This window comes from Papio anubis, chromosome 6 (genome assembly GCF_008728515.1).
Source record: "Papio anubis isolate 15944 chromosome 6, Panubis1.0, whole genome shotgun sequence".
Lineage (NCBI taxonomy): Eukaryota > Metazoa > Chordata > Mammalia > Primates > Cercopithecidae > Papio > Papio anubis.
Window position 1 is genome coordinate 26,518,031 of NC_044981.1, and position 118,546 is coordinate 26,636,576.

General features: G+C 44.2%; 4 protein-coding genes, 2 long non-coding RNA genes, 1 other non-coding gene and 1 pseudogene across 23 annotated transcripts; 6 read left to right on the plus strand and 2 right to left on the minus strand.

Moving 5' to 3' along the window:
- The first annotated feature begins 5,285 nt into the window (after positions 1-5,285).
- On the plus strand, positions 5,286-28,227 carry LOC101025117 (butyrophilin subfamily 2 member A1). 8 transcript variants are annotated; one of them, XR_004184526.1, is made up of 13 exons: positions 5,286-5,331; positions 5,788-5,905; positions 6,679-7,026; positions 10,451-10,732; positions 12,398-12,619; positions 13,152-13,172; positions 13,268-13,294; positions 17,965-18,193; positions 22,751-22,848; positions 23,442-23,467; positions 23,626-23,809; positions 23,886-23,912; positions 27,846-28,227. XR_004184526.1 is itself a non-coding variant. In XM_031667636.1 (9 exons), exons 1-8 carry the CDS (start codon positions 5,311-5,313, stop codon positions 18,144-18,146), a joined length of 1,221 nt encoding a protein of 406 aa, XP_031523496.1. In that variant the 5' UTR covers positions 5,286-5,310; the 3' UTR covers positions 18,147-18,193; positions 19,457-19,558. The 8 variants fall into 8 exon arrangements, 4 of the variants coding, with proteins under 4 accessions (XP_031523496.1, XP_031523495.1, XP_031523497.1 ...); XR_004184525.1 differs by having other exon boundaries at positions 23,442-23,809; XR_004184528.1 differs by lacking the exon at positions 22,751-22,848.
- Positions 23,729-27,066, plus strand: LOC108583979 (annotated as a pseudogene). The gene is made up of 2 exons (XR_002519694.2): positions 23,729-23,912; positions 25,451-27,066. The product of XR_002519694.2 is annotated as a butyrophilin subfamily 3 member A3 pseudogene (transcript).
- Positions 28,228-33,989: 5,762 nt separating the features above from the next.
- Positions 33,990-46,835, plus strand: LOC101011798 (butyrophilin subfamily 3 member A3). Of its 8 annotated transcripts, none has more exons than XM_021933246.2 (10): positions 33,990-34,158; positions 37,060-37,149; positions 37,409-37,756; positions 39,161-39,442; positions 41,697-41,897; positions 42,078-42,098; positions 42,193-42,219; positions 43,118-43,144; positions 43,543-43,569; positions 44,646-45,082. In XM_021933246.2, exons 2-10 carry the CDS (start codon positions 37,065-37,067, stop codon positions 44,684-44,686), a joined length of 1,059 nt encoding a protein of 352 aa, XP_021788938.2. In that variant the 5' UTR covers positions 33,990-34,158; positions 37,060-37,064; the 3' UTR covers positions 44,687-45,082. The 8 variants fall into 8 exon arrangements, with proteins under 8 accessions (XP_021788938.2, XP_009197027.3, XP_017809996.2 ...); XM_009198763.4 differs by lacking the exon at positions 44,646-45,082 and adding an exon at positions 45,089-46,827 and having other exon boundaries at positions 33,991-34,158; XM_017954507.3 differs by lacking the exons at positions 42,078-42,098; positions 44,646-45,082 and adding an exon at positions 45,089-46,821 and having other exon boundaries at positions 33,991-34,158.
- A 193-nt stretch (positions 46,836-47,028) lies between these two features.
- BTN2A1 (butyrophilin subfamily 2 member A1) lies at positions 47,029-63,264 on the plus strand. Its single transcript, XM_031667639.1, has 9 exons — positions 47,029-47,081; positions 50,914-51,424; positions 51,888-52,005; positions 52,765-53,112; positions 56,529-56,810; positions 58,590-58,811; positions 59,345-59,365; positions 59,461-59,487; positions 61,347-63,264. The coding sequence occupies exons 3-9, from the start codon at positions 51,918-51,920 to the stop codon at positions 61,946-61,948; spliced, it is 1,590 nt and encodes a 529-aa protein (XP_031523499.1). The 5' UTR covers positions 47,029-47,081; positions 50,914-51,424; positions 51,888-51,917; the 3' UTR covers positions 61,949-63,264.
- A 1,263-nt stretch (positions 63,265-64,527) lies between these two features.
- LOC108585395 lies at positions 64,528-73,017 on the minus strand. Its single transcript, XR_001901632.3, has 2 exons — positions 72,954-73,017; positions 64,528-64,725 (listed from the first exon to the last, which is right to left on the minus strand). It is a non-coding gene; the product is annotated as an uncharacterized LOC108585395 (long non-coding RNA).
- A 19,171-nt stretch (positions 73,018-92,188) lies between these two features.
- Positions 92,189-101,564, plus strand: BTN1A1 (butyrophilin subfamily 1 member A1). Its single transcript, XM_009204599.2, has 7 exons — positions 92,189-92,440; positions 92,662-93,009; positions 96,037-96,318; positions 97,805-97,954; positions 99,076-99,096; positions 99,182-99,208; positions 99,637-101,564. The coding sequence occupies exons 1-7, from the start codon at positions 92,362-92,364 to the stop codon at positions 100,308-100,310; spliced, it is 1,581 nt and encodes a 526-aa protein (XP_009202863.2). The 5' UTR covers positions 92,189-92,361; the 3' UTR covers positions 100,311-101,564.
- LOC103883549 lies at positions 93,215-107,265 on the minus strand. Of its 2 annotated transcripts, XR_001901631.3 has the most exons (4): positions 106,254-107,265; positions 101,758-101,827; positions 94,952-95,111; positions 93,215-93,562 (listed from the first exon to the last, which is right to left on the minus strand). It is a non-coding gene; the product is annotated as an uncharacterized LOC103883549 (long non-coding RNA). The 2 variants fall into 2 exon arrangements; XR_645823.4 differs by lacking the exon at positions 94,952-95,111 and having other exon boundaries at positions 106,254-107,247.
- Positions 107,266-112,829: 5,564 nt separating this feature from the next.
- Positions 112,830-112,912, plus strand: TRNAL-CAG. Its single transcript has one exon. It is a non-coding gene; the product is annotated as a tRNA-Leu (tRNA).
- Positions 112,913-118,546: the final 5,634 nt, after the last annotated feature.

The window sequence follows — 118,546 nt, forward strand, 5'->3', positions numbered from 1 at the left end:
CTGCCCCCAGAGGTGGAGTCTACAGAGGCAGGCAGGACTCCTTGAGCTGCGGTAGGCTCCACCCAGTTCGAGTTTCCCGGCTGCTTTGTTTACCTACTCAAGCCTCAGCAATGGCAGGCCCCCTTCCCCAGCCTCACTGCCACCTTGCAGTTCAATCTCAGACTGTTGTGCTAGCAGTGAGTGAGGCTCCATGGGCATGGGACCCTCCGAGCCAGGTGCGGGATATAATCTCCTGGTGTGCCATTTGCTAAGACCATTGGAAAAGTGCAGTATTAGGGTGGGAGTGACCCAATTTTCCAGGTGCCATCTGTCACAGCTTCCCTTGGCTAGGAAAGGGAATTCCCTGACCCCTTGTGCTTCCCGGGTGAGGTGATGCCTCGCCCTGGTTTGGCTCATGCTCGGTGGGCTGCACCCACTGTCCTGCACCCACTGTCCGACAAGCCCCAGTGAGATGAACCCAGTACCTCAGTTGGAAATGCAGAAATCACTCATCTTCTGTGTCGTTCATGCTGAGAGCTGTAGACTGGAGCTGTTCCTATTCGGCCATCTTTGAACCGTCAATCAGGAACCATTTTCAAACATAGCCTCAGGGTCAAATCTGTGCCATGCTTGTACAGGTACTTGTGCCAGTTTCATCATGTCTTTACTATATCTTTGACTACTTGCCCATGATCATCTACATGCAGGCAGCAATTGTTAGGATTAAATTTTCCACAGACTTCTCCTTCAGCTGCTAGCAAGTAGTCGAGAGTTAATCTATTTTGATAGATAGCATTTCTCATCTGAGTTTCTTGCCGGGCCAGAACAGTCAAGGCTTTACCAGTTTTATTAGTGATGATCTCCAAGACAGCTTGCAACAGACCCCCATTTACATGATTCGGTTGAGCATGTAAATGGGGGGCTGGTATCCCCATGAGCCATCTCGTCCAGAGTATTGTATAATTTTTTCAGGAGGCCATGCATCATCTTTTCAATTACCTATGGCTATGTTTTGCTTGTCATGGGAAGCATAGACAGGGAAGCCCAAGAGTTCACCTGTTTTTATGGGCAGTAGGATGAAAGATGGTTTAATAGTGCCAATAACACAACTACCTGTCCACTGATCAGGCAGCTTAGTGTAGGCTCTATGTCCACATACCCAGTATAGCCCAGTGGGGGATTCTGGGTGGGCCTTAACGGTCTGCAACTTTGGACATTTACTGAATGGATTTTTCTCTGTGTGGTTTGAACTCCACCAGGTAACTGTTTTTGTGGTACTGTTACACAGTTTTTGTCCCAGGCAACTAAGTTGTCCTACAGGATGAATGAATTCTTTCCCTTTTCTAGCTATGCAATATTGTCCAATAATTGAGACTTTTAGAACCAAGAAATGATCAGGGTGATTCTTTTGGGCTGGGAATTCATCAGGAACTGGGTCTGTTGACACTAATTCTCGGGCTTTCTATGGCCATTGATTTCCCATTTAAGTTCATCCACAAATATAACATGAAGTGACATTTAGAGACTGGGTTACATGCTCGGCTAATTGCAAAAACAAATTTCTGGTTTTTCCTGGAGTCTCTGGTACTGGCACATTTAGTTCATCATAGAAAGTCCAAAATACTGGTTCTGGAGAGAGTTTACGAACCTCCCATTTTACTAAGATATTTACTCTAGGATCTAGTCCTTTTCCATCGATGCCCAGAGATACATGTTCTCCTTTTTTCCACCTTGGGTTTAAGGGATTTGTAATTACTAATTTCAAGGGGTTGCAGCTTCCACTTGTACAGGAGGGGCTGCCTTCTCCTTTTTGGAGCTAAACAGGATATTTTTCATCCTTTTTCTAAGTAGTCTAGAAGACACAAGACAGTAATTACACACATTTGCACATAAGCCTAATTCATGGCAGATATACTTATTTCCTGCCGTATAACTTTTTGTTTCTCAATTTAAAGAACCGCCTCCTATTCCATGCCGATTGCTATTGATAGTGGCACAAGCATTAAAATTTAGGGTTATATGCTTGGGGACTCCTCTTTCTTCTGTCCTAGCTATTACTTTACTTTTATCACCTAGAAAAGGACTAGTCTTTAATTTTATTTTAAAAACTGTGATCATGGGAGGCTTAAAATGGGTCATAACACACATCAGGTTGGTTATTTCCTGGGCTACATACCTTGGATAGAATAGTATTATACAAACAAGTTTCTTTTAGAGTCCCAGTACGCTTATAATAACCATAAAATAATAGGACTGTAGCAATCTTTTGTCCTACCTCGGTGACTTGATACATATACTGGGAACAGTCCTCAGTCTGAGGAAGATCAGTTGAAGTCCTTACTGTACAAGTACAAATTTTAAGAAAAATGAATCCCGCAATGAGTTTCCTCATGCTTCGGCCTTGCGTAGACCAGTCAGCTTCTGGGTGTGACTGGAGCAGGGCTTGTTGTCTTTTTCAGAGTCGCTTTGCAGGGGTTGGCGAAGCTGCTCCCATCCACGTATGGCTCCCAGTCTACTGATGTTTAAGGATGGTCTTGGAGGTAGGGCCCACTAGAATAAACTGAGTCCAATACCTCTACATAGTTATGTTAACTAGGCTCTCTGATACCGGGAGCAAGGTGGCAGAGTTTAGGGTGTTGCAAACTTCAGTGGTTATGTGGGGATTTTCACAGAGCAAGCTTTGGTATCTAGTTAGTCTAGCATTCATTAGCTAATGATGTCCTTTGGTATTTATTAAAGTCACCACAGCATGGGGGGACTTTATGTTTAGGTTTTGCCTAAGAGTTAGCTTATCTGCTTCTTGTGCTAACAGGGCCATTGCTGCCAGGGCCCTTAGATATGGGGGCCAGCCCTTGGAAACCCTGTCTAGTTGTTTTGAGAGATAAGCCACTGGCCTTGGCCAGGGCCCCACAGTCTGAGTTAAAACTCCAACTGTCATTTTTTCTCTTTCTGACACACAGTGTAAAATGTTTTGTCAGGTCAGGTAGCCCCAGGGCTGGGGCTGATCTGAGTTTTTCTTTTAACTCATGAAAAACTCATTGCTGTTGGTTGTAATAGATGTAGTTTATCCAATCTACATTTTTATTAACTGTCATCTACTAAAATATTGACTTAAATCCTGTAGCTATTTGATTTCAAGCTTCAAAATGATCTGATATTCCTTGCGGGGTTCCAATTGCATCTAAATAGATGTGAGAGTCAAAAGACCCATAAGGGGCTTCTCTTGCTTTACGATGTCTTATTTTTCCTCCCTCTAGTTGATGAAATGCCAGGGTGAAAGGGATAGCCAAATGGACTAAAGCACAAGTGCCACTCCAGTTATTCGGCCGAGTGCCCAGTAAAGGTCCACCACGATACCACCACACATCCACTCGGGGATGAGAAAGGGCTGACTGATTGATAAGCTCTTGAAAATTCTTAAGCTCATTGCATCCCTTCAGGTCTCCAGGGAATGCTAAGTTTCCTCCTTCTCGTGAGAGACACGAAGTGAACTTAGTGTTGGGAGATGGAAGCTGGATGGCCCTCAGGGGCTGACCCGCAGGGTGCCGGACTTCGGGATATAGAAGTGAGAGCTTGGCATGACTTACTACTCCAGGCTGTAGATTCCTGGAAAAGAACTACCATACAACCTATGCCTGGTCGACTGGAGGACCACCTTAGTGGAAGGGGTCAATCTGGGTCTCTGGCCTGCCATGTGCAGAAGCATAACAATTGCTTATGTTTAACGTGCAGATGGAATATTTGATCCTTTTTTTTTTGAGATGGAGTCTCAAATACTTTACTATTGCCCAGTCTGAGGAGAGTCAGGAAGGACAGAAGTACTTTTCTGAAATAGAAAGCTATCTTTGACTTGGCAAGTCTCCACAGGGTATAACAAGGCAAGCATTAAATGCAGTAGTTTGAGGCGAAATTGACTTGGTTATGTTAATAACTAGATGGTCAGTAATAGAATGAGGAAAGAAGAAAGAGTAACAGAATAGATGAAAAGAGTTAAATTTTTCTTAGCTTTAGTTTGGTAGGGTTTTCCCCTGGGACTATGGCCCACGACTCTGGAGGGGGTGGCACTTTCTTGACTGCGGTGTGATAAGTCCATCCTTTTTTGCTGTACGAACAGCAGTCTTGGTAGTTAGCAGCACAAGGTAGGGTCCTTCCCAGGCTGGCTGGGGTTTTTCTTCTTTCCACCCTTTGATGAGAACATGATCTTAAGGTTGGTGCTGGTTTACCGGAAATTCTAGGGGTGGTACATGTGCTAAAAGACTAAACCAAGTATATAATTTTTAAGAAATTGACCTTTTGTTTTCAATGTGGGGACTTGGGCAGTGGACTTTATAGTCCTCAGTACCTTTTTACTGAGAAATTTTCTTTAACACCTATTTTTATTAGTTTTTAAACCAAAGAAAGTCAAATACTATTTTACATTTAACAATGCTTCCTGTATGATTTTTATACCAGATAAGCTAAATTTTACCTTTATATTAGGGTGTTATTAATGTTAAACCCAATTTTAATAAAACCTTGTAGACATATTTATCCAATTTTTAATGTTTGACCATAAGATAAGATTTTATAGACTCTTTTTAACCTTTTATAATTTTTGCTAAAGAGCAGGTTGGTACTTTAAGAAAAACCTGTTATGTTTTTATTTTAATGTCCAGTTTACAGAAAAACTGGATGATACCTCTTTAACTTTAGTCAATGTTTACACACAGAATTTTTGTTTCCAATTAACATTTTAAAACTTGATTAAACCTTTAAAACAAAATATACATATTTTTAACCTTTTAATGTAGGTACAACTTTACATTCTTATGCCTCCTTATAATTATTCTACCAAAAGTATATTTTACTTTTCTTATATACCTTGTACATAAACTGTTTATTTAATAGTTTTACATTTAGGATGCCTACTTACTTTTAAATTATACAACATTTCTTGCGTGAATTTCTTTTTATAACCATTTTTTTACGACTTTCACAGATAATTCTTTGACATGCCTTAACTTTTTTCACTTGTTGCAAACATCCTCTCTTTTTTTTCAAAAATGGTAATCAGAACGGAACAGAACCGGTAATCAGAACGGAACAGAACAGGACAGGAATTTTTACAATGCTTTTCCATACAACCCCTGGAATCTATAGATAACATAACCGGTTAGGTCAGGGGTTAATCTTTAACTACCAGGCCCAGGGTGCGGCACCGAGCTGTCTGCTTATGGATTGCATTTCTGCCTTTAATTTTTACTTCCTCTTTCTTTGGAGGCAGAAATCGGGCATAATACAATATGAGGGGTGGTCTCCTCCCTTAATTTGAGAACCAGAGGAGAAAAGAAAATGCAACGTCAATTCTCGAAGGTAGGAAAGGGAGGGGAGGCTCCAGGGTGGGCACAGGAGGTGGGGGAAGCAGGATCTCCTGTGGACACGAGATGGGGTTCTGGGAGAGGGGAAGCCCACTGGTGGGTAGGTGCGGCCTGGCCTGGTTTAGCCTCGGGTGACCCAGCCTGGGTCTCGGGGAGGAGGAAGTGAAGGGAGGAGGGTGTGATAGAATCCAGCGACAACTGAAAAAACCAGATTCTGGCCAGAGAAGTCAGCCGAGGAGGGCAGAAAAACGCCCCCTTGATCTTGGCATTGATGGCTTATTTCATGGAATGTTTAAGGAATCCCTCTCTCAGGAGATACCTCAGCCCTCAGGTGCAGGGGACTCCATGACGTTGGGGCACTGATGAGACCTACTTGAGTAACGGGAGAGGTTTCGCCCGACCAGCACTGAGGTGCCAAGACTCCTAGGCTGATTCTGCTCTGTAACCCTAGGCTTCCCGTCCCTGCCTGCCCTGGGTGCTCATGGAACCAGCTGCTGCCCTGCACTTCTCCCTGCCAGCCTCCCTCATCCTCCTCCTGCTTCTTCTCCGACTGTGTGCACTGGTCTCAGGTAGCGATGTGTCCCACTTGCTGCTGTTACCTATCAGAAAGGAACATCAACTATGTAGTCTGCAAAGGGAAAGAAAGAAAGAAGGACTATGGAGTTGTTGACTTATCCTTTAATTTTGAACATGTTCACTGAATTTACACCAGCACTGTCCAAAAGAAATACAGTGAGGCACAGAAGCCAATTGTACAATTGCATGTACAATTGCATGTTTTTAAAAAAAATTAAGTTTCACTTTTTATTTTAAAAAGTGAAAAGAAATATGAAATAAGTTTGTATACTGTATTTTGTTTTGCCCCAAATAATCAAACATGAATATTTAAATACTTAGTTAATATACTATACTACCAATGAGATAGTCAATATTTTGAAATTTTAAATCTTAATAATCCTGTGTGTATTTTACACTTACAACTAATTTCAACTGGAACTAGCTAGTGGATAAGTGCCCTATTGCATGGCTCAAGTTTACACTACATTCAGGCACAGCGCTAGATTGGGGAATGGAGGAAAAACCCCTCAAGGACACAGGGTGGACAGAGGGTGCTCAGGGCGGGCTCCCCAGGGTTTCCTTCATGAAGCAGAAGCACATTTTATAGTTACTGCTCCCAGGAGTGCTGTTGACACCCACAACTACTGGTCCCCAGATTTCTCAGCCCAAAGAGACCCTATGGCCATGGAAAGAATATGTTTATCCCTGGAATATCTGCTTCCCTTTCTGCCTTAGAAATGTGATGGCTGGTGTCTTTGTCTGACTCTACCCCTTTGTTGAACAGCCCAGTTTACTGTCGTGGGGCCCACTGATCCCATCCTGGCCACGGTTGGAGAAAACACTACGTTACGCTGCCATCTGTCACCCGAGAAAAATGCTGAGGACATGGAGGTGCGGTGGTTCCGGTCTCAGTTCTCCCCCGCAGTGTTTGTGTATAAGGGTGGGAGAGAGAGAACAGAGGAGCAGATGGAGGAGTACCGAAGAAGAACCACCTTTGTGAGCAAAGACATCAGCAGGGGCAGCGTGGCCCTGATCATACACAACGTCACAGCTCAGGAGAACGGCACCTACCGCTGTTACTTCCAAGAAGGCAGGTCCTATGATGAGGCCATCCTGCACCTCATGGTGGCAGGTGCGTTGCTTCATTTTGCTTTGTTACTTTGGCACAGTGTGACTCTGGGGAAGGTTTCTCTCCCAACCTCATGCCCATTGCAGACCAGCAAATTTTTCTCTGGAATCCCATTTCCACAGGGAGATACGACAGGGACACTCTCCCTGTGGAAACGGAATTCCAGGGAAAAATCCTTCCTCCTGCACAAGGGCCACACCAGTGGGTTTGCCCTGCTAAACCAAGTGCTTCACTTCTTGAGAAGCACATGCAGAATTCAGCTGAGGCCGTGAGCAGGGGAAAATGGTCACTCTCAGAAGAAAAGTCTTATGCATGCCTTAGCATTGAACTGTGCACTTCTTTTTTTTTTTTTTTCTTTTTGAGACAGAGTCTTGCTCTGTTGCACCCTCGCTGGCACAATCTCATCTCACCGCAACCTCTGCCTCCCAGGTTGCACTTCTGAGAGTGAGAGGAGACACTGTCAATAATTGTTCCAAGACAACTGGAATAAACGATTGCCCAGAGAACGGTGACATATCAAATCTTACTTCCTGATAAATATTAACCCTGACTTCTTCTTTCCCAAAATGCTGATTGCAGAGAGAGTGACTTATTGTAAATAGATGGTTTCATTAAAGCAAGACGAAATACAGAAGCAAAACTATACATAGTTCCTGCTAACTCCATAGAGAAAGACTACAAAGTTCACTGGGAGGTAATAGGGAAGCCTTCAACATAAAAATGCATTTAAACTGGGATTTCTAGGAGTTTGTTAAAATGACATTAAGTGATTACTTCAGTTTTGGGGTTAATGTATTATGCTTTAAAAGGTATATTTGGGCCAGGCGCAGTGGTTCACACCTGTAATAAGAGCACTTTGGGAGGCAGAGGCAGGTGGATTTCTTGAGGCCAGGAGTTCAAGACCAGCCTGGCCAACATGGTGCAACCCCATCTCTACTAAAAATACAAAGACATTAGCCAGACTTTGTGGAGTGTGCCTGTAATCTCAACTTCTTGGGAGCCTGAGGCATGAGAATTGCTTGAACCCAGGAGGCAGAGGTTGCAGGGAGCCAAGATCTTACCACATCAGTCCAGCCTGGGCAACAGAGCAAGACTCTGTATCAAAAATTAAACAACAACAACAAACAGATATGTTTGAGGACTGAAAAAGCCTTTCGGGTGCAGGATAATCTGTGGTGGCATTTCACTCCATCAGACCAGAGGATGTGCAGACTAGGGAATTGGGTCCTTCCCTGGGGGCCTCAAATCATAACAGGTAAGAGACCCCATCTTTGCTACATACAAAGGCAACCTTGCATCTGATTAAAACACAATATCATGGAAAGAGGGTTTCTTGACACTGCATCCTCAATGTGTTCATAGCAGCGCTCTAGGTTTGACCAGTTATGGTTTCTGTGCGGCAGGAATCTGCCATTCTTTGCCTATAAAACTGACACTGGCCTGGCCTTCCCCACTCTGAATTGGGTTGCGTAGGACTTTTTGTTTACTGTATTCTCATTGTTAGGTTTGTTGGTGGCTGATTTTGCCCTTAAATCTATTTTGTCATGCTTGCCTGTATTGGACCTCATGGAATGTTTTGAAGAACTTTGTTTTCCAATTTGCTGAGTTATTTTATTTCTTATTCTACTGAGCCTTTAAATGTACAAGTAGTTTTTTCTCTTGATAAAAATTAAAGTGACCCTGGGCTCGGTGCGGTAATTCATGCCTATAACCCTAGCACTTTGGGAGGCCAAGGCGGGTGGCTCACCTGAGGTCAGGAGCTCGAGATTAGCCTGACCAACATGGTGAAACCCCTTCTCAACTACAACTGCAAAAATTATACAAGCATGCTGGCACATGCCTGTAGTCCCAGCTACTTGGGAGGCTGAGCCAGAGAATCACTGGAACTCAGGTGGCCTAGGTTGCAGTCAGCCGAGATCCTACCATTTATTTCACTCTAACCTGTGCTACAGAGCAAGATTTTGTCTTTAAAAAAAAAAAAAAAAAAAAAAAATTACAGTAAGCCTGGGCAACATGGTGAAATCCAGTCTCTACAAAAAGATGCAAAAAAAAAAAAAAATAGCTGGGCATGGTGGCACATGCCTGTAGTCTCAACTACTTGGGAGGCTGAGGTTGGAGGATCACCTGAGCCTCAGAAGTCCAGGATGCAGTAAGCTATGATCATGCCTCTGCAATCCAGCTCAGGTGATACAGTGAGACCGTGTCAAAAAAAATTTTTATTATTATTAAATTGAGCCAACACACCAGACTTAAGTTTTTGGTTTAATTTCCTGTCTTTGGTAAAATTCTTTGGGAGACTTTATAAAGGAATAACTCAGAGAAGTTTAGGTGGTCCCACATGGCTGAAAGGTCTCCCAGGACTACACTTTTGCAGCTCTTTCATACCCAGTGTTCACTCTTATGGAAGATTCATTTAAAGATGGATTGTAGTTAGGGTGAGTCTAGTTTCTTAAAATTTTTGGTGATGATATCTGATATTGGAAAGGTAGTATGGTTATCTCAGTCTCTGGATTATCCGGATCTTTCTAATAAGTTGATGTTCTCAAAGTACTATAAGAAAACCACCCAGCCTGGGCAACATGTTAGCCAAGAATGGTGGAACATGCCTGTAATCCTAGCTAGTTGGGAGACTGAAGTGGGAGGATCTCTTGAGCCCAGGAGTACAAGGCACAGCGAGCTATGATTTTGCCACTGTGCTCCAAGCTGGACAACAGAGCTCAAACCCTGTCTCTAAAAAAGAAAAGCAATACTGCCTAATGGATGGAGCCTCTGGGAGGTAAATAGTGTGAATTAGGATTAGAGTTGGCTTTGCAGGCTAGATCTGTCAAGTTTCCCAAAAACCATCACCTCCTATGGGTGGTAGAGAGCAGTGGTTATGTGAAGTTCTGAACTAGACAGAAGGGTCAGCGTCTTTGGATCAAAAGGTTTCTTAGGATTCTGCCCACCTGGCAGACTTTCGTCCTTGTCATTATTACTCTAGAGCCTCTGGAAGCTGAGGTCTACTGAGAAGTTGTCCCAGAAGCAGAAAGTGAAATCCAAAACCTGCCTGTTTGAAGTTGGAGTCGACACACCCACCTTGAAGTGAGAAAATTAGTCTGGCAGGATAAACTGAACAAGCATTTATAGCAGACAGATAGATGTTTGGTGCTGTGATGGGGTCTGTACGTGGACCACAAAGAAAAGGGTACAATGGGATCATTTGCTCTTAGAGAACTCACAGTTTATGTGGCCCATTGGTCTCCTGGTGTTCTCTAACATCAACGTTCTTTCTTCCTTACCCTCCTCCTTTTTTTCCTCCTTCCTATTTCTTGCTTCCTACCTCCCTCTTTTTCATCTTTACTTTCTAGTTTCACAGAAGAGATGCAGTAGGCACAGAAGAGATGCAAAAGGCACTGATTCTTGTCTGAACTCTGGTATCTCTCCACAGGACTGGGCTCTAAGCCCCTCGTTGAAATGAGGGGCCACGAGGACGGGGGCATCCGGCTGGAGTGCATATCTAGAGGGTGGTACCCAAAACCCCTCACAGTGTGGAGGGACCCCTACGGTGGGATCGTGCCTGCCCTGAAGGAGGTCGTCACCCCTGACACAGACGGCCTCTTCATGGTCACCACAGCTGTGATCATCAGAGATAAGTCGATGAGGAACATGTCCTGCTCTATCAGTGACACCCTGCTCGGCCAGAAGAAAGAAAGTGTCATTTTTATTCCAGGTTAGTTCTCTGCCCTCTGAGACTCGTCGGGTGCATGGGGATCCTCAGCACACAGATGGAGCCCAGAGTAGGGATGGGGGCCGCAGTGTGGGTGGAATGGTCCTGGGCCCTGACGACCTGGAGGCTGCAGCTGAGCTGAGGCCTCTCCGCTTCTCACAAAAGGAGAATCAAAGAGTCCCAAAACTCAGGAGTAGGAGCCTCTTCTCTGAGGGTGAACCTGGTTTGTCGTTGTTGTTGTTGTTGTTGTTGTTGTTGTTGTTTTTCCCCCGATAAGGTCCTCAGGCTGCGGCAATATTTTTTTTTTTTTAAGACCACTTCTCGCTCTGTCACACAGGCTAGCCTGCAGTGGCACAATCTACAACCTCCGCCTCCCAGGTTCAAGCAATTCTCATACCTCAGCTTCCCGAAGGCTAGGGCTACAGGCACACGCCACCACACCCAGCTAATTTTTGTATTTTTAGTAGAGATGGGGATTTCGCCTTGTTGACCAGGCTGCTCTCGAACTTCTGACCTCAAACGATCCACCTTTCTCAGCCTTCCAAAGTGCTGGAATTACAGGCGTGAGCCACCGTACCCGGCCAGCAATTTTTAGACTTTGAAAACAACCATAACACATGGAGGGTGGTGTGGATAGGTGACTCTCTACACTTGGTGTTCCTGTATGCTGCAGCCATCCCTTCCTGCGCAGGGGATTTTCCATGGGATAGAGCCGCGGAAATTCCCTATTGACACATACTCGTAATTCATTCAACAAATGGTCAAGAAGCATATCATATGTCAAGACACTGTTCTAGAAACCAAAGGTAAATAATTGAACAAATTATATCAAGAACTCTTCCCTCAAAAAGTGATTAAATAATTAGTTGACCATATATTCTATCAGATGGTGATGAACATCTATAGGAAACATTAAGCAAGGAGGGAATAAAGAGGCAGTGTGAGACATTGCAATTCTTAACAGAATGGTCAGGGAAGACTTCGCTGTAGAGATGGGAATTGAGCCATCCCGTCTGATGGTAAGGAATCATCAGATGCTTAAGGACTGAGCAACCAGCTACAGGAAAAGCATATGCAAAAGACCTGGGGAAGGAACATCTCTGGCAGTTTCCAGGACCCCCAGAAGGCGATGCTGGTGTGGCTGAAATGGAGTGAGTGCAGGAAGTGAGAGGAGATGAATTCACAGAGACAATGAAAACACATTCTACATGGCATTGTAAGCTACAGTCTTTGGTTTTTAGGGAGAGTGACATGGAAAGCATTGGAAGGTTTTGAGCTAAGAATTAACATGATTACACTTAGACTGGTCTGTTGAGAATAGACTGTAGAAGGTGAGGGCAGAATAAGAAGGAGGGCACTGCAGTGTTCCAGGCGTGAGTGATCGTAGCTTGAGGCAGGATGGTGGCTGTGCTGACTCAGCATGACGGGTTAGCTTTATTCACCCTGGCCCTTCCCATGGTGACTGGTTTGCTACCTCTGGGCCTTGGCCCTGGAAGCCACTGAGGTGTCAGCCAGGTCTGAGCCAGCATCACTTTCTCCATCTGAGTTTTCTGAGGGAGAAAGCAACAGAGCAGGTGGCTGAGGAGCCCTTCAGCTGTGCTCCTAAGGGCACTCTTACCCCAGATGTTCTGTTTCAAACTAAGTGGACATTTCTGGCTGCCTTTTCAGAATCCTTTATGCCCAGCGTGTCTCCCTGTGTGGTGGCCCTGCCTATCATTGTGGTCTTTCTGATGATAATCATTGCCGTATGCATCTACTGGATCAACAGACTCCAAAAGGAAAAAAAGATTCTGTCAGGGGAAAAAGAGTTTGAACTGGAAACAAGAGAAATTGCTGTAAAGGAACTGGAGAAGGAACGTGTGCAAAGAGAGAAAGAACTTCAAGTACAAGGTAAAAGAGGCTGAGTATGGTGGCTAATGGCTTGAATCCCAGCACTGTAAGAGGCTGAGGCAGGCAGATCACCTGAACCCTGGATTTCGAGACCAGCCTGGGCAATAAAGTGAGACCCCATTTAATTCAAAAAAAAAAATGTAGAAGAGTAGGAGGACAGATCAGCACCATAGAAAAGACACAACTCTCCCAGGTACCAGCATATAGAAGAGAGAGGAAATGCACAGCAGCAGCAAGGACTTGGAACTCTGATGTCCTTGGAATGAATCTCTCAGAGCTTTTGTTCTTTCACTCTGCCCACCTTGCATCCATTCATCTGGCTACATGAAGTACTAAATGGTTGAGCAAAAGCAAGTATAACAATGTACCAGCACTACCCACCACCTGATCACATATCATTTCTGGTTTCTGACATGAGGCAAGGGAGATGTTGCTGTTCATAGAAAGGATGGTTCCTGCGTTGTTTACTATAAACCCAACTTCTTTTAGTTCTTCTGTCAAAGACATGATTTTCTTTCTGTTTGTTTTTCAGAGCAACTTCAAAAAGAATTGCGTAAGTGTAGCCTTTCCTGAACTACTCCATATACAATTTGAGTTCTGCTCAGTTAGCAACATCTCATGACATTCACCTCTGTCTGTCCCTTGCAGGATGGAGAAGAACAGTCTTACATGCCGGTGAGTGTCTCTGATGTTCCCTTAGATCTCAGCTTTCTCCTGCTAGCCAGCTAACAGGACTTCTTAGAGGAGATGAGCAAGGGGACCAGGGCTAGGCAGGGACAGCAGGGAGCTGGGGTCAGTTCATCAACAGTGTCCCAGCAATGATGCATCATGGCTCTTCTGTCAGGGAATCCCGGCAGCTCTCAATCCACCCTATGGTTTACATCCCAGGATCCTTTCTCTTTTGGAATAATTTAATACATGATTACCAGAAGTGTCCCATATATAGTAGCCTTCCTAAGAGTTACGTTTCAGTAGTTGTTGCTCTTTGATCCTGGATAAATTTGAAAAAAGACAATGCTGTCTTAAGCAGCTTATATCCTGGGGATGGTATAGACTGTGCCAAGTTGAAGACCCATGCGGGGAAGAGGTCAGGAGGGTCCCTAGTAAGCCTGACAAAAGGGTTTACCAATAGGTGACAAGAAATGCCTTTCTGCTCCTAAGAGAGCACTGATACTTTGTGTATAGCCTGCCAGGGGAGGGTCTTCCGGTGAGTAGGAGAGCACAGAACCCAATTGCCCACTCCCAGTGAGCACTTTTCATCTTATGATTCTGCCCCTCTGCCCATAAGCACCACAGAATCCAAGCTTTACCAGATACCATGACGCATGGACCTTTCCTCTTTAGGTGAATTTCAAAATTGCCACTTTCCACTTGGGACAAAATAGCAAATCGTCACAGTCAGACATATTTACTTGGGGAATGGAGGAAATCATTTTAACACAATAGAAAGGTAGACCGAATAAGTAAGAATAAATACAGATGGGAGAGGCCTGCAGAATGCCCAGTGTCCGGAGCATTTCTTATACCTACAGAAGTGATACCTGAAGACATCAGACCCACACTGTTGAAGCAAAACTGGATGGGAATAGTTCCTCCCCACTTTTGCCTACAGATCCCTCAGGAAGCAGGTTTTCTTTTGGGGACATTTATTCTCCTTCTTTATTTTTTGAAGGGTGCCCTTGTCAGTCATTTAAGTCAGTTGTGATCTGGTAAAAGGAACACACAGGACCAATGAAGAGACCCTTTACCCTCTGGGATAGTGTAAAGGGAAACACTCACCTTACCTGATCCACTGGGGAGAGGAGGAGCAGGACATAAAGACTCTGTGCTGGTTTGAGCCAAGTTGGAAAGTTTCTAACTAAAGAAAATCCAGAGATCATAGGTCTTTGTTTTGAATTTGTTTTTGTTTTTTTGTTTGTTCGTTTGTTTTGAGATGATATCTTGCTCTGTCACCCAGGCTGGAGTGCAGAGGCACAATCTGGACTCACTGCAACCTCTGCCTCCCGGGTTCAAGCAATTCTCGTGCCTCAGCCTCCTGAGTAGCTGGGATTACAGGCGTGCACCACCATGCCTGGCTAACTTCTGTATTTTTGGTAGAGATGGGGTTTTACCATGCTGTCCAGGCTGGTCTCGAACTCCTGACCTCAGGTGATCCACCCGCCTCGGCCTCCCAAAGTTCTGGGATTACAGGTGTGAGTCACCGTGCCTGGCTAGAGATTGTATGTCTTAAATAGAAAAGGGAACACAGATTTAGAACGCTGAGAGAAAGAATGATTAATTTTGCCTCATATGCTAAACTTTCCGAATTTCTTAGAGCTCCAATTCTTCTCAAACTGAGGGAACTGCTGGAGAGATAGAAGGGCAGCTTCAGTAATTCTCAGTGTGTGAGCTGCCTAGGATCAGAGAGCCTTCATGGAAGTGGCCACTACCTGGGGATCCCCCCACAGATATCTGAGACCTCTCTGGGAATAAGGAACCACACAATCCCCAGGGTTTCTGAGACCCCAGGCCTAAACCTGAGACTTCCTCTGCAGTCGATGTGGTCCTGGATCCAGACACCGCTCATCCTGATCTCTTGCTGTCAGAGGACCGGAGAAGTGTGCGAAGGTGCCCCCTCAGGTACCTAGGGGAGAGCGTGCCTGACAACCCAGAGAGATTCGACAGTGAGCCTTGTGTCCTGGGCCGGGAGAGCTTCGCTTCAGGGAAACATTACTGGGAGGTGGAGGTGGAAAACGTGATTGAGTGGACTGTGGGGGTCTGCAGAGACAGTGTTGAGAGGAAAGGGAAGGTCCTGCTGCGTCCTCACAATGGCTTCTGGACCTTGGAGATGCGTAAAGGGCAATACCTGGCCCTGTCCTCACCTAAGAGGATTCTCCCTTTGAAGGAGTCCCTTTGCCGAGTGGGCGTCTTCCTGGACTATGAAGCTGGAGATATCTCCTTCTACAACATGAGGGACAGATCACACATCTACACATGTCCTCGTTTACACTTTTCTGTGCCTGTGAGGCCCTTCTTCAGGATAGGGTCTGATGACAGCCCCATCTTCATCTGTCCGGCACTCACAGGAGCCAGTGGGATCACAGTGCCTGAAGAGGGCCTGATACTTCACAGAGTGGGGACCAATCAGAGCCTGTAGAATCAATTCGCCGGTCTCACAGCCATGTAGACAAGCCCTCGTCATCTCAGCAGCCACTGCACAATGTTGTTGGTGGAAGACACACCCTTCTCCCCTCTGGTCACGTAAGAGAACAGCTTCCACCTGCCTCTTTCACACCCACTCCAGCCCTTAGCCCCAGTTTTCTCCTCCTCACTAGGCTGTGGCTTTAGTAGTTCCTTTCGTTGTAACTATGGGATGGGATCCACGCGTAGGAAACTAGTTGTGTCATAGCTCCCAGCCAAGAAGAAAGTGTGAGAAGTTGATGGGCAGCAAACCTGCTGTTTAACATCAGGGTGACCACATTGAGTCCAGTATGCCAGTTGGCACCAGATGTTATGGACATGGAATGAGGTCAACAGGGTTCATCAGGATGAGAGAGGAGAGAGGAATCCACAGGACCACCAGAGAGGAGAGGGAACCAGATATGCAGGTCAGAGATAGAGGAAGTGGAACCAGACAGCTGGGAGGGACCAAGGTTGTAAGGGTGGATAAGCCCCAACATAACAGCTAAGGGGACCTGGGAGATGATGGCTCATTTCCACCCAACCCCAGGATTTCCACAACACACACCCACAGGCCTGGACCTGGGATGATGAATGAAGAACATGGACTCGTGTGGATGTGGTTTGGCTTACGTGTCCCTGCAATAAACAATGAGTCAGTACTTAGTCCCTGAGTGTGGTTGAGGTTTGAGGTCCTGGTCGAGCAGGGCAGTACTGCAACTGGTCTACGTCAGCATTCAGGTTCAATGGGGACACCAGTGGCTTCAAACTTCCTGATCTAATTATGTCTTTAGACACTTAATAACCATTGAGGACCTTAAAGAACTTTTGTTTATTTGGGTTAATATTTGTTAATAGTTATGGCATTTGACATTGAAACAAAATTTGAAATGTTATCTTTTAATTCATGTTAAAATAGCATGAATAAATCAATTATAGTTTAATACAAACAGGATGTTTTGTGAAAAAGCAATCTATTGTGTCCCAATAAAAGAACTAGGAGTTCTTTTATTCCTGGTTAACTTTTTCCAAATCTAATGTCTGGCTTAATAGAAGATGTTTGTATTCTCATATCTGCCTTTGTATTAAACCTATTGGTTTATCATAGGTCATATTTTCTCAAAAAAAACTTTACTGCACCCTACTGAGAGAATGAGATGAAAAATGGTTAAGGTTTCATTATTATTATTGTGAAAATAGTGTTAACACTGGGGACTCCTTAAGAGTATATCAGAGTTCGCGCTAGGAATCCCAAGACCGCATTTGGAAACTAGAATAGTGGATCCTGGAAGTTAATCCATGTGCCGGTTAATTTTAGATGTCAACTTGACTGGATTATGGAATACCTAGACAACTGGTACAACATTATTTCTGGATGTGTCTGTGAGTGTGTTTCCAGAAGAGACTGGCATGTGAGTCAGTGGGAAATTCTCCCGTCCAATTGGCTGGGGGCCCAATAGAACCAAAAGGCAGAGGAAAGGCAAATTCTTCTCTCCTCTGGAGCTGAGACATTCTTCTTCTTCTGCCCTTGGACATCAGAACTCCTGGCTCTCCAGCCTTTGAACTTCAGGACTTGTACCAGGAGGCCCTGGGTTCTCAGGCCTTTGGCTTTGGACTGAGAGTTACACAACCAGCTTCCCTGGTTCTGAGGCTTTCGGACTTCAAATGAGCCGTGCTACCAGCATCCCAGGGTCTCCAGCCTACAGACGGGCTGTTGTGTGATTTCTTAGCCTCTATATTCACATGAGCCAATTTCCTTAATAAATGTCTGCTCATAAATCTGCTCATAAAGCCGAGTTCCTGCCACTTCACTCCAACCTGGGTGACAGAGTGCAACTCCGTTTCAAAAAAAAAAAAAAGTGTATTGTGTCTGGTTTTCTTTCCATTCATATGTTTATGTGACTCTGCAGTAATATCTCCTCCTCCCGCATGTACCCATATTCATGCAAGCAAATGTAGCAAACTGCCACAATAGCATTTTAATTAGTGGACATCTTTCTCTCTTCACCACATTAAAATCTTTTCTCATTTTGTTCTGCTGATATTTCCATTATGATAAAAGATTTAAGACAAGTAAATATATAGAAATACTCATATACACACAAGGATGAAAGAAATAAACACAAACACTAAGGGAGGTAAGGCAGGAATTTTTCTTCAACGTGTACAATTCAATGTACTTTCAGCCTTCCTCAGGGGTTTCTGGCCAGCAACTGATGAGAAACACCACCTCCGAGCCAATCAAAAAACTAATTCTTCCAAAGAGAGATTGTTATTATTCCTCACGATGACCAGACAGCCTCTGCTTTCTTTTTCCTTTCTTCCAAATGGAGATTCAACCATAATAGAAAGAATGGAGAACTATTAACCGCGTTTCTTCCGTGGGCTGTGATTTTCAGATGAGAATGCTAAGAGGTAAGTGGGAGAAGTTGATGAGAGCCTGGGCTACAATGTCGGGGAGGACAGGGGCTGAATCGCTGAGAGTGGTGAGTGGGCATGCAGGGAGAGTACTTGTGCAGAGAAAGGTGTCAGGTGTCTGAGGAGTGTGCCTGAGGGGGTGTGCACACACACTTGTGGACACACAGAAAGTGGAGAAGTAGTACAAAGAATAAAGACCTGCAGAGTTTGGGATTTGGTCAAGAAATATTCTAATTGCATGTTCTTAAGAATGTATTGTGGTCAGAAAAGGGCAAAAAATCTTTAAAATCTCTTCTGGCCAACTCAAGGCATCTATTCTAAGAATTTCTAAAAAGAGATGTCCCTTATAGATTCATATGTAAATCTGTTCATTTCAGAAATATTAAAAATATAGAAATGTCTGAACCAGCATACATATACAACAGGCGAGGGATAGACAAACAATGCATGTTTCAGTCATAAAAGAGATTTCCATGCAGCCTTTAGGAATCGTGTTTTTCATGAAGGGCAATTATTTATAATTTTAACAACATTAGATCCATACATTACACCTTGTTTTGTGTCTTTTAGGAACAGTATGTGTTTTTCCTTTTATTCATCATTTCCCCAAAACCTAACGAATATTATCCAATGGATACAATCTATTTCGTTGTATGAATATACAGGTTTTTTTGGTTTTTGTTTTTTGTTTTTTTTGAGATGGAGTCTTGCTCTGTCACCCAGGCTGGAGTGCAGTGGTGCATTCTCAGCTCACTGCAGCCTCTGCTTCCCAGGTTCCAGCGATTCTCCTGTCTCAGCCTCCTGGGTAGCTGGGATTACAGGTGCATGCCACCACGCGCAGCTAATTTTTGTATTTTTAGTAGAGACGGGTTTTGCCAAGTTGGCCAGGCTGGTCTTGAACTCCTGACCTCAGGTGATCCGCCTGCCTCAGTCTCCCAAAGTGCTGGGATTACAGGCATGAGCCACCACGCCAGGCCTATACAATTATTATTATTATTATTATTATTATTTACATTTAACCTAATTTTATTCATGCTGGCCTTGGGATGGGGAATAGATCATTCAGTAAAAACATACAGTAAAAACAAAGTGTCTTATCATGTACAACTTTTAAACTATATTAATGATGTACCTAAATTACTTCCATGCACACAAGTCTAACATTCGTTTAAAAAAAAACACACACACACACACACACACACACAAGACTTCTGGGAGCATTTCATAATAAAGTAATTCCTATCTAATTTTTCTTTGTAGATAGATCAAGCACCTCCAAAATATGAATTCCTGTACACCGTGAGCACATTACTTAAAATGAACACTTACGGCCGGGCGCGGTGGCTCAAGCCTGTAATCCCAGCACTTTGGGAGGCCGAGACGGGCGGATCACGAGGTCAGGAGATCGAGACCATCCTGGCTAACTGGGTGAAACCCGTCTCTACTAAAACATACAAAAAATTAGCCGGGCGAGGTGGCGGGCGCCTGTAGTCCCAACTACTCGGAAGGCTGAGGCAGGAGAATGGCGTGAACCCGGGAGGCGGAGCTTGCAGTGAGCTGAGACCCGGCCACTGCACTCCAGCCTGGGTGAAAGAACGAGACTCCGTCTCAAAAAAAAAAAAAAAAAAAAAAATGAACACTTACATGAATTAAGTATATGGACAGCCTTAGGATAAGCTGACGTTATAGATTCAGCTAAGTAGGCAACACACCATAGTGCCAAATGGAAATAGTGTATTTGCAAATAATTTTTTAAAACTATGTTAAGTTTTATAATTAAATGCAGAAAATATACTGATTTGCTAAAATAAATAAGATGTGATGTATTAACACTTCACTATAAAGAATGCATACCAGAACTTTTATAAACAGTGAATGAGTCTTATTAGGAATATTTCCTACAACAAACGCTGGTTAAATAGAAATGCATATTTTGAAGCACTGTGGGTGGTATATGTTTTGCCACATACTTTTGTTACCTTGAGGTAGATAACGCATATGTACTAAAATTGGCGTTCATTTTCAGTTGCTGCTGGTATCATGTTTTAAGAAATGTGTACAGTGTGAAAAATTTGAAAATACTCATGAATGAAAAATGTCTTTAAAAAATAGCTATTTTCATGCAGTTATGTACAGTCTTACTGTGTAAATTTCAAGGCAAGATTTGTTTCCTGTAAAACAGATCATTGTTCTATGAGAGAATGTTCTTTACTTTGTGCATTTCTTTTCTCCCCTTGCGTTACATTATTTTGCTCTAGTCTTTGTTTCTGTGTGCATATAACATGGCAGTTAAAATGAAAACTATCTCACATGTAGAAAAGGAAAGTCTGGAATTTAAAAACCAAGAACTCATAAAATCCTTATTAAATGACACTATCTGATTCAAGTAAAAAATGACTTAAACACTAGCAAAAAAAAAAAGACAAAACACATTTCATGAAGAATACAAAGATAAATGTCTGCTGAGTGTTTTAGTTCAGATGTTTCAGAATACTGCTGCATGTTTTATGAGGAATTTGAGGGGAAGATTTCATAGCAGAAGGTATTAATGTGGGCTGTATTGACTTAAGTGGTGACCCAACTGGACTGTGAAACCACGGGATGCCTATGGACTCCAGCTGCTTGTTACAGAGGAACTCTCCACTGTTGTTCAGAAATCTTTCCTCATTTCCTCTCTCCCCAAGCTTCCCATCCTCTACTGGCTCAGTTTCTAGCATTTCAGTATCCTCTTTCCTGCTAAAGAACTTGTCCAACTAACTAGTAACTATTTTTGGTGTGCATTAGCATAACTTTTATTGGGGGCGATATAGCAATATCTACCCAAATTACATCTTTAGTGATCCAAAATTCCACTTCTGGGGATTTATTTGGTAGATAAGCTTGCATTTATGTGAGATGATCCAGGTAAAAAGTTATTTTTTATAGCACTGATTATGACTGCACAAGGTTAGAAACTATGCAGATGTTCACAGCTAAGGAACTTTCACGCAGTGGATACCACTCAAGTGTGAAAGAAAAAAGAGAAAATTATCTCTATACTGATATGGAAGGATCTCCAAGATTAACTTTGCACAGAAAGAGCAAAATGCAGAGTGGTGTGTATGGAATGCTATCTTCAGTGCAAATAAGAGGAAAAACAAGAATACATTTTTATTTACACTTTTTATGTTAACAAGCAATGTCATAACACTCACTAGGTGTCAGGTACTTTATTAATTTAATCCTTGTAACTTCAGGAGGTAGGTATTAACATTACCCCAATTTCAAAGAGAAGGGCAGTAGGAATAGAGAGGTTAAATAATTACTCTATAGTCATACTGCTAGTCACCTAAAGGAGCCAACATTGACACCCTAAGCATCATATTAAGCAGACTGATTTGAAGCTAAGAAAGGGAGGGTGGGAGGGAGGATTGGATGGATGGGAGACTTGTGTGACTTTTTATACATGTATTTTTGAACCATGTACATATGTTACCTATCAAAAAGTTGAAATAGAAAAAACTGTCTGATCTGCTCAAGTCACTCACTTTCCACATGAGAGGCAGACATCTCAAGACAAGTAATAGTAGCAGCCTCTAGTGGGGGTTTATCAAAGTCTTACCCACAGTCCTCTGAGATTTTAGAATGAGAAAGATTATTTAACCCCGTGAGATAGATTCCGTGCCCTGTGACCTGGGGTGAGCAGCTAACACTTGGGGCGCTGCAGTCTGGGGAGGCTGAGTGCACAGGTCCCCATGGTCCATAGCCCTTCCCTTCACAAGCCCCTTCTTCAGGAGCGCCCAGAGCTGGATCGCTGCCCTGGCAGGGACCCTGCCTATCTTGCTGCTGCTTCTCGGGGCAGCCCGTTACTTCCTGTGGCAACAGCAGGAGGAAAAAAGACTCTGTTCAGAAAGAAAAAGAGCGCAAGAGTTGAGAGAAATGGCATGGAGCACAATAAAGCAAGAACGAATCACAAGAGGTAGCTGACCCTGGGAGTTTATCTGAACCTCTAACTTACAGGCCAAAGCCCAAAGGCCTCACGCCTATCCTCACTCCATAGCTGGGTTGTTTTTAAGGTTTATTTTTTAGAGAACTCCCTCACCTGTAACAGTTCATTATTTTCTCTGCTTATTTTCCAGAGAAGCTCCTGGAGGAACTCAGTAAGTTTCCATTCCTCCAGGGACCCAGGCATGTCTTCCTGTCCCTGCTTTAAGAGCCTTGATGCATCTTCCCTGTTCATTCCATTGCAGGGTGGAGAATTATCCAGTACGCGTCTCATTAAGTCTCTCTGACATTTTCTCTGAATCTGAATCTATAACTGTCTGTGCTTGAATAGTTTCCACTCTTAACTTTTTCCCCAAGGTTAGGAAGTGGTCTTAGATCCCTTTGACTAAGGAAAGAAAATAAATGTGCCAATTCCTAGTCATTGCCAAAAAAAAAAAAGAAAAAAGAAAAGAAAAAAGACAAAGAGTGTGACTCATTGGAGTAACACCCAGGAGGAGTGTTTCTTTCTCCCTTTCTTTCTCTCTCTTGCCGAGTCTCAAAGAAAAAATGCCTTCAATTTCTCTCTACTAGGGGCCACAAAACTCCATAGCCCTGCAAAGCACTGAAGAATATCCAGGGGCACACTTGTAAAGGAAGAGGGAAGAGGTGGATGAAGTTCATTCTCTATGGTAGGAACTTCACTCTTCATTTTACATAATCTGTAGGCTCCAGAGAAGAAAAAGAATAGAAAATAATAAAGAACAAAAAAATAAGAAAAGAGATTGTGTCTAATAAACAAAAATGGCTTGAACAGTTGTTCAGTTGGTACCAATTTATTCTAACTGGCTTCAAAAACTTCTCCCTGAAATTGCTCATTAAATTTCCCAAATTCTTTTCAGGGTAAGGTAAGAAATTACAGATTGAAGTAGAAGGATCTTGCACACACACACACACACACACACATATATATATGCATATAGACATGGTGGCACCTATGCCCAGGTACAAGAGTTTAGATACATTCCTAATGAATCAGCTGAACACCATCAGGAAGGAACTCTCAAAGTGACTGCCATGCACTAGCATTCGACTGATGTTCCTGGATTTGATATTAAGAAGGACACAGTAGAGAGAATTGAACCTGCAGAGGAAGAAGATACAGATGGTCAAAAAAAAAAAAAACAAAAAACAAAAAAAAGATAAGATGTATGTAAAAGTAAGGGAATGGGGCAAACTCAAACATGGCAAGTTAAAGTGACATCTCTACTTTCTCTTATTGTAGGGGAGAGAGACCTTGGGCCTGTAGTGGTGAGTGAACGTGATGCTCTCTGAGTTTGCTGGGATACGTGCCATGAACATTTCAACCTTTCTCTGCTGTGACCCATTGATATTCTCAGTTGCATGAATCAGATTTAACCAAAATACTCAATTTCTGTGTGGTGTGGGGTTGATTTCTGCTTTTCTAGAGAATCTGAGAGACTCCTGACCCTACACACCCCCATGCAAGGCCTGGCCACACAGCCTGTACCCTTCATGACAGAGGGAACAGAGCCCACCATTTTTGAGAAGATGCCACCCCTGATCCATCAGAGTTATAGAGGAAGGAAGCTGGACCCTGGAAGAGACTCTGAAGAAAATGAGAGAATACAGGTAGTGACGGGAGAATGCAGTGGGGAAAAGTACAAGAATACTGACCTTTTCCTTATCTGTGTCTCCTTCCTTTCAGAATGGAAAAAGGCCCTCTTCAAGCCAGGTGAGTAAATCACTGTATGTTCCCTGGACCAACAACCTGAGGGATTATATTCCTTTTTCCTTTTTTCTTATCCAACTCCTGTGATTTGGGGAAGAAATGTCCCCATAACCAGGACAGTTTGGGGTAGGCAACATTAAATCCCAATCTGAAAGGTGGGCCCATCTCCAAGACCCTTCCAGCTGAGAGCTCAGGGAACCAGGGCGTATTGCTCTCTTGCACTTCCTCAGACCTTCCTGGGAAGGAAGACACATAAAGGGTGGAGCTGAGGGGAAGGAGACACACACTGAGTGATACTGCAGGGAGAGTGAGGATGGAAATGCCAAACAGAGGAGGGGATGCCTGCCCAAAGAACTTTGCCCTTCCTAGGCTTCCCATGCTACCTACTGTCTGTGTGCCCAGACAAATGCTTCTGAACTTTGGCCTCCACATTTTTCGATGATGACTGCAATCTATGTTTTGTGGGAGTTGAGGTGAAGACTGAAGGAATAATAAATATGCATTGGTCAAAAACCTAGTAAGAAAGAGATGAGGAGTTCAAACTGTATGGTTGAAGAGGGTTTGTGGAAAGGAGGGTTAAGGGAAAGCAACAAGGAAAAGTGCAGTGCCCCATGGTTCCCAACATTGGGGAGCTGTCTCCACCCCAGCCTGGGAGGGATAGGGAGGGGAGGCAGTTACTGGAACCCAGAGTAAGAAGTAGCTCAAAGAGAGGGCTTCCTGAGAGAGTCTCCAGGCCTTGTTAGAGCCACACCAGCTTCTGCTGGCAGGAAGGAAGCAGGAAATTAAATGGTGTGTCTCTCCTTTCTTTCTCCTTCCAATCTCCTATCAGGGCCTCCCATTGGCCAAACTCAACAGCAAACCAGAGGACAAGGAAGCCCAGTGCCACTGTCTTTAGAGGACAGATTTCTGGGGCCCAGAAAAGGGTGGAGAAAGCTGAAGGGCAGAGAGTGAATCTATTGCATATAAGGTCCCACATATAGCCCAGCACAGAGACGGCCTTGCAGCTATCGGGAACATCAGGAGCTTCCTTCATGCCCTGCTGTGGGCTGAGTAAATAACATGATTGCTTTATACAGCGCTAGAGATTTATATGTTTATCCCCATTTTTCAGATGAAGAAATGCTTCAGATGAGGCTCCACTTTGTTAAATAAATTAGATGTACGGAAAAATAGACTGCAGAAAAGGGGAACTCATTTAGCTCATGGGTGGTCGAATGAAGGTTGAAAATTAACCTCTGATCATAAAGCATTAGTGGGCAGAGTCAATGTGGGGAGGGAAACAAGAAAAATGTAGAAAGAGGATGCTTGCTGCTTCCTGAGGCCACATCAGGGTGTTGGGTTAGCCAGATCCTAATGCAACTCTCACTTCACCCTCCTCTTCCCCTCTGGACACAAGATCCCTGGCGTTTTCTCTTCTGACATTGATGAGAGAGTCACATTCAGGGCAGGCTAGGGACTCCAGGCTCTGGACTTAGGCCTCCTCAGCATGGCCCAGGCCTTGCATGCTGAGGCTCTGAAATCCAGGAAAAATGGTTGACCCCATGGACACTTCCTCAAAATCTCTGCAGTGGATGTGATTCTGGATGCAAAAACACCAAACCCCATCCTCCTTGTTTCTGAGGACCAGAGGAGTGTGCAGCGTGCCAAGGAGCCCCAGGATCTACCAGACAACCCTGAGAGATTTGATTGGCATTATTGTGTTCTCGGCTGTGAGAGCTTCATGTCAGGAGACATTACTGGGAGGTGGAGGTAGGGGACAGGAAAGAGTGGCATATAGGGGTGTGTAGTAAGAATGTGCAGAGAAAAGGCTGTGTCAAAATGACACCTAAGAACGGATTCTGGACTATGGGGCTGACTGATGGGAATAAGTATCAGACTCTAACTGAGCCCAGAACCAACCTGAAACTTCCTAAGCCCCCTAGGAAAGTGGGGGTCTTCCTGGACTATGAGACTGGAGATATCTCATTCTACAATGCTGTGGATGGATCGCATATTCATACTTTCCTGGACAACTACTTCTCTGAGCCTCTATATCCTGTTTTCAGAATTTTGACCTTGGAGCTCACTGGTCTAACAATTTACCCAGTACCAGAAGTAGAGAGTTCCCTCATTCCTGACCTAGTGCCTGATCATTCCCTGGAGTCACCAGTGACCCCGGGCTTAGCTAACGAAACTGGGGAGCCTCAGGCTGAAGCAACTTGTCTCTGCTTCTCCCTGCCCAGCTTAGAGCTGAGGGCCTCCCCCTCTACAGCAACCAATCACAACCATAAGCTACAGGCACACACTGAAGCACTTTACTGATACTCATTCAATTATTCATATGCCAGTTGTTTGAGTTTGGTACCACCTTACTGTCCCCTTATACAGATAAGGAAACTGGAATGCTGAAAAGTGAATTAACTTTACAAAGTAGAATTCACTAGTTAACTACAGAGCTGGGATCTAAACAGCAATAACTAACATTAATGGAGAATTTAAAATGTTCTGAGTGCTGTATTATGAGCTTTGTTGGATGCCACTCCTTTAATCCTCACAACACCGTATCGGATAGTCTCATTTTCCAAGTATGGAAGCTGAGGCAGGGCAACATTAAGTAACTTACATAACTCATATGGTAATTTGTGCAGCTGGGAGATGGTCAGCTTCAGTCTCTGGCCATTTGCCCATTCTTTTCCACCCTGATTCTTCCCCGATAGGAAGAACCCACCTATAGCCCTGAGGTTCTTTTCCCAGGATGGCTCCAGGGTAAGGATCATTGTAGGTGGTTGTGGAGTTGACACCCCTGTTGACTCCTTCCCAGCTGATTGTCAGAGCCTTAGACCCAGCACTCCTTGGATTAGCTCTGCAGAGTGTCTTGGTTGAGACAATAACCTCGCCGTCCCCACACGACACATGATTTGAAAAGAGACTAGAGGCCACACTTGATAAATCATGGGGAACAGATGTGTGCCCACCCAACAAATGTGATAAGTGATCACGCAGCCAGAGCCAGCCTTCCTACAGTCAAGGTTTCCAGGCAGAGAAAACACCCTGAAGATTCTCCGTGATATAGGAAATTTGGATAAAGGAAGCTAGAAGAACTACAGGGATTTTTTCTGTGTGTCATTTTTTTGTTTTTTTAGATAGAGTCTTGCTCTGTTGCCAGGCTGGAGTGCAGTGGTGCGATCTCCGCTCGCTGCTACCTCTGCCCCCCGGGTTCAAGCAATTCTCCTGCTTTCAGCCTCCTGAATAGTTGGGACTACAGGTGCACACCATGATGGCCGGCTAATATTTGTACTTTTAGTAGGGATGAGGGTTCACTATTTTTGCCAGGATGGTCTCGATCTCTTGACTTTGTGATCCACCTGCCTTGGCCTCCCAAAGTGCTGGGATTACAGGTGTGAGCCACTGGGTGCCCGGCTTACAGGGATATTTTTAATCCCATTATGGACTCTCTCTCCAGGAAAGGGGTCTGTCCACCCCTGCTCATTGGTAGATGTTAAACCAATATTCCTTTCAACTGCTGCCTGCTAGGGAGAACTGCTCCTTATTATCATCACGATTATTGCTCACCACGGTATCCCCTCTACTTAGCATGTGCTTGTCATGTTCTAGTTGTTCAGTTAATTTGTTAATAATGCTTACTCTTCAACTTGGCTTTTTCTAGACTGTGGTGTCTACTCAGGACAGTAGAGTGGTCCACACACCCGCTGTACTCCCCACAGTTTCAGTTTACTTCACTGCAGCGTTTTCATAAAACCTTTATTGTATGTGTTTTCTACAGCTGCTATGATGAATTACCACAAATTCAGAGACTTAAAGCAACACAAATTTTTGGTTCACAGTTCTATAGGTCAGAAGTTCAACAGGGATCTCACCAGGTTAAGATCAATGTGTCTGCATGCTGGATTCTTTTCTGGAGGCTGTAGAGAACAATATGTTTTCTTGTTTATTCAGATTGCTGGCAGAATTCAATTCCTTGCAATTACAAGACGGAGATCCCAGTTGCTTACTGGTTTACAGCTGAAGACTGTTCCCATCTCTAAAGGCTGCTGTTTTTCAGCTCGCAGCTCCCTTCTTCAATCTTCAAAGCAGCAACTGTGCATTGAGGACCTGTCAATCTTTGAAGTTTGTCTGGTTCTTTTTCCATTGCATCTCTCTGATTCTTCTGCCTTCTACTTTTGAGAACTCCTGTGATTCGATTAAGTCCACCCAGATAATTTAGAATAATCACTAAATGTTAAGGTCAATAACCTTAGTTCTATAAGGTCCATTTTGCCATGTTATATATCATTGTCACATGTTTCACAATAAATATCACTAGGTGTGTATGGAGGGAGGAGAACTATTGAAGCTACCACTTATTTGGGAAATCATCCCAGGAAACACAAGTGCAGAAAGAGAGAATCAGAGAAGGAGATAAGCCAATTGTGTGAGAAATGGCTTAAAGAGTTCATTAGGTTTTCAGTCACCATATGGACAACTCAGCTTATCCCAGGACACTAAGAAATTATGTGAAATTGTGGAATATATGTCAGAATCTTCCTAAGGGCTGGGGACCCTGGCACAATTATCAACATCTCACATCCTCCTTTGCTTAAACTGGTTGAAAGCTGCCCCTGGGAATGTTAGTTCTGCTGTACTTCAAGGTTGGGTTGTGTATCTGCAAGAAAAAGCAAATACGACTGGTGTTAGAGAAAGCAGAGGAGGAGAGACACAAATAACTGAGGTCAGACGTTGTAACCCTTGAAGGAAGCTGTGTTCACCCACTATTGGCAAATTGTAATAGGTCAAGAGAATATGGGACGGGGCATCAACAGCATCTGTTCTAAGGGCTCCGACTCCGAGAATATAGGGCCTTTCAAGGTCCCTCTACCCTCCTTGCACCACATTAATTTAGCATTAGTGACCTCTTGTCTTCTAATACATGTCCATATAGCATGGCCCTGCAGCCTCACCACATGGACTGGGTCTGGGATGGACACCCGACCCAGGCTAGGCCAGGGAACCTTCAAGTGACATGTGACTAGCTGTACCTATAGCAAGAGTGCATGGGAGTTGTGGGAAGAACTCTTCCACTCACATTATGATCCAAAAGAGGAAAAGAAGGTGAACTGCGGAAACAGAAGACCAAAGCACGTGTGCAGAGAGGAAGCTTCAAGATGGAAGGACTTTGGGCAATTTTCTCATCTTTTTTTCCCTTAGGGTCCCAGTATCATTCTAGTATGTTCTGGGAAATTTGTTCTCTTGAGATAAGGTATATGTATTGGCTAATATTGTTTTAATCTGGAAAATTACCAACTTAGACAATCATGGCACTATGCTCATTGATTCAGTAATGCAGGAATCTGGCATTTGAAAGGGGCATAGTAGGAATGGTTTTTCTCTTCAACAAAAAGTCTGGGCCTCCCATGGAAGGACTCCATAGCTAGAGGTGACTCAAAGGAAGAGACTTGCCCAAATTGCCATCAAAAATTGAAAATCATTTGCAAATCAAGAAGGGATCAGTGTTCAGTCTGGGTCCTGGTTCTACCACGACTGCCATGCACACCAGATCCACAGAGAACCTTGCTGAAGCGACCCTTCCTCTGTGCTTATCCCTCCCATGACAGGGAATGATTGTGTTAGGTTGTCACTATCTAATGTGACCCACTTTAGTACAACCTGGTGTATTAGTCAGTTTTCACGCTGCTATGAATGACTGCCTGAGACTGAGTAATTTATAAAGAAAAGAGATTTAATTGACTCACAGTTCTGCCTGGCTGGGGAGGCCTTAGAAAATTTATAATAATGGTGAAAGGGGAAGCAAATATGTCCTTCTTCACATGATGGCAGTAAGGGTGAGTGCTGAGCAAAAGAGAGAAAAACCCCTTATAAAATCATCAGATATTGTGAGAACTCACTATCAAAAGAAGAGCAAGGAGGTAACCATCCCCAAGATTCCCACCCCATGACACCACCCACTGGGTCCCTCCCATGACATGTGGGAATTATGGGAACTACAATTCAAGATGAGATTTGGGTGGGGATTCGGCCAAACCATATCATTCCGCCTCGGTCCCTCCCATGTCTTATATCCTCACATTTCAAGACACAATCATGCCTTTCCAACAGTCCCCCAAAATCTTAATTCATTCTAGCATTAACCCAAAGTCCAAGTCCAAAGTCTCATCTGAGGCAAGGTAAGTCCCTTTCCCATATGAACCTGAAAATTCAAAAGCAAGTTAGTTACTTCCTAGATACAATGGGGGTACAGGCATTGGGTAAATACACCCATTCCAAATGGGAGAAACTGGCCAAAACAAAAGGGCTACAGGCTCTATACAAGTTCAAAATCCAATAGGACAGTCATTAAACTTTAAAGGACCAAGATAATCTCTTTTGACTCCATGTCTCACATCCAGGTCACACCGATGCAAGATAGGCTCCCATAGCCTTGGGCAACTCCACCCCTGTGGCTTTGCAGGATATAGCCCCCTTCCTGGCTGCTTTCACAGGCTGGCATTGAGTGCTGCTTTTCCAGGTGCAAAGTACAAGCTGTCAGTGGATCACCATCCTGGAGTCTGGAGGATGATGGCCCTCTTCTCATACCTCCACTAGGCAGTGCCCCAGTGAGGCCTCTGTGTAGGGGCTCCACCCCCACATTTCTGTTCCAAACTGCCCTCACAGAGGTTCTCCATGAGGGTTCTGCCCCTGCAGCAAAATTCTACCAAGACAGTCAGGAGTTTCCATACATCCTCTGTAATCTAAGCAGAGGTGCTCAAACCTCAATTCTTCACTTCTGTGCACCTATAGCCCCAACACTATGTGAAAGTCACCAAGGCTTGTGGCTTGCATCCTCAGAAGCAATAATCTGAGCTGTATGTTGGCCTCTCTTAGCCACAGCCAGAGCTGAATCCGCTGGAAGGCAGGGCACAAAATCCCTAGACTGCATACAGCCTAGGGGGGCCCTGGGCCCAGCCTAGGAAACCATTTTTTCCTCCCAGGCCTCTGGATCTGTGATGGAAGGGTCTAGCAGGAAAACCTCTGACATTCTCTGGGGGCATTTTCCCCATAGTCTTGGTGATTAATATTTGGTTCCTTATTATGCAAATTTCTGCAGCCAGCTTGCCTTTCTCCTCAGAAAATGGATTTTTCTTTGTTATCTAATCATCGGGCCGCAAATTTTTCAAACTTTTACGCTCTGCTTCCTCCACCACTGTGAAGCCATTGTTAGTGTATTACTTGCAAAGTTTTGAACTGAAGTGAAAGGGAATTGGAGGCTTCCAGGCTAAGCATTTAGATATTTGAGAGGATATTAACAATATTTGCCACTTACAAATTCCTTCCGTCAGATACTCTAAATCATCACTCTAAAGTTCAAAGTTTCACAGGTCTCTAGGGCAGGGACAAAATGTCACCAGTCTTTTTGCATAGCAAGGGTGACCTTTACTCCAGTTCCCAACAAGTTCTCATCTCTATCTGAGACTACCTCAGCCTAGACTTCATTGTCCATATCACTATCAGCATGTTGGTTAAAGCCGTTCAACAAGTCTCCAGGAAGGTCCAAACTTTCTCACATTTTCCTATCTTCCTCTGAGCCCTCCAAACTGTTCCAACCTCTGCCTGTTGCCTAGTTCCAAAGTTGCTTCCACATTTTCGGGTATCCTTATAGCAGCACCCCACTCTACTGGTACCAATATACCGTATTAGTCCATTCTCATGCTATTATGAAGGACTGGGTAATTTGTAAAGGAAAGAGGTGTAAATGACTCACAGTACCATGGCTGGCGAGGCCTCAGGAAACTTATAATCATAGCAGAAGTGGAAGCAAACACGTCCTTCTTCGCGTGATGGCAGGAAGAAGAAGTGCTGAGCAAAAGGGGGAAAAGTCCCTTATAAAACCATCAGATGTCTTAAGATCTCGCTATTATGAGAATAGCATAGAGGTAACTGCCCCCATGATTCAATTACCTCCCACCAGGTCCCTCCTACAACACGTGGGGATTATCGGAACTACAATTCAAGATGAGATTTGGCTGGTGACACAGCCAAACCATATCAGCTGGTCTCTTGCTAAGCTACCTGATGAGCAATCAACCCTCTTCTTACCTAGAACACACATGTTTCCTTTTGGCTCAGATCAACTTTGGCAGAGGGTGAAACCTGGCTCTGCTGGATACTTTTGGCACAAGCTGTGTCAGAAGACCTGGACATTATTTCTTCAGATAAAAAATCTGAAGCCAGATCTTATCCTGACCGGCCAAGTTCTTGTATCCTTACAGCCACCTCTTCTGTTTGTTCCAAAGAACTGCCCAGGCTTGGCTGGAATGATCCAATACTTACTATGATTTTATCCTCATTAGCCACTCAACCTAGAATCTAATTTTAATTATACCCCAGAAGCACCAAGTGATAGGTGAGGCTGCTGTTTCAGAAAGAGACAGTTTAAGGGTTAGTCCAAAAGAAAAAGCACTTCTCAGGACTTGCTTTAGCTTATTCTCATCAAAGAGCTTTCTCTACAGAAGAATCCTACTGGGTCCTCCTTCCTGGTCCTTGAACTTCTAACCTAGAGTAGCTTAATCCTGCTGCCATCTCTCTCTCACACTCTGGTGCTGAATGATTCCAGGAACCGGGCCATACTATGGTGGGAATGACTTTACCTTGAGCATGTCACTCATGCATTGAATATCAACTGAGTGTACAGCTAAGGCTGAGTCCTATAAGGAGAGAAGAATCACATCCTGCAGAAATCTGTCCAGAGAAGCAGGTATTGTAGCCACAGCAAAGGCACAGTGGATACCTGAATAACAATTATATAAGACAGGACATGGGAACAGCAAAAGATTTGGGTGTCACAAGAGGCTGAGAACACTTTAAGCAGAAACATTCAGAGTCGTTCTTGGAGGAAGTAGGCACGAAGGCTGGGGAGAATTTTAAGGGGCGGAGATGAAGCAAACAATTCAAGTGAAAGGCATGGCATGGGAAAGGGAGCGCTGGCCACAGGGAGTGCAACGTTGTGATGCAAGGCCACTGTGGAGCCATTATTGGCGTATTAACTGCAAAGTTTGAATTGAATCAGAAGGGAATTGGAGGCCTCCAGACTAAGCATTCTCTGGGAGAAGCACAAGCCCACAACTTTCACCTACAAACTATTGATTCCAACTTAGTCCCTTGCTTTCTAGTATCTATGAGACAGCAGAGCCTATTGCAGTACCCAAGAAAATTAGGCCTTATCACCAAGAAGAAAGGGGGACTGCATGCTGCAGAGGCGAACAGCCATCTCAACCAGATACTGCACAGCCTAAATTCAAACTGTTACAATATAATCAAATTTCACCAACCCCAGTCACATCTTAATCTTAGGAGTTTTGATCACTGACTTGCAAATCCCAAAAGTGTGTTTTGAGGTCCTAGGCCACAGGAAGAACCAGCTTGTCCCACAGACCTCTTACAGAGATGGTATTCGCAGTCTATGTAGAGTCCAGCTTCAGATAATGTGTACTCCACTGGCAGCACGAGAAATAAATACACAGGAAAATACAATATAGCACAAACCAGGAGCTGAGGGTGAATGAAGATGCTCAGAAACACCCACACTAAAAATTTGCTGCAAAAGGTAAAACATGTCAAGCAGCACTGCCTCTGGAAACCAGAAAAATTATATTATTTGATAACAGATCCTAAGCCTGGATGCTGGAGGTGCTTAAAAATGTGCACTGTGTCTGGCTTTCTTTCCATGTATACATTTATTTGACTCTGTAGTAAAATCTCCTCCTCCTTCATGTCCCATATTCATGCAAGCAAATGTTAACAAACTGCCACAATAGCATTTTAATTAGTGCACATCTTTCTGTCTTCACCACATTATAATCTTTTCTCATTTTGTTCTGCTATTTCTATTATGACAAAAGACTTAAGAAAATACATAAAATACTTATATACATGTACATGCAAGAATGATTCAAATACATAAACACAGAAACAGAAATACTAAGGGAGGTAGGGCTGGAATTTTTCTTCAACATGTACAATTCAGTGTACTTTCAGTTTTCATTTCAACCTTCCTCAGTGGTTTCTGCCCAGCAACTGATGAGAAACATCACCTCTGAGCCAATCAAAAAACTAATTCTTCCAAAGAGAGATTGTTATTATTCCTCAGGATGACCAGACAGTCTCTGCTTTCTTTTTCCTTTCTTCCAGATGGAGATTCAACCATAATAGAAAGAATGGAGAAGTATTAACCGCGTTTCTTCAGTGGGCTGTGATTATCAGAGGGGAATACTAAGAAGTAAGTGGGGGATATTGATTAGAGCCTGGGTTACAATGCCTGGGAGGACAGGGGCTGAATCATTGAGAGTGGTGAGTGGGCATGCAGGAAGAGTACTCACCCTGAGAAAGGGTGAGGTGCCTCTGTGTGTGTGTGTGTGTGTGTGCATGCGCGCGCACACGGGCAACCACGCACACGTGGGCACATGGGGAAGAGGCAAGTAGTGCAAAGAATAAAGACCTGCAGATGTTGGGATTTGGTGGAAGGAAAGGGAGACAACATAAATGAAGAAATATTCCAACTGCATGTTCTTAAGAATGTATTGTGGTCAGAAGAGGGCAAAAAATCTTTAAAATCTGTTTTGGCCAACTGAAGCCGTCTATTCTAAGAGATTCTAGAAAGAGATGTGCCTTATAGATTCATATGTAAATGTGTTCATTACAGAAATATTTATAATATAGAAAAATCTGAACCAGCATACACATACAACAGGCGGGGGATAGACAAACAATACATGGTTCAATCATAAAAGAGATTCCCATGCAGCCTTTAGGAATCACGTTTTCAATGAACGGCAATTATTTATCATTTTAACATCATTAGATCCATACATTAAACCCTGTTTAGTATGATTTAGGTACAGTATCTGTTTTTTCTACCATTAAACATTTCCTCATAACCCAATATATGTGTTTCAATGGACACAATCTATTTCATTGTATGAATATATAATTATGTTTTAAAACTTTCTTAATTTTGGCTATTTCAATTACCTACATTTGGCTACTGTAGATTTTATTATATTTAACAGCCTCAGACATAAATTTTTGTCTTAATTTCTGACTTTTTTTTTCCTTCAACAGTAATTCCTATAAATGGAACTTTTGGGTAAAGCATACAACTTCTTTTTTTTTAATAGCGTTTCCTTGGTAGAGCATGTAACTTTTTAAAGACGCTTGCTGTATATATGACCAAAATGCTTCAAGAAGTATTTATGTTTCTACTAGCAAAGTATATGATTACAACTACAGACTTTTAATTTTATTGATTAATTTGTAGAAATGGGGTCTCATTATGTTACCCAGGCTGGTCTTAAACTCCTGGGCTCAAGGAATCCTCCCACCTTGACCATCCAAATTGCAAAGATTACAGGCATGAGCCACTACTTAAACTTTTATTCCTTTATGCTTTTCTTCATTTGCAATATTGACTATAATCAGGAAGAAAAATATAAACATCCTTTAAAAAGAATGAAAACATATGTCTCCCTTTAAGCAGAGTGGAGAAATTGTTAACTTTGAAACCAACGATAATAAAAATGATACCCCTTCTATAGCAACATAAAGAGCAGTTTTGAGGAACAGAAGATGTGAAACGCAATGTTTAGTCTGGGTGGGTGCAAGATGCAGGTAGGGGTGGAGGATGGCCGGCTGCACAGACCTCTGTTCCAGTGCTTCCTCTTCATCCCTCCCCACCTCCGTCTGCAGACCTTGTTCTCAGAGGCCATTCCCAGATTCAGGTGGCCACAGCAGCGGGTGTTATGGCTGCAGACCTCATGCTCCTTTGCTTTGGAAGAAGCTGTTGAGAAGCTAGTATTTACTGAGCAGCTAATATGTTCCAGTCAGTATTATCACTCATAATAATTACTGTTAAGTAGAACATGAAAAATTTTAAATTTAAAGCATTCCAATATTTTAAAAGTAAAGGGAGCAAAAGGCCAAAGTGATCTTTCGCTCACTTAACCTCCGATCTTCAGTTGAGCATGCATCTTTTTAGACTTTTGCAGGCATTTACATCTATAAATATGCAGAAATGTATAGCTTAGCTTTTGTTTTTCAATCGAATCATTAGTATAGTTCTGCAATGTGCTTTTTGACCGCTTAGTGTATCACTATTACCTAGGTTCATGACAATAAATCAACTCTTTTTACCTGCTGCATTGAATTCCCTCTGAGGGATGAGCTGTCATTCCTCTAAGCAGTCTCCTGTTGAGTGGATGGTTCAATTAGTTACCACTTTTATACTTTAAAAATAGTTCTGCAACGTCATTCTCACAGAGGCTTCTCACTGCACCCATGCAAGTACTTTGCTGGACTAGACATCAGAAAGTGGAATTGCTCAACCAATTGTGCACTTTCTAAATTTCATACTTCATGGTATTGTATGAATAAAGAAAGTTCCAGTGGTTTTGTCCCATGAACAAGATCACGCAGCTTGTGAATCTTAGAGCCTTTACCTATTGCTTAACTTCTTTATGTCCTTAACACTAATATAGTAGGCCTCACCCATTGTGGGTGCTCAGTAAATATTTGTTGAATGACTTTATGAAGGGAAGAAAGAAATGATGAGTAAGTCCTGGTCTTAATTTGCAGCTCTCTGATCACTAGCCTTGGATTAAATGTGGTGGGTTCAACCCCTGACTGATTCCAGAGCCCCCACCAGGCAGTCTTCCTGAATCCCACCAGGAGTCCACTGGGCCATGACTTGACCATGGTGATGGCCAAGAGTTGGGGCTTTCAGGAGTCCACAGTGGTGGACACCCACAGTGGTGGATCCCAGTGGAACCAGGGAGCCCAGTAAAGAGGGTCCTGCATGAAACACAGCAGGATGGCAGAGGGTTGGAAATGGTAGGGGAAGTTTGGGAAAGTGATAGGATTCTGAATATTTTCAAGCAGTACAGTCAAGGATTTCTTGATTGAATAACATGTGCATTATACATAGACATGGTTTTATAGATAATTTTCCATGTTGGGACTCAAAGGTAAAGACACTGAGGACAGACCTTTTTGGCAGAGGTAAGATCTTCTTTGGTCACCATACTTGAGTTGCCCCTGGAGAAGTGGACGTTTCCATGTGGAATCCTAAAGCTTTTTCTGGGCCATTGTGTCTGTCCCTTACCTTCTGGTGTCTCCTGATATGCAGCACAGATGAAAATGGCAAGTTCCCTGGCCTTTCTTCTGCTCAACTTTCGTGTTTGCCTCCTCTTGGTCCAGCTGCTTACTCCTTGCTCAGGTAGGGAATGACTCAATGCCTGTTTCTGAAGCAGACAAATACCTATGAATGTCCTCATAGAACTTTTTACTCCTTCCCATACCTGGAAGTCCATTCCAACCTGAAGGATCACCTGTCACAAAGAGACAAAGGGTGCTTCTGTTAGGAATGGTTTCCCCTCAAGGTTCTCTGCACCTCGCCTTCCCTGTCTGAGAAGCACCCTTCCTCTCATGACCCCAACTCCAACACCCTCTGACAGAACCTCCCTCTATGCCGACAGCTCAGTTTGCTGTGCTTGGACCCCATAGGCCCATCCTGGCCATGGTAGGTGAAGACGTTGATCTGCCCTGTCACCTGTTCCCGACCATGAGTGCAGAGACTATGGAGCTGAGGTGGGTGAGTTCCAGCCTAAGGCAGGTGGTGAACGTGTATGCAGATGGAAAGGAAGTGGAAGACAGGCAGAGTGCACCGTATCGTGGGAGAACTTCGATTCTACGGGATGACATCACTTCAGGGAAGGCTGCTCTCCGAATACACAACATCACAGCCTCTGACAGTGGAAAGTACTTGTGTTATTTCCAAGATGGTGACTTCTATGAAAAAGCCCTGGTGGAGCTGAAGGTTGCAGGTGAGCCTCCGGGTTTGGTTCTGAGAACATTTCTCTGTAGGATCTAGAGCAGAGGCAGAGTCCCTCTTCCAAAAGCACTGCAGACACTCCTGGCTGATCACTAGCAATTGACTGCACTGCCTTCCAACTTAGCTTCCCTGAGGCCCTTAAGAAAGACACACTCCTTCTTTAGAAAGACTTCCTGCTATACCATACATGCTCAAGTAAACAACTCCCTCCCGCTGGAGACCAGAGATATAAGGGAAATGAAGGACGAAGGATAGGAAGCATTAGAAATCACCTCTTCAGTGACTGGTACACAGTCATTTTGGTTTAGTTGTGTAACAGACGGCTTCTGTTGTGTCTCCAAGTGCACACTACCATGGGCCCTGGGAGGTGGAATAGTGACTGTATCTGCTGCCAGTATTTTCCAATCAGTGACTCCCAGAAACATTTTTGTAGTAGAATGAGGCATGTTTCTTACTTGTTGCAGTGAGGAAGAACACACATCATGGGGAGCTTTGGCAGTATCTCAGTAAGGAAGTTTTAGAGCAGACTTATACAATGTGGGCTTGTGTTAGGGGATTTGGGGGATGGTTTATAGACTTAGCACTCTGCTCTGGATGAGATACTGTCGGGAAGGTGTCGGGAGACGAATTCTATGAGCGGGAGCCTTAATCAAGCTTATCCAGGAGGAAGGAGACTAGGGTGAAACTAAAGCTGTAACTGATGAAGAGGCAGAAATTCCTCATTGCTGATGGGGGATGTTTGGTCATTGTTGTGGTTTGTACAATGTTCATGTTTTTCTCTGCACTCACACATGATGTGGGGTGGTCTTGTATTTCCCATGATCTGTCACAGTGATAAAGTACTATTGTTTGTGTTCTGTGAAATTGTTCATGTTCAACAGGTGGATACCAAGACCTGGTGTCAGGTTCCAGATGCCGAGGACAACTTTTTTCTTTCTCAGTGCAATCCCTTGCCTCATGGCTTCTGGTTGGGTTTGGTTTAAGGGGAGCTATAGAAGACAATGGTAGGAAGAAGAGAAAAGGGAGAGGTCTGGGTGCTTATTTCCTGGCTTCCTGACTGCAAGATACCCTCAGGATGGCTGCATTGCCTTGCTGAAGGTCACAGGTCAACTCAAGAAAGTCCTCAATGCATCAATCTCTTCTTTTATGTCTACGGAACACATCCCTCTTCTCCTCCCTCTGGTAATTGGGGGGGGTGGGAATAGCCCCACCTTACTGACTCTGGGATACTGCACTAGCCCATTTAGTTTTCTTCTCATCATGACCACACTTGTGTAAATAACTCCTGAATGAAATCTTTCTAGAATTATCAAATGTGAGTCTGCCATTGATTCCTATTGAGACTCTCCCTGATATAGGAGCTCTCAAGAATTTATGTCAATTTAACCTTCCACAGCATTGGGTTCTGATCTTCACATTGAAGTGAAAGGTTATGAGGATGGAGGGATCCATCTGGAGTGTAGGTCCACTGGCTGGTACCCACAACCCCAAATACAGTGGAGCAACGACAAGGGAGAGGACATCCCGGCTGTGAAAGCACCTGTGGTTGCAGATGGAGTGGGCCTGTATGCAGTAGCAGCATCCGTGATCATGAGAGGGAACTCTGGGAAGGGTGTATCCTGCATCATCAGAAATTCCCTCCTCGGCCTGGAAAAGACAGCCAGCATTTCCATCACAGGTCAGTACCCTGCTTGGCCTCAGCTTTACTGAGCTGAGCTGTGGCAGTTGATGAAAGGGGATGTGTGAGTCTCTACCGTGTGAGTCTCTGCGGTCAACCTGGGTCTCTGCACTGCATGTAAGGCTCAAAGCAGGGACCTGGAGGCCACTCCCTTCTCCAGGGGAGCTTCCCCACTCCACAGAGCTGTTCACGCCACAAACATTTACTGATCACTTCCTGTCTGACAGAAACAGAAAGTGTGACAGGCAGTGGGAATTGGGGAGAAACGTTAAGATAAGCTCTTTATGTAAAGTCAAATGACAAAATGGGAAAACATATATATATTTATAAACTCATAGAGAAAGAGCTAATCTTTTTGAAACAGAAGATTCTGAAAACTGAGTAAAAAATGTTAACAAAGGTCCAGAATTGTTAATTCACAGGAAAGGAAATAACCCACAAAAGGGTGCTCTATCTCACTCATTAGGGAAATATATAGGAAATAATTTTTCACTTACGATATTGGCAAAACTCAAAACCACACTGCCTTGCTTGATAACACATGATTATAGCAGGAATGTAGGAAGGCAGTGATTCTCAGTCATTTGGTCGTGTCACTTGTATTTTTGGTGTGCATTAGCACAAGCTCTATTGGGGGATCTATCCAAACTATGTATTTATTGATCCAAAATTCCAGTTCTGGGATATGCTTGCATTTGTATGAGATGATCCATGTAAAAGGTTTCTGGGGTTTTTTTGTTTGTTTGTTGATTGTTTGTTTGTTTGGTTTTGGAGAGGGAGTCTCACTCTTCTGCCCAGGCTGGAGTGCAATGGTGCAATCTCAGCTTACTGCAACCTCCTCCTCTTCAATTCAAGAGATCCTCCTGTCTCAGCCTCCCCTAGCCGGCCAAGCACGCACTACCACAACTGGCCAATTTTTATATTTTTGCTAGAGATGTGGTTTCACCATGTTGGCCGAGCTGGTTTCAAACTCCCGACCCCAATTGATCTGCCTGTCTCAGCCTCCCAAGGTGCTGGGATTACAAGTGCGAGTCACCAGCCTAGCCTGTAAGATGTTTCTTGATTATGATTGTAAAACGTTAGAAGCTATACAGATGCTAACTGATGGTGAACTTCCATACAAGGGAATACTGCCCAGTTGTGAAAGAAAAGAGATAATTCTCTCTATACTAATGTGGAAAGATCTCCAAGACACACTTTACACAGAAGAGTGAGATGCAGAGTGATGTGTATAGAATGTTATTTTTAGTTTAAACAAGAGGAAAAATAGGAACATATTTTAATGGACTTTTCTAGTTCTTGATTGTGTTATTTAATTTACATTTTTAAAATTTAACAAGCGATTTTGTAACGCTCGCTGTACATCAGGCACTTTATTTACTTATTTAGAGACAGAGCCTCACTCTGCCACCCAGGCTGGAATGCTGTGGACAATCTTGACTCACTGCAAGTTCCCCTTCCTGGGCTGAAGCAATTCTACAGCCTCAGCCTCCCTAGTAGTTGGTATTACAGAAACATGCCACTACATCCAGCTAATTTTTGTAATTTTAGTAAACATGGGTTTTCACCATGTTGGCCAAGCTGGTCTCGAACTCCTGATCAAGGTCTGCCTGCCTTGGCCTCACAAAGTGCTGGGATTACAGGCATGAGCCACTGTGCCAAGCCCATCAGGCCCTTTATAAGTATTAATTTAATTCTTCTAACCTCAGGAGATGGGTATTATCATTACCCTCATTTAATAGAATAGGCCACTACAAACAGAGAGATTATATAAGTAGTCCAACATCACACTGCTAGTCACATGGGGGAGCCAGCATTTAAACCCATGCCCTCTGACTCCACAGTTTATGTCCCTAAGCATCATATTAAGTGAACCAAGGAGAAGTTAATAGATGGAAGGAGGGAGTACTAGGTAGATGGGAGAGTTGCATGACTCTACGTGTACGTCATTTTTGAACCATGTAAATGTGTTACTGGTTGAAAAAATATTTAGAAAAAAATGAGTATGACTCTGCCCAAGTTAATTTCCATATGAGAGGCAGACATCTCAAGATAGTAACAGTAGTAGCTTATAGTGAGGGTTTACCAAAGTGTTCTCTACGGTCCTCTGAGACTTTAGGGAGAGGGCACTTATTTAACCTAATGAGATAGATTCCATGCCCCCAACCTGGGCTGAGAAGCTAAAGCTTGGGGCGCTAAGGTTGGGGAGGCTGAGTGCACCAGCGCCCATGACTCACAGCTCTCCCTTTCACAGACCCCTTCTTCAGGAACGCCCAGCCCTGGATCACAGCCCTGGCAGGGACCCTGCCTATCTCGCTGCTGCTTCTCGCAGGAGCCAGTTACTTCTTGTGGAGACAACAGAAGGAAAAAATTGCCCTGTCCAGGGAGACAGAAAGAGAGCGAGAGATGAAAGAAATGGAATATGCTGCAACAAAGCAGGAAATAAGCCTAAGAGGTATCCAAAGAAAACAGAGAATCTAAGCCCCAGGCTTTCATGCCCAGCCCAAAGATCTCACCCCCATACCCGTCCTGGCGCTGCATCATGTTTAAGGTTTATTTTCCCGAAATCCCCCTCACCCATAACTGTTCTTTTTTTCTCTCTCTCTCTCTCTCTCTTTTTTTGCTTATTTTCCAGAGAAGCTCCAGGAGGAACTCAGTAAGTTCCCATTCCCCCAGAGATCCAGGCATGTCTTCTTATCCCCACTTTGAGCGCCTTGATAACTGTTCCTTCCCTGTTCATTCCATTGCAGAGTGGAGAAAAATCCAGTACATGGCTCGTGAGTGACTCTGACATTTTCTCTGAATTTGAATCTAGGACTCTCTTCTGCTTGGAAATTTTCCAGCCCATAAGTCTTTGCCCAGGATTGAAAACTGGTTAGATCCCCTTACTCAGGAAAAGAAAATAAGTGTGGCTCTTTGGAGAAACCACCCAGAAGGAGTCTCTCTCTTCTCTCTCTCTCTCTAAGAAAACAAAAAGAGGTCTTCAATCTCTTTGTACTAGGGGCCACAGACATTTATGCCCCAAAAAGCACTGAGGAATATCCAGGGGTGCACTTCAAAAGGGAGAGGGAAGAGAAGGATGAGGTGCATTTTCTATGGCAGGAACCTTACATATTGTTTTCCATAATCTAGAGGAGGTTGAAAGGAAAACAAGAAGGGAAGATTTAAGAGATAAGAAAAACAGAAAAGAGAGCGGGAGTAAAGTGTGTCTAATAAAGAGGAGTAGCTACAGTGGCTCAGTTCGTACAGATTTATCATAACTGCTTTCAAAACTATTCCCTGAAATTGTGCATTAAATTTCCCAAATTCTTTTTAGAGCAAGGTAGGAAATGATACAGATTGACAAGGATGGATCTTGTACTCCTAGACTTTCACCTATAGACATGGTGACACCTATGCCCAGGCACAGGAGTATAGACAGATTCAAAATAGATTAGGTGGGCTCCATTGGGAAGGAACTCTCACAGTGACTGCATTGCCACTAGCATCCAGCCAGTGTTCCCAGACTGGATATTAAGAAGAAGAGGTGAAGAGAGAATTCAGCATGCAGAGTGAGACCATAGGGAAGGGTGAAATGGTCAAAAAGAAAGACTAGATGGACGCGAAAGGAAGGGGAAGGGACCAACAGAGCAAAGGCAGTGTTCATGTGACATCTCTGTCTTTCTTTCATTGTAGGGGGAGAGAAGTCTTTGGCCTATCATGGTGAGTGAGCCTGATGCTCTCTGGGTTTGCCGGGTCATGTACCATGAACATTTCAACCTTTTCTCTGCTGTGACTCATTGACGTTCTCAGTTGGATTAATCAGTTCTAACCCATAGACTCAATCTTGCATGGTACGGGGTTGACTTCTGCTTTTCTGGAGCCTCTGAGAGACTCCTGACCCTGCACATGCCCAGGCAAAGCATAGCCGTGCAGCCTGCACCCCTCATGACATTGTTTAGAAGGTGCCACCTCTGATCCATCAGACCTGTACAGGAGGGAGGCTGAACCCTAGAAGAGACGCTGAAGAAAAGGAGAGAAAACGTGTAGTGAAAGGAGAATGGAGTGGAGAAAAAACAAAACTACTGATCTTTTTCTTATCTGTGTCTCCTTCCTTTCAGAATGGAAAATGGCCCTCTTCAAGCCTGGTGAGTAAATCACTATGTGTTCCCTGGACCAACAACCTGAGGGACCGTATGCCTTTTTCCTCCTCCAACTCTTGTGATTTGGGGAAGAAAACTTCCCTTGACTAAGAGAGTCTGGGATAGACAACATTAAATCCCAATCTGAAAAGTGGGCCCATCTCCAAGACCCTTCCTGCTGAGAGCCCGGGGAACCAGAAAGAATTGCTCTCTTGGGCTTCCTCAGACCTTCCTGGGAAGGAAGACACATAAAGGGTAGAGCTGAGGGGAAGGAGATACACACTGAGTGATACTGCAGGGAGAGTGAGGGTGGAAATGCCAAGGAGAGGAGGTGATGCCTGCCCAAAGAACTTTACCCTTCCTAGGCTTTTCATGCCACCTACCGCCTGTGTCACCTCAAAGGATTTAATGCTTCTGAGCTTTGGCCTCCACATTTTTAAACGAAAATTGCAATCTGTGTTTTGTTGGGGTTGAGGTGAAGACTGAAGGAATAATAAATATCCATTGGTTAAAAACCTAGTTAGAAAGAGATGACGAGTTCACACTGCGTGGTTGAAGGTTTGCAGAAAGGAGGGTTAAGGGAAAGCAACAAGGAAAAGTGCAGTGCCCCCATGGTTCCCAACAGTGGGGAGCTGTCTCCACTCCTAGGGAGGGGAGGCAGTTACTGGAAACCAGAGAAAAGTAGCGCAAAGACAGGGCTTCCTGAGAAGAGTCATCAGGCCTTGTTAGAGCAGCACCAGCTGCTGCTGGCAGGGAGGAAGCAGGAAAACAAACGGTGTGTCTCTCCTTTCTTTCTTCTTCCAATCTTCTATCAGGGCCTCCCATTGGCCAAACCCAACAGCAAACCAGAGAACAAGGGAGCCCAGTGGCACTGTCGCTAGAGTACAGATTCCTGGGGCCCAGAAGAAGGTGGAGAAAGCTGAAGGTTAGAGAGTGAATCTGGGGCCCCCCACAGAGCCCAGCACAGAGACTGCCTTGCAGCTATTAGAACATCAGGAGCTTCCTTCATGCCCTGCTGTGGGCTGAATAAATGATTCCCCTATACTATGCTAGAGATTCATATTTTTATCCCCGTTTTTCAGGTGAGGAAATGCTTCAGATGAGGCTCCACCTTGTTAAATAAATTGGATGTACGGAAAAATAGACTGCAGAAAAGGGGAACTCATTTAGTTCATGAGTGGTAGAGTGAAGATTGAAAAGTAACCTCTGATTATAAAGCATTAGGGGGCAGAGTCAGTGTGGGGAGGGAAACAAGAAAAATGTAGCAAGAGGATCCTTGTTGCTTCCTGGGGCAGCATCAGGGTATTGGATTAGGCAGATACTGACCTTACTTTCATTTCCCCTCTGGACACAAGACCCCTTGAGCTTTCTCCCACAACACTGATGAGACAGTCAAATTCAGGGCAGGCTAGGGACGCCAGGTTCTGTAAGGACCTCCTCAGCATGGCCCAGGCCTTGCATGCTGAGGCTCTGAAATCCAGGAAAAATGGCTGACCCCATGGACACCTCCTCAAACTCTCTGCAGCGGATGTGATTCTGGATCCAGACACGGCAAATGCCATCCTCCTTGTTTCTGAGGACCAGAGGAGTGTGCAGCGTGCCGAAGAGCCGCGGGATCTTCCAGACAACCCTGAGAGATTTGAATGGCGTTACTGTGTGCTTGGCCGTGAAAACTTCACATCAGGGAGACATTTCTGGGAAGTGGAAGTGGGGGACAGAAAAGAATGGCATATTGGGGTGTGTGGTAAAAACGTGGAGAGGAAAAAAGGATGGGTCAAAATGACACCAGAGAATGGATACTGGACCATGGGGCTGACTGATGGAAATAAGTATCGGGCTCTCACTGATCCCAGAACAAACCTGAAACTTCCTGAGCCCCCTAGGAAAGTGGGAATCTTCCTGGATTATGAGACTGGAGATATCTCATTCTACAATGCCACGGATGGATCTCATATCTACACCTTTCCGCACACCTCTTTCTCTGAGCCTCTGTATCCTGTATTCAGAATTTTGACCTTGGAGCCCACTGCCCTGACCATTTGCCCAATACCAAAACAAGTAGAGAGTTCCCCCAATCCTGACCTAGTGCCTGATCATTCCCTGGAGACACCAGTGGCCCCGGATTTAGCTAATGAAAGTGGGGAGCCTCAGGCTGAAGCAACATCTCTGCTTCTCCCTGCCCACCCTGGAGTTGATGGCCTCCCCCTCCACAACAACCAATCAGAACCATAAAGCTACAGGCACGCACTGAAGCACTTTACTGATATTCATTCAATTATTCCATATGACAGTTGTTTGAGTTTGGTACCACCTATTGTCCCTTTATACAAATAAGGAAACTGGGGTGCAGAAAGGTGAATTAACTTTACAAAGTAGACATGACTAGTGAACAACAGAGCTGGGATTTAAACAGCAATAGCTAATATTAACAGATAATTTAAACTGTTCTGAGTGCTGTGTTGTACGCTTTGGTGGATGTCACTCCTTTGAACGTCACAACACCCCATGGGGTGGTCTCATTTTGCAAGTATGAAAGCTGAGGCAGGGCAACGTTAAGTAACTTACATAACTCCTACGGTAATTTGTGTAGTTAGGAGATGTTCAGCCTCAGTCCCTGGCTAATTGCCCATTCTTTTCCAGCCTGATTTTTTTCCCTGGGAAGAGCCCCCATGTAGCCCTGAGGTTTTCTTCCCAGAACAGCTCCAGGGTAGAGATAATTGTAAGTGGTTGTGGAGTTGACACCCCTATTGACTCCTTCCCAGCTGATTATCAGAGCCTTAGACACAACACTCCTTAGATTAGCTCTGCAGAGTGTCTTGGTTGAGAGAATAACCTCATAGTACCCACATGACATGTGACTTGGAAAGAGACTAGAGGCCACACTTGATAAATCACGTGAAAGAGATGTGTGCCCACCCAACAAATGTGATAAGTGATCGTGCAGCCAGAGCCAGCCTTCCTACAGTCAAGGTTTCCAGGCAGAACAAATACCCTAAAGACTCTCTGTGATATAGGAAATTTGGATCAAGGAAGCTAGAAGAATTACAGGGATGTTTTTAATCCCACTATGGACTCAGTCTTCTGGAAATAGGTCTGTCCACCCCTGATCATTGGTGGATGTTAAACCCATATTCCTTTCAACTGATGCCTGCTAGGGAAAACTGCTCCTCATTGTCATCACTATTAATGCTCACCACTGTATCCCCTCTACTTGGCAAGTGGTTGTCAAGTTCTAGCTGTTTAATAAAGTGTTAATAATGCTTACTCTTCAACTTGGCTTTTTCTAGACTGTGGTGTCTACTCAGCACAGTAAAGTAAAGTAGTCTGCACACTCACTGTACTCACCACAGTCTCAGTTTACCTCACTGCAGCATTTTCACAAAACCCTTATTGGATGTATTCTCTTTGTTCTACTCCCAGGCTGGAGTACAGTGGCACAATCTCAGCTCACTGCAACCTCTGCCTCCCAGGTTCAAGTGATTCTCCTGCCTCAGTCTCCCAAGTAGCTGGGACTACAGGTGCGTGCAACCACACCCAGCTAATTTTTTGTATTTTTAGTACAGACAGGATTTCCCCATGTTGTCCAGGATGGTCTCAATCTCCTGACCTCGTGATCCACCCACCTCGGCCTCCCAAAGTGCTGAGATTACAGGCATGAGCCACCGCGCCTGGCCTCAGAAATTCATAAACTTAAAGCAACACAAATGTATTATCTCACTGTTCTGTAGGTGAGAAGTCCCACAGGGATCTCACCAGGCTAGAATCAAGGTGTCTGCAGGCTGGATTCCTTTCTGGAGTCTCTAAGGAAGAATCTGTTTCCTTGCTTATTCAGACTGTCGTCCAAATCAGATCCTTTCATCTATAGGACTGAGGTCCCAGTTGTTTCCTGGTTTTTACCCATTTCTAGAGGCTGCCACACTCTGGCTCCTAGCTCCCTTCCCCGATCTTCAAAGCAGTAACAGTGCATTGAGGCTCATCTCCTAGATCTTTTTCTCCATTGTATCTCTCTGATTCTTTTTACCTCCTCCTTTTTTTTTTTTTCTTCCTTCTTTGACAAGGACTCACTTTGTCACCCAGACTGAAGTGCAGTGGCGTGATCTCGGCTCACCACATACTTTGTCCCCTGGGCTCAAGCAATTCACCCACCTTAGCTTCCCAAGTAGCTGGGACCACAGGCCCACATCACCATGCCGGAGTATTTTCCTGTAGAGACAGGGTCTCGCCAAGTTGCCCAGGCTGGTCTCAAACTCCTCAGCTCAAGCAATCTACCCACCTTGGTCTCCCAAAGTGCTGGGGTTATAGGCATGAGCCACTGCGCTCAGTCTGCCTTTTACTTTTAAAGACTCCTATGATTAAACTGAGATCACCCAGACAATTTAGAATAATCTTTCTATTTTAAGGTCCATAACCTTAATTCTGTGTAAAATTCATTTTACCATGTTATACATTCTTTTCATAACTTTCGGAGTGGATATAGCTCAAAGGGTGGGTAGGGGGAGCACTATTCAGCTCACCACACTGATTTGGGAAGTGATCCCAGGAAACACAAGTGCAGAAACAAATTGAAATGAAAAGCCACTTACATGAGAAATGGGATAAAGGGTTCACTCATGGGAGTCAGTTACCATGTGGATAACGGCTCCAATCCCTTTTAGGACTCTCCTAAGAAACCATATGAAATGTGTGATGCAGCTCAAGAATCTTCCCACAAGGACTATGGGACCTGGGACTTTATCTCCACTTCCCATCCTCCTTTGCTTGGGTGGTTGAAGGTTGGCCTGGGAGTGTTAATTCTAATGCACTTTTAAGATTGGGCTATGTAACTGCAGAAAAGCAACTATCACGGGTGTGATAAAGCTCACAGGCAAAGGAGAAGCGAAATACTCACTGGAGGTGGGGAGGTTGTCATCCTTGCAGAAAACTGTGCCTTAGCTATTGGCAAACTGTGATAGGCCAAGAGAATATGGGATGGGACATCAACAGTGCCTGTTCTAAGGGCTCTGCCTCTGAGAATATAGTGAACGCCTTTCAAGGTCTCTCTACCCTCCCTGTACCACATTTAGCATTAGTGACCTCTTCTCTTCCAATACATGTCCATATCACGTGGCCCTGCAGCCTCACCACATGGACTGGGTCTGGGATGGACACCTGACCCAGGCTAGGCCAGAGGACCAAGTGACATGTGACCAGTTACACCTGTAGCAGATGTGCATGGGAGCTGTGGGAAGAACTGTTCCATTCATGGTGTGGACTAAACGATGGTGGATTGCAGAGAGAACACCAAAGCCGATGAGCAGAGAGAAGGCTACAAGATGGAAAGAATTTAGGCAAATTTCTTGTGTTTGGTTCTTTTAGAAACTCAGTATCATTTCTTCTCTTTGAAAAAAATTGTTCTTTTGAGGCAAGATAAATGTACTCATTAATATTGCTATAGTCCTGATATTCAGAAGCTTACGCAACTATTATAATATGTTCAGTGATTCTGTGGGTCAGGAATCTAGAATTTGAACAGGGCAGAGTAGGAATGGATTTTTTGTGTGCCAAGATGTCTAGGCCTCCCCTGGGAGTACTCCATAGCTGGAGATGACACACCCATATTACCTTCAAAGACGGTAGTTTATTGCATAGCAAAAGGGAATCAGTGCTCACCCTGTGTCCTGGTTCTTCCAGGGTTGGCAGGTCCATAAAGAACCTTGCTGAAGTAACCCTTCCTGTCTCTATCCCTCCCACTACAGAGCATGATTGGGTTAGGTTGTTACTATCTAACCGGGCACACCCCAGTAGAACTTGATTTCTTTCTAAGCTACCCCATCTTCAACTGATCCTCTTTCTTCTCAGAACACACATGTTTCCCTCTGGCTCAGATCAACTTTGGCAGAGGCTGAGGCCTGGCTTAGCTGGATGCTTCTGGCAAAAGGGCTGCTTCAAAGCCCTGGGCCTTATTTCTTCAGGTAAAAAAATATAAAGTCAGATCTCATCCTGGCTGACCATGCTCTTAGACCCTTGCATCCTTCTCTTCTGCCTCTTCTCAACAGCTGCCCAGTCCTGTTTGGAATGTTCTAATACTGATGTATTTACCCTCATGAGCCACTCAACCCAAAATCTTATTTGAATGATAATCGAGAAACATCAGGTGATGTGTGAGACTACTGTATGAGAAAGAGAAAGTTTAAGGGTCAGTTCAATGGAAAAAATAGTTCTCCGAGCTTTCTTTAGTTTATTCTCATCAAAGAGCTTTCTCTGCAGAAGGAACCTACTGGTTCCTCCTTCCCAGTCCTAGAAATCCTGACCTAGAGTGGCTTAATCCTACTAGCACCTCTCTCTCGCACTCTGGTGCCAAATGACTCCAGGAACTGGGCCATAATGTGGTGGGAATGACCTTACACTGAGCATGTCACACATGCATTGAACAACAGCTGAAAGCAGAGCTTAGAGCTTAGAGCTGGGCCCTGTAAGGTGAGAGGAATCACATCCTGCAGAAGTCTGTCCTGAGAAGCAGGTACACCCATCACAGCAAAGACACAGTTCATACCTGAGTAACAATAATACAAGACAGGACATGGGAACAGCAAAAGATTTAGGTGTCAGAAGAGGCTGAGAACACTTCAGGCAGGAACATTCAGAGTTATTTTTGGAGGAAGTAGTCACGAAGCCTGGGCAGGATTTCAAGGGTCAGAGATGGAGCAAACAATTCAAGTGAAAGGCATGGCGTGGGAAAGGGAGTGCTGGCCACAGGGAGTGCAATGTTGTGATGCAAGGCCACTGTGGAACCATTGCTAGCGTATTAACTGCACAGTTTTGAATTGAATCAGAAGGGAATTGGAGGCCTCCAGACTAAGCATTTAGACACTTGAGGGGAATACTGACAACTGGGCCTCGGGAAGATTATTCTGGAAGATATCTTTACAATTACAAATTGGAGCCTTTGGGAGAGGGATGATGTTGACGGGAGGATGGTATGTGTGCTGGTGTGTGTGTTTGTGTGTGGCTCTTGGACCCAACCTGACCACTTACTATCTAGAAGGTGAAGGACAACTAGAAAGTTTTGGTCAATTCCATCTTCTGCAGCCACCAGAATGCCACTTCCCTGAAGGAAAGGGTTTTTGATCCTCACTCAGGATTCTCAGCACCTCTTATCCAACAGCTTTGGAATGAATGACAAGGCCTTCATAACAGCCACTGCAACTGCTGTCTCCTTTCCTTTGCTACCCCTCCCCCACCAGCCATGCCTGCTTCCCCCAAGCCCTCCCGTGCTCCAGGCCCAACCTCCAAAGCCAGCGACTTGAACAAGGGTCCTCTGGCTTTGGAAAAAGGGTGGCTTATGTTTTCCTCCTCATGTTTCCTCCCCAGCAAAATTGCCCTCTTCATAGAGAGGCCTCTCCTCGCGGACACCAGCAAAGCCACCGACCTCGGTGACAAACCCAAAGGAATCTCCCCAAGGAATCTTAAAGAGAGAGAGAGAGTCTTGCTTTCGAACAAAGAAAAAGGAAATAAAAAGGCCCGATAATCTCGAAAGGTTATTTGCTGTTTGAAATGTTTGATTCCGTTTTTCTACCTAGTAACTGCTGAGAAATAAGGCTCAACACCATTGGCTGGTTCACTCACACCCGGCCAATCCTGGACTCTAAACTCTTTAGGGAAATCTTGAGGCTGTGGAAGCCCAGTGGTCCAGATCTCGGTTCCTGCATCTCCAGACATGGCGACCTAGGGGAAGGGGAAGACCAATTTTTTCTCCTCTTTTGGGACGGTTTGTGTCTAGTAGTGCCTGTGCCCCTGGGCAGCTTGGAGAGAAGAGGGGCGACTGGAGAATCGTCATTTGAGAACCAGAGGAGAAAAGAAAACGCAACGTTAATTCTAGAAGGTAGGAAAGGGAAGGAAGGCGCCACAGCTCCGGGGTGGGCACAGTAGGTGTGGGAAGCGGAATCTGCTGTGGACATGAGACGGGGTTCTGGGAGAGGGGAAGCCCACCAGTGGGGGGTCGCGGCCTCGCCTGGCTTTACCTCAGGCTGCCCGGCCTGGGTCTCTGGGAGGGGGAAGTGAAGGGAGGAGGGTGTGATCAAATCCAGCGACAACTGAAGAAACCGGGCTCTGGCCAGAGAAGTGAGCCGAGGAGGGCGGAAAAGGGCCCATTGATCTTTGCATTGATGGCTTACTTCATGGAATGTTTAAGGAATCCCTCTCTCGGGAGATACCTGAGCCTTCGGATGCAGGGGACTCCATGAAGTTGGGGCACTGATGAGACCTACTTGAGTAACGGGAGAGGTTGAGCCCGACCAGCACTGAGGTGCCAAGACTCCTAGGCTGATTCTCCTCTGTAACCGTAGGCCTCCCGTCCCTGCCTGCCCTGGGTGCTCATGGAACCAGCTGCTGCCCTGCACTTCTCCCTGCCAGCCTCCCTCCTCCTCCTCCTCCTCCTTCTCCGACTGTGTGCACTGGTCTCAGGTAGGGATGTGTCCCACTTGCTGCTGTTACCTATCAGAAAGGAACATCAACCCTGTAGTCTGCAAAGGGAAAGAAAGAAAGGATTGTGGAGTTGCTGACTTATCCTTTCATTCTGATCATGTTCACTGAATTTATACCAGCACTGTCCAAAAGAAACACAGCGAGGCACAAAGGCCAAGTGCATGTACAGTTGCAAATTTTCAAAAAAGAATTAAATTTTACTTTTTATTTTAAAAAGTAAAAAGAAACATGAAATAAATCTGTATACTATGTTTTGTTTCGCCCCAAATAATCAAATATGAATATTTAAATAGTTAATACACCATATTACCAATAAGATAGCCAATATTCTGAAATTTTAAATCTTCACAATCCTGTGTATATTTTATACTTAGAGCTCATTTCAGTTGGAACTAGCTAGTGGGTAGGTGCTCTATTGCACAGCTCAAGTTTACACTACACTCAGGCACAGCGCTAGATTGGGGAATGGAGGAAAAACCCCTCAAGGGCACAGGGTGGACAGAGGGTGCTCAGGGCGGGCTCCCCAGGGTTTCCTTCATGAAGCAGAAGCACATTTTATAGTTACTGCTCCCAGGAGTGCTGTTGACACCCACAGCTACTGGTCCCCAGATTTCTCAGCCCAAAGAGACCATATGGCCATGGAAAAAATATGTTTATCCCTGGAGAATCTGCTTCCTTTCTTGCCTTAGAGATGTGATGGCTGGTGTCTTTGTCTGACTCTACCCCTTTGTTGAACAGCCCAGTTTATTGTGGTAGGGCCAACTGATTCCATCCTGGCCACGGTTGGAGAAAACACTACGTTACGCTGCCATCTGTCACCCGAGAAAAATGCTGAGGACATGGAGGTGCGGTGGTTCCGGTCTCAGTTCTTCCCCGCAGTGTTTGTGTATAAGGGTGGGAGAGAGAGGACAGAGGAGCAGATGGAGGAGTACCGAGGAAGAACCACCTTTGTGAGCAAAGACATCAGCAGGGGCATCGTGGCCCTGATCATACACAACATCACAGCCCAGGAGAACGGCACCTACCGCTGTTACTTCCAAGAAGGCAGGTCCTACGATGAGGCCATCCTGCACCTCGTGGTGGCAGGTGCGTTGCTTCATTTTGCTCTGTTGCTTTGGCACAGTGTGACTCTGGGGAAAGTATGTCTCCTAACCTCATGCCCATTGCAGACCAGCAAATTTTTGTCTGGAATCCCCTTTCCACAGGGAGATACCACAGGGACACTCTTCCTGTGGAAACGGAATTCCAGGGAAAAATCCTTCCTACTGCACAAGGGCCGCACGAGTGGGTTTGCCCTGCTAAGGCAATGGCTTCACTTCTTGAGAAGCACACGCAGAATTCAGCTGAGGCCATGAGCAGGGGAAAATGGTCAGTCTCGGAAGAGAAGTCTTATGCCTGTCTTAGCATTGAGCTGTGCACTTCTTTTGGTTTTTTTTTTTTTCTTTTTGAAACAGAGTCTTGCTCTATTGCACCCTTGCTGGCACGATCTCATCTCACTGCAACCTCTGCCTCCCAGGTTGCACTTCTGAGAATGAGAGGAGACACTGTCAATAATTGTTCCAAGACAACTGGAATCAACAACGATTACCCAGAGAACGGCGACATATCAAATCTTATTTCTTGATAAATATTAACTTTGACTTCTTCTTTACCAAAATGCTGATTGCAGAGAGATTGACTTATTGTAAATAGATGGTTTCGTTAAAGCAAGACAAAATACAGAAGCAAAATTATATATAGTTCCTGCTAACTCCATAGAGAAAGACTACAAAGTTCACTGGGAGGTAATAGGGAAGCCTTCAATATAAAAATGCATTTAAACTGAGATTTCTAGGAGTTTGTTAAAATGAAGTTAAGTGATTAGTTCAATTTGGGGTCAGTGTATTATGCTTTAAAAGGTATATTTGGGCCAGGCGCAGTGGTTCACACCTGTAATAAGAGCACTTTGGGAGGCAGAGGCAGGTGGATTTCTTGAGGCCAGGAGCTCAACACCAGCCTGGCCAACATGGTGCAACCCCATGTCTACTAAAAATACAAAGACATTAGCCAGGCTTTGTGGAGTGTGCCTGTAATCTCAACTTCTTGGGAGCCTAAGGCATGAGAATTGCTTGAACCCAGGAGGCAGAGGTTGCAGGGAGACGAGATCTTACCACATCACTCCAGCCTGGGCGACAGAGTAAGACTCTGTATCAAAAACTAAACAACAACAACAAACAGATACATTTGTGGACTGAAAAAGCCTTTCGGGTGCGGGATAATCTGTGGTGGCATTTCACTCCATCAGACCAGAGGATGTGAGGACTAAGGAATTGGGTCCTTCCCTGGGGGCCCCAAATCGTAACAGGTAGGATACCCCATCTTTGCTACACACAAAGGCAACCTTGCATCTGATTAAAACACAATATCATGGAGGGAGGGTTTCTTGACACTGCATCCTCACTGTGTTCATAACAGCACTCCAGGGTTGACCAGTTATGGTTTCTGTGCGGCAGGAATCTGCCATTCTTTGCCTGTAAAACTGACACTGGCCTGGCCTTCCCACTCTGAATTGGGTTGTGTAGGACTGTTTGTTGGTTTGTTTACTGTCTTCTCTTTGTTAGGTTGGTTAGTGGCTGATTTTGCCCTTAAATCTATTTTGTCATGCTTCCTGTATTGAACCTCATGGAATGTTTTGAAGAACTTTGTTTTCCAATTTGCTGAGTTATTTTATTTCTTATTCTACTGAGCCTTTAAATGTACAACTGGTTTTTTCTCTTGATAAAAATTAAAGTGATCCTGGGCCCGGTGCGGTGATTCATGCCTGTAATCCTAGCACTTTGGGAGGCCAAGGTGGGTGGGTCACCTGAGGTCAGGAGCTCGAGACCAGCCTGGCCAACATGGTGAAACCGCTTCTCTACTAAAACTACAAAAATTATCCAGCAATGCTGGCACATGTCTGTAGTCCCAGCTACTTGGGAGGCTGAGGCCAGAGAATCACTTGAACTCCGGTGGCCTAGGTTGCAGTGAGCCAGGATCCTACCATTTCACTGTAGCCTGGGCTACAGAGCAAGACTTTGTCTAAAAAAAAAAAAAAAATTAAAGTAAGCCTGGGCAACATGGCAACAATCCAGTCTCTACAAAAAGATACAAAAAAAATAGCTGGGCATAGTGGCACATGCCTATAGTCTCAGCTACTTGGGAGGCTGAGGTTGGAGGATCACCTGAGCCTCAGAAGTTGAGGATGCAGTGAGCTATGATCATGCCTCTGCACTGCAGCCGAGGTGATAGAGTGAGACCGTGTCAAAAAAATTTTTTTTATTATTAAATTGAGCCAACACACCAGACTTACATTATTGGTTTCATTTCTTGTCTTTGGTAAAATTCTTTGGGAGACTTTACAAAGGAATTACTCAGAGAAGTTTAGATGGTCACACATGGCTGAAAGGTCTCCCAGGACCATGCTTTTGCAGCTCTTTCATACCCAGTGTTCACTCTTATGGAAGATTCATTTAAAGATGGATTGTAGTTAGGGTGAGTGTAGTTTCTTAGGATTTTTGGTGATGATCTCTGATATTGAAAAGGTAGTATGGTTATCTTCGTCCCTGGATCATCCAGATCTTTCTAATAAGTTGATGTTCTCAAAGTACTATAAGAAAACCACCCAGCCTGGGCAACATGTTAGCCAAGAATGGTGGAACATGTCTGTAATCCTAGCTAGTTGGGAGACTGAAGTGGGAGGATCTCTTGAGCCCAGGAGTACAAGGCACAGCGAGCTATGATTTTGCCACTGTGCTCCAAGCTGGACAACAGAGCTCAAACCCTGTCTCTAAAAAAGAAAAGCAATACTGCCTAATGGATGGAGCCTCTGGGAGATAAACAGTGTGAAATAGGATTAGAATTGGCTTTGCGGGCTAGATCTGTCAAGTCTCCTAAAAACCATCACCTCCTATGGGTGGTAGAGAGCAGTGGTTATGTGAAGTTCTGAACTAGACAGAAGGGTCAGTGTCTTTGGATCAAAAGGTTTCTTAGGATTCTGCCCGCCTGGCAGACTTTTGTCCTCCTCGTTATTATTCTAGAGCTTCTGGAAGCTGAGGTCTACTGAGAAGTCGTCCCAGAAGCAGAAAGTGAAATCCAAAACCTGCCTGTTTGAAGTTGGAGTCGACACACCCACCTTGAAGTGAGAAAATTAGTCTGGCAGGATAAATTGAACAAGCATTTATAGCAGACAGATAGATGTTTGGTGCTGTGATGGGGCCTGTACGTGGACCACAAAGAAAAGGGTGCAATGGGATCCTTTCCTCTTAGAGAGCTCACAGTTTATGTGGCCCGTTGGTCTCCTGGTGTTCTCTAACATCAACGTTCTTTCCTCCTTACCCTCATTCTTTTTTTCCTCCTTCCTATTTCTTGCTTTCTACCTCCCTCTTTTTCACTTCTACTTTTTAGATTCACAGAAGAGATGCAATAGGCACAGAACAGATGCAAAAGGCACTGACTTTTGTCTGGACTCTGGTATCTCTCCACAGGACTGGGCTCTAAGCCCCTCATTGAAATGAGGGGCCACGAGGACGGGGGCATCCGGCTGGAATGCATATCTAGAGGGTGGTACCCAAAGCCCCTCACAGTGTGGAGGGACCCCTATGGTAGGGTTGTGCCTGCCCTGAAGGAGGTCTCCACCCCTGCCGCAGACGGCCTTTTCATGGTCACCACAGCTGTGATCATCAGAGATAAGTCGATGAGGAACATGTCCTGCTCTATCAAAGACACCTTGCTCGGCCAGAAGAAAGAAAGTGTCATTTTTATTCCAGGTTAGTTCTCTGCCCTCTGAGACTCGTCGGGTGCGTGGGGATCCTTAGCACACAGATGGAGCCCAGAGCAGGGATGGGGGCTATAAGTGCTATAAGAAAACCACCCAGCCTGGGCAACATGTTAGCCAAGAATGGTGGAACATGCCTGTAATCCTAGCTAGTTGGGAGACTGAAGTGGAAGGATCTCTTGAGCCTTCCTTATTCTACTAAGGTGGAATGGTCCTGGGCCCTGAGGACATGGAGGCTGCAGCTGAGCTGAGGCCTCTCTGCTTCTCAAAAGGAGAATCAAAGAGTCCCAAAACTCAGGATTAGGAGCCTCTTCTCTGAGAGTGAACCTGGTTTGTTGTTGTTATTGCTGTTGTTGTATTTCCCCTGATAAGGTCCTCACGCTGTGGCAACTTTTTTTTTTTTTAAGACCAGTTCTCGCTCTGTCACACAGGCTAGCGTGCAGTGGGACAATCTTGGCTCACTGCAACCTCTGCCTCCCAGGTTCAAGCAATTCTCATACCTCAGCCTCCTGAAGGCTAGGAGTATAGGCACGCGCCACCACACCTGACTAATTTTTGTATTTTTAGTAGAGATGGGGATTTCACCTTGTTGACCAGGCTGGTCTCAAACTCCTGACCTCAAGTGATCCACCCTCCTCAGCCTTCCAAAGTGCTGAGATTACAGGTGTGAGCCACCATACCCGGCCAGCAATTTTTAGACATTGAAAACAACCATAACACATGGAGGGTGGTGTGGATAGGTGACTCTCTACACTTGGTGTTCCTGTATGCTGCAGCCATCCCTTCCTGCGCAGGGGATTTTCCACAGGACAGAGCTGCAGAAATTCCCTATTGACACACACTCATAATTCATTCAACAGATGGTCAAGAAGCATATCATATGTTTAGACACTGTTCTAGAAACCAAGGGTAAATCATTAAAATAATTACATCAAGAACTTTTCCCTCAAAAAGTGATTAAATAATTAGTTGACCATATATTCTATCAGATGGTGATGAACATCTATAGGAAACATTAAGCAAGGAAGGAATAAAGAGGCAGTGTGAGACATTGCAATTCTTAACAGAATGGTCAGGGAAGACTTCGCTGTAGAGATGGGAATTGAGCCATCCCATCTGATGGTAAGGAATCATCAGATGCTTAAGGACTGAGCAACCAGCTACAGGAAAAGCTTATGCAGAGGACCTGGGAAAGGAACATCTCTGGCAGTTTCCAGGACCCCCAGAAGGCGATGCTGGTGTGGCTGAAATGGAGTGAGTGCAGGAAGTGAGAGGAGATGAATTCACAGAGACAATGAAAACACATTCTACATGGCATTGTAAGCCACAGTCTTTGGTTTTTAGGACGAGTGACGTGGAAAGCATTGGAATGTTTTGAGCTAAGAATTAACATGATCACACTTGGGCCGGTCTGTTGAGAATAGACTGTAGAAGGTGAGGGCAGAATAAGAAGGAGGGCACTGCAGTGTTCCAGGCGTGAGTGATCGTAGCTTGAGGCAGGATGGTGGCTGTGCTGACTCAGCATGACGGGTTAACTTTATTCACCCTGGCCCTTCCCATGGTGACTGGTTTGCTACCTCTGGGCCTTGGCCCTGGAAGCCACTGAGGTGTCAGCCAGGTCTGAGCCAGCATCACTTTCTCCATCTGAGTTTTCTGAGGGAGAAAGCAACAGAGCAGGTGGCTGAGGAGCCCTTCAGCTGTGCTCCTAAGGGCACTCTTACCCCAGATGTTCTGTTTCAAACTAAGTGGACATTTCTGGCTGCCTTTTCAGAATCCTTTATGCCCAGCGTGTCTCCCTGTGTGGTGGCCCTGCCTATCATTGTGGTCTTTCTGATGATAATCATTGCCGTATGCATCTACTGGATCAACAGACTCCAAAAGGAAAAAAAGATTCTGTCAGGGGAAAAAGAGTTTGAACTGGAAACAAGAGAAATTGCTGTAAAGGAACTGGAGAAGGAACGTGTGCAAAGAGAGAAAGAACTTCAAGTACAAGGTAAAAGAGGCTGAGTATGGTGGCTAATGGCTTGAATCCCAGCACTGTAAGAGGCTGAGGCAGGCAGATCACCTGAACCCTGGATTTCGAGACCAGCCTGGGCAATAAAGTGAGACCCCATTTAATTCAAAAAAAAAAAATGTAGAAGAGTAGGAGGACAGATCAGCACCATAGAAAAGACACAACTCTCCCAGGTACCAGCATATAGAAGAGAGAGGAAATGCACAGCAGCAGCAAGGACTTGGAACTCTGATGTCCTTGGAATGAATCTCTCAGAGCTTTTGTTCTTTCACTCTGCCCACCTTGCATCCATTCATCTGGCTACATGAAGTACTAAATGGTTGAGCAAAAGCAAGTATAACAATGTACCAGCACTACCCACCACCTGATCACATATCATTTCTGGTTTCTGACATGAGGCAAGGGAGATGTTGCTGTTCATAGAAAGGACGGTTCCTGCATTGTTTACTATAAACCCAACTTCTTTTAGTTCTTCTGTCAAAGACATGATTTTCTTTCTGTTTGTTTTTCAGAGCAACTTCAAGAAGAATTGCGTAAGTGTAGCCTTTCCTGAACTACTCCATATACAATTTGAGTTCTGCTCAGTTAGCAACATCTCATGACATTCACCTCTGTCTGTCCCTTGCAGGATGGAGAAGAACAGTCTTACATGCTGGTGAGTGCCTCTGATGTTCCCTTAGATCTCAGCTTTCTCCTGCTAGGCAGCTAACAGGACTCCTTAGAGGAGATGAGCAAGGGGACCAGGGCTAGGCAGGGACAGCAGGGAGCTGGGGTCAGTTCATCAACAGTGTCCCAGCAATGATGCATCATGGCTCTTCCGTCAGGGAATCCCGGCAGCTCTCAATCCACCCTATGGTTTACATCCCAGGATCCTTTCTCTTTTGGAATAATTTAATGCGTGATTACCAGAGGTGTCCGATATATAGTAGCCTTCCTAAGAGTTACGTTTCAGTAGTTGTTGCTCTTTGATCCTGGATAGATTTGAAAATAGACAGTGCTGTCTTAGCAGCTTACATCCTGGGGATAGTATAGACTGTGCCAAGTTGAAGACCCATGTGGGGAAGAGGCCAGGAGGGTTCTTAGTAAGCCTGACCTAAGGGTGTACCAATACGTGGCCAGAAATGCCTTTCTGCTCCTAGGAGAACACTGATACTTTGTGTACAGACTGCCGGGGGAGGGGGTTCGGGTGAGTGAGAGAGCACAGAACCCAATTGCCCACTCCTAGTGAGCACTTTTCATCTTGTGATTCATCCCCTCTGCTCGTAAGCACCACAGAATCCAAACTTTACCAGATACTATGGCACACGGACCTTTCCTCTTTAGGTGAATTTCAGAATTGCCACTGTCAATGTGGAACAAAATAGCAAATTGTCACAGCCAGACCTATTAACTTGGGGAATGGAGGAAATCATTTTAACACAATAGAAAGGTAGACTGAATAAGTAAGAATAAATACAGATGGGAGAGGCCTGCAGCATGCCCAGTGTCCAGAGCACTTCTTGTAACTACAGAAGTGATACCTGAAGACATCAGACCCACACTGTTAAAGCAAAACTGGATGGGAATTGTTCCTCCCCACATTTGCCTACAGATCTCTCAGGAAGCAGTTTTTCTTTTGGGGACATTTATTCTCCTTTATTTTTTGAAAGGTGCCCTTGTCAGTCATTTAAGTCAGTTGTGATATGGTAAAAAGGAACACACGGGACCAATGAAGAGACCCTTTACCCTCCGGGATAGTGTGAAGGGAAACACTCACCTTATCTGATCCACTGAGGAGAGGAGGAGCAGGACATAAAGGCTCTGTGCTGGTTTGAGCCAAGTTGGAAAGTTTCTAACTAAAGAAAATCCAGAGATCATAGGTCTTTGTTTTGGTTTCTTTTTTTTTTTTTTCTTTCGAGATGATATCTCGCTCTGTCACCCAGGCTGGAGTGCCGAGGCACAATCTGGACTCACTGCAACCTCTGCCTCCCGGGTTCAAGCAATTCTCGTGCCTCAGCCTCCTGAGTAGCTGGGATTACAGGCGTGCACCACCATGCCTGGCTAATTTTTGTATTTTTAGTAGAGATGGGGTTTCACCATGTTGTCCAGGCTGGTCCCAAACTCCTGACCTCAGGTGATCCACCTGCCTCGGCCTCCCAAAGTTCTGGGATTACAGGCGTGAGTCACCGTGCCCAGCCAGAGATCCTGTGTCTCGAATAGAAAAGCGAACACATCTTAGAATTCTGAGAGAAAGTAAGAATGATTAATTTTGCCTCATTTGCTAAACTGTCTGGATTTCTTAGAGCTCCAATTCTTCTCAAACTGAGGGAACTGCTGGAGAGATAGAAGGGAATCCTGGGGTTGGATTTTCAGTAATTCTCAGTGTGTGAGCTGCCTAGGATCAGAGAGCCTTCATGGAAGTGGCCACTAGATGGGGATCCCCCACAGACATCTGAGACCTCTCTGGGAATAAGGAACCACACAATCCCCAGGGTTTCTGAGACCCCAGGCCTAAACCTGAGACTTCCTCTGCAGTCGATGTGGTCCTGGATCCAGACACCGCTCATCCTGATCTCTTGCTGTCAGAGGACCGGAGAAGTGTGCGAAGGTGCCCCCTCAGGCACCTAGGGGAGAGCGTGCCTGACAACCCAGAGAGATTCGACAGTGAGCCTTGTGTCCTGGGCCGGGAGACCTTTGCTTCAGGAAAACATTACTGGGAGGTGGAGGTGGAAAACGTGATTGAGTGGACTGTGGGGGTCTGCAGAGACAGTGTTCAGAGGAAAGGGGAGGTCCTGCTGCTTCCTCAGAATGGCTTCTGGACCTTGGACATGCATAAAGGGCAATACCGGGCCCTGTCCTCACCTAAGAGGATTCTCCCTTTGAAGGAGTCCCTTTGCCGGGTGGGTGTCTTCCTGGACTATGAAGCAGGAGATGTCTCCTTCTACAACATGAGGGACAGATCGCACATCTACACATGTCCCCGTTCAGCCTTTTCTGTGCCTGTGAGGCCCTTCTTCAGGATAGGGTCTGATGACAGCCCCATCTTCATCTGTCCCGCACTCATAGGAGCCAGTGGGGTCACAGTGCCTGAAGAGGGCCTGACACTTCACAGAGTGGGGACCAATCAGAGCCTGTAGAATCAATTCCCTGGTCTCACAGCCATGCAGATAAGCCCTGGTCATCTCAGCAGCCACTGCACAATGTTGTTGGTGGAAGACACGCCCTCCTCCCCTCTGGTCATGTAAGAGAACAGCTTCCAGCTGCCTCTTTCACACCCACTCCAGCCCTCAGCCCCAGTTTTCTCCTCCTCACTAGGCTGTGGCTTTAGTAGTTCCTTTGCTTGTAACTATGGGACGGGATCCAGGCATAGGGAACTAGTTGTTTCATAGCTCCCAGCCAAGAAAAAAGTGTGAGAAGTTGATGGGCAGCAAACCTGCTGTTTAACATCAGGGTGACCACACTGAGTCCAGTATGCCAGTTGGCACCAGATGATATGGACTTGGAATGAGGCCAACAGGGTTCATCAGGATGTGAGAGGAGAGAGGAATCCACAGGACCACCAGAGAGGAGAGGGAACCAGATCTGCAGGTCAGAGATAGAGGAAGTGGAACCAGAGAGCTAGGAGGGACCAAGGTTGTAAGGGTGGCTAAGTCCCACCATAACATCCAAGGGAACCTGGGAAATGATGGCTCATTTCCACCCAACCCCAGGATTTCCAGAGCACACAGCCACAGGCCTGGACCTGGGACGAAGATGAATGAAGAACATGGACGCATGTGGATGTGGTTTGGCTCAGGTGTCTCTGCAGTTGGCAAGGAGTCAGTACTCAGTCCCTGAGTGTGGTTTAAGTTTGAGGTCCTGGCTGAGCCGAGGAGTAATGGACCAGATCTACCTCAGCATTCAGGTTCAATGGGGACACCAGTGGCTTCAAACTTCCTGGTCTCATGATGTCTTTAGACACCTTACAAATGATGGAGGATTCCAAAGAGTTTTTGTTTATTTGAGTTAATATTTGTTGGTATTTAAGGCATTGGAGAATGAAACTAAGAAATGTTGTAATTTATTACCTTTACAACAGTTATTTATATTACATACATTTACAACATTTATTAATTTATATTAAAGTAAATAGAATGTTTGTGAAAAAATAAGTATGGTATCCAAAGCAAAATAAATTTTATTTAGAAGTGTGGCATTGATTAACTTTTTCCAAATCTAATGTGTGCTTAAAAGAATATGACTGGATTCTCATATCTGCCTTTATACTTACTCTGTGGAGATATCATAGACTATATAGGCTAAAAAAAACTTTATCCTAGTGACAGAATGAGATTAAAAACCACAAACTGTGTTTTATTATTAATATGAAAATAAGATTATTAACCTTGCAGGCCCCTTAAAACAGTTTTAGCCAACTAAGTGAGACCTTGTCTCTACCAAAAACAAAAAAAAATTAGGTGTGGTAGCGCACACCTGTAGTCCCTGCTTCAGGAGACTAAAATGGAGGATTGCTTGAGCCAAGAGTTGGAGTTTGCAGTGAGCTGTGAGCCTGCCATTGCACTCCAGCCTCAGCAACAGAGGGAGACTCTGTCTCAAAAAAAAACAAAAAACACGTCAGGCACGGTGGCTCACGCCTGTAATCCCAGCACTTTGGGAAGCCGAGGCGGGTGGATCACCTGAGGTCAGGAGTTCAAGACCAGCCTGGTCAACATGGCAAAACCCCGTCTCACTAAAAATACAAAAATTAGCCAGGCATGGTGGTGGTCGCCTATAATCCCAGCTACTCAGGAGGCTGAGATGGAATCCTCGAACCCCAGTGGGGCGGAGGTTGCAGTGAGCCAAGATTGCACTACTTCACTCCAGCCTGGGTGAAAGAGTGAAACTCACGTCTCAAACAAAGGTCGGGGGACAAAAACGTATGTCAAAGACCCCCCACCCCACCCCAGGAATCCTCAAACCATATTTGAGAGTTGGGATAGAGGATTTGGGAAATAAATCAATGTGATGGTTAATTTTAGGTGTCAACTTGACTGGGTTAAGGAATACCTAGACAACTGATGGAGCGTTATTTCTGGATGTATCTCTGAGGGTGTTTCCAGGGGAAACTGGTATGCGAGTCAGTGGACTGAGTGGAAAAGATCTGCCATCAATATCTTTGGGCACCTTCCAATCAGCTGTGGGCCCAACAGAGCAAAAGGCAGAGGAAAGGTGATCTCTCTCTCTCTCTCTCTCTCTCTGGAACACTCTTCTCTTGTTCTTCAATATCACAACTCCAAAGTCTCCAGCCTCTGGTCTTTGAGACTTACACCAGTGGCCCTGAGGTGTCAGAGTGAGAATCTGTCAAAAAAGAAAAGAGGGAAGGAAGGAAGGAAGGAGGGAGGGAGGGAGGGAGGGAGGAAGGAAGGAAGAAAAAGTAACTGGAAAGATGGAGCTGTGAATTTCTGAGATAGGGAAATGGAGAGACAAGGAGCAAGATGGGGGTGGTGCAGAACCAAAGGTTCAGTTGTGGATACATTAAGGTTGAGGAGCCTATTAGAGATGCACATGGAGATGCAGAGTAGTGCATTGAATAACCAAGAGTCCAGGTGAGACCTCAAGGCTGGAGATAGAAATTCCATATTCAACTTTCCTATATGTTTGAAGAGTTTCATGATAAACTGTAGTGGGTAGAGGGAAGAATTGCATTTTGTTATTAATAACAGAGTCCTGAATACCATTGGCTTTGACAAAATGAGGACCGCTTTTCATGTCAATAAATATGGATGGTGGCCATCAAGGGCTGATCTGAGAGCTTGAAATGTCATACATGCCCCAGCTTAGTTCTGTCTTTATTTTCTTCTGTCTTAGCTTGTGGCTTGCATCTTCAGTGTTGCCTCATGGTCACAAAGGGCTGCCCAGCTCCAAAGTCCATATTCTACATAAGAGGAAGTAGAACATAGGGGGAGTGTAAGGGTCTACCAGCTGTTTTAGCCTCCCCTTAAATAATCTCTCTGATAAAACTTCCACCCTCAAGCAATTGGCTCAAACCTAGTCCCTTGGCCTCCCCTGTCTACAAATGAGATGGATACCTTGCAATAAGAAAATGGGATTTTATTACTGAGAAAAGTGGATCTGGTATTGTGCAAGCAGCCAGCCAACTCTACCAAGAGCCTCAATTCAAACTGTTGTAGTATCATTTTCTATCACTCAAGGTTTCAGCTAAGTCCTGGGGGTTTTAATTACTTTAAGTGTCTGTTTTATGTCATAAACAAATGATAGGCCTTTATATTTTATTTGTGACCCAACTAAAGTTGCAAGTGCTAGTGATGTAGGATTTTTCTTCTTTATCACTTTGCAAGCAGGGAACCTCTGGCCAGCAACATCCCACCCAAGCCTTGCTTGGCTACACTGGCATGCCCCAGCTCACCTGAGTTATAGCGTGTACCCACATTCGGCAGTTCCTGAGCTCTTGTGCCATGCCCAAGAAGAATGAGGATACACTAGACATTGAAGGGTGAGGAGGGATGAGAAGAATTTTATCAAGCAACTGAACAGCACTCAGCAGAGAGGGGATGCTGGCACCCCTACCCGAAGGCGGGAAAGTTCCCCCTGTGTGGCTGGGTCCAGGCCTGTTTTATGGACTCATAATGGGAAGTGTATGCTGATTGGTTTGTGAGTATGCAAAAAAGGTTAAAGTGAAGACACCACTCAAAGGTGGCCACAACGCTGTAAAAAACCAATTAGGAAAGGGTGGGTATATGGAAAGTAGTTGAAGGGTGGGGACCAATAAGAGGAAAGTGCACCAAACATGAAGACAAGTTCTCAACAAGTTCTCAATCAGGGCTGAGGATTTACCTTGTAGTTTGACTTTCAGGCTTTAAACTGTCTTCAGCTTGGAGGTGGGGTTTCACCAGGGACCCATTGCTACCTGCCTTTGCATCTGACTGCCTCCTGTCTGCTATCACTAGGTCCCAAGGTTTGTAGCAAGGACCCCTTACTACATCCCCCACAGTCTACCCAAAGGTTAACCTCAGAACGTATTTCATTGTCAGAGTGAGAAACAAATACACATGAAAATACAGTATGGCACAAAAAAGGAGCAAGAGGTGAAGAAAGGCTCAGTCACACCCAAAATAATTTTGTGAAAAATATAAAATATGCAGTTACTGACAGCACTAACTCTGGATACCAGAAAATTCTATAATTCAGTAATGGATCTGAGACCTGAATTTTGGAGGTACTAAAATAGATGCAGTAGATCTAGTTTTCATTCTGTTCATACTTTCATTTGGCTCTGTGGTAAAAGATGATAATATTTAAAAAAAAAGGATGATAATATCCTCTATGTAACAATTACATGCAAGGGGATGTCTGCAAACTGCCACAGTATCATTTTAATTAATACCTATCTTCTCTTCTTAAAATCATTTCATTTTTCCACTCAGTTCTCCTGATATTTCTGTTACGATATAAAAGACAGCTGAATGTGAAGAAACACTGATTTTACACATAACACACACATTAATGATTCAAATAGGTAAACACAGAGAGCTGCACACACTTTGAGAGGTAGGGCTGAAATTTTTCATCAATGTGTACGATTCAATATAGTTTCAGTTTTCATTCTAACCTTCCCCAGTGGCTTCTGCCCAGCAACTGATGAGAAATGGTAACTCTGAGCCAATCAAAACACAAATTCCTACAAAGAGGATTATCTTACTGTTTCTCAGATGGAGTGTACAGCACATGCTTTCTTTTCCTTTATTCTGGATCAGAGAATCTTAACTAAAGCAGAAATAATTGTGTTAAATTAAACTAAATTTGGTATGAGATATACCTACATTTAGCCTGAGGGATGGCTCCTTACTTGAGCCCTTAAATAATGAACTGCAACCTAACTTAGTATGTAAACTAACTGAAAGCTTAAGGCACAGGAGTATACTTTTGTAACAAATAGCTGAGTCTCAGCCAATCCCAGTAGCCGAACTTCAGTCGGCTCCAGTCAACCCTGCAGCCAGTGATCAGACTATGTTCAAATAAGGCCAACTCTGAGCTGTAACCATTTAAGCTGTTTCTGTATGTCGCTTCCCTCGTGGAATGGAGCTTACTGAACCTCTCTGATGGCTTCCTGATCATTCTGATGGTTTGCAAATTGTTCTTTGTTCAAATTAAACTGCTAAATTTAATTTGTCTAAAGTTTTCATTAACAACAGAGAACTATTGATTACCTTTTTTCTTTGGGCTATGATTTTCAGATAGGAATATTCAGGAGTAAGTGGGGAAAATTGCTTAGAGCCAGGGCTACAAGGCCTGGAAGAAGAGGGACTGAAAAGCTGAGAGGGGAACTGGCACAGAGAAAGGGGTGGGGATGGAGAGGGTAGAATGCATAGGGTGAGGAACTGAAGAGGCTGAGATTTGGCTGAAGAGGGACAACCTGAATGGAGAAACCTTCCAACTGCATGTTCTTAGGAACTAATTACGATCAGAAAGGAGCAAAGACTCTTCTTTTTTTTTTTTTGTCAGACAGAGTCTCACTGTTGCCCAGGCTGGAGTGCAGTGGCACAATCTCAGCTCACTTCAATGTCCGCCTCCCCAGCCAAGCAATTATCTTGTCTCAACCTCCGGAGTAGCTGGGATTACAGGCATACGCCACCACACCTGGCTAATTTGCTGTATTTTTAATAGAGACGGGGTTTCACCATGTTGGCCAGGCTGGTCCTGAACTCCTGACCTCAAGTGATCCGCCCACCTTGGCCTCCCAAAGTGCTGTGATTACAGGTATGAGCCACTGCCCCCAGCCAGGAGAGGAAAAGACTCCTAAAATATCTCCTGGTTATGTTTAGGAATGTATTCCAAAAGGTTCTAAAAAGAGATGTGCCTTAAAGATTCATATGTATATTGTAAATTTTCAACTCCATATTTTCTAGGTGCCCCCAACATCCCCCCAAGAGCCTGTCAACGCCCTGCCCAGGTAACCAAGTATATCAGTGCAACAGGGCCAGTTCCTGCCTTCTTTCCCTTGCCTAACTGTGACTTCCCATCTTTTGATCTTTCTTCCTCTAGTTCACTTCCTTTGTCACTATCTCTGCCACCCACACCCACTTGCCTTAATCACCTTAACAGCAAGTGCTGAATTATTATAAACAAAAGGAGTCTGTCTTTTTAGTGCATGGGTCCCCAAGTATGTATATATGAATATGCAGCGAACTCCATGATACTAAGCTTCACTTAAGGATTTCTCCTACAAGGACTCAGTTGTCATATTTGGGGGCATTTCGTTTCGTTTTGTGAATGTTTAACCAAACTAATGGAGGAACTGTTGGTACAATGAGCTCAAAAAATATACAGGATCAGCGGGGCGTAGTGGCTCACGCCTGTAATTTCAGCACTTTGAGAGGCTGAGGTGGGAGGATCACTTGAGCCCAAAAGTTCTAGACCAGCCCTGGAAACATAGTGAGACTTCATCTCTAAAAAATCCTACAGCAGTGCTGTTTCTTAGAAGCAAAATAGTCCTGTAACCACTAACACTCACCAATGGTCAGACTTTTTGTTTCTGTCTTTCTCTCCAGTTGAAGTGACTCTCAACCCAAACACAGCCCACCCTCACCTCTTTATTAGGATTCAAATCTGTTTGACTGGAAGATTCGTGTCAGAAACTGCCTGAAAAACCAGAGAGATGTGACTCCTGGCCCTGTGTGCTAGGCCTGGAAGCCTTCACCTCGGAGAGACATTACTAGGAGGTAGAGGTGGGAGATGGGAAATAATGGTTGGTTGGAGTCTGTAGGAAGAATGTGAAGAAAATTCTCCTTGCTCCCAAGAATGGAATCTGGGCTGTGGAGTCAACTGTAAATGGGTACTGGGCCCTCTCTCCTCTCAGGACCCTTCTATTCATGTCAGAGCCCAGCCCCCAGGTTGAGATTTTCCTGGACTGTGAAGCAGGAGGCATCTCCTTCTACAACATGAATGACAGAACCCCTTATCTATGCTTTCCCCAAAGGCTCTTTCTCTGGCCCCCTTCGGCCTTTATTCTTCTTGTGGTCATGTGATAAAAAGCCCCTGACCACCCACCCAATTGTTGATGGACTTTCTAGGGGTCAGTCTTGTGAAGCCAGGGGCCTAAGGAGATTCTGTTATCCAGAATTCAGAAAATTCTGCCTCCAGAAATACAAATATGCTCTTTTCTAAACAAGTGACAACACAATGTAGCCACAGGCTCCCTTAAGCAGCCACCTCATGTCAACTGATAGTCTTTGCTTTCTAACCTCTCTCGTCCGAAGTCCATTTCCTCTCCTGAGGCTTCAGCTGTTACTGTCAGACCCTCAGTTACTTCTGATGAGCAGGGATTAGGCTTGAGAAAATGGAGATACATCTAGATTGGCATATTATGGGGGACTTCTTAATGTGCTTTTATTGCTGCTTTATCTCTGAAAACAGGTTTTGGCAATTTGGAAATAATTCTGAGGACATATAAAGGATTGAGACTGAGTGACTTAGGAGTGTGAGAGGAAATATCTTGGTGTTGAGAACAGGGTTGATGTGGAGGAGTATTCTCTGTGTTATGCACGTAAAAAGAAAAAAAGGAAAAAAAAATCATTAGTGGGAAAGGAAGCATCCCAAACTGAAGTCCAAGAAAGGTACACAGAGGAAACACAGAAACAGTTGTGTTAGCAGAGATGACATGAAACCCAGCTGACAGTGAAATTAGGAAGTCGCCTTGGAATTTCAAGAACTTGCATTCTTAAGTTTTTGGTTCTATGTCCAACAGAGCAGCAAAATCCAGGACTTCTTTTGAGTCTCCATATCAGGCTAACAGAAAGACAAGGGGTTGGGAGATGCAGGGATGAGGAGGAGCTCAGGAGTAACAGTGTTGAAGAGATTCTGAGCAAAACTCCACAGTGATCTGTGTAATTTATATCCAACCCTGATCACTCCCATCTTCTGCCTGTCCAACCCTTGCTCAGATCTCAATCTAACTTCACTTCATTGTGTCCAGGAAGTTCTCTGGTCTTCTCTTCCCCTGTGGATTTAGCAACCCTCCATTTTAGAGGTATTTTCAGGAATTTTTTTGCAATGCATCATCACTATGAGAGCTCAGCTTCCTGCTCCCTAGGCCAATTTAGCCTAACATCCCTGTGCTACACCACTCCAACAGACATGCTATCAAATTAGTCACCATCTTTCAAACAACCCATCCCCAACCCACCTTTCACATATACAAAACCTCTTCTACCTACAGATTGTGTTTCTGTAATAGGAATTAGCTCATGTGCTTTTTGTTAATCCTGGAATTATGACAGCATTATAATGTCAGTGTTCCTTTTACTCACACTCAATTTTCTCCCAAATTAATGTTTTATGCCATTGAGGAAGAGTTATTTGAGTACAAAATACACCAATAGCTGAGCTCAGCAAACCTCAGAGAAATGCGCTAGCATATCTAATGCCTTTTAGCCCCATGGTTTTCCTTTTGGCTTAAAAGAAACAAGACTTTGTAGATCACATTTTGTACAAAGATGACAACTTCTCCACCTTTAGCCTGTTGTCACAATGTTACTCAGCCCTTACTCCTGTTGATGTCCTAGAGCCAGCCAGCTTGCACCAGTTTAGGAGAGCTGATTGTTAAATTTTCAGGAAAGTAGTGAGCAAAAATCACTCATAGTAGGAGTATTTACACCACAGAAATTGCCAAACAATACAAAACAAGGCATTTCTTCCTGCATACGATTTATTAGCCCACTACTGCTTTGTTCCCAAATTCAGCAAACTCATCTTTTTGGTATACTTTTTTTTTTTTTTTTGAGATGGAGTTTTGCTCTTGTTGCCCAGGCTAGAGTGCAATGGCGTGATCTCGACTCACCACAATCTCCGCCTCCTAGGTTCAAGCGGTTCTTCTGCCTCAGCCTCCCGAGTAACTAGGATTGCAGGTGTGCGCCACCATGCCTAGCTAATTTTGTATTTTTAGTAGAGATGGGGTTTCCACATGTTGGTCAGGCTGGTCTCGAACTCCCAACCTCAGGTGATCTGCCCACCTCAGCCTCCCAAAGTGCTGGGATTACAGGTGTGAGCCACCACACCCGGCCAGTATACTTTCTATTAAGCTACATTCACCTACCTTCAGGTAAAGCCCTACATTTACTATTAAACACCTTTAGTTATTAGGAGTTTGGATAACTGTGCTAAAATTATTACTATTACTAATGTTTTTATTAGTGTTCTTTTTTTCTCTTTTCAAGGGTTTTTATGGACAATTTGGTGGGCATTAGGGAATGGGTGCTGCCTGATTGGTTGGCTTTATTAGTGTTTTGAAAACAAACCTGCATGGGTTTTTAGTTGTCTAAGCCCAACTCTATTTTTTTATAAGCCCTGGTGTTTTTGGTGCATGATTTTGAAGAATTCAAAGTGTTTGGTGGTTTTTTTTCCCCAGGAAAATAAAATAATATATTGGGTTATTGTGGAAACACATACTTTATTTTCTCTAAAATCCCATAAATGCTTGGATAAATGCTTGGTTCCAGAATTTTAAGCATCTTTTTTTTTTTTTAGAGGGGAAGTTGAGGCCAAGAAAAGTGAAAGCATTTAGTTAAAAACACATAGTAAGAGACTGAGCTGCAAGCAAACCAGTCTCCCAGCTATTCATGCAGTAAAATGACTGAACTACAAATGGGAATAAGAACAGATTAAACTAATCTGGAGCCAGAGTTGTCAGAAAGTTCTGTAGGGAAATCCACAAGAATGTCCCCTTTGGTTCAAGGAATTCTTATGCAGAGGAAGATAAATAATGTGATTTCTCTCACATGAACTCAGTGGCCAACTTTGGATAGAACTGCAAGCTGTACCTGAGAAACAGAGAAATATTCCTTTCTCCTTCATTTTATACTATTTCCAGCACCAAAACCTTTTCTTCTCTCTGCCTGCCCCCTTCCACACAAACTGTGCAGCTCCATTCTCATTTCCCCACTGAGGTAGATGCTGTGGTAGCACTGCCCTGATCACTCCATGTTGGACTGAGACACACAATCAACCAGCTGCAGAGAGTGTTGGTGGGTCAGGGCCCTCAGCTGACTCCATATCATGGAATTGTTAAAGAGCCAAAGAGAGCCCTGTTGCCCAATGTTATTCCACCTCTTAGTGAGTGGACCACATCCAATGACTGGACAAGGTAGGTGTAAAGGGCCTGGACCCCTTGCACAAGGTGCACAACTCTGAAGGGTCGCCCCAGTTCCAGAGTTCATTGTGAGACTGCATTATATTTCAACTTCTGTCTATCCTCTTTCCTTAACTTCCCCAAGGTATTGATGCTGAGGAGCTCCCCAGTGAACGTCCTATAGTCTATTTCTCTGGAACCACCTAAGATAGGGATTCTCAAAAGTGTGGTCTCACCCTAAGATCCTTTCAGGGGATCCATGAGGTGAAGACTCTTTTTTTTTTTTTTTTGAGACAGAGTCTCACTCTGTTGCCCAGGCTGGAGTGCAGTGATCTCAGCTCACTGCAACCTCTGCCTCCTGGGTTCAAGCTATTCTCCTGTCTCAGCTTCCCAAGTAGCTGGAATTACAGGTGTACACCACCACTCTAGCTAATTTTTGTATTTTTAGTAGAGATGGAGTTTCACCACATTGGTCAGGCTGGTCTCAAACTCCTGACCTCAGGTGATCCACCCACCTCTCCCTCCCAAAGTGGTGAGATTACAGGTGTGAGCCACCGCACCTGGCCAAGACAATTTTTATAATGATACTTAAATGTTATTTGTGGCTGAGTATGGTGGCTCATGCCTGTAATCCCAACACTTTGGGAGACCGAGGTGGGCAGATCACTTGATACCAGAAGTTCGAGACCAGCGTGGGCACATAGTGAAACCCCCATCTCTACAAAAAATACATAAAATTAGCTGGGTGTGGTGGTAAGTGCCTGTAGTCCCAACTAGTCAGGAGGCTGATGTGGGAGGATCTCCTGAGCCTCGGAAGTCAAGGATGCAGTGAGCCATGATCACGCCTCTAGACTCCAGCTTAGGTGACAGAGTGAGAACTCTTTTTCAGAAAAAAAAAGAAGCAGGAAGATCACTTGAGCCCAGGAATTCAAGATCAGCCTGGGCAACATAGTGAGACCCCCCATCTCTATTTTTAAAAATAAATAAACTTTTTAAAGTTATTTGCCTCTTTTACTTACATACTCCCACATGTATGCATTGGAGTTTTCCAGATGTTAAAAACATGATGACATCATCCCTCTGACACCTATTGGAATGTATGTCACAATGTGTATTATTGTGTTTAAAATGCTGTGTTTTAAGGGCCGGGCATGGTGGCTCATGCCTGTAATCCCAGCACTTAGGGAGACCGAAGCACGTCGATCACTTGAGCCCAGGAGTCTGAGACCTGGCCAACATGGTGAAACCTTGTCTCTATGAAAAATACAAAAATTAGCCAGACATGGTGGTGCGTGCCTGTAATCCTAACTACTAGGAAATGGAGACAGGAGAATCACTTGAATTTGGGAGACAGAGGTTGCAGTGAGCCGAGATTGTACCACTACACTCCAGCCTGGGCAACAGAGCGAAACTCTGTCTCATTTAAAAAAAAAACAAGGTTGTTTTATTTATTTATTTGAGACAGGGTCTCAATCAGTTGCCCAGGCTGGAGAGTAGTGGCGCCATCTAGGCCCACTGCAACCTTCACCTCCCAGGCTCAAGTGATCTTCCTGCCTCAGCCTCCCACATAGCTGCAATTACAGGTGCATGCCACCACACATAGCTAATTTTTGCATTTTTAGTATGTTGCCCAGGCTTGTCTCGAACTCCTGAGCTCAAGCGATCCACCCACCTTGGCCTCCCAAAGTGCTGGAATTATAGATGTGCACCACCACACCCCGCCCAGTTTTAATTTTTAAATGCTAAGTGTTGGTAGATGTAACTCACATAAATAAAAACTCTCTGGGGTTCTCGATTACTTTCAAGAGTATAAGAAGGTCATGAGACCAAAGCATCTGAGAATTGCTGCTCTAAGATAACCAAATCTACCCTGGGAGGAAAAGGCTTAGGTTTTAAAGCACAAGTTATTTTCAAATTATACTTTTAGACATTAAACACACGTGTGCACACACACACACGTAGAGAAGTCAGTGAGAATGGCAAAGTGAGGACTTCTGAAAATCCCTCCCCCCATAAAAACAATAAACACTGGCAAAAATTGCCAAAAAAGGCCAGGTGCGCTGGCACACGCCTGTAATCTCAGCCGTCTAGGAGGCCAGGGCGGGCGGATCACCTGAGGTTGGGAGTTCAAGACCAGCCTGACCAACATGGAGAAACCCCATCTCTACTAAAAATACAAAATTAACCAGGCATGGTGGTGCACACCTGTAATCTCAGCTACTCAGGAGACTGAGGCAGGAGAAGCGCTTGAACCCAGGATGGGGAGGTTGTGGTGAGCCAAGATCATGCCATTGCACTCTAGCCTGGGCAACAAGAGCAAAACTCCATCTCGAAAAAAAAAAAATTGCCAGAATCAACTTTCTCAGAACTCTGTAAATTAACCTAAGGCTTGCAGCAATCAGACTGAATTTTATTCAAGAACAATGGCTGAACCTCAGTAAGAACAGTAAGTTTTATAGACATTTTAACATGTCCTATTACACCACCACCCCCCCACCACAGCTCTGCAGTAGCCTAGAAACCACCCCACAATTACAGTGAAAAACAGCTCCTGACAGTCACTGGAATAGAAAGGGATTGGGGCTCCTTCAAAACCCCATTCCTAGAGAATTGTTGTTACTAGACCTGCCTGGTCATTCTTTGTGTAGGGGAGGGAAAAATCTGCTTCTCTCTACCCCTCTAGGTTATTTGGCTAGGCTATGAATTAAATTGATCTAAAACAGATTAACAGGAGAAAAACCATTTTAATTACATGTGTATGTACAGGAGTCCCTCAAATCTCAAAATATGAGACTCAAAGAAGGGCCAGATGATTGAAGCTAATGTAGCATCCTGAGCTACAGAAAGGAAGGGTCAGGGCTTCTGGGAAATGATGGAGGCAAATTATGGGATGGTGAGAGGAGAAAATGTATGGTGAGTAAAGGTTACCTTGTTAGAGATAAAAGTCCCTCAAGTGATAAAATTTGTCTCAGGGCAGTTCTCTTCCTGGTGTAAATACCTCTACTAGTAAAAATTTCTTTTATAGATGTAAATGTTTCTCTACAAAAGGGGTGTTTTATACTTCATTTTAGACAATTGAGGGGAAGGCAAAGAGCTTTTTCTATGTTGGCTGGTCTTCAATTTCTCTTAGCTCAAAAAGATCAATATGCCAGGGTGGCATATTTTGAGATGGCATATTCTGGTCTCCTGCACTCATATTTTTGGATGGTGTGTCCTGAAACTCAGCACCCAGAAGACGTCACTTGCAAACTTTGTCCTTATTTGATCTGACTCAAAGCTCACCAAGTGTGAACAGGGTTTTCTCTGGGAGCATTTGTTGACAATAATCAGTGACAATTGTTTAACATCACAGCTATCTGAGATGGTGGATAATCATTGGAGCAAACAATAACTAAAAAGCTTAATAAGAAAGGCTGAGGAGTGAAATATATACAGAGGGCTTTGAAAATTTCTGACATATTTCTGGGATTCTAGAAGTCCACACATATATATAGGGTTGTGCCCATGCCCAGGGCCGTGTGCGTGCTCTGGAAAGACCTGAGAAGGCCCTAGTTCTCACTCTAGCTGATCTTGAGGCTCTGTGTGCCCTCATCCTTCACAGGATGGGGACCCACTGCCACCACTACCAAATTCCTGGTCTCAGAGTAATGTAGAGAGAGCCTGGCCATCTTGACTACCATAGCACAGCACACTCTACCCCATGCCTGGTGGTAAATGAGCTCTTCCCTCTGGTCACATAAAAGGACCTCTTCCAGTTGCCCCCATTGACACCCATTTTAGGCCCAAAACCCACCTCTCTTCCTAATTAAACTGTTGCCTTAGTAGTTCATTAGCTTATAACCATAGGGCGGAATCCTATGGGCGGTCTCAGGGAAACTCTTGCTGCCACAGGGTTGTCAGCCAAGGAGAAAAGTGTGAGAAAATGACATGTTGTAAACTACTTGCTTTAACATCAGGGTGGCACATTCAACCTAGTGCTTGATGGACACTGTATGCTTGGACTTAGAGTGGAGAAAATAGGACATATGAAGATATATATATATAGAGAGAGAGAGAGGGAGAGAGAGAGAGAGACAGAGAACTATGGGGCCTCCTAAGAAGAAGAGGAAACCACAAAGGAAGGTCAGAGACAGAAGTGGACAGAGAGCTGAGAAGGGGAAAACAGCTGTGAGCCTGATTAAATCCCATCGTGACAGCTATGAGGCCCAGGAGCTGGCAGCCCATTTCCACCCAACTTCAAAGATTTCCAGTCCACACTGGAAATCTCCAGGCCTAGAACTGGGATGAAGAAATATTGTATTCTAAGTTTCTATGAGAACAAACTCATGATAAGCTGACTTGGTTCAGGTGCTCCTAGAATAACTAAGGCTGTAGGCATGGTTACCCATGACCTGAGTTTGAGCTTACCGGCAAGCAAGTAAGTAGTGAACCCGGGCTATCATTAGGTGAATCCTCAGTAGCCGGAGGGGACTGAAAGTGAGCCAGGCATCTAAAATGATGACTTCAAGGGTAGTGTTTGGATTCAAGCCAATTCAATAATTCATTTTTGTAATAATGACCAGGAAAAAGTTTTTAAAAAGTACATTTATCAATGTTGGTCAAAACCATCATTAATTCAGATAGTCAGATCTGGAAATATTTAATAGGAAAGTATAAAAATAGATCTTTTATGGCTGCAGCTCTAGAGGAGTTGTATGCTTTTTACATTTATTTGTGGTATTGCTGATACTCTTTGAACAGTTTTGTTTAAAGAAAAGGTACAACACTAAGTTTCAGGAAGAGAGAAATTCAGCCGCGGTCTCACTGGTTGTATTGTTTTAAAGTCATTGTATTAGACCATTTTCACATTGCTATAAAGAACTATTTGAGACTGGGTAATTTATAAATAAAAGAGATTTAATTGACTCATAGTTCTGCATGGCTGTGAGGCCTCAGGAAACTTACAATTATGGCAAAAGGTGAAGGAAAAGCAAGCACCTTCTTCACAAGGCAGCAGGAGAGAAAGAGGGAGGGGTGAAAAGGAAAGTGTCACACTTTTAAACCATCAGATCTCTTAAGAACTCATGCACTATCATGAGAACAGCATGGTGGAAACTGCCCTCATGATTCAATCACCTCCCATCAGGTCCCTTCTTCAACACATGAGGATTAAAATTAAAGATGAGATTTGGGTGGGGACACAGAGCCAAACAATATCAGTCATATCTTCATGGTGCCTCTGTTTCTTCATCTGTACAAAGAGTGAGTTAAACCTGAGGACTTTTTAAAATGAATTTGTGTGTGCGTATGTGTTTAAGTTATAAAATGTTTCTATCACTTTGTTAGAGTTCTCATGACAACCCTGTGAGACAGAGTTTTTTATTTTATTTCATTATTTTTTTTTCTTTGAGACAGAGTCTCGGTCTTGCCCAGGCTTGAGTGCCGTGGTACAATCACGGTTCATTGTGGCCTCAACTTCCTGGGCTCAAGCAATCCTCCCACCTTAGCCTCCTGAATAGTTGGGACTGGAAGTGCATGCCACCACACCTAGCTAATTTTTTATTTTTTTGTAGAAACAGGGTCTCATTATGTTGCCCAGGCTGAAATAGAGATTATTAAGTCCATATTGTGGATGATAAAACTGAGGTCTAGAAAATTTAAGTCTTTTTCCTTTCTGAATATTTCCAGATCAAATAAAAAAAAAAAAAACTGTTTTGTTTTTTCTTTTCTAAATCCTACTCATCTAGATCAATTAGCTATTGTTGCTTAGTAAACTATTCAAAAACTCAATGGCTTTAAAAAGCAAGCATATTTATTGCTTACATTTCTACAAGATGACTTGGGTTAGCTAATCTAAGTGGAGTTCAGATAGGGTGCTCTACTTCTCACCTGCCAGTTTATGTGTCAACTGGAATGCCTCTGCTCTATGAATCTACCAACCTCCTGGGACCAGTAAGCAAGCCAAGGTATCTACTTCTCATGCTGCTGGCAGAGACGGAAGAGGATGAGAAGTGACGGTCATGAGGCTTTTAAGTCTTATGATTAGAACTGGTACACTATCATTCTCACCCACATGTTACTGGCCAAAAAAGTCATATGGGCAAGCTTAGAGTCAAGAGGTAGGACATACATTTCACCCATGAAGAAGCATCGCAAAGGTTTCAGGGATGGCCGATAAGTCCTTCAACCACAACGTATCTCCAGGCCATAATTATTCATGTCTCTCACACATACAAAAATATCAATACATTTAATCCCAATCACAGGACCTTCAAAAGTCTTACTCATCCTGTCATCATTCTTAAGGTCCAGCACCTCATGTTCTACCTGAGGCTTGATCCAGCTTCTCTTGATCTGGAGATCAATGAACAAAAAAAAGATAAGTCCACCCACCATCAACTTGGATCCCTGCATTACACACACACACACAATGTACAATGGTGGAATAGAGGCAGAATTACCACATTAACTTCCATTTGAGAGAGAATTATTGGAGAACCATAGCTGTCACTGCTCCACAGCAATTATGAAATGAAATCCCACTGGGCAAATGTTGCCGTTCTTCCTTACTTTGTGATAGAGCCTGTTCCTTGATTAGGCTGTGGTTCTGTTCACTGGGAGTGGCTCTGGTGTCCTTGTCCTCCACAGCTCTTGGTTCCACCCTTTGGGAGGGTCTTCATTTTCCATCCTCCTTAGCCCCTTCTGAAGAGAACTTTGGAGAATAAACCATTTTGGGCTGCCGAGTAACTTTCTCTGCCAGCTTCATGGCATTCAAATTGGGGGTCCAAACAATCTCAGTCTCTTCTAATGTAGGCTGACTGTCAATACAGTTTTCTCAAACCTTTGTGAGTTTTCTTTGTATTTGATTTTAGTTCATTCACATGTCAAAAGCAACACCCAAATTATTTTAGAGAAATACCTCTTTCTCTAAATCCTATTTGTGGTGTTTTGGGTACAGCAAGCTGTTACGGGTCCACACCCTTTAAGCTGTCCAGAAACCCTCTTGTACATTACCTTATTCCTTTCAAGGGATTTGAAAAGTATTTTGGTCTACACTGGGCTGTAATAATAACAATAATAATAATAAAGAAGTATGTTACAGTCACACCCATCATTTGATCTTAAGCCAGAAGCCATGCCTTACATGGCAGTCCCTGGATTTCATCTTTGCTCCCAGAGTATGTCAACTGCTGGCTGGAGATCTACTGTCTCATCTACACTCATAGATGAAAAACAGTTTTATTTTTCAACCCAGAAGCGCAAAGCTCTTCATCTTCTAAATTCTACTTACAAACTTGCCTGGGCCATGCCCAGTGGCTCACATCTGTAATCCTAGCACCTTGGGAGGCCGAGGAGGGTGGAATTGCTTGAGGCCAAGAGTTCAAGACCAGCCTGGGTAACATGGCAAAACTCTGTCTCTACTAAAAATACAAAAATTAGGTGGGCATGGTGGTTCATCCCTGTAGTCCCAGCTACTTGGGAGCCTGAGGCACGAGAATCACTTGAGCCTGGGAGGCAGAGGTTGCAGTGAGCAGAGATCTATATTGCACCACTGAGCTCCAGCCTGGGCATCAGGGCAAGACCCTGTCTCAAAAAAAAAAAAAAAGAAAGAAAACTTGCCCATTCTTTCCTGAGCCCATCTCTTTCCTGCAGTATCTTATATGCAACTAAAAGCAGTTAACTCACATGTCCAACATTTTGCCTGGAAATTTCTTTGCCTAAATCCAGAAGTTCATTAGGTAACATTTTATATCTCTCAAGTTCTACAGGTAACAGTTTGAAAAAATATTTGGTAAATACATAACACAGGCCACCATTTCTTCTAGCCTTCTCTGGGGAAAAAGCAGTTTTTCTCTCCCTCTACTCACACACTCAAACACAGAACACTTTTGTGATCAGACCTGTGGGGTTGGCCTCTGCTAACCACAAGGTAATTATCCAGTGGACACCAATTTGGTATCTTATAATTAAATTCTGACACCATCTACCTGGAGATAGTGTCAGATCTCACAAGTTGGGGGCTGGGTCCAATAAGACTGCCCCCACTTCAGATGCCATTCTAAAGTCTGGGCCACCCATACTTCTGACCCAACAGCTACAAACCAGGGTTTCCACGACCTCTTTTTGGGGGGGAGGTTCATAACTTTGCTAGGATGACTCACAAAACTCAGAGAAATGGTTACTTACATTTACTTGTTTATTCACTTGTTTATAGACCAAATATACTTATTTATAGACCAAAATACTTTTCAAATCCCTTGAAAGGAATAAGGTAATGTACAAGAGGGCTTCTGGGTAGCTTAAAGGGTGTGGACCCATAACAGCTTGCTGTGCCCAAAATACCACAAATAAGATTTAGAGAAAGAGGTATTTCTCTAAATTTTTTTTTTTTTTTTTTTTTTTTTGGCTGAACATCTCCTTGCAGACATTTACTGGGTTATTATAAAGAATATTACAAAGGATAAGCTCCACAGCCAGATGAAGAGATGGACAGGACAAGGTATGCGCGTGGATGGGAGGGTGACACGGAGTGTCCATGCCCTTTCTGGGCATACCACTCTCTAAGCACCTCCATGTGCTAAACAGCCTGGAAGCTCAGAGAGAGCTGTAGTTGTATAGTTATTGTCAGGCCTCTGAGCCCAAGCTAAGCCATCATATCCCCTGTGATCTGCACGTATACATCCAGATGACCTGAAGCAACTGAAGATCCACAAAAGAGGTGAAAATAGCCTTAACTGATGACATTCCACCCTTGTGATTTTTTCCTGCCCCACCCTAACTGATACAATATAGTCTCCCCGGCCCTTAAGAAGGTACTTTGTAATATTCTCCCCCACCCTTAAGAATGTACTTTGTATGCCTATCCCAAACCTATAAGAACTAATGATTGCTGACTCCTTTTCGGACTCAGCCCGCCTTCACCCAGGTGAAATAAATAGCCTTGTTGCTCACACAAAGCCTGTTTGGTGGTGTCTTCACACGGAGGACAGGCATGACAGTTATATAGTTGTATAGTTTGTATAGAGCTTTGTCTGCAAACCCCATACCATTTCCTGGAGGTTGGCCAGTGGGGCTAAAAGTTCTAACCCTCTAATCCTCTGATCACTTAGTCCTTCTGGTGATTGGCCCTGTCCTGAGGCTATCTAGGGGCCCTATCCTAACTTATCGCATTTAATAGCTCAGGTGTTATCTAATTGGCTCGCTATGAATAACGAAAGACACTCATATGAATTTTCACTCAGGACATTTCAAGGGTTTTTTGCTCAGTACAAAGACCAAATATATTTCGTATTATACCACACCTTCCATAACAGTTTCCAACCATTTTCAACTTCCCATTAAGATTTTTTTAGCTCCTGCCTATCCAAAATCAATGCCACATATTTTTGGTTTTCAATATTGTAACACCTCACTTTCAAGTATCAATTTCTGTATTGCATAGCTATCGCTGAGTAAAATATCACTCCAAACTCACTGACTTACAACAACAACTCTTATTATTATTCATCTTCTGGGTCTCAGCTGAGTGTGGCTGATCTAGTCTGATGATGAGTTCTTATGCCTTCAGGATCCCCCCTTCCAACACCTGCCTAAATTAAAAAACAAAACAAAACCAACACCTTCTTAGTGGTGACCACATGGCCAGAGTTAGCGACTTATTCCAGAGTTTTTAAAGATATGAAACTTGCTCCAAAAATCTCCATTTAAAGAAACTGAAAATTAAGAAATAAACAAAACAAAACAAAAAACACAGATTGGGTGTAGTGGCTCAGGCATGTAATCACAGCACTTTAGGAGGCTAAGGCAGGAGGATCACTTCAACTCAGGAGTTCAAGACCAGCCTGGGCAACAGAGCGAGACCTCGTCTCTACTAAAAATTTTTTAAAAAACAGCCTGGCTAACATGGTGAAACCCTGTCTCTACAAAAATACAAATATCAGCTGGGAGTGGTGGCACATGCCTGTAGTCCCAGCTACTCCTGTGGCTGAGGCAGGAGAATTGCTTGAATCCAGGAGGCAGAGGTTGCAGTGAGCTGAGATAGCACCACTGTGTTGCAACCGAGCGAGTTATAGAGAAATGCCACACTTTGAGACTAATTCAGGAGTCCTTTATTGCTGGTGAGTGAGAGACAGCTAGTGCTCAAAATTATCTCAGCCCCAAAGAAGGGGCTAGATTTTCCTTTATACTTTGGTTTAGAAAGGGAGGGGGAGCCTAGCTGAAGCAATCCTACAGAAGTAAAACAGACAAAAAAAGTTAAAAAGACAAATGGTTAAGGAAAAACAAACAGTTCCAGGTGCAGGGGCTTTAAATCTGTTACAAGGTAATAGACGCAGGGGCTTTGGGTACCATCAACCGGATACAAATGCGAGGGCTTAAGGTACTATCAACTGGGTGAATTCCTGGGAACTGCAGATATAGCTTGCCACAGTATCTTATCAGTTAATTGCATTCTTGGATGTGCTGGGAGTCAGCTTGCACAAGTTAAGTCCTTGAGGAAGGGGGCTGGGTAAGGGGCGGCAAGTGAAGGAGCCAAAATGGAGTTTGTCTGGCTCTTTCAGCTAAGGAAGAGTCAACTCAGGTTAGAACAAGGTAGGGTATCACAACTGTACTCCAGCCTGGGTGACAGAGTGAGATTCCATTTTAAAAAAACAAACAAAAAAATAGCCGGGTGTGTTGGTGCACACCTGTAGTCCCAGCTACTCTGGAGGCTGAGGTGGGAGGATCACTTAAGCCTAGAGGTTGAAGCTGCAGTAACCAAGCCTGGACAAAAAAGCAGGATGCTATCTCAATAAATAAATAAATAAATAACCAATACCCGAAGGAAAGTAACGTCTCAATAGTGCCTGTTTAAAAAGCAGAGAGGGGCTCCTCAGGAAGCTGACTTATTCCTGATTCTATGTGACTCTTGAAAAGGTAGAGAAAGGGAAGACAGAAGAATCTCCAAAGGCGAGACCCCTTCCCACTTCATGTCACATTTTCCCCATTCCTACTCACCTCCCCTTATTCTCACTTTCCTGATTCTCCCCATTTCCCATACTATATTTATTAGTTTGGAGGGATTTAAACATCAACTCCAATGGTTTAATTTTTTGTTTCTTTTTTTTCACAAGTCCTTTCTCATAATCTCTCTTATCTCCCTCCTTCTGTCTCTCAGAAAGATTCAAAACTTTTTTGAGATGATCAGGTTAGACTTGGAGCCACTGTTTCTTGCTGTAGGAGGGAAGAATGGATTGGAGCATAGATGCAGCAGGCACAGAAGGCCCTGAGTCGCCCCCAACCTCCACACCACCACGCAATTAGGGGGAAAATGCTTCCTCAGAGTTTCTCATCAACTTTTCTGGGGTATTTTGTTTTAGCTCCCTTACTCTAAGAGTGATTCTCTGCTCAGTGGCTATAACATGCCTCAGACTTCCCATTTAGACAATAATTTTTCTTTCAGAAATGAAATAGGGGGGAAACAGAGAAATGATGAATTTACTTCCTGATCCATTTCACCATACCAGGCTATTTGTCAGGAATGTTCCATCCTGGTGGGGATTTAAACCTTAAGCATGTGCTTGGATTCATACCCTTTGTGATGATTTCCAATCAAAAGTCATCTAAATGTTACATCTAGAATCTAGAAAAGGATTCTAAGTTTTTCAAAATTGGAAGGGACAATAAAAGTTATAAAAGCCAAATATGGCCAGGCTCAATGGCTCATACCTGTAATCCCAGCACTTTGGGAGGCCGATGTGGGCAGATCACCTGAGATCAGGAATTTGAGACCAGCCTGGCCAACATTGTGAAACCCCATTTCTACTAAAAATACAAAAATTAGCCAGGCGTGGTGGCGGGCGCCTATAATCCCACCTACTCAGGAGGCTGAGGCAGGAGAATTGCTTGAGCCGAGGAGGCGGAGGTTGCAGTGAGCAGAGATCGAGCCACTGCACGCCAGCCTGCAGTACAGAGTGGGACTGTCTAAAAAAAAAAAAAGAAGAAGAAGAAGAAGAAAGAAAAAAAAAAAAAAGCCAAAACCTTTTAGACCTGAAAGAGAATGAGGGCTCTGACTGAGAAAGAAAAAAAGCAGGCCTGACAGCTATCAGCTGAGAACAGGTCAGGCACTCCCAGCTAGGCTGTGTGTTTCCTACTGAAAATAAGAAACTTCACAGAGCACTAAATATCAAACAAGGCTATTCTGTGACTGTGATTGAGTGAGATAAAAACAAGACCACTTCATAATCATGCCAGAGCACAGACAAAATGACCATACATCCCCCTCTCCTGGCTAACCAGAGTAACTGCTGCTTCTTTACCAACTACAACTTGAGCCTTCTCTGTTTTCCCACCTCCTAATAAAAAGCACTGGAATAGGGCCGGGAGCGGTGGCTCACACCTGTAATCCCAGCGCTTTGGGAGGCGGAGGCAGGAGGATCGCTTGAGCCCAGGAGTTGGAGACCAGCATAGTGAGACCCTGTCTCTACCAAAAATACAAAAATTAGCTGGGTTTGATGGTATGCGCCTGTGATCCCAGTTACTGAGGAGGTTGAGGAAGGAGGATCGCTTGAGCCCAAGAGGTGGAGGTTACAGTGACCTGAGATGGCGCCACTGCACTCCATCTTGGGTGACAAAGTGACACCTTGTCTCAAAAACAAAAACACACAAAAAATTGTCTACTGCTTGATGATATTCATCCAGATAAATCCATTGCTTCCTTGAACATCTCCCAAATCACTTACAACAAATTCCTCCTATATTTTCTTGTGGGTGATGTGCTTCACCTTCCAATTCCCCATGGTGTGTGCGATCTGCCCACAGGGTGTGGAATCCAGGCTGCTGTAACAAGTATCCATAAACTCACTTGGTTGGGTTCCAGGGGGCTCTGGCTGATGAGGTTCAGCATGGCCACAGGTCAGTGCCCACTATAATCCTCCCAGTGCCACTCTACCCACCCCAAACTTGGCCCTAAGACTTTTCGTTCCCAGGTACAGCAAAATTTCCTAGCATCTAAAGCCAAAAGGAACTTCCCACAGATTTCTAAGAACAAAAACTGAAACAAAAAGCATGTTCATGGTTTACTGATAATGTTTCAGTAATCAGGTATTCACAGAAGGGAACAGTTGTTTCATTGTATGTTTCATGCACACATTCCATCTCCCTTCCCACGTCTTTAACTCAAATGATAATTGTATTTTTTTCATTTTCTAAATACACTCATCAAAGGGCTTGAAAACTTCTGAGTTTTCCCCCCTATTGTTCCACAAACAACAAACCTTTTACAAACCCCTCTGTTACTGCAAAATGGAAAAGAGCACAATTGTGTCCAGGTCAGAGGCTCTTCACTTCTCCGGGATTCTGAGCTCCTTCCTCCCAAGGGCTCAAGGCCTCAGGATATATGAAAATGGAGAATATTTGAGACCCTGTCTCTACCAAAAAAAGGAAAGTAGGATGAAGTCAGGACAACAATGAATTCGTAGGCGGCTCCTAAGATGTCTAAGTCTTGCATTTTCACATTTATCATAGCTTGTCCTCCCGCGGGAGAATGTATACCTGCTTTGGAAGGATCTACCCCACCAGGTAACAGGAAGAAAGACTAAGATGAACAGATATGGAAGACAGCTCAGAGGCTGCAATGGGATAAATTCTGGGCAGAACTCAAACAGTGGTCCACAAACCTTGATCCCTTCCCTGAACTCTTTCTCTCTTGCTCAATCCAACCTCAATTTATTGGCTCCTGTAAGTTCCCTGTCTACCTCTCTTGTTCTAGGAACTCTCCATTTCAAAAGTACTTCCAAGAATATAATTCAGGGATGTCCACACTCCACCAGATCTCAGCCTTTTGCTTCCCCAGGGCAAACCCCTGCTAACCCCTCTTCCACACAGAAGTCCACCATCTTCATCTCCACACCATCTTCGCTTCACTTCCCCTCCACCTTCACATACGCAAACTGTTGTGCATAAATTATACAAATTATAATTATAACATTATATAAACTCTGTATGTATAATTTTAACACGGGCTTGATAAATAGCGGAATTATGTCACTATAACAATGTTGAAGTGCCATTAGGTCATATCTGATTATTACTACCATATCAATAGTGTGTGCCCCCAAGAAAGAGCAGCTGACCACAAAGCTGACTAGCAAGCCACAGAAGAATACAGTATTTACATGATGCCCATTCGCCCCAGTCCTTTGTCTTGGCTTAGTATGGCCACATGTAAAACAAGCCTAAGACCTCGAGCCAGAATCATCCCTCAGAGGCATCTCCATAATTTATGCAGAGCTGGTAGCTGCCTCTTCACAGAAAGCTTCTGAATAAGGAGCAAGATAAAGAGCTATAGCTCGGTGGGTGCAGTGGCACGTGCCTGTAATCCTAGCTACTGGAGAGGCTGAAGTGGGAAGTCCCTTGAGCCCAGGAGTTTGAGTCCAGTCTGGGCAACATAGCAAGACCACCCCCTAACCTCGCACCCTACACCCCCCCCCACCCCATCTCAAGAAAGAAATAAAAAAAAAAGAGCTGTAGGCTGTAGATCTTGCCCTGTGGACCTGTGGACCAGAGCAACCAGCAGTGAGAATCCTGGTCCTATTCCAGACCTACTAAATCAGAATCTCTTTTTAAGTAAGACCAAAGTGCTGCTCTGGGAAGAATGAAGAGAGGGGATTGATAAATTACCTGATATGCTTAACTATGGAAACTGTGCTTAGAGTCAATTAGAGGAGTGGGAAAAACCTGTGAGGGGAATAAAGAAAACTAAACAAAGAACAAAAGTGATTCATTTCACCCCCTCCCTACTCCTAAAAAAACAAGAGGTTGTACATGAAAATAAATGTAATCATATATGATACTTGGTCCCGTAAAACTATAGTTACATAGCCACGGTATTGGAAATATGGAACAGAAGTTGTGATGTATACTACTGGTGGTATAACAGAGCTAAATCATAATTGATCATAATAGGGTATAGAAAAGTAATATCTAGAAATGTATATATAGAGAAATAGCAGCATAGATATGATATTGTCTCTAGAAACATGCAGATAAGTACCAGATAAAACAACTGAGCACTTAAAGAAGCTGTTTCTGGGGATTCAGGAGTAATAGGTTGGAAGTGGGAAGTGGGACTGACATTTCTTAAAAGCTCTTTGTCCTTTAAAAAAAAAAAAAAACCTGTTTGTATGTATTACTTTGACAGAATATGATACTGTCTTGAGAAATATGTAGATAAGTACCACATAACACAACTGATCTACAGTAAACTGTTTAAAAACCACATTTAAAAAGAAAAGACATTGACCAGGCGTGGTGGCTCACACCTGTATTCCCAGCAGTTTGGGAGGCCAAGGCGGGCAGATCACATGAGTTCAGGAGTTCAAGACCAGCCTGGCCAACAAAGTGAAACCCCACCTCTACTGAAAGTACAAAAATGAGCCGGGCATGGTGGCGCATGTCTATAATCCCAGCTACTTGGGAGGCTGAGGCACGAGAATCGCTTGAACCCAGAGGGTTGCAGTAAGCCGAGATTGTGCCACTGTACTTCAGCCTGGGTGACAGAGTAAGACTCTGTCTCTAAATCAATCAATCAATAAATAAACACAAATGGTTGCCTCAGTGATGAAAGTCAAGTAAGATGAGAATGAGAGTAACCATTGAATTTGACAAGAGGATAACACTGAGAAATTTCAACAGATTATAGTGAAAAGCAGGGAGGGGAAATAAATGCTGACATTTTATCATTAGGTTCCATATGAAGCATATTATATTCCTCAGCCCAAATGATTTCATGTCTAAAAGGAAGAAGTTTTTGTTTCCATCTCCCAGTGGGCCTGGGAAGAGCAGGAACTTCCTAAGAGCAGCCCCACCTCACAAGGCCTCTCCCAGTCAGGAACCATGACAGGCAGGGGCATTCTAGGGGCATCCTAGAGGTTCTGTTCTCTAAACTTTGGGAAATTCAGAGATCCTGTCTTTCATTGTGTAAGATGATGACTTGGTTTCTGTCAAAATGACCCAGATGTTATCCAGTCAAAATAGTGTCTGTTATGCAATAGCTTGAGCTCTAAGTACTTTCTTCTTTCCCCCAGACCCTTTCTTTTCAGTATGGCTCCCTAAGTTGCAAGTAAAAGCTCTTTTGTCCCCCTGAAAACAATCTCTTATGAGAATATAAAGCATGAGACAAAAGTCTCATTGAAAGGGGCCGATAAGAGAAGTGAGATGAGGAAGGGGAAATAGATTATAGATGATATGATCAGCAAGTTAAGCATGAAGAGGAAAATGGGACAGGAGCCTCTCAAACTAGGAAGACTAAGGAATGATGGGTTTGAATAAAGCCACAAATTATATTTCAGTCTATATGCTGATGAGAAGACAGGGAGTAAGAACTAGAAAAGCTCAGTTTAAGAGGGGAAGATAAGCTTGGAAACAAGAGATGACAATAAACACATCTGCTTCTGAAACTAGGGCTCAGATCAGGTGTCTGCCATGAGAAAGGGACCAAGTGTCACAGGATACACCTGGCCTATCTTCCAGGAAAGTCTACTTCTCTTGGAGGGGACAAAGGCTAATCAGGAGAAGCCCTAGAAGTGAGGTTGCATCTGCTTGATGCAATGTCTGAAAGACATTGCAGAAGGTGCAGCCCTTACATGAGCTTTTGAGGGAAGAATAGAAGTTCATCATAAAGATAAGAGGGAACAGGCCAGTCGCGGTGGCTCACACCTGTAATCCCAGCACTTTGGGAGACCAAGGTGGGTGTATCACTTGAGGTCAGGAGTTCAAAACCAGCCTGGCCAACATTGGGAAACCCCACCTCTACAAAAAATACAAACAAAGCCAGGTGTGGTGGGGCACGCCTGTAGTCCCAGCTACTCGGGAGGCTGAGGCAGGAGAAACGCTTGAACCTGGGAGTCAGAAGTTGCAGTGAGCCGAAATTGTGCCACTGCCCTCCAGCCTGGGTAACAAAATGAGACTTCATCTCAAAAAAACAAACAAACAAAAAAAAGTTAAGAGGGGACAGAATATTCAGGAAGAGGGAAGGCAAGCACTGCTATCTGGAGGCCTGAGAGGCATTGTGGGTTGAGGTAACCACACCCACTTCAAATTCAGCCTGTGGGTGGATAGGCAGCGAAGGAGAAGGGGAATGGAGAAAAGGCCCTCAGGAAAGAAGCAGGGAGACTGCCAGAGTATTTTCTTGACCAGATCAAGCTAGACCTATAGCATTTTCCTAACCAGATTAAGGTGCATAAACTTGATGCCAAAGTCACTAGGGAGAAGTGGAAGGATTTTTAAGCAAAAAGCAATATGATCAGATTAGCATTTCAGAAAGATCATTCTCCTGGCAGTCTGGTGGGTGAAATGGAGTAACTGTCTTTCGTCTTAATCACAATTCCAACTCAAAGATAAATAACAAAACTGGGAAGAATGTTTGTTACTATAATTCAGGATTGATATTTTTAAGTTATTAAAAGTTCACACAGATTGCTAAGAACTAGCACCAGCACCAGTCTTGAAAACAATGGGCAACTGGCCTGTAAAGCTCATTTCTAGAATGTATTAAATGTCTAATTAACATATTAAAAACTCCAGCCTCACTATCATATAAAGGCACAATAAATAACAATAATTAACTTGACCCATCCCAATAGTAAGGATGTGAAATAATAACTTCTCAGTGCTAGCAGGGATTAGGTGACGGCACTTACATTGAGAGTGTGATGGGTTCAACATTTCAGGAAGGAAATATGCTGATACCATGTCAGGCATGGTGGCTCATGCCTGTAATCCTGTTATGCCCAGACTGTTTGTTCCCCAAAGAAGACCACCAGAGTCCAGAGTCAAAGCCAAGTGGCAAGGATCTTTACTACAAGTTCGAACCTGGTCCCTCCTTTACACATTATGCAAGAGGGCCCCGAACAATGCTAGCGTTTGCTTTTTATAGCCCGAAAGTTGCAGGGGAACAAAGAAATTCTTTTGGCTCCCGCGCTTTCAGTAACCTTGAACGGCTGTCTCCTTATCGGAGACTTTCCAGGTGGTGTTTGTACTGGGCCCAGGGAGTTTGAGAGATATATGGCGGTATGTGGTGGGATGGGAGGATGGGATGTGTTTGTACTAGGCTCAGGGAGTTTTGAGCCCGGGGCTGAGGAATGTGCCCAGCTCCTTTCATTCCCAGCACTTTGGGAGGCCAAGGCAAGCGGATCACTGGAGGTCAGGAGTTCGAGACCAGCCTGGCCAACATGGTGAAAGCCCGTCTCCACTAAAATACAAAAATTAGCTGGGCATGGTGGCACGGCCTGTAATCTCAGTTACTTGGGAGGCTGAGGCAAGAGGAGAATCCCTTGAACCCTAGAGGCGGAGGTTGCAGTGAGCCAAGATTACACCACTGCACTCCAGCCTAGGTGACAGAGAGAGATTCCGTCTCAAAAAAAAAGAAAAGAGAAAAGAAATATTCTTATACCATTTGATCTGATGACTCTATTTCTGGAAATTTATCAAACAGCTTATCAGGACATTATCCAATTTGTAAATAAAGACTTATATATAAAGTGTATTATTTATAATAGGACAAAAATCCCAAATGTCCCACAACCATGGCAATTTTACAACTATTAACAATATTTTGAGTTACACAAAAAGTCTAATTGATTGTTTTTATGATATACATAAGCATAAAATAAATCTTGGAAGGAAATATGCCAAAATGTGAATTGAGGCTATCATTAGTTGGTAGATTAAGTGTGACTTCCATTTCATAAAAATATTTTTCTGTATTTTTAATTTTTTTCATAACAATGAGAGGTAGGTTTAGTATAAATTCAGGAATTGTAGGTCTCATGATGAGTTGCTTCAAGAGAAATAATTGTCAGGGAGGCAACTTTGGGGCCCTATAAACAGAATTACACTTCATGAGCTGGCACATTCACAGCCTACCCTTAAGACCGGCCCTTAATGGAGTTGTGCCAACAGACACAGCACCTTCAGTAGACACTCCAATAACCAAGACAGCTGTAGCCAGAGGCTACTGCTACCTTGGCCTCTGGGCTTTCATTGTTCAACCCACATAAATAATAATAGAATAACAATTTATCCTCTGCTGAGTTCCTACTATGTGCTAAGCAGTTTACCTGTTTAATCTCATTTAATCCTCCCAACACCTCTTCAAGAAAGGTATGTTCAACATTATTATCATTTTAGAGATCAAAGAACTGAGGCTTGGAAAGAGGAAATAACTGGCTGACACCCTCACATCTCATTTGTGTGTTTCCTTGCCTCTCTTCTTTTTTTCTCTTTTCCCCCTTTCATTTGGTCCAGCTCATCAATGCATATTTTGATTACTGAGCTGAAGACCACAAATCCAGTTTTCCATCTCTCTGAAAAACTTTTCATATCCTTTTTTTTCTCAAAGTGAATATACCAGGCCACCTGGAGGCAGGCTTTCCTGAGAGCACCTCCCCCTTCCTTTTCCTGTTGGCTTTTAACTTTTGCCCAGGGGGCCACTTTCTCACTTGGTAGCAGTGGCCTCTTGTGCCTTTTTCTCCAAGATCACCCAGGTCAGTATGTGCCGTTACTCTCAGTTCCCTGAAGGAGTGAGAAGCCAGGAGGGCATAGCATAGTTCTCTCTCTCCAGCTCTTTTCTCCTTGGTCCTAGCCCTCTACTCTTCAAGCCCTTTTGCTTGCTTCAGCTCCTGCTTCCTGTGCCATCTCTTCCCATCTTTTCTCTCTTCTCCTCCAATTCATTTCCTTGAAGTCCATTTCTGCCTTTATACCCTTATCTTTATTATCATTGCCAAAAGCAAATACCAAATTCTTGTATTTGAAAAAAGACTGGCTGGGTGCTGTGGCTCACACCTGCAATCCCAGCACTTTGGAAGGCCAACGCGGGCGGATCACGAGGTCAGGAGTTCGAGGCCAGCCTGGCTAAGATGGTGAAACTCCGTCTCTACTAAAAATACAAAAAATAGCCGGGCATGGTGGTGTGCGCCTGTAGTCCCAGCTACTTGGGAGGCTGAGGTAGAAGAATCGCTTGAACCCAGGAGGTGGAGGTTGCATTGAGCCAAGATCGTGCCACTGCACTCCAACCTGGGCGACAGAGCAAGACTCCGTCTGAAAAAAAAAAAAAAAAAAGGAGACTTTTTTTTTTTTTTAGTGCAGTGATTCCAAGATTTGTTCATCAATGTGCAACCAACTAATGAGTGTTATGCCTCACAGTTCCCTTCTCCTAAGTTTTAGAGTTAGGGTGGTGGGTGGGAAGGTGATGATCACAGTGTAAACTAAAAATCTATACTGGGGATGGAGGCTGAGAGGAGGTTTCAGGGGCAAATGACCAGAACACTTCCTGCTGGAAAGAAGTGTAGAGAGGATTTTGGAAGACGGAGGGTTAACAGAGCCGGTAGCTGTTTCCTGTCCATTCATCTCCTAGGCTGAAGCTCCTGAGGGACTCACATCAGTTATCTTGCTGCTCCAGAAAGGTGGGAGATGGCAGTTTTCCCAAACTCTGGCCTCCCCAGATGTCTGCTCACCCTCATTCTCCTCCAGCTGCCCAAACTGGATTCAGGTAGGTCTCTTTCTCTCTCTCTGGCCTGCATAGTTGAAATATCTCAATAAATGTGAAATAAACAATCCCACTTGGCTCTCCCTGGAGACTTCCACTGGATCCAAACTCAGCTGTCAAAGGAGAAGAGAGCACCGGGCACTACGCTTTGGCGGGCATCTGGTCCGCGTCTGTCCGCAGTTCCCATATCCACATCCGGTCTCATCCCACTCGTTTTTCCGCAGCTCCCTTTGATGTCATTGGACCCCCGGAGCCCATCCTGGCCGTTGTGGGTGAGGACGCCGAGCTGCCCTGTCGCCTGTCCCCGAACGCGAGCGCCGAGCACCTGGAGCTGCGCTGGTTCCGAAAGAAGGTTTCGCCGGCGGTGCTGGTGCACAGGGACGGGCGAGAGCAGGAAGCCGAGCAGATGCCCGAGTACCGCGGGCGGGCGACGCTGGTCCAAGACGGCATCGCCGAGGGGCGCGTGGCCTTGAGGATCCGCGGCGTCAGAGTCTCTGACGACGGGGAGTACACGTGCTTTTTCAGGGAGGATGGAAGTTACGAAGAAGCCCTGGTGCATCTGAAGGTGGCTGGTGAGTAGACGGGCTTTGACTTTCTCCGACGACTCCCCTGCTGTATATACTTTCGTATGGATCAGCTACTTTGTAAACCATCAGATTCATTCTCAAAATCTCCTTTAGGTTGATGTCGCCGGGGAGGGAGGACTATCTGGGCCGGAGGCGCGGTGGGGACGGGGGTGGGGGAGGGGGTGGGGGGCAGGTAAAAGAATTTACCGAGACAGTTGTAAAGGCAGATTTACTTTTAAAAGTATAAAAACACTTTGCGAGGAGGCAAAAAGGGCAGGATCAGCAAAAGAGAAACTGACTGCCAGGAAACAAAGGCTTGCTGGAGAATTTATAGAATAGTTTTTATGCTGTCTGTTGAAGAGAGCTTTGTGCAGTATCTATAAGGCAAAGGTTGCAGTGAGCTAACTTGCAGGTGTTTGGTGATAGTTGGACACAGGAAGGACGACTGTGAGTTATTTGCACAGGAGGGCTGTGTACTGGACCATGAAGAAAGGCAGACTTGTCTTATCTCTTTGCTTTCCCCTGATTAGGACTCCACAGCTAGAAGGTACTGAAGGTCCTACAGTAGATCAGTGAGAAAGGGTTTTGAGTTGAATACAGAGAGAGCAGTGCAATGTCTTTATTGTAGAACTGTTTTTCAATTATCTCCAGCCCTTTTTCAATAATAGGGTAAGCATTTCTTCATGAAATAATTAAATATATGTAAGAGTTATGTAACAGTCTTTTATACAAGTACACCATAATTTACTTCATTGAGTCCCTGAATTGTACATTTAAATTGTATTTTTCACCATTACACACCTTATGGCTGTGGTAAGCATACCACACACTTTAAGGCTGGCTTATGGATTAGTTTCTAAAGACTGACATCCTAAGATTAGAGAGCATGGCTATTTGTCACATTCCTGATTCATATAGAAAAGATTCTCTTCTTGTTCCCTTTTTTGTTTCAAGCCAGAACTCAAAGGGAAACGATAAAGAAAATAATAAGCTTTGAGGAGGAAAGTACGCATTGAGGTCTGACTTTTTCAATTCCTAGTGAATGACATCAAGCAAATCTCTTTCTGATTTTAACTGTAAAACTGAGGATGTTTTTATCTAAGATTATTTTTCAAGAATAAAATAGTCTGGGAGCAGTGGCCAACTCCTATAATCCCAGCTCTTTAGGAAGGAGAGGCAGGAGGATCTCGTGAGCCAAGAAGTTCAAGGTTACAGTGAGCTGATGGTTGCCACTGCATTCCAGCCTGGACAATAGAGTGAAACGCTGTCAAAAAAAAAGAAAAAAAAAGGTGGGGTGTGGTGTCTCACACCTATAATCCCAGCATTTTGGGAGGCCAAGGCGGGTGGATCACTTTTGATCAGGATATTCAAGACCAGCCTGGCCAACTTGGCGAAATCCCATCTCTACGAAAAAAAAAAAAAAAAAATTAGCTGGGACATACCTGTAATCCCAGCTACTCAAGGAAAATCGCTTGAACCTGGGAGGCAGAGGTTGCAGTAAGCTGAGATTGCGCCACTGCACTCCAGCCTGGGTAACAGAGTGAGACTCATCTCAAAAAAATAAATAAATAAAATAAAATAAAATTAGACAATATATGAGAAATGACCTTGCCAATTCTAAAAACATTATAGATGTATTAGATACTACACTGTGCCTTAAACTGATCTAAAACATATAATATACAAACATTGCCTTTCACATATATATCATATATGCATGTATTATCTATATCTAGATGCATATATATATCTATATACATAGATATATATTCAAGTAAACATAAAGTTTGAAAAATACTTGGGTGAAATGTGGGTCCCTGCTTCACAACAGGGTCCCCCAGTTGCAGCATCATGTATAATTTAAATATCGACATTTTGTTTTTAGGGAAGAAGTATCTTAAAGGTTCATTATAAAAACCTAGAGATTTGATGGCATAAAACGTGTTACCTTTTATGAGTGGCAGACACTATTGAGAATCTGCTGAAAGTGGCAGCTCCTTCCAAGAAAAGAATATACATTCTTGTATATACACACATTCTTGGAATGTGGATTTTAACCAGTGGTTGTGGAAATGTGTTGAAGAGCTCTTTTACGCAACTCAGTTTTTCTGTGCCATGTGGAATTAGAGAAAAAAATAGGCTGAACACACAAGAAAAGCAGCTTTATGTTTATATATAGCAGGCCACAATTATGAGGGAAGATGAAGTTGAGACCATTTAAGAAAATTTCTGAATCAACCTCATGGATAAAGAAAGCTTAAATTGTCAACTATAATCTCAGGTCAAAGAATCTCCAATCCTCTACTCAAGGATATTCCTCTGTTCATCCCAGTCCTAGTTCTCCTCCTCCCCACCAAAGCTTTCTCATAATGCTCTCAACCATAGAGCTATCAGTCAGCTCTGAGGCTCTCAACCTAGACCACTAACCCACCTCTGAGTTATTGGTCTTAGTGTTCCTACTGGCTGGACAAGCACCCCCAAGTCTGTCCACCAAACTGCCGCAAACATTTCAAAGGCTTAATCCCAACAAGGCATCCCTCTCTGATAAGGTATATGAAATTCATTTTATTGGTACTTCAATTTCCTTAAAAAAAAAAAAAAAAAAAAAAGCTTTTTTAGAAACAGCATTTCACTCTGTCACCCGGGCTGGAGTGCAGTGGTGCCATCACAGCTCACTGCAGCCTTGAACTCCTGAACTGAAGCAATCCTCCAACCTCAGCCTCCCAAGTAGCTAGGAATACAGGCAAGAACCACCATGCCCAAAGAGATGGGGTCTCATTATGTTGCCAAGGCTGTCTTGATCTCCCGGACTCAAGCAATCCTGCCTCAGCCTCCCAAAGTGCTGATATTACAGACAGAAACCACTGTGCCTAGCCCTCAGTTTCCTTGTGTATTGAAATATGGAGATGAGTTCTTCCCACTACTAGTCCACTTGTGCCTTTCTCTCTCTCTCTCTCTTTCTCAAACTATGTACCTCTATGGTTATAAGGCTCTCAAAAGGGGTCCACTAAAACATTAATTCTCTCTCCATAGCTCTGGGCTCTGACCCTCACATCAGTATGCAAGTTCAAGAAAATGGAGAAATCTGGCTCGAGTGCACCTCAGTGGGATGGTACCCAGAGCCCCAGGTGCAGTGGAGAACTTCCAAGGGAGAGAAGTTTCCATCTGCATCAGAGTCTAGGAATCCCGATGAAGAAGGTTTGTTCACTGTGGCTGCTTCAATGATCATCAGAGACACTTCCGTGAAAAATGTGTCCTGCTACATCCAGAATCTCCTTCTTGGCCAGGAGAAGGAAGTAGAAATATTCATACCAGGTTAGTGGAACCAATGCTGCTGGATTCCTATGTTGACACAGCTTCAGAGCCATACCACCTGGGACACCTGCCCAGATGTGACCTCATGGCAGAGTTCTCTACTTTCCCCACCTAAGCTCTTGTCCACTGACTTAAAGGAACCCCATCAACTTTATTAGAAGAGTTAAGATACTGAAGACATAAATCTACCTTGATCTCATATAAATTTATCTATTTATTTTGATCTCAGATTATTTATCTATTTAATTTTTGAGACAGTGTCTCACTCTGTTGCCCAGACAGAAGGGCAGCGGCAGAATGATCTCAGGTCACTGCAAGTTCCGCTTCCTAGGTTCAAGCGATTCTCCTGGCTCAGCTCCAGAACAGCTGGGATGACAAGTGCACACCACCATGCCCAACTAATTTTTTGTATTTTTAGCAAAGGCAGGGTTTCCCCATGTTCCCCAGGTTGGTCTTGAACTTCTGGCCTCAAGCAATCCACCTGCCTTGGCCTCCCGAAGTGCTGGGATTATAGGTGTGAGTCATTGCACCCAGCGAAATTCCAGATTTTCCATTTTAGGAGATCTAAGTGAGATAGAGAAGCTTTGTCCCTGGAGACCTTCCTGATCCAGAGCCTTCTCGCCTCAAGTAAACAAAAAGACTAAATTGGCCGGGCGCGGTGGTTTATACCTGTAATCCCAGCACTTTGGGAGGCCGATATGGGCGGACCATGAGGTCAAGAGATCGAGACCATCCTGGCTAACACGGTGAAACCCCGCTTCTACTAAAAATACAAAAAAATTAGCCGGGCATGGTGGCGGGTGCCTGTAGTCCCAGCTACACAGGAGGCTGAGGCAGGAGAATGGCGTGAACCTGGGAGGCAGAGCTTGCAGTGAGCTGAGATCGCGCCACTGCACTCCAGCCTGGGTGACAGAACGAGACTCTGTCTCAAAAAAAAAAAGACTAAGCTACTTTTCTACTTTTGCCATTTCCACCCATACCCACTTCTCCCTCCCATCCCGTGCTAGAGCGCTGTCTAGGTTTCCAGGGTCCTCAGGAAAGCAAATCCTCTCATTATTCCCCAGATACTGTCTCTGGTTCAGGCAGGAACTTTCCTTATTCTTTGGTCAATGAGTCCCATTCTGTTACATACAGAGGCACATTTCCCCTTCCTTATTTACCTCCTTCATCCTCTTGGCTCCCATTGTGCACTGATAGTTAAGGAGGAATTTCCATAATGACATGAATTTGTCCATTATATTTATTATTTCACAGATCCTGTCCTCAAATTACTCTTCATATTTCTCTCTTTCTCTGCTGACTCCTGCTTGAAGTCAATTTTTTTTCTGAAAATTTTAGAGTGGCATTGGAGTGACTATTTTTTTGCTATATGAGGGAGGAGAGTGGTCCAGGCCATCACCTGTTCTACCCTTCTTTGGAAACTGGAGAAAAGCCAGACTTGCTCAGTGTTTCTCAACTAATGTCCTTCTTGGGGATTTTGTTTTAGCTTCCTCCATCCCAAGCCTGACTCCTTGGATAGTGGCTGTGGCTGTCATCCTGATGGTTCTAGGACTTCTCACCATTGGGTCCATATTTTTCACTTGGAGACTATACAACCAAAGATCCAGAGAGAGGAGGAATGAATTCAGCTCTAAAGGTACATCATAGAATCCACAAGGGCTACGTGTCAGGAGTGCTTCAGAGGCAGACTGGATCCAAGTCCTTTAGAATGACTTCCTTTAGGATGACAGGAAGATATTTGAGGCCGGGCATGGTGGCTCACACCTATAATCCCAGTAGTTTTGTAGGCCCAGGCAGGTGGATCACCTGAGGTCAGGAGTTCGAGATCAGCCTGGCCAACATGGCAAAACTCCATCTCGACTAAAAATACAAAAATTAGCCAGGCTTGGTGGTGGGTGCCTGTAATCCCAGCTACTTGGGAGGCTGAGGCAGGAGAATTGCTTGAACCTGGGAGGCGGAGGTTGCAGTAAGCCAAGATCATGCCATTGCACTCTAGCCTGAGCAACAGAGTAAGACTCCATCTCAAAAAAAGAAGAAGATACTTGATTCTAGAATTCTGAAAATTGGAAGGAATCATAAGGCTCCTGAAGTCACAGATGCCAATATGAAGAAGCACAGAGGTTTGAGGCATAGGCAGAGTCTAATCAAGATTATCAGGCCTGATGTTTACTCACTACCCACCCTCAGACCCTACTCCCACTTTTAACTCAATTACCCCATACCAATCTTATTATTAAAGATCTGAGGCTGGGTGCAGTGGCTCATGTCTGTAATCTCAGCACTTCGGGAGGCCGAGGTGGGTGGATCACATGAGGTCAGGAGTTCAAGACCAGACCAGACAACATGGTGAAACCCTGTCTCTACTAAAAATACAAAATTTAGCCAGGATGGTGGTGCACACCTGTAGTCCCATCTACTCAGGAGGCTGAGGCAGCAGAATTGCTTGACCCTGGGAGGTGGAGGTTACAGTGAGCTGAGATTGCACTAGTGCACTCCAGACTGGGTGACAGAATAAGATTCTATCTAAAAAGAAAAAAAAAAAAAATCTGATCCCAAGCCAGTTCCAATATGTAGGAACTTCCTGCATCTTTCTTCAAAAACAAAGCAAAACAAAATCCTTGTTCTTGATTTATTGGCAATGCTTCAATATTCAAGTAGTCATGAATTAAACAGTTCCTCCTTTGTGTGTTTCCCACACGAGTTTTGTCCCCTCCTTTACATCCACTATACATTGAGGTATTTTTGTTTGTTTTCCAGAGAGACTCCTGGAAGAACTCAGTAAGTTCTGTCTTCTTATTATTTCACCCACAGAGTTTTCTCTATTGTATAACCTGTCGATGACTATCTTTCTCTTTTGTTGCAGAATGGAAAAAGGCTACATTGCATGCAGGTCAGTGGCTCTGAACTTCTCTAGGGCTCTGAGGCTCTATCCCCTAAGAATTCAAAGTGCTATGATACTTGGAAATGAAAACACTAACACACTTTAGTGATGAGGACAGGAAGGAAACCAGTGATGACAAATGGCCTTAATAGTTTCTGTGAGGCACACAGAGAACCCTCGGAAGATGGCCAGGAGACAAGCCCCTTCCAGCAGAGTCCCATTAGACCCTAGGCACAGTCAGCTCTTACATCACCCTCTGGCTGCTGGTAAGGGGGGATTCTGTGGTGAATGGAGGCCCATGAGCAGGCCAAACATCTCCCCACCTCCAGGAGACCTGTCACCTCCAACAACAGTGCTCTGTTTCTTAGGAGAAGGAAAGACAGTCCTGCAACCTGTAATATTCACTGATGTCAGACCTGCTGTTTCTTTCTTTCCAGTTGATGTGACTCTGGACCCAGACACAGCTCATCCCCACCTCTTTCTTTATGAGGATTCAAAATCTGTTCGACTGGAAGATTCACGTCAGAAACTGCCTGAGAAACCAGAGAGATTTGACTCCTGGCCCTGTGTGTTGGGCCGTGAGACCTTCACCTCAGGAAGGCATTACTGGGAGGTGGAGGTGGGAGACAGGACTGACTGGGCAATCGGCGTGTGTAGGGAGAATGTGATGAAGAAAGGATTCGACCCCATGACTCCTGAGAATGGGTTCTGGGCTGTAGAGTTGTATGGAAATGGGTACTGGGCCCTCACTCCTCTCCGGACCCCTCTCCCATTGGCAGGGCCCCCACGCCAAGTTGGGATTTTCCTAGACTATGAATCAGGAGACATCTCCTTCTACAACATGAATGATGGATCTCATATCTATACTTTCTCCAACGTCTCTTTCTCTGGCCCCCTCCGGCCCTTCTTTTGCCTATGGTCCTGTGGTAAAAAGCCCCTGACCATCTGCCCAATTGCTGATAGGCCTGAGGGGGTCACAGTCATTGCTAATGCCCAGGACCTTTCTAAGGAGATCCCATTGTCCCCCATAGGGGAGGACTCTGCCTCTGCAGATGCAGACACACTCCATTCTAAGCTAATCCCTACCCAACCCAGCCAAGGGGCACCTTGAGGAATATCCCAGCTCATCTGTTTTCCTTTCCTCTAACCCCTCTCCTCCATGCCTTCTGAGGCTTCACCAGCCAGCTTCACCCAGCCTGTTTCTTCCTGTTGGGTGGCGATTAATTCATCCTGTGAAGGTTGCATTACTGCTGCTAGAGAGGGTGGGGATTGCACCTTCCGAATCTGTTTCTGTACCAATATTTGGGGGATGGAGGGGTGACTCAAACTGCTTCTTGTGTTCTCCTAATCCCTTAAGACTAGAACCTATAGGAAACTACTTGGAGCAAACTCAAAGGACAGATTAGGGATCGAGATCGGGTCAGGTTAGCACGGGGTTGTGGTTGAAATGTCTTGGTATCCAGGATAAGGGTATGTGGAAAAACAGGCTTTAGGCAAGTGGAAAATTCAAAATATGCTGCGGAAGGACAATCTCAGGCTGAAATCCCATAAAGGAACTTGGAGGGAACATTATGATGGAGGGAAGTGAGGTGAACCCAGGCACATGATGAACACCTGGCTCACCCACAGAGTTTTCACAGCCTATATCTCAAATTTTCTAAGCCATGTCCCATAGGATAGAGGAGACTGGCCCCACTTCTATGGGTGCTGAGCTCTGGAAAAGGGGGAGCAGAGAAGAACTGAGATGAGCAGGGATGAAGGGTCAGGCAGAAAGTGTGATAGAGGAGAGAATTTTTGACAAAACTCGAAAGTTGTTTGCACCGCTGTCCTTTGTGCCCTATTCCTTTCTCTGCGCCCTCCTGTTTCTCCCTTGCCTGGACATCATTCCACCCTCAGTTTGTTGACTCCACAAGTTTCCAGTTGTCCTCTTCTTTTTGTTATAGCATCTCTCCATTTCAAAGACATTCCTAGAAATCATCCTTCAGTGATATCATTACTTGATCAGCCACCATCTCAACTTTATGTCACCTCAGCCCTCATCTCAATGCCCAAACCCCTTACGCACACCTTCGGTTAGCTTTAACTGCCTCCATTTCCACACTGTGCACCTTTCACTGTTTCCCTACCCAGCTTTCCTACATGCTGCCTCTCCTCGGGGTCCCCTGAATGCTGCATTATTGTGTTTAGCACAGCTGGACTGACTGCACCTGTGTATTTGCCCCTGAGCACTTTCCTGTATACATGTGGCTTGTCTTGCCAATGAACTCCAGGCTTACACCTTCCATTTCCATCGTATTCTCCATTTTCCAGGATAGATGTTGCTCATTGTCTTTACCTAATAAATAAATTTGTCTGATTGCTAAGAGCAGCCTCTTAACCTTTCTTTATGTGAACTGAAACATAATAAAACATAGGGAAAGAAACTTGCATGGGAATGCAGCTGTCCAAAGCTTTGTCATTGTATGTGGTCTAAGGCTCATCTCTAGGCCTGATGGCAGTGGGTTCACCAGGGCAGGTGCACATAGGGGCTGATGCCTCATGAGGGAACAACTACTTACCAATGGTCTTCAAGCAGGAATACAGAATCTCAACTCAGGAACAATTTTGTGTTAGTCCATTCATATATTTCTGTAAAGAAATACCTGAGATTGGGTAATTTATAAAGATAAGAAGTTTAGGCCGGGCATGGTGGTTCACGCCTGTAATCCCAGCACTTTGGGAGGCGAGATGGGTGGATCACGAGGTCACGAGTTTGAGACCAGCCTGACAAACATGGTGAAACCCCACTTCTACTAAAAACACAAAAATTAGCCAGGTGTGGTGGCAGGCACCCATAATCCCAGCACTCAGAAGGCTGAGGCAGGAGAATCACTTGAACCCGGGAGGCAGAGGTTGCAATGAGCTGAGATCGTACCATTGCACTCCAGCCTGGGTGACACAGCAAGACTCTGTCTCAGAAAAAGAAAAAAAAAGATAAGAAGTTTAATTGGTTCATAGTTCTGTAGGCATGACAGCTTCTGCTCAGCTTCTGGGGCGGCCTCAGGAAATTTACAATCATGGCAGAAGGCGAAGGGGAAGCAGGCAAGTCTTAATGGCCGTGGCAGAAGGAAGACAGAAGCAGGGATAGGGGAGGAGGCGGGGGGAGCAGGGGATGTGTTACACACTTTTAAACAATCAGATCTCATAATTAGTCACTCATTCACTATCACAAAAATAGCACTGGCCAGGCACAGTGGCTCACGCCTGTAATTCCAGCACTTTAGGAGGCCGAGGTGGGCAGATCACCTGAGGTCAGGAGTTCAAGACCAGCCTGGCTAACATGGTGAAACCCTGTCTCTACTAAAAATACCAAAAAAATTAGGCCGGCGTGGTGGCACATGTCTGTAGTCCCAGCTACTCGGAAGACTGAGGCAGGAGAATCGGTTGAACCTGGGAGGCAGAGGTTGCAGTGAGCCGAGATCATGCCACTCACTTTACTCCAGCCTGGGCGACAGAGAAAGACTCCATCTCCAAAAAGAAAAAAAGAAAAAGAAAAAAATATAGCACTGAGGGGATGGTGCTAAACCACTCACAATAAACTGCCCCCATTATCTAATTACCTCCCAACGGGCCACACCTCCAACATTAGGGATTACAGTTGAACATGGGATTTGGGTGGGGACACAGATCCAAACTATATCAAATAATTTCCAAAGATCACCCACCCCATTTTTCTTCCTTTAATTGCAAGGCCTTACCATTAAAGATTTCCCAAACATTTCCTCCTCTTGGAAAAGTACTGTTAATTTAAAGAGCTGGCTTCTCTTACCTATACCATCAATCAGGTTACCTTTACAGTAGTAGAAATGGAGTCACCACCCAAACAGGGGCGGAGGGTAGGTAGCCACTGGCATTGTGGCCCTTTGGATAGCTGAACACCTGGAGGTTCCTGGAGGGCGGTGTGTGCACAGAGAAGGATTGGGAGCTGCATGCCCCTTCCCACACACCTTGCCCTATACATATTTTCCATCTAGCTGTTCATCTGTATACTTTGTAATATCCTTTATAATAAATCAGTAAACATGTATTTGCAGGATAGGTTGGATAAAATCAAGAGTAAACTCTACTGAAGGAAGGAGGAGTCTTAGTAGCATCAGTCCCTGGATTTAAAAGGGATGTTTGAATGAAACTGGGATTCCAAGAAGATGAAAGACAAGACTAAAAAAGGAACTAAAAGAAATTGCTCGATCTATTTATAATACATTATGATGCATCATGAAACTAAATACCACTCTAATACTTTCAGGATATATTATAATCCTCCCTGCACTTACTTGCTTAAATCCAACACCTATGTCTGCAATATTAAAATCCTCCAAAGCATTCTATTTGTTTTAGGGGCAAGTAGGCAGTGGAGAAGCTGTGAGCCTGCATTGCATTCTAGTGTGGGCCACAGAGAAGAGGACTCTCAAGTTGAAGAATGGATGGTATCAACCAGAAAGAGGAAAATGGGCTTGTTTCTGGAGCTGAGGGGAGAGAAAAGGGGGTCAAATGGGAATTCACTTGGGGTTATGCATTACATTCAAGTGTGTATTTAGATACAAGCCTTTACCTCAACACCTTCCTTACCCCCATTCTGAATAGATTTCATGCCACAGTAAAAACAAAACCAATTCATAATCATTCCATTAAAAATAGTAAATATTTAAGAACCACAGGCAGTAGTTTACTGATTTAATGTGTAATGTATATCCTAAAATGTATCTCTAAACCTCACCCAGAATAGATGGACTGCCACAGAAATCCCCCTCTGAGAGTAGGGAAAAAGAACAGTCACAGATTATAATCAGCTCTATGACTCTTCTTTCCTTTTTCCCCATGACCTTCCAGGAAAATGGTCACTGGGCACAGTACTGAGCTTGTGGTAGATTCTTAGGAGATACCATGTCCTCCTTCCTTTTTCCCTCCAGCTCCAGCCAGACACACCCCTTAGAAAGAATTTATGTGGGCCAGGCGCAGTGGCTCACAACTGTAATCCCAGCACATTGGGGAGGCCAAGGCGGGCGGATCGCTTGAGGCCAGGAGTTCTGAGGCCAGCCTGGTCAACATGGCAAAACCCTGTCTATACTAAAAATATAAAAATTAGCCAGGCATGGTTACACACGCCTATAGTCCCATCTATTCGGGAGGCTGAGGTTGGGGGATGGCTTGAGCCTGGGAGGCAGAGGTCACAGTGAGCCAACATCATTCCACTGCACTCCAGCCTGGGGGACAGAGCCAGACACTGCCTCAAAAATAAATAAATAAATAAATAAAATAATTTATGTGCTAGAGCTAAGAACCTGCCTTTGGCTCCCTGTCCTGGTGGCACCAGCTATAAGAACTGTGCCCCAGAGATAAGGAAATTATCAGTCTCAGTATGTCTGGCCTTATTTCCAAATCTTCTAAAAGACAAGAAATGTTGCATCGCCAATGCTTTACCAAAGCCTGTGTTAGTCACCCAGGCAAAGTAGGTGACACTGTGATTTCAAAAGCACTGAAACTAACTGAAGTATTTGCTAATGTCTGATTTTTTTTTAATCTAGAAACAAACACCTTTCCACCCTACAACTAAAAATCATACTAAAAATGCACATACCCCTAAAATGATAACAGCTGACTTTATTTCACACTGCCAAATGCCAGCTCTGGTAGTCACATGTTTCTGGGAGCCTGCCTCTATTTAACAGAGACTATGAGGTAACTAAACCCAGACATTCAGATTGTGAGAAAAATAACTGAACTACTTCCCTATTCCCTAATCAATAGCAGCTCTTCCATGCCATTCCTCCACACATCTTGAGTCATGTCTCTTCTGCCTACAGACAGCACTCATATTTCCTCAAATACCCCTCTTGCAATAGTCTTTGACAGTCTACTCCCAACTACATATACATTTACTCTTGCTCTCATTGTATTATTTTAAAATGGAAATAACTTATTTTCCTGAAAATACATGAAAATGTATTTTACAAAGTAAAAATGGTCCAAAATCTCATCACTCAAACATGACCAATGCCAATATTTGGGTTTATCCTTTCATTTAAAACATATACACACACACACACACACAAAATATATACACACACATATTACATATTATATATAATATATATTATATATTATAATCTATTATATATTTTATATATATTATATATATATATGTGGTGCCAAGAGCTTCCAAGGAAAGGTCAGATGAGCAACAATCATCCATCATAGAAGACTGGCTGACCATGGAGGAGAACACTGCATAGGGATTCCCTGCATACTTTAAAGCATTGCTACTCATGCTGATTCTGAACTGGCTTGTTAGAACCAAAAACCTTAGGTCCCACTGAGACCTCCTGAATCAGAAACTACATTTAACAACATGGTGATTCATGTGCACTTTACTGTTTAAGAACAGGCTGCATGTGTGCTTCAAAATATTATGCATCTACTCGGGATTGAAGATCTTAGTTGAAGTAATAAGAGTCTTTCTAGAGGAATATCTCGCTGGGTGCGGTGGCTCATGCCTGTAATCCCAGCACTTTGGGAGGTTGAGACAGTGGATCACCTGAGGTCAGGAGTTTGAGAACAGCCTGGCCAACATGGCGAAATCCCGTCTCTACTAAAATTACAAAAATTAACCCAGCGTGGTGGCCCACACATGTGGTGCCAGCTATTCGGGAGGCTAAGGCAGGAGAATCGCTTGAACCTAGGAGGCAGCAGTAGCAGTGAGCCAAGATTGCACCATTGCACTCCAGCTTGGGTAACACAGCGAGACTCTGTCTCAAGAATAAGAAAAGAAAGAAAGAAAGAAAGAGAAATATCTCCAAATTTTGATAACTGTGCAAAATGCATTTATGTAGCGACTGAATATGCATACTCATAGTATTAGCAGTAACAAAGTACTTATTATGCATCAGGTCCTGTATTTTGCATGCTGTAATTCCTGCCATTTTTCAGACCCCTAGAAGGTAGGTAGGTATCAGTGCAGTTTCCATTTTACAAATAAAGAGTCTGAGGAGCAGAGAGATAAAATGGCTTCTATTACCTGCTGGAGAGTAAGCAGAGATGAGATTTGACTCCAGGCCGTCTGACTCCAGGGTCCATGGTGTTGGTTAGGTACAAAGTACACTGTCCAGAAAATGACTTTCAAACAATCTTATAAGCTGAGCAAATCTTGTGTTAGTTTACAAAGCAGTATACAACTTAGAACCAGTAGGAGGTAAGAAAGTTAACATAACATCAAGCCACTGCCACAGAAAGACCTTGTGCTGGACTATACAAGAATTTGGCCTCATGTTCTTCTAAGAGAGAGAGGTGAAGGCAGCCACCAGTTCCATTCAAACAGCAAAACAGCAGTGGAAGATAATCAAGTGTCAGGACAGTGGCTTTGGATTATAATAACCACAGTGAGACACTGTTACATTGTTGTAGTTGTTGAATTGCAGTTCTGATGAGTTTATTGTTGTTTAAAGCCTTTTAATCCTTTCAAGAGCCGCTGAAGACTGAATTTTTCTCTAGGTCTGCAGCATTAACTCTCACCTATCGGCTCACTACTCCTGAATTGATGACTCTGGCCCCAACGTGGTTTCCAGATGGCCTTACTTATTCTACTGCCTCTTGAACATCTTCTCTGTGATAAATAATAGGTACCTCAAATTTAAGGGAACCAAAGTACAACTCTAGATTCCCTCTGACTAATTTACACCTTACTTAATCTTTTCCACTCCATTAATGACTCTAATTGTCATCCATTTCCTCGATCCAAAAATATAGGCATAAGCACTAATTCCTCTTTTTATCTCATTTTCCACCTCCAAACGCCTAGTAAGTCCTGTCAGCTCTGCCTTCAAAACATATCCCGGACATGAGCACTTCTTTCCTTCTTTACCACTAGCTCCCTAAGCCATCATCACTTCTTACCTGGATTTTTTATGTAGCACCTGCTTCAACCCTTGCCTCTATGGTCAGTTACCCACAAAGACCAGAGTGTTGTTTGGTTTGGTTTGGTTTGGTTTTGAAATAGAGACTCACAGCCAGGTGTGGTGGCTCACACCTGAAATCCCAGCACTTTGGGAGGCCAAGGCAGGCAGATCATGAAGTCAAGAGATCGAGACCATCTTTCCCAGCATAGTGAAACCCCATCTCTACAAAAAACACAAAAATTAGCTGGGTGTGGTGGCGTGCACCTGTAGTCCCAGCTACTCTGAAGGCTGAGGCAGGAGAATTGCTTGAACCAGGGAGGCAGAGGTTGGAGTGAGCCTAGATCGTGCCACTGCACTCCAGCCTGACGACAGAGCAAGACTCCATCTCAAAAAAAAAAAAAAAAAAGGAATAGAAAAGAAAAAGAAATAGAGTCTCACTCTGTCGCCCAGACTGGCTATTTTTTGTTTCTTTGTTTGTTTGTTTGTTTTAGAGACAGGATCTCCCTGTGTTGCCCAGGATGGTCTTGAACTCCTGAGCTCAAGCCATCTGCCTTCCTGGGCCTTCCAAAGTGCTGGGATTACAGGCATGAGCCACTGTGCCACGCCCAGAGTATTGTTTTCAAAGACAAATCAGATTGTTATTAAAATTCTCCAATGGCTTCCCAATGCAGCCTCAGGATTAAATTCAGGCCCTACTAACACCATCTGGTCCTTGGCTATATCTGCAATTTCATCTCTTTCATTTCCTTATTCCTCTTCTCCAGACACAGAAGCCTTTTGTTGCTCCTTCATTCTCTCCTCATGTTCTTTGCCCTTGCTGTGCCCTCTGTGTGTCCTCTGGATATGTGTGGTATGTGTTTGTCTTGCCCCCCATTTCATTCAGGTTTCTGTTCAAATGATGTCTCTAACCACCCTCTGTAAAATAGCACCCGCCTCCCACTTTTCTACTTTCTGACCTGTCACCCTGCACTACTTTTCTTTTGGGAAAACTCCTGCACAATTACTAATTTTCTTAAAAGTACTTATTAATACTTGAAACTATATGCATTTTTAAAATAGTCTTTCTTCATCACAGAGGCAAGAATCCACAAAAGCAGGGATTTTGTTTTGTTTGTAAATAAAATACCTGGCACATATTAGTTGCTCAATAAATATCAGCCGACAGATTAAGTCATGATTATGCTCAAAGTTCAAGGAAGTTTGAAACTGACCTGGAGGTCAGGGATAGTATGGTTAAACTACATGAGAGAGATGGCTGCTGGATGTTTTCAAACACACGTGGGGACAGACCAAACCCTGCCTACCAAGTAGGCTTTTATTGACTCAGCCTCTTTGGGATTTAGCAAATAATGTATTTTAATGTTGGACATACTTAAACTAAAAAGTCATTCATGGTTTATCTGAAATTCTAATTTAACTATGTATCCTGTATTTCATCTAGTAATCTTATTTGAGAGCCCTGAGCCCTTATACCCTTTGGCTGAGTAAACCCCATGCTTCACCAGAAAACAACTTACCTCAAGAAATTTGTATGAATACTCACTCTCTACCCTCTTCTTATCTTTCACCTAATTTTCAATTTTGTGTCTTGCAATTTAGTTTTTCAATTCTAAATTTTGTTTCTTCTCACTATTCTTTAAGATTACTATAGTAGATGGTTGTACAAATACACCTGGGCCCCACCCTTGTAGTACCCTCTGCCTACACTGCCTTTGGTTTGGGCCCTGTGACTTGCTTTGGGTAATGTGAGGCAAGTAGAAGTTCGATAAGAACGTGCACACTGGGGCATGACCTCTGGGAACTGCTTTCCCATCACATCTAGCCTCCTTGGGAATGAAAGACTTTATGAAAAGAGAGGCTTGGCATCTTGACTGAATGGCAGGCATAAATGAGCCTAGGCAAAGCCAGCCAGAGCTGGGGGTGGGGGATGGAGAGGATGGGGGGGATGGGGGCGGGGGATGGGGGGTGGGGGTAGGGGGAAGTTTCGTTCTTGTTGTCAAGGCTGAGGTGCAAGGGCAGTCTTGGCTCACTGCAACCTCTGCCTTCCAGGTTGAAGCGATTCTCCTGCCTCAGCCTCCCAAGTAGCTGGGATTACAGGTATGTGTCACCTCGCCTGGCTATTTTTGTATTTTTAGTAGAGACGGGGTTGAAACCCCCACTTGTTGGCCAGGTTAGTCTTGAACTCCTGACCTCAGGTGATCCGCCCCCTTGGCCTCCCAAAGTGCTGGGATTACAGGCGTGAAGCCACCACGTCCGGCCTTAGTTTTGCTTTCCATATTTTTAACCATTTATTTATTTGAGACGGAATTTTGCTCTTGTTGCCCAGGCTGGAGTGCAATGGCACGATCTCGGCTCACTGCAACCTCTGCCTCCTGGGTTCAAGCGATTCTCCTACCTCAGCCTCCCAAGTAGCTGGGATTACAAGCATGTGCCACCACGCCTGGCTAATTTTTTGTTGTTGTTGTTCCTGTATTTTTAGTTGAGATGGGTTTTCACCATGCTGGCTACGCTTGTCTCGAAGTCCTGACTTCACGTGATCCACCCGCCTCGGCCTCCCAAAATGGTGGGATTACAGGTGTGAGCCACTGTGCCCGGACATTTTCAACCTTTTATAAAACTATCTAGCCAGGGCAACATAATAACAAAAAAATAAAAAACAGCCAGGCCAGCTGACGTGTGCCTGTAGTTCTAGCTACTGTAATCCTTGCTCCTGTACTCCTCCTTGGGGAGTTCGAGGCTGCGGTGAGCCAGCATCATGCCGCTGCTCTCTAGCGTGGGCAACAGAGCCAGATCCCGTCTCAAAAAATACATATATTGTTTCTAAATTGGACTTTTCCTCTCCCACTTCTCTTTCTTTAGAGGGCAATTTCACTCATTTGAGGAACTAAGTTAATTTGTCATGAGGCCCTACAGATCAAAAGCAAAATAACTACTTTATTAGAGGCCTCAGCTTCTCTATTTTATTATTTTTAAAATTTTTTATTCTTTTTGTAAAAAATGGAATGCTTTGGTCAAATGGGTCACGCCTATCCCAGCCCTTTAGAGACTTGAGGCTAACGGACGCCTGAGGTCAGGAGTTCAAGACCAGCCTCGGGTTAACATGGTGAAACCCCGCCTCTAGCCTTCAAAACATGCAAAACAGCTTGGAAGCATGGGCAGGCGCTTTGTGACCCTCAGCTCCTGGAGGCTGAGGTGGTGAGAGTTGCTTGAACCCGGGAGGCGGAGGTTGCAGTGCATGCAAGATCTCGGCCACTGCACTCCAACCTGGGGCGAGGCATGCAGACTTTGACCCAAAAAAAAAAAAAAAAAGAACGCCTACAAATTTGCCTGTCCTTTGTGCAAAGGCCAAGACCTTCTGCATTGTTCAGCTTCTTAGTAAGTACGGTCGGCGACAGCCGTCCAAGCATTTTATTTCATGTTTCTGGGCTCACTGCCCCATTATGGTATAAGCCCTTCGATGGTGAAGCTTCTTCTGTATGTTTACTGTTGGATCACCAGCACCGCAGTGTCCCCTGCCTCTGCCCAGCCTGACGAAATGAATGTCCTCTCCCTCTCCTCCTGTTCTCCCAAAAGCCAGACCACACCGTGAAACAGCGAGGTGATCACATTTTTAGAGGCCTTGTAGAGAATCTCTATTAGCTCACTACTGTGGGATTCATCCCCATAACTTCTTACTTGTTGGCTTTATATATGGCAGGCTTTTTTTTTTGAGACTTGTCTCAGCTGCTCCGCCTAGAGGGCTGGAGTGCAGTACCTGATCTCAGCTCACTGTAAGCTCCCTCCCGGGAGCTACGCATTCTCCGCCCTCAGCCTCCCCGAAAGGACCACGCAGGCCTCTGCCACCTCAGCCTGGCTGTTTTTTTTTTTTTTTAGCTTTTTCAGTAGAGACGGGCTCTCACCTGTGTTAGCCAGGATGGTCTCTCGGGATCTCTCCCTGGACCCTCGGGTGATCCGCCTCCGCTCCCGCCTCCCAAAGTGCTGGGATTACGGCTTGAGCCAATCACCGCCTATTTTATATTTTTAAAATCAACAAATAAAGATATATATATATTTATGATGTACGAAATGATGTTTTGTTCTATGTGTACATTGTGGGAAGACTAAATCAAGCTAATTAACATATCCATTACATCACATACTTATCTTTTCCTTTTTGTGGCGAGAACATTTAAAATCCACTCTCTTAGCAATTTTCAAGTATTCAATAACGTAACTGTAGTCACCATGTTGGACATAGCACAACTTCTGAATTGGTAGGCCTGGGAAGAACAGAATTTGCCTCTAATTGATTCCCTGGAGATGGGAATTTAATGCTTAATTTAAGGGATTAAGCATTGTATTCGATCAATTGAACTCACGATGAAACTATTATAGATGTCTAAGAAAGCTGTTTCTAATGTCCACAGAAGCAAAATGACTTATCTAAGATTTTCCAGGTAGTTAGTGACCAGTTCTAGTGCTGTCTGAAATTCGTATTCAGGTCCCCTGACTTCCAGTCAGTGATATTCCGACCCATGGCATCCTGACTGCTAACCCTTGCTAAGAACATTTGAAGTAGGTCACCTCTGACCTTTGTTTATGTTTTCTAGAAAGCTATGCTAGAGGTCTTCTATCAAGCAATACCGCGCGTAACTGGGTTTAGTAAAATACATAAGCTACTCCCCATTTTTGTTGCTGTTGTTTTTGCTTCGGCGTTTTTTTTTTTTTTTTGAGACGGAGTCTCACTCTGTCCCTCTGGCTGGAGTGCAGGGCCGGATCTCAGCTCACTGCAAGCTCCGCCTCCCGGGTTCAGGCCATTCTCCTGCCTCAGCCTCCAAGTAGCTGGGACTATAGGCGCCCGCCACCCTGCCTGGCTAGTTTTTGTATTTTAGTAGAGACGGTTTCACTGTGTTAGCCAGATGGTTCTGATCTCTGACTCCTGTGGATCCACCCGTCTCGGCCTCCCAAAGTGCTGGGATTACAGGCTTGAGCCACCGCGCCCGGCCAGCTTCGGCGTTTTAAAGTTTTTATTACAGTATAACATCCACACCGAAAAGTACACAAATCCTCCATAGACTCCGACCGAGAGGCAAGACAAGCCAGCCTACCCACGCTCCCCGTCCCCTCCACCCGCCCCGCCAACAGTAACCACGTGCTGGGAGATTTGCAGCAGAACGCAAAGAGGAGGGACCAGCGAGTACCTTGTTCCAGCAAAAAACTGGAGTAAGCCTAAAACTTCCTGGGAGTTCAGTGTAAATTTAAGCCAGGTAGTTTAGCAATGTCGAGTTCAACAGGATTGCCATTATTTTAACTAGAATTCAGTTGAGAGTAGGGCGCGATCGGGCGATCGCCGTCTTCTGCAGTAGTCACTCGGCCCTGAGCTTGCTCAAGCCCGCCCCTCGCTCCGCCCCGCCCCGCTGCTCCCCGCCCCGCCCGCCGCCGCCCTCGCAGCGCAGCCTGCGAGCGACTCGGCGTTCCCTCGGGAGGCGCCGCTCTGTGGCCCAGACAACCAGTCCTATGCAGTGCTTCAACTCTGAATCGACGTCCGAGGCAGTTCGTGGAGTGGCGGCTTACCCTTTAACCCAGTAACGCCCATATCTTGAGAAAAAGAGAAACAAGGGGGTGGGCAGGGGTGGGGACTGAGGGGGCAGGTGGAGGGGGAACGAATAGGGTTTAGATAGAGACAGAAATGAGTGCTGAGCAGAGAGTACAACAAGGCAGTCAGGATGGCCGAGCGGTCTAAGGCGCTGCGTTCAGGTCGCAGTCTCCCCTGGAGGCGTGGGTTCGAATCCCACTCCTGACAGCTACTGCTTTTAGTTTCTCGAGTATAAGTGTACGGTACGTTTTCCTACCTGCTCTTTTAAAAAATAAATTTTCCGAGTTCCGGAATAAAAGCGCTCTGTTTTTATTAGCCACTGCAAGGACAGCAAAAAGTACTCTGTACTCAGAAAATAATTTCAGAACCTACTGGTGTTTTGAAATCTCACGTCCTTTCCCTGTTTCTCCTCTGTCTCTAGTTGTCTTTCCCTCTCCCTCCTTCACATGCAGAGTTGAATGAATGTTACTCTTCAGTTCATGGCTCATTATCATTACTGTAGGGCTCTTCTTTATTTAGTTATAGATTTCTTTTTAATTCCCTTTCCTCAGTCTCATTCCCCACCTCATCCTGACTCCCCATAAGAAATCACTGCAAGAGTTCCGGTCCGGCAGAGAGCGCGGAGAGACGCTGAGCGCGGCCCCGCTCCTCCTGGGCCCCCCAGGCCCTCCGGCCCCGGGTCGGCGGGTGAGCTAGGGGACCCCGGGACAGGCCGCGCCCTCTGCCCTGCAGATACGGGAGGCCTCTGCTGTGACTGGGCCCAGGCCTTGAAGCGGCGTTGAACCTCTCTTCTCCACCCTACCTCGGTGACTGATGGCGGCGTTGGCCTCTCCCAGCCCGTACCCCGCCGGCCGTCGGGTCTCCCTGCCCAAGCCTGCCGGGCGTGGCGGCGGGAGTGCCGGGCCGGGGAGCATGCCGGCCGCTCGAACGCTGCGCAGCGGAGGCTGTTACGGCGTGGAGGGCCCGGGAAGGCGGCCTAGGGACGCAGGCAGGCTCGGCCGCCTCTTTAGGCCACGGAACCGCCAGATCTGGGTCCCGGGTGACCTCTCTGTCGCCGTTGGGCGAGACCTACCTAGTCCTGACGACAACGGACAAAGGCCTTAACGGGCCTGCGAGGTGAGCGAAGTCCCGAACGACAACGGGTGGAACGGTTAGCGGATATCGGGCGGTTGGTCTTCGTACTACCAGACCTCGCTGTCGGAAGAGAGAAATGGTAGAATGACAGGCCACGTTTGGCCCATTGGAAATGCCCACCACCCTCTGGGAAGATTTACTGGCCGTTATGGAAGGCCTGTGTATATAATATGAAAAAGCTGCTCTCAACTCCACCCTAACCTTTTAATAGAAAACATTTGTCACATCTAGCCCTTCTAGATGGAAAGAGGTTGCGGACGTATGATAGAGTTAGAAAGTCACACATCTTGTAAATTCTCATTTATTTAAAAGAAATCGTAGAAAATACATGTCTTCTGGAAATGACTTTTGGAAATGGAGTTGTTAGACGGCCTCTGGAAGCGATACGTCCACGTTTGTTCAGTGGGTTAGATGACATGGAGCTGGAAGACCCGAAAACGAAGAAAAGAAGGTTCTATGCTAGACTGGTCATATTTAGAAGATATTTTCATATTCTATCCAGTATTTTGTGTGCATTTTATTCCTCACTACTGTGTATATAGTTGACAATGCTAAGCTTTTTGAAATGTCTATTCTTTTTAGATATTCTGAAGTGTCTGATATATGTTAGAATTAGAGGTAGTAAAATCACATTTTGTAAATATCTTTTTGTTACAATTCATAGAAATGTTGTTTTTTGGGGGAATGGCCAAATCACCTCTTGAGTAATACTCATTGTGTTTGTGCAGTGGTTCAGGGGAACAGAGAGGAGGGGAGGTGCAGAGAGCTGTATGCCATCCTACTTACAGTGAGGCAGGATGAATCACTATGTCTGTGCATTTTATTTTACTTATCTGTGTGTATAGTATACATAAAGGACAAATGAGTCCTAATTTACAACATCTAGTCTTTCTGGATGTTAAAGAGGTTGCCAGTGTATGACAAAAGTAGAGTTTGTAAACTAATATATTTTGTACATTTTGTTTTACAAGTCCTAGGAAAGATTGTCTTATGAAAATTTGAGCATTCTTGCCCACTGGGTTGATAGAGATAGGAAGGGTTATAGGCCAGAATGTTCACATTTGGAAGACTCTTTCATATTATAACTGTTGTTACATGTTTGCAGTTTATTCAAGACTGCTGTGTACATAGTGGACAAATTAACTCCTTACTTGAAACATCTAGTCTATCTAGATGTTTAGAAGTGCCTGGTGTATGTTAAATGTAGAGGCAGTAAAATACCACTTTGTAAATATCTTTTTGCTAAAATTCACAGGAAATGCTTTTGGAAATTGAATTGCGAAGCCACCTTTGTAAGCAGTATAGTACTGTCTATACTTGTTCAATGGTTTAGAGGAGGTGGGAGGGAAGAAATTGCAAAAGATAATATGCTGGTGTGTTCATACTTGGACATTTTCAGACACCATTTTTCTGTATGTTTTGTGTGTTTTGTTTTGCTGTGTATATAGTGTATATAATGGACAAATAGTCCTAATGTTTCAACATCTAGTCTCTTGGTGTTAAAGAGGTTGCCAGTGTATGACAAAGTAGTAAAATTAGCATATTTTGTATACTTTGTGTTGAAATTCATAGGGAAACTTGTCTTCTGTAATTGACTTTTGCATAGGAATTTGTTCAACAATCTCTAAGCATTACACGTGCCTGTACTTGTCCACTGGATTGAAGGCAGAGAAGGAAGAGTAGAGGGAATGATTCAAGGCCGAAATGGTCACATTTAGAAGATAGCTCAGATGATAACCATTGTTATGTGTGTGCAGTTTTATTTAACAGTGCTGTGTACGTGGTAGACAAGTTATGAAATGTCTAGTCTTTAGATATTTGGAAGTGCTTGATGTATTTTAAAGTAGTATTAGAATAACACTTTTTGTAAATAGCTTTTAAAAACTGATGGGAAATGCTGTTTGGAAGTGGAATTGTTGAACCACGTGGGAGGTGGGAGGGAAGAAATTGCAAAAGGTTTTGCCATTGTTTATTAGAACATTTCAGCTTAATCCATTGCCTATATGTTACATGCATTTCATTTAACTTTGCTATACTGTATATATTGTGTATATACTGGACAAATGAGTCCTGATTTTATAATATCTAGTCTGTAGCTATTAAATAGGTTGCCAATGTATGACAAAAGTAGAGTTAGTAAACGCATTTTGTACATTTTGTTAAAATTCATAGAGAGGCTCTCTTCTAAAAAGGACTTTTAGAAGTGAAATAACGTCAGCTTGAAGTGACACATGTGCCTATATCCACCAGTTTGGTGGTGGAGAGGAGTTGGAAGGAATGAAGGGTTCTAGACCAGAATGTTCCTATTTAGGAAACACTTTCACATATAACCATTGTTACATGTGTGTAGTTTATTCCGTAGTGCTATGTATATAGTGGACAAACTTAAGTCCTTATTTGAAACATCTCGTCTTTCTAGATGTTTAGAAGTGCACAAAGTATGTTAAAAGTAGATGTAAATAACACGTTTTGTATTTATCCTTTTGATATGAAATATTGTCTTGGAAATTGAACAATTCTCTGAGAAGTACACATTATGATATTTGTGCTGGTTCAGGGTAAAGGAGGAGCACAAAGTACAAAGGGCTTTCTACTGGTGTCCAGTGTGTTTATGATGAGGCACATTGACCATTGTCCCTTAGGTCTGCATTTTTATTTACTGTGCTGTGTATATAGTGTATATAAGCAGACGTAGGAGTCCTAATTTACATTTAGTCGATGTTAAAGATGTTGCCAGTGTATGACAAAAGTAAAGTTAGTAAACGAATACATTGAGTACACTTTGTGTTAAAATTCATAGGGAACATTTATTAAAAACAGAAGTGAAATTGTTAAAATCCACCCTAAGCATTACAGATGGCTTATAGCTGTCAACAGGGTTGGTAGAGGTCAGAAAGGGAAGTGTTCTAGGCCAGAATGTTCCTATTTAGAAGATACTCAAATTATAGTCTATGTTATGTATATATACCATTTATTCAATGCTACTGTATATATAATGGAAAACTTCAGTGCAGTTTGAAACACCTAGCCTTTCTAGGTGTTTAAAAGTGCACAACAGCCAGGTGCAGTGGCTCACACCTGTAATCCTGGCACTTTGGGAGGCCTAGGCAGGCGGATCACAAAGTCAAGGGATTGAGACCATCCTGGCCAACACGGTGAAACCCCATCTCTACAAAAATTAGCTGGTCATGGTAGCGCGTACCTGTAGTCCCAGCTACCTGGGAGGCTGAGGCAGGAGAATCGCTTGAACCCGGGAGGCAGAGGTTGCAGTGGGCGGAGATCATGCCACTGTATTATCCAGCCTGGCAACAGAGCAAGACTCTGTCTCAAAAAAACAAAACAAAACAAAAAAAACGGTGCACAACATGGGTTAAAAGTAGAGGGCTAAAGTAACACGCCTCTAAGCATTTGTTTTCAGTACTTCTAGGAGTGGTTGCATTTGGGAATGGAATTGTTAAAACTTGATGCTTAGGAGTGTATGCTGACTATTCATTGGGTGGTGAAGTAGAGGAGGCGGGGAGGTATGCAGGGAGAAGGGTTCTGTGCCCCTGAGTTAGATTAGTTCAGATAGTCTAACCATTGTTCTATATGTGCATTTTAGTTAATATTGTGTATTAAAGGATAAACAACTCTTAATGCTCAAAGTATGTTAAAAATAGGTGTAGTGAATCCGTCCCTTTGGGAATGTCCTTCTGTTAGTTTTTAGGAAAGCCTGTCTTCTGGGAGTGACCTTTATTAGTCCACCTCTTGGAGCTAGACGTCCTATACTTAGTTACTGGGGATGGTGGAAGAGGGAGAAGAGGAAGGGTGAAGGGAAGGGCTCTTTGCTAGTATCTCCATATCTAGAAGATGGTTTTAGATGATAACCACAGGTCTACATGAGTATTTTTAGTAAAGTGCCTGTGTTTATTGTGGACAAAGTTTATTATTTTGCAACATCTAACCTTCATGAATGTCTGAGGTGACAACATATGATAAAAACTAGAGCTAGTGGGCCGGGTACGGTGGCTCACGCCTGTAATCCCAACACTTTGGGAGGCCGAGGCAGGTGGATCACAAGGCTAAGAGATCGAGACCATCCTGGCCAACGTGCCGAAACCCCGTTTCTACTAAAAATACAAAAATTAGCTGGGCGTGGTGGCGCGCACCTGTGGTCCCCGCTACTCAGAAGGCTGAGGCAGGAGAATCGCTTGAACCTGGGAGGCGGATGTTGCAATGAGCCGAGATCGCGCCACTGCACTCCAGCCTGGGCAACAGAGTGAGACTCCATCTCAAAAAAAAAAAACCAAAAACTAGAGCTAGTGAATTAGCCAATTTGTAAACACCTTTGTTATAATTGATAGAAAAGATGCATCTTGGACATGGAATTGTTAAACCACCTCTGAGGAGTATATGTCAGGACTTGTTCATTAGGTTGGCAGCAGAGGGGCAGAAGGAAGTATACAGGGAGAGAGAGATGTATGCAGATGTGTCCGTATGTGTCCTTATTTACATTTTGATGATAGCCATTGATGTATGCATCTCTTTTGGCTGTACTATAGGAATACATTAAGTAAGTTAATGGAAATATACCTTGCTTATATTATAATGGTATAGCTCTGCTAATGAATTCTTTTAGAAACATTATATTTAGTGTATTCTGTTGCTGTATGTTTCATTTTAAATTGAGCATTAAGGGAATGCAGCATTTAAATCAGAACTCTGCCA

Excerpts from the sequence above, each read along its gene's own strand:
- LOC101025117 (XM_031667635.1), top strand. The coding sequence starts at position 5,311 with ATGCAACGTCAATTCTCGAAG. Across the intron at positions 5,332-5,787 it reads TGCAACGTCAATTCTCGAAG|GCTTCCCGTCCCTGCCTGCC; the intron begins GTAGGAAAGGGA and ends CTGTAACCCTAG. Across the intron at positions 12,620-13,151 it reads GAAAGAACTTCAAGTACAAG|AGCAACTTCAAAAAGAATTG; the intron begins GTAAAAGAGGCT and ends TTTGTTTTTCAG.
- LOC101011798 (XM_017954505.3), top strand. The coding sequence starts at position 36,989 with ATGTGGAATCCTAAAGCTTTTTCTGGGCCATTGTGTCTGTCCCTTACC. Across the intron at positions 37,757-39,160 it reads GGTGGAGCTGAAGGTTGCAG|CATTGGGTTCTGATCTTCAC; the intron begins GTGAGCCTCCGG and ends AACCTTCCACAG. Across the intron at positions 41,898-42,077 it reads GCAGGAAATAAGCCTAAGAG|AGAAGCTCCAGGAGGAACTC; the intron begins GTATCCAAAGAA and ends CTTATTTTCCAG.
- BTN2A1 (XM_031667639.1), top strand. The coding sequence starts at position 51,918 with ATGGAACCAGCTGCTGCCCTGCACTTCTCCCTGCCAGCCTCCCTCCTC. Across the intron at positions 53,113-56,528 it reads CCTGCACCTCGTGGTGGCAG|GACTGGGCTCTAAGCCCCTC; the intron begins GTGCGTTGCTTC and ends ATCTCTCCACAG. Across the intron at positions 58,812-59,344 it reads GAAAGAACTTCAAGTACAAG|AGCAACTTCAAGAAGAATTG; the intron begins GTAAAAGAGGCT and ends TTTGTTTTTCAG.
- BTN1A1 (XM_009204599.2), top strand. The coding sequence starts at position 92,362 with ATGGCAGTTTTCCCAAACTCTGGCCTCCCCAGATGTCTGCTCACCCTC. Across the intron at positions 92,441-92,661 it reads GCTGCCCAAACTGGATTCAG|CTCCCTTTGATGTCATTGGA; the intron begins GTAGGTCTCTTT and ends GTTTTTCCGCAG. Across the intron at positions 99,097-99,181 it reads GAGACTCCTGGAAGAACTCA|AATGGAAAAAGGCTACATTG; the intron begins GTAAGTTCTGTC and ends CTTTTGTTGCAG.